This window comes from Lepisma saccharinum, chromosome 23 (genome assembly GCF_977018435.1).
Source record: "Lepisma saccharinum chromosome 23, izLepSacc3.1, whole genome shotgun sequence".
Lineage (NCBI taxonomy): Eukaryota > Metazoa > Arthropoda > Insecta > Zygentoma > Lepismatidae > Lepisma > Lepisma saccharinum.
Genome location: NC_139251.1, coordinates 12,936,527 through 13,080,705, shown reverse-complemented (window position 1 = coordinate 13,080,705; position 144,179 = coordinate 12,936,527). Strand labels below are relative to the sequence as shown.

Here is a 144,179-nt window from a genome sequence, read left to right as displayed (position 1 = left end):
GGTTACATAGCATACCTGGAAGCTAAAGGCCTAGGTTCCAAATCTGTGTAGGGTGTGGACATTTCCTTAAGTGATCCATCTATCCTTGTCGGTGCAATTAATCTAGAGATGTCTAAAAGCGCCGCAGAAGAAAATACAACCACGGTGGGTCGAAGGTTCGTGTACTGGACGTGAAGTTTTCGTTTCCCCCCCCCCTAAATTTGGATGTTTATTTTTACTGCAATTCGGTGTTATTTTCCGCGGTTTAGGGCAAAATTCGGTGTTATCAATTTAAAATCTGTGTTATTTTTACATGTATTTTTACTGTTCCTTTTATGCTTAAGGTTTTCACATTGTTTTAGTTCTGTAAAATTGAGAGAAATGTTAGTTCTGGTGACAAAAAATAATTAAGGCTTACCTTTGTGAGAAATGGCCAATTTCTTCCATTTGGAAAACTATTTCATCTCATCAGCCAATAAATATGAAATGTATTTGTTGATAACACCCAAATTTATTAACACAATCATGCGCATCATATTTCCCTAGCAATGCCAAAAATCCCTCTGCGATCTCAAAATACAGTTTTGTTGATTGATTTTCTTGTTTTAAGTCCACTTATGCACAGAAAGGCTAATCGGGACTGGATCTACATTCTAAAGTGGGAACCGAACCAGTGTGCCATGTGTCTCCACCGGGTATCGAACCCGGGACCCCTTGATTACAAGGCTATGACGGTACCACTACGCCATCGTGGAGGCACAAAATACAGTTTTGTGTACACACCCATACACGCCCCCCCCCCTCCCCTCCGAAACACAACAGGTGCTTCTCCCTGAAAATTTTCCCGTTCCTACGAAATCTCCTTTCTGGGAAAATCCCCCTTCTCCCTGAGTGAATTATATTTCGGAACGAGGTTAAACACTGTCAGTCGTGTCTGTCCCAAACTGCAATAAATGAAGCGTGACAATCTCTTTTGAGTTGAACAATCACCAGGTAGACTAGAAATGACAGCTCTAATAGCACTTTAGGTAGTTCTTTTTGAACAGAAGAAATGTTATCCCAGTTCATATTCCATATTTCGCGTTAAAGTGTAAAATTCAGGTTTATTCTGAAAAAAAATGGCATAATTTACGTTATTTCGCGATTCCGAAACAACGAAAACTTGCCTCCTTTACCTACCAAAATACATTTTAAACACTTTATTCTGCTTTCCTCAACTTTTCAGTGTTGTCGTTAAAACGAAAACTTCACGTCCCTAAGGACAACGGATGGAAGAAATGGCATAGGCCTAAAGGTGATTCTGGTGGACAAATTAACAAATAAAATAATTTTACTTACATTAAGGTGACATCGAGACACACACCAGGGAATCTTCGATCCCCAATAGGTCTGTGAAACGATACGGTCAGCATCTCAAGAAGCAAGGGGTTCTAGTTTCGAATCCTAGATAAGTCTAGATGTTTTGTATGCCCTATTAATACTGATTTCATCATTTCCTTTTATCGTTGCGGTTAGCATACAGAGGTACAACAGCAACGAAAAAGTTCAAAACAAGAAATGAGAGAATTAGAATGACAATATAGCGCCGCTTTAGACACACCATGACCAAAGAGAGAAACTCAATTAAATGAAATAGCTAAGCAAACTAAGAAGGTATGACAGAAAAGGGCCAAGAAAATGTGTGGTCCAGTGGCTCGTGGTGTGTCACATTCGGTAGCCAGCTGCTTTTGGATGTCTAAGTCCTAGGTTCGGATCCTGTGTAAGGCAAGAACGTTCAGTTTGTTGCCCGTCTATTTCATCAATTTTCCATTCATCCTCAACGTCGTGATTAATGTAGAGAGATTAAAAAACGTAAAATAACCAAAATACACAAACCCGGTAGCCAAGCGAGTTGAGTGAGGAACACAGAATCTTCCTACCAAACATCGATATAATCGTATAATATGTTCAGTATATATGGAGCATTACAAAGTGTTTATCCTTGAAATTGTTGAATGTATCTATCTTGTCAAGTTTATTATAATTATTATGAATGAGTGCAGTTCGAGATTTAATAAGAATATTTATGGAAGTGTAAACCAAGTTGTGATTAGATTACGGAAATCATTTTTAATTTCGTTCAGATCCCATGCGTGAGATTACAACTGTACTCAGCCTGTGTTAATTGCATTGCCACGCTTTCTCTACAGAACGCTGTAACTGGGAATTTTCTTGTTGTGTTCCTAAATATAGAATAAATAAATGTACCGTGTTCTAGTGCAGACACGGACATGGGTGTTACTTTATCCGTGTGTCTTCATTAGTTTCATATAAGCATCATTCATCTTCATCGTCGCAATTAACATAGAAAGGTGAAAAACTAAACAAATTCGCTCCTTGCCCTGTCAAAAGTATTCCTAGCATAGAATTCACAACTCTCTCTAGGTGGTTTTGTAAATAATAATATGCTCTTCCCCTATACCAGTGTAAACTGACCTTAAACATCTGTGTTATTCAAAAGGTTCTTGAGAAGAAACATCCAACACACTGAATGATATATTATGTACGTGGATGGAGATGAATAAAGCTTGAATTTTATGCAAAAGCATTGTAAAAACAGTGTTGTATGAGAAAGCCTTTAGAATGTTAACTGCGCCTTATTTGGAAAGTTACGACAATGAGTAATTTGAGATATAGTTCAGAAGTATTGTTACAACTTTCTGTTCTTAACATATACCTTCGCTATGTAAGATTAACGGTTGGGAATACAATGCCTATAACTAGAAGAGAAAATTGGATTGTCTGAAGAGTTTGAGGTCTAAGAGAGGAATATTGTTCATAGAAATAATATTAATAGACTTTGAGCCTGTTTGTAGTATGTAAAATACATTGATTACTGAACTGCGTTAAGAAGACTAGAAGCGTATGAATGGAGGTTTGTGCGTTCGTATTGTTCCGAAGTGTACACTGGCTTGTTGAAGCAATTACAACTAAACTCGGTGGCGCAACAGCCATTGAGAGCCAAGGCCTGTCCGGCGGGTTTTCATTGGGTGACAAGTGGTCAGCGCCTCGAGTTCCATCGCCGCTGTTTTCTGGCTTTCGAGATCTAAGCCCGCTACTTCTTCTTTTCAAGGAGTTCCCCAATTGTCCTCACGATGGGAGGCCAACGCCGAATTGTTTTGAGCTCCGACCGGAAATCGAGCAGGGACCGCTGGCACCTTCCCCATATCCCGTCCAAATAAATAAATAAAAATATTAACCTTGACCCGATAACCTTTTTCCAGCGTATGTTTTGAAAATGCTAAATGAATTAATTTATTGTATGCTCTGTGTGTGGACAAGAATAACGCGATGCGAAGCCAGGTATCTTAGGTTCGAGTCCTGGGTAAGAGCATGGACGTAGTAGCCCCATAGTTTGCTTATCATTCGTCCTTGTTGTTGCGATTAAACTAGACTAGTGTTTCTCAACCGCCGGACCGCGAGAGGTTCTCCTGAAATATAACATTTTGTTTGCGCAGAAATGTTTATATTCGTCAACTTGGGGTTCAACTTACAACAGCCCAAGGATAGTACAATTGAATAGCTATAATGTAATTGTTATTATTACATATTTCTAGTTATTAATAATCACTTTTAAATTACAAACAATTAACATTTTCTGTTAACATTTTGGATGTAAATATCGACTTGATGTAAGTTAATTACATTAACCTTAACAATATTAATTTTACTACATTTAAGTTAAGTTTTCATTTTTAGAACATCTTTTCAATCCATATAATGTATTGATTAATTTAGCAATGTTGTATATTTGACTGTACAATTACTGTAAAATGTTTACTGAACCAATGGGTTACGGTTTGCACTCGTTAAACTCTGCCCTTATATTCGGTCACGTCAACAAGCCTAGATGTAATCGAACTATTTCTCTTTATGATTATGCCACAATTTTTTATTAAAATTTATTTCAAGAGTACACATTAATTAATATATGTTGGTTTAAAAGAATAGAAAGTATTTACAAGTATTTTTTTTTTAATTGGGGCATAAAGTGTTTCCGACTCTCAACTGGCTCTTCTGACTGTGGCACCACGAGTCACTGGAGGAATCGCTGGAACTGCTGGAGAAATGGAAAGGAGATCGAACTGCTTCCAGACGACAGAGGACCGAGCAGTGTGAAGTGTAGACGAGAGAGTTGTGCGAGTTTCCATGCAACCACTACATCCCCTGCAACCCTTCCCCTAACGCAACTAACAGGGGCCAGGGGGCGGCCTTCCCCGCCTCTCACGAACGCCAACAGAGGAGAACCCGGATACCACCTGGATGGCGTGCAGGAACCCCAGAAGGTTCATGCAAACGGGGCTCGTGAAAGGGTGGAAGTATGGAGTTTTCACCAACGAGTGCTTTCTCAGCAGCCGCTGGTGCCTACGTCCCTCCCGGCTTGGTTACAACCCCCACTGACCATTCACCCCTCCGCAGCGCTAGTTCTCCCCCCTCTGTAACCCTCCCCTGCCCTTTCCTTTTCCCCTAAGGCTGAAGCGATCCTTAGATAATGGACTCCAGTTTTTTTCTGCCCCTAAATAGGCCCTTTTTCGATTTTTTTTTTTTTTTAAGTGCAGGGCAGTAATCTATGTATTGCCCTCTATATGCTGGTTTTCATGTCTTTTCTTTTACTGGAACCTGAAAGAGAGATGATTTAAAAATCAACGTAGACTTAACTTGAAGTTAAAAACCTTTAACTAATAGACAGCGGCGGCGTTTAGGGTGTGCGTGCGGGCAGTTCCCCCAATTTTTTACCCCCGCACTATGGCCTCTTAATGAAAACCTTGCTTACCAAGAGGAAGTAAACTATCCTTGTCCCCCAAACACCGTTTTGGCACCCAATCATCCCCAATCACCGCCACTGCCTGCAGAAGAACTCACAAAGATAAGGGAGTTCTCGATTTGCTTGGACGAGGAGAGATTTCCTGTCTGTAACCATTTTACTAAAGTCGTAGTCCAAGTCACCCATTAGGATGAAATGACTTTCTAAGCATCAACCATGCAGACATCGCACAATGACAAGGGTGACAGAACATTACTCCATCTCATTTAGCTGCAACGAAATGATTTATTGAAATTGTAATGGGACTTTATGTGCACCCTGTATTTTAGGTAAGGTTCGAAAGAATGTACTTCATAGGAGTCCCTCGCCTCTAGCTACGCGATTAAATGCATGATTGCTGCTTATACCACTTCTAGAAAAATCACTTTTCGGAACGTTACTTCAAGTAGCTGACTTACTGCTACAGTTACTTGGTTCAAAGAATAACGGAGTTATAGTTACTTATTTTGAAAAGCAATTCAGGGGTAGTTAAGCTACATTTACACTTACTTTCTGCTGAAAATGTTCTTCCTAACTATTACACACAATCAATGATAATTAATGAAATAAAATATCTATGTGAAGTCCTGCAAGTCTTTTATTTATGTCTTTGGTACATAATATACGTATGTCTTCCTATTAGGACTGAGCCGATACCGATGTATCGATATCAGCCGATACCAGAAGTATCGATATTATCAGGTTAGGTGGTAGATCAGCATTTGCCGAACCTTGTCCAAGAATAAAGACCATTGAATTGAATAGAATGGAATCAAGTAGGGCCATTCCAGCGTTCCGCGTGTGACATTTTATACACAAAATTTAAGGTTATAGAAAAGAGATTGGAATGAACGGGGTTTAATTGAATCATGACGTACTTTGTCGTGTCTGCTAACAAATTAAAAACCTTGAGTATGTTGGCATAGGTTGAATGCATGAAAAACATTAACAAAAGTGCATTACGTGTGTAACACTTAAAAATGTAGACATTTTTTACTTCAATGCTTGTAACATTTATTGGTAAAATGTACAAATTATATGCATTCACAAACATCTCAACCTTAATGCAATTAAAAACAATTTCCATATTTATTAATTTTGTTCACCAAGTCAAGTTACCACGAAAGTTGTGCTAAGTTTGACATTTCCATTGATTTTGTAGCAATATTAATGGAAAAGTGTACTTTGTGTTTACATAACAGGTTTCTTTTTAATATTCTGATGTAATTCTTAATGATTTTAAAGCAAAATGGGTGTGAAGTGTTACTTATAGTTGGAGTGAAATTTTCACCAACTAATATTAATCAATATTTTGAAGAGCTTTTAAATATTAGAATTTTTATGAATCGATATAGGTGTTGGTGGGTATCGGTAAAAGCATCGCTATCGGTTTGAGAATGGTATCGGCTCAGCCCTACGTCATATAGTAATATTATTACAACAAATAATAGAACAAAACAGTGAAGTCTTCATTGGATATGACGGATCTCCTTAAAGCGAGGATGTTCTAAATTTATCATTCAACAAAGCCTATTGTTAAGGGCCTTAAGCGGAACAATCCTAGTACTTACCCACTCCAGACATCACGTATGAAACGTGTAAACAACCTTTCTCGAGGAGACCGCACGAGATTACAAGTACAGTGTGATGCATAAGTATTACGAAGCAAATTGTCCACCATATTTATGCTTTTTGCTTTACACAAAGCCTCGAGAGAATTGAAACAAAACGCCAAAGAAACTGCTGAAAGTCCTGTATCAGCATACGTACAAATCCAGCTGCCCCCCGTGGTGGAGTGGTTAGCACGTCGCGCTACGACTGGTTCGAATCTTGGTCTGGGCATGGAGTGTCCATTCATCAATTTCATCATATCATCACTCATCCCCATCTTCGCAAATTAGCCAAAGGTGGCACAAAATACGAAATAAAATAAAGCAAATCAATCAATCAATCAATCCAGTCCCTGAAAAATAGTCATTGACAATTTGCTGAGTAATACTTTGGCATTCCACTGTACACACTGTGTCTCGGGAAACTGTAGAGCAAGGTAACACAATGGTAATTATGAATGGGAGAAGCAGAATAGTGAGTGACGCCGCAAGCGGTTGGTAGCTGCAGCTGCTTCTCTCCTCCCCCATGCATTCACTAACCCCACTGACACGCTAATTAGTCGAGACCTCACAAGTCCTGCAATGATATTGCTCTACGTGTTTTGTTTGCGTAGAGAACTTATTTTCGTTCGTATGCTCCATAGATTCCCGTGACAGAGTGCAGGTCACAGGAAGCCCACTTTGAGTTCTCCGGAGAGCAGTGTTGCCAGAAGCCGTGGGGCCCAAGCCAGGACCCGTTCAGGGCTCAAATCCCTGACTGGGCATGGCGCTCTTTGTGAGTGTTCCTTCATCAATTTTATCATATCACTATCTTCGCAATTAGCCAAAAGTAGCGAAAAAAGGAAGTGAAATAAACCAATCAAGCAGGACCCGTCCTCAGGCCAGCTAGCCGGACAGTCACCCAGCTCGACCCGGGTACGACAACAGCCCAGATTAGTGGCCTGCTCCTGTTGGTGTGCTCACCCACTCATCCTAACTCATCTCTCATAAGTTGCATCGTATGTGGAGTACTTATATATTATCAACTTGAAATTTGTTCTTGTCGCTCATTGGTCAACGGGACCAATCAGGACAGAGGGTGAAATCCTGTAAGACTACCGCTCCCCTTTAAGTTTTCCAGGGCACCGCTCTAGGACAAATATCCTTAGACCGTAACGCTAACTTCGCTGTCTTAAGCAATTCCATGAAAATCCTTTCACATTAGTATCCAGAGAAGACACACAGTTGCAAACAGAATTACCACATATAACTCCTTCCGCAAATTACAATCTTTGAAGTTGACAATTCAAGTGTTACAAATTTACTGTAAAAAGTAACCCTGTTACTAGCTTGTTTCATTTAGAATTCCTCAAAAAGTAACTATCAAACCCTGCATAAAATCATAAGTTGTTAACTCCATTATCAATTCATGTACTCACCAACCCTTGCTGGTGGATCCACTTGCGAAGCGCAGCCTTTCTACCTGTCCCTGCATCACCGTGTTGCCTCTGAAAGGTACAAGTAAGACACAAATAACCCATGCTCTAATGCTATTTATTAAAAACTAAAGGTAATACAACTGGAAGCATAGGTGTGCGCACTGCGGAGCAAGGGGGCAATTGTCTCCCCTCCCCCCATCATGGACGTAGGCAGATTTTTTCCACATTTTGACAAGTAATTTATTTTTCCATGGGGTATATTACGCCTATAATTGTATTGCCCTCTCAAAAAACACCACTTGAATTTGAAATTAACTCATTAATGTAAATGACTATGAAATCAAATTATACGTGTGAAATATATACTTTAGATTCATATTTGATTTCCACAGGTCAGTGTTCCTACATTATTATACTCTCACCTAGAAATTTAGTGAAGAGGAATCTTATCGCAGTTATTAAAATATATTATCTCTTAACAAAATCAAGTATTCCCAAGCTAATTAAAGTTCAAAGTACGAAACTTTCATAATTTGCAACACCGGAACATTGTTAATTTGTAACTTTCAAACGTTTTGAAGCTTCCTATACTACTGCGTTTGCTGCTGCTACTGCTACAAATGTTAGAAGTAACTATTATGTAATCTTGGTTATAACAAGTACTATATTATTCATATAAAACACTTATTGGATGCTAAAATAAACTATACTAAAACTGCTACTGCTACTACTGCTCCTACTATATAATAATAATAATAATAATAATAATAGAAATAACCTAATTTAAAATACCGATAATGCAATAGTTTTAAAGATGAACCCCTCTCCGCCAAACTTCTTCATATGCCACTGGTCTGTATCACAATATTTTTGAGCGGATGGGGTGTTCTCGACATCTTCGATTCGACCCCCCCCCCCATAGGAAAATTTCTGGCGACGCCCATGCCATTCAGAATAATGACTCAACAGCACAAAATAGTACCAGGAACTGTACTTTTCGCAAACTGAAACATACATTATTTTTTGATATTCAATAAATATTTAATTATTTATTTCTTATAATTATTTAATTTAAACATCATCATTATTATTATTATGGAACACTTAATTCTGACCCCCCCCGAAATATATTTCTAGATACGTTCCTGCCTAAAGTGAAAATTCCTAGGTGGGAGTATGCTTTCTCGAGTCTTTGGCTAACTGAGGGTGATGCTAATATGGCAATTTTATGGTTTGTATAAATTTTCATTGCTGGGGATGCCCTATACCCCCCTAACTGTAGGGTAAAGGTTGGTATTATCGTGATATAGGTAATGTCGTGATAGTTTTGTATTGACCGTCAACACGTGCGTTTCTGCCTGGCGCCTTTTTGCTCATTTACTGGCAGGACCTTTACGAAACACATACGAACGACAGGCAGTTTCTTGACTCGAGATTATTTTGTGATACGTCAATACAAAACTATCACGATATTACCCATATCACGATAATACCAACCTTTACCCTATATAAATAGAGAAAAAGGATTCTCACCTACTGCTTGCACAGTACTCCTCTTGCTAGGTGCCGATGCCTGGATTCTCTTCTCCAATTTCATTGGCTTAGGAGACGTGGTGAAGTCCAATCGAAGTCGAACTTTGCTCTTTCCTCAGGCTGTCTTGTCGAAGTCTTCAAAGCGTAGCGAGACCTTATCTGTGAAGCAACAATATATCGTTTTAGGACTCTTTACCACAAAGACATTGACAAATATTAATGAAATAACTATTTGTATTTGTGGCAATTCAAGACATACTAATTTTACCCCTTTTCCCACTCGAGTTCAATGCAAGGATACCTTTGCAAATATCGAATGAAAAGTTTTCATCACGTGCAATTCTCTATTAAATGTTTTCGCCGATTCGTACTACCTTCGTTTTCTTTGTTACAAACAAGTGTTCTTTGCACATTAGGAGGAGAGTTTGATCTACATTTCACTATGGTCAGCTGCTTCTAACTACTTTCAGGCGCGATAGCTTGTAGGGTAGTGGTTACCGTTAAAGATTGTTAACCTGATGGTCGTGGGTTCAAACCCCTCCGGTGGCAGAAATTTTCGTAAGTTTTAGACATACCCCATCGTGTTCATTGTCCACGCCGTGTGAAACGAAATGATTCAGTTTAGAATTAACGTTGGGGGGAAGGGGAAATAACAAAATCTCCATTTCAGCGAACCGAGAAGTGGAGAGAAATTGGATAATCCTTCTTAAAATTACATTCATGTTTTCAGTGGTATAATCGCAGGTAAAATCAAAGATCTTACGTGGAAGATTATCTTGCTCTGACTCAACCAAAAGTCATTTCGCACCCATCTAATACATTCTCCAATACATTTTAATATGTTATTGAATGTTTCATGTCAATAACTTGTACAATACGTATATTTGATGACAAAATGTGTGTGAACGAGCTTTTTATCATGTGAATCCTAACTTTCATAACAAACTTAGGTTTTAAAAATGAAATAGCAAAGTATACACACTAGTTTACATTAATGCATGATTTGTTCAAGAACACGCGCGCATAGTTCTGATAAGGTATTATGCGCAATTTTAAACCTTCGTCACTTCATTTATTAGTGTAGTAACTTATATATAAGTTTGTATTAATAATGAAGATATTTCGCTGATCACTAATAATCTGATACCAGTGCAATTGAGAATTGTTAAACTTTGGATAAGCTCACAGTATATATTTATAAATAATGTAAATATATATTGTACGCACCTTTCTTTTTTGTTGGTTGAATTCTGTCGAATTGGCTTTGTCGGTTAAAATATCTTCTAACCATTTGCAAAAGCCAGGCATTTGGAATCTCATTTTCAATAGTTCATTTGCACATGTGTTCTATAGAAACCGTTAACTCGGAAGCATTATTACAAGCCAACAATGCATTATTCCAAATTGTTTAAAATCATTTGTTATAAAATTCATGCTAGAATATTCTCTAGTCTGTGCACATGGATTGAATTCGTCATTGTCTAGACAGCGGCGCAAACTTATGGGCACGTGGAGCTCGAGCCTACTCAATAATTGATCTATTATTAGGGTTGACTGAAATATATAAATCACATGTTTCCTATTCAATTCCTGCCGTATTGTAGAAATCTTCCCCATTAGTCATATTTTCACGCTATGTAAGCTCAAGACAATTATTACTATTTTGGCTTTCAAGTAGTTCAATAATAACCAAAAAAATTATTGGTTTAATTATACATAATGATCGTAAGTAGAGCAGAAATCATAAGCCTTACTTATAAAATTTTCCACATTACCTGGGGTTATCTTGGGGGGACGCTTCTATGGTTTAACGTGGTGACAATAATACAACTGAGGAGACTTTGCCATCCCCCTGCATCTTCACTCAGTTTGAGTACTGGTTCTAACCATGGAGAGAATTTGCCACTAGGCTATCCTAGGTTATAGCATAAAGGCTGCACGAAAATGAGTAGAAGTGACTAAAGAAGACAATATTGTGATAATAGCAAAATAAAACAACATGAATTGACTTTGAATGCCTCATTTATCAGTCTTCTTCTCTGATCCTTATCGTTGATAGCAAACTGATTCCCTAGTACTGATCACATAAGCATCATTACGTAATGCATTGGAAGCCACAGTCTTACATTTCATTACTTTTGAATGTTTATTTACTTTTATATTTCCAGATGGAACCGGATTCTGCTGGTTATGAAGATAGAGCAACATTAAAAAATATAGCTTAATTTATTTCACTGTCAGATACAGATGATCTGCAAATCGAAATAACTTGTCGCTTTAAATTGGTACTGGCTATGCTTTCAATTGAGAAATGTTTTGCTATATAGTTTTCGAGAAATCGACGGGTGGGTTTAATCAACTGTTGTCTTTCGCGACCAGAGAGATTGAATTGGTTATTTTAACTTACTACAGTATATTCGATTTAATTCGAACTCCAAGGCGATACGAAAACAATTCGAACTATCCAAAATTCGAATTAACCAAAATATGCGTCACTGAAGATGGTTTCAATGAGAATAAACTTCTACTTCGAATTATCAAACTTCGAATTAAAAAGAGCTCAACGTATTTCGTAGATCTATAAATAAGAAAATTTGTCATTACAAGTACGGTACTAAAGTGCGTCCAGTTCCTTGCGAGGCCGAGAGATCGTGAGAAGTGTGGCGGGCGGCGCTAGCGGAGATGCCGACATTTTCGGCCAGTAACGTCCCGCTTATTTTTATGAATATATCTTTAGCATGCAGATATTAATATAAATATTGCAAAACGAGCACTAACCTGTGTTATACGAGTTCTTCAAAGTGATGTCCACCTACATTCACACATTCCTGGCATCGTTTGATCAAAATTTGATTCACACGCAAAAGTTCTTCTTCCGAAATTCTTCCAAGTTCTGCCCTTATATGTAGTATTGTCTTTTAGTTCCTCGATACTATGAGGTTTATTTCGGTAGACTCTATTTTTTAAGGTTCCCCACAAATAGTAATTTCGTCGATTTTTAATCAGTTACAATCCGTCGTTTTTGCTTAGGGGTTCTAAAATTTAACGATCCAGTTTCTCGTAATGTAAGGACAAAACGTCTAACCATCTCTCTACCTGGAGGTGAAACGCCAGGGAACTTCCTTGTAAATTGCCTACATACGTCTCGACACGAGTCTGTTTTCACGTAAGTGTCATACATAAAAATTCTTTGTTCTAACGTGAACTTTGCGGCTGCCATTTCAATCGCCTCACTTACACACAACATACACACACTGCAATTACACAAGTAAGTAGCACGGCAAGTAACCAAAAACACACTCTTTCACACAGTGCGAAATTAACACGCTCTTGGTTGAAGGTCTGTTCCTCACTCAATTCGCAGTTCTGTCCAGGGCATCTGTAGTCGCGAAGGAAAGAACAACTCAAGCTCGGAGAACTTTCAGATTGTAAACAATGCTCACGGAAACCATTGACTTTTAACGGTTTAGTCTGCAACATAATCTTCATAAAGTGTTGCACATTCTAAATCTCCAAACGATTAAGAGCGAGCAAAACGCTTTCGAGGGTAAACTTAAGCGGGACGTTACTGGTCGAAAATGTCAGCATCTCCGCTGACGCCGCCCGCTACACTTATCTCGATCTCTCGGCGTCGCAAGAAACTGGATGCACGGTACTATCGGATTAAAAATTACAGATACTCGAGTTCGGACCCCACCGCTGGAGCAGCCCGAATTTTCCGGGTCTTTCTTGTCGCACAACAGTTTTCCTAGCTTATGTTCTGACGTCAGACGAAAAATGCCTACGAAGTTAGGTTAGGTCTGTTAGGTTAGGTTCCAGTAGCATAAATAGAATGAAAAATTATTATTTAGGCTAAGATTACTACACGTAGCTAGCATAACCTAACAACGTAGGCATTTAGCCTGAAATTAAAAAGCTTTCTCCGGTGACTCCAGAACACAAGGTTGCTCAAGTGTTGGGCGATATGTGTGAGACCAGAATTGTCCGCGGTTCAAAGACATCGCTGTGTGCATTGTTGTTACGTTCTGCATACAGCTTTACTCCGCTGAATAAAACGTATCGTACCCAAGGTATTGGGTAAGAAGTTTAAAGTCTTAGCATAGCAGGTAGCAGAGATAGGAATGCTGAATAAGTAATCAGACAAAGGTCGGGTGATTGACTTGGAAGGCGTATGTGTCATGAGCAGTGGCGATTTCTCTGGGTGTGTAAGTCGTGTGTCAACGGCCAAAGGAAAATGAAATAAAGAAGAAAGTATCTGTACTTTTATAAATTACGATTTTGAGCGTTTTTCTTCAATTGTCAGTGTCGAGCGCCCGATAGTTTTCGAACGCGGCACACCGCGCATTTGTTGTCAGGCAGGCAGATCGGTCCCGGACTACAAGGACGTTGGAGAGGAAATACAACGTCTTACCACTGCCAAAACATAGGATGACCGCGCATGCGCACCCTGCCACCAATCACCATGGTTATCTTCTCAAGGGGTCAAGGCGTTGTATTTGTTTCCAACGCTTTGACTTTCATTCATCCCGCGTTCCGCGTTGTTTTGCTCGTAATTGTTGTGCATTATTTTTTAAACGTGTGGTGTGAAGTGATGTGATTATTTTAAGATGGAGAATAGTGAAAGTGATGTGCAAAAGTACTTAAATAATTAATTCTCTTCGCTTTCGTATTCAGAGAAGAAACAAGTGATTGACATTGGTCGCCCATGTCCGAATCACACGATGTCAACATGTGTTAAAGGAAAAAGTGGTGCTGGAAAAGGTTTTGAGAGACATTTTCGAAAATAACTCTATGAACTTTCAGACTGGCTTTGCGGGTGTGATGTGGTGAATAAATTTTACTGTTGGACATGTTTATTATTCTAGCCTAAAAAAGGTGTTGGGAATTATCAAGGGTATGCGGATTTGAATCATCTTAATACTACAGTGAGAAAACATAGCGAGTCTGAATTGCATCTTTATAGTTTCTTTAAATTTAGTAGTTTTTTGCCACCCCTACTAGAATTTACGTTCTTTTGGATACTCAACGAAAAGCTGAAATAGAGCTACACAATGAAAAGTAAAAGAGAACAGGGAAATATTAAAGAGGTTGATTAACGCCGTCTGCTATTTAGCAAAGCAAGAACTGCCATTCCGAGGCCATGAGGAAAATGCAGCATCTCTAAATAAGGGCAATTACATGGAATTCCTTATTGCAAGTGCCGAGGCATTCAAAATGATTTAATAAATTTAGTTTCGGATGTTCTGAGAGATGAAATCTACAATGAAATTCAAAACACAGACTCTGTGGTTATCATGGTCCATGAAACATCAGACATTACCAAAAAATCTCAGGTGTCAACAGTGTTACGTTTTTTTTCGGTCTCACAGAAAAAAGTCATTGAAAAATTTCTTGGATTTATGTAGGGAGCCTGGTCAGTAACTAAAACAACAACTTTTTCGAACTGAATTCCACCGGGCCACAGTTTTTGACAGAAATCCATAAATGACTGCATCACTGTACTGGCATTGGTTTTCTGCAACTCATACATGTTTAGTAACATGGGCTTAACTTCCTCACCTGTCAGAGGAAAAACCAAAATGTTCAAAACATATCGTTGCATTGAGTCTGTCATCTCATCCAGAATGACACCTACCTAGGTATATTGCCGTCTGCCACACTTATCTCGATCTCTCGGCCTCGCAATGAACTGGATGCACGGTACTCTCGGATTAAAAAATATAGATACTCGAGTTCGGACCCCACCGCACGCATTGTCTCGCTGGAGCAGCCCGAATTTTCTTTCTTGTCGCGCAACAGTTTTGCTAGCTTGCGTTCTGACGTCAGACGAGAAATGCCTACGAGGTTAGGTTAAGTTCCATTAGCATAAATACAATGAAAATTATTATTTAGGCTAAGAGAACTACACGTAGCTAGCCTAACGGTGACGCCAGAACACACGGTTGCTCAAGTGTTGTGCGATAAGTGAGACCAGAATTTTCCACGGTTCAACGGCATCGCTGTGTGCATTCTTGTCACTTTCTGCGTACAGCTTTACTCCGCTGAATAAAAATCAGTATAAAATCGGTTTCGAAATATGAATTGACAATGATAATTAATTTTAAAAACAGATGCAAAAAGCTTACAAACAAGACCAATATTGTATTTGTAGGGCTACCCAATAGTAAGAAAACGTTGTGTCGCAAAATTGCTAAAAACTGTTTTTTCACAAATTGTGAAAACCTGAAATGAAATAATTGTGTTTAAAACCTTTCTGCCTGTCCCCTTCTAAAATTTCATAACGATCGGACAATCCGTTGGTGATTTACACAATTTCAAAGAGAGCGATCGTTTGCAAAACCAAAAAAAGGTCCTTTTCTCGTTCTCACGGCCATAAAAAATACAAGGCATACTCGAAAAAAAATGTGGTTGTCGTAGATTAACGCAGAATTGAATAAGCTAAATATTCGTATAAATGTCTTTTATGTAGGTCTATTGTTAATTCTTAATTGGAGTCCAAACTGGAGTACCTTTCATTTTTAATCCGATAGTAGTCAAGGACAGACGGAGGGACGTAACCAGAGCATGAGACTACTTGTGCAGTAAGGGAAGTACTCCACAATGAATAACAAGGTGAACACTGAGTATGCATGTGGGTGTAGAGCTACTTCAGATGACTGGTCTGGTATTGCATTTCAGTAGTGAACCGAATCGTTTCAAGATGGCGGAAGAATAATCGAATTTTCCTATATTGTTGGCTTCAAATCACTGACTGGGCTTTATTTATGGGGTACAAACTGACAGTAATTTTAGAGCATAATTTGCGGTACAACGTTGTTAATGAACTTTCCAACTTTAATGCGTACTTGAGGAGGGATGTGGGGACTAAATATTACACATGTTAATTTCATTTTTGTTACTCACCGTCGCTTTCTTCTACTCTTGGCTAATGGCGAAGATGAGGATTCGTGATGATATGAAATTGATGAAGCGACTGTCGCAAAGGACCAGACCGGAACTATAGGGCTAGGGGTTTTACCTGGCACGGCTCCCGCCGAAACCTCCTCCGTCGTCTGCAGGACGTTGTTGCCACTGATTTCGGCGCAAGCGAGCAAACATGGCGACAGGCCGGACTGCGAGCGGTCATTTGCGGGTGCAAGCACAGATGTCTCCGCCACCAGAACATTCACGTCCTTGACAACGTGGCAACAAAGGACACGCGAAGGAAGCGGCGACCCCTGGTAGGCAGAAGACAAAGCAAGTGCTGTCTCCAAGGCTTATGCCAATGGTTGAAAACACTCACGTGACGCCCGGGAAAATCGGCTAGCAGAACAAAATCTACGGTCTGGCGCGAACTGTACCAGGATAAACCTTCTGCTCTAGAGTACCCTGAGCTTCCGGCGCTGTAGTGTAGTTTTACTCTGAAATTCAGGAGCGAAATATGGTGCTGTATTTGCCATAGTGTTTCAATACGGCTTACAAGAAACCGGTTTTCCCTATCCTAATACGACCGAAAGTTCTCTTTATATTTTAGACTAAATTTTCGTAGAATTTGTTTATTTTATTTATTTGTTACGTCTTCTTTATCATGGTGAAGTTAAGGCTTTGCAGCCATTTCTACCACTTAACAATGTTTACATAGAAATTTTAGTTTGTGGAAATTGGAAAACATCATTTAAACCATTACATAAAAAGGAAAATATTGAAAACAAAGAAAGAAAAATATAAAATTACAAAAGAAGGAAAAGTAAAACTACATACGAGAATGAAAGTCTAACCTATACTCACGGACATACAACAAACACACAGACACATACATACGCTTACATATTCATGGCAGTAATTAGGAATTTAAAATACTACGTTGAATAAGGGGTTTCTGTGTTTTTCTGCACTTGAATGTATTCATTTTGTCACTAACGTATAAGCTTGCACTAATGTGTTAATTATTTGTGCTAAATAACAAATGTTTTAATTGTGTCTTAAAGACGTATGCTGAACATGCGTTCCGAATTTCGAGGAGCAGTAAGTTCCAAAGACGAGAAGTGGAAAAGGTGAAGGATTTTGAATAAGAATTTGAGTAGTTGAGTTCTATCGCGCGATCTGTTGTCAAGGCTGTGTGATTCGGAAAGCCTTGAGAATCTGCTCGAGAGATAAGCCGGTTCTTTTGAACTGATTGCTCTATAGAAAAGGGTGAGATTGTGTACCTTTCGCCCATCAATTAATTTCAGCCAATATAGTTTTGTACAGAGAACGAATAATTGAATAGAATAAGCATATACAAATCCGAATTAAAATGAACCTAAATCTCGGATAATTTTATCTAGATTTTAAAGCTCCGAATTGAAACTTTTTTTTTAAATGAAAAATATCTGCCATCTGCATTTCCGTCTTCGGGTTATATTGATATGATACTTGAATTATCCATTGGTTTGAAAAAGGAATGTTGACAATTTGAAGTACAAATTTCCTTGCCATCTCGATTCAGGACTGCGCCAAAAACGACACGTTAGGGTGGAATTGTGTTTCCGGCTTCTACGTGCTCACTAACGACAAGAGCTTCACGTGGGAGTTGAAACCTGACGTGCCTGAGCAATGTCTGTCTGCAGCGAGTCCTTATGGACCGAAACCTCAGACTTCACGCTTTCTCATTTGCCATGCGCGAGATAGACACTGGCGCAGCCACAGGGGGCATCCCTTCTCCCCTCCCAAGCTTGGACGGAAGTCAAATCTACGTGGGTCAAGAGAAGCAAACATTGACGGCCAAGGGCACCTGTAGAGGGTACAGAGGCGCAATTGCCCCCCCCCCTCGATTTCAAATTTTATGTAAATAGAATCACATTTGTAAAATGTTCTTGCTCGCTTCGCTCGTAATGTCTCCTTTTCTTAGACTTATCATGTTCAGAGCCGTAGCTAGGGGGCGGCGGAGTCGAGCCTGGGTGCCGAACAATCCACATGAAAAAAACCTGTAAAAGAGAGAATGCCATGGCACCCCGTGAAATTAATTGCTGCCTATTAAATGACAGGGCCTCCCTGATGGCGCAGTGGTATCCTCGTCGCCTTGCAATTAAGGGGTCAGAGGTTAGATAACCACGTAGTGGTTCGGGTCCCACTTTAAACTGTAGGTCCAGTCTCAATTACCTTACTATGTATAAAGTGGACTTAAAACATCAAATCAATCAATCAATCAATCTTTCTTCTCTCTCGCATTTATCTACTTCTTTCCCTTTATGTATAGTACAGGAACCTTACTAACGAAATAGAGCAGTGGCTCCCAAACTTTTTCGTTTCACGGCTCCCAAGTCAGAATGCAGGCCTATCTAACACTTGCAACGCTTAATTATACTCTGTCCCCCCTATCTCTGGAGCATGGCCGCGCATAGCAGCAGAGAAGGGCAGAGCGAAGCAGTGCATGATGCTGCGAAGGCTGGTAGCTGCAGTCGCTTTCGCCCCCTCCACGTAATCCCGTTCTCTCTTATTTGTTCAATGGTGGAGCCTTCTCACGTCACTACTCGCGCAGAGACTAGTTTTCGTTCCCCTGCTCCGAGATGTCCGGGACAGTATAGTGTTGTTACGTTCTTGCCTTAAGTTAGAAAGTAAACATGTATTTCAAATTCGGAAACATTTATGTGTAAAAAATAGTAAAGCCATGCGTAGACCAACAAGTAAGTGTCATTTCAGTGAATATATTGGAACGTTTCTCGGCGCCCTTGTAAGACAGCGCCGCGGCGAACACTTTGGGAATCATTGTAACTGAGAACTTTGCAAGTGCCATGACTTAAAGGAAGCTGTTAGCCATTCCACACCCAAGGAAGCTATTTGCCCTCCCCGATGGCGCAGTGGTAGTGTAATCAAGGGGTCCCGGGTTCGATACTCTGTGGAGGCACATAGTGGTTAGGATACCACTTTAAACTGTAGCTCCAGTCCTGATTAGCCTCACTGTGCATAAAGTGGACTTAAAACACCAAATCAATCTATCAATCGCACCCAAGGAAGCTATTTGAAAAGAATGTAACGTCATTAGGATGTTGCACGACCTAGTGTGAACAATTAGCACAGGACGAAACGTATATATCTAGCTACATTGAGTTTGAATTATTTTTTTTGGGTGCGTTAGCACTTAGGCTATTTGCACCCGTCACTTGATACAGTGTCCAGTCCCTTACCAGAAATAAAATAATAACTGTAATGTTGTGTCGTAACTAAAATATTACAATTTTCTGACTTCGGTTAAAAGCTGAGGCTGTCAAGAGGCACTCAGCACACATAAAGACAAAAGACAGAACAACAAACAGAATTATACTGGCCATAGTGCCAGTCGCCAGAGCCTCGTTTGTCTCCCAAAATGCAGTCCAGGGTGTACTTTTGGGGGGCCTTAGCAGAAGGTTGTGACGGGAATCGTGAAGTATAAACTATTTTTTTTTATAAATAATACACGATTTCTCGTCACAACTCAGTTTCTACGCCACTGAATGCGTATATTGCCCTTTGACGTTCTTTTGTTTTACGTCAAACGATTTCTAAATCACGCTAGATGGCAGCACCATGCTTCGCTTTTTTTTCCCTTGTTCGCCGGTTAAGGCATGAAGAGGCACGGTAACAGTCGTCAACACATTTCAAGTTCGCACGAGCAACGCTCACACCCAGAACTTACAGGAGTCTGCATGTTACAGGAGTTCTCGTGTTACGCCCGAACAGAGAGACTGGCAGCAGACTCGGTATAGGAATGGACTCCACATAAGTTTGTTTTGACTGAAGTTTTTATTATACTAAACAGATTTAAAAGCCTGTACCAAATACCATAGATCTTTCCAGTTCTTACGGCAGGCGCTCTAGAAGCTGGCGAGGGAAGTGGGGAGCGGGGAATTCAACCAGACAACAGCAGTGGCGCCGAGAGATACGACGTGGCAGAAATATATACTACGTGAACCTCGTTCTACAGACTGCTGCGTTTCGTATCGCGCTGGATAGGTCGTTTCCCCGTTCCCCACTTCCCTTGCCAGCTTCTAGAGCGCCCGCCGTAAGAACTGAAAAGACCTATAGTGTGTTTAGGAACGATAATGACGTACGTGCTTCGTGGCCCAAGTAGCAACGGTCGTCAAATTGCACCGAGTTTTATATATTCAAATGTGTGAGTAAAAACGAATATTCATTGCATTTGCAAGTGAGTTCCTAAATATCGCTTGATTATGAAACTGCGCGTTTTGTCGAACTACGTGCGTGAAGAAATTTGTGTTTCAACGACGTAACAAATCACTTATGATTTTGACTGTGGGAAATTACGTCAAAGTTGGTAGTTGTGTGATGGGGTCACGTAGACAGTGCTAAATAGCGTACCTGCGAGAAGATTTTGTGAAACCATGAGATGCGCTGTTGCCATGTTTCGCCACTGAGAGATTGTCTAGGCTTGAAGGATGTCATTGGAAATTTGAGGGATTACTTCTGTATGCCATTGAACTACACCTAACAACCGATGCACAGTACTAGAGGGATGCTGTAGTTTCGAGAACCTTTTCTTCTACCAGAACACGCCTATGGAAGGTAGATGCGGCAACGTCCAATCTTCGTACGAACAAATAAGGTAGGTGACGAACCAAAACTTTTTGAGTGCCAAATCTTAAGTTACTGAAAGTGTCTATTTTGTGGTCCGAACTAATGTAATACTGCCTATGAATGAAAGCGTAGTGTTAACCAATGTGTAAAAAGGCGTGCTAAAACTAAAACGCGATAACATAACTAACAAGCATAAGTATGTTGAAATTGACGTGAACTAAAAGGCTAAAACATTTGTATTTGCGTGTGATTAATTCAAGGAAATGTCAGCGTCTTGATAAAGTAAAAGATTGAAACAATTCGTGATGTATGCAATCTCCCCCCCCTCCCACTTTATCTTACAATGATCAAGTTAATTTTGCGTTAAGTTAATGAGCATTTTAGAATCGTAAAACAGGCAAACATTTTATGAGAATGTTAATTTGCGTAATGAGCAATTTTATAATGAATTTATCTATGAGAAGACAACGTAAGAAATATTATTATTAATTGGTAGGGAGTCAAATTTATGGTAAATAAAATGTTAGATCAGCGATATATACCGGCGGTGGAAAAAAAATTGGCACACACTTTTTCATTATGAGAGAAAACAACATACAAAAGAGCTATAAATTGATAAACTACTTCATTTTTATATACTGTACACATACAGAAGTACTTAGCTGTCCAACCAAAAAGAAAACATCAACACAAAATCACATCATTTCTAAATTGCATATCTCAAGCGATTTATTCCTTGTATGTATTTAAAGGATATCCTTGCTGTCCAACAAATAAAATAATCACTACTGCACATACAAAAAACACATGTTGAAAATCACATGATGATAAACAAAATTCATTCATGACTGAACACAAATTACACCATTGTTTCCCTTGATGTGCAGGAACAGACCAATCTTATCGCTGCTACAGCTAGCAAGTTCAATGAAACTTAAAGTTGATTAGACATTCGGGGGAAGAAAGGAATGCAGCTTGACAGGGAGCGAAGTTTTCGAACTGATATTATGTGCATGGGAAATCCAAATTTGCAGCGTCTTCCAGATGTGATCGAAGATAAAACGTTCTTCAGCTGCAAGCGGTAGGAAACTTTAGGCAAACGTTTCGTTACAAATCGACAGTTTGCACGCACAACCTCGATTGCCGATTTTTGTGTGTTTTCTACTTAATTTGATGATATTCCACGGTTATTTCGCGAAAAAGCGTTAATTTCGTGGAAAGCACACATTTCGCATTACTTCGCGAATAAAACTCATGCATATTTCATCATTGTGGGTGTAGTTACGTGCAGAATGTTCAAAATTGCATCTTTTTTTTTCACATTTCGCGATTTCGCGCATCGCGAAAATTCAATGTCCCTATTAATTGGGTATGTTTTTCGCAGGTCGAAACAATAATTGTTCTTAAACAAAGATGGTGAATAGTATTGTAATTGGGTTTTGATCACATTTACTTTTACTAGTAAATTTGTGAAGTAAATGAAATATTTTTACGAACATTGCGTAATAAAATTGAGGTCTTGTGACCACATTACCTGTTAAATTAAAATGTTGACAATTTTACTTGAATGCAGTCACTTCCTTGCTGGAGCACGACAAAAATTGTACGAGGGCTTGTTGTGTTATACCAGCGCTTGTTTATTGGGAACAATAAAAGATTGTTGAATATTGCTAATATGCGTACGAGCCTTTTTCACGCTATTATCTTTCAGCGGTACAAAACTGACTAGTATATGCAACGTTTGGAGAATAAGGCCACCGTTTGGAGAAATTGTATCGTAAGATATGGTATTATATTTTTATAGTTTAAGCTATACTTGCTGAATGCTATGACTGTTGTTTATGAATGGTGAAACGTTCTTGTGTTTATTTGCAGCTTAATTACAGGTCTATGATAAATGTACGTAATTCCACCCCCCTTAGTTTATTACTACCTTGCATTTTAGTAAAGTCTACATTGCTTTACAAACGAGATTCTTTATGAATCATGAGGTTTACCACTACAGTGGTATAAATACCTCAACCCCCCAAAATTTTGTGTTTCGTTCTGCATTTTGTTCTTTTTTTTAAATATCCACGGAAATCTTTCGTTCCCATTTAGTCACGCTGTGCAGAAAGTTACAAAATTCATGCTAGCAGAGCAAGGTTTTCCTAACGGCAAGAAACAAATTTCATGTACTAGAACATTATTGTTTCTTTTGCTTGTTAAGCTTCTTTTTGAACAGATATATGTAATCAATTTTTTTTCGAACTCAGTTACAAAAGAAAAGGAAATTTTTGATTGGAAATTTTTCTCCCAACCTTCAGCCCCACCACCCCCCTTGTTATAAGATACGAGTTTGCTCTTGAATTTTCTTTTTTTGAAATTTACTTAAAAGATTAGATTGCCTGATTTCATTTTGACCCTTGCCTTAATTTTTTTTCAATTGAATACAGAAATTTTCTTTTCTTATTTTTACAATTGATTTGGATTCTGTCCTTTTCCTTATGATTCATAATAATTTTTTGTGTGCCTTTTGGAAATCTTTGCTGGTTTCTTTTGCCATTGGCCTGGTACCTTCACTTCCATTTATTACTACAGCATTTGTTTTTGGGAACATGTCTTTGCACAATCTTCCTCGAATTATCATATGCCATCCCTTCAACATATGTTGATTCCCCCACAACTTTTTTGGATTTGCCTCCCATTCGGAATCATAACCCCCGGATGAAAATACCATAACACAGCATATTCGTTATGTTCCTGCTATTAATATGTTGAACTCTTTACCTCTTGCTGATGGTTTAGATCCTCACACAAGAGAATACTCTCATAATTTGTTATGTATAGATGGATTATGTCTTATGATAAGTTTTTTCTTTATGGTCTTATGGTCTCAACAGCACGCTTGATCGTCCAAGTACACTACTGAAGTCTTGAATCGATGGTCAATCGACTGAGCTTCACTACGAGACAATGCAAAGAGCAGTTTTCGCATTATAAGCAGTTATTTTTGTAACCTCTAGCTCGGACACTCTGCATTACGACACACACACACAAGAAAATTTAAAGTTATCCCTTGCACATTGAACATACCGTAAAGGCATATGGGGGGATGCGAAGGTACGTTCCCTTACATTCACTTTCGTGGAGGTGATGTAGTCAGCACCACGCTTTGCAGGTGTTTACCACCCGGATATCCATTTTGTAGAGGCTGGGTCAACTCCAGAGCCGCTGCATGTAGGAACATAGTTGAAAAAATTTTCACCTGGGAATCGAACACAGGTCTCCCCTCCTTGCAGTCGCACCCCCTACCGGTTGGTTCACCGTCAACTAAACTGACTAAACCCAGCTCTGTCTATATTTAAGGCACGTTCATCACTTTACAACACTAATGTATTACAGGTATTTTGTATGCTACAATAACTGTAGTCCGTTGCAGCGATACCGGCTTTGAGTCTTCTGCAGAACTGAATACGTTCTATCTGAATCCATTCTCATAACTTTTACCCGCAGTTTCATTACACGTCATAAAGTCTACGAGAAGTCCACAATCAGATCAACATATTATAATGAATGAAATAATACTAACAGTCATAACAATCTATAGAAATAATAAATTGCTTGTATTTGTAGGATCGCCAAATTTGGCATGGAGTACATATTTAACGCATGTAGTGTAAGGGAGAAGTAAAATTATTGACTTATTTGTCACTTCAAAAACGTTTATGAATGGATAGAAGCCCCGATGACGAAATCTACTAAAAATATGTATAGGTACCTACCTACCTATACCTCTCTGTTGGTTACTTGCATTCAGGTGCAGACGGGAATCTCGTACTGCACGGTAGTGTTCGCTGGCTTTCACAAGTGCAAGCTATTTGCTCAAGCCTGGCGTAAATAGGTGACAGATTACCTGGCAACTGAACAATAAGTAAATCAACACTACCTTTCTAACAATACAATGCTGAAATCGAGAAGGCTTCGGTGGACAGAACATGATCAGGCCGACTTTCGTGGTTACGCACCGAGCTACGACGCCAGTGGTTCCGCGTTCGAATCCAGACCTGGTCATGGATATTCTTTGTGAGTGTCCCTTAATCAATTTCAATTCATATCACTCATCCTCAACTTTGCGATTAGCCAAAAGTAGAACAACAGTGAAGTAAAATAAACGAGACAAATCAATCCAGAACATCTTCAGGATGGTTTTGTGATATATATATATATATATATATATATATATATATATATATATATATATATACACACACACACACACACACACAAACACATACATACATACATGCAGACATATAAACAAGAAATGCTGGAAAACATGACAAGTTGAGTCCAAAAACAAGGTTTCGCCTCTGTTACATTCATATCCCTCTCCTTAGGAAAGTCTTGAGCACTCTATTATTTGCAGAACCTGGTAGAGACACCCAATGGTGAGGCATTTGTAGTAAATAACACCACCGTCACAAATGGCAAAAATGCCGATTGTGCAATAGCAAACGATCCAGATTTAGTTCGTGTCTTGAACGGTAACTGTTGCCTTTCAATGCGGGAGACTGGTATGAAATACCTTCATATATAACACTTTAATTTTACCTGCGACCTGTCGGCTCCAATAATAAAAACACAAATAGCATTCTACCTGATACACCTGGTACCTGTAAACATAAATGACAACTCGTACAAACAGTAAAAATATATGTATTGGAATCAAAACTTATTTACACAACGAACGTAATACAGGTTCCCCTGACTTATTCTTTCATTCACTCGCTCATTCATTCTCACGTATCGCGAGTAACTGATAGCCACACGCTGATGGTCCTCGAAAAAACACTAAGTCCACTGTAGACGGAGCTCCAGCACAGAGGTGCTCTCGCAACGAGATTCGCGACAAACTGTGTTGAAAATTCGGAGTCCCGCAGTTTTATACCAGATTCGAAAATTTTAGTTGGAAGGGCGTTAAGACGAGAGTCGGTTCTCTTCCAGGAGGGTACATTCACCTATTGTGTTTCAACGCGGTCAAGATGTGTCTTCAAGCAGGTGCAGGAGGATTAAATCCTCGCCTCTCTGGCGTCAGTCTTGGGGTTTCGTAGGTGGTCCATGAATCCTATTAAATACCAATTCGCCACTACGTCGTGGATACTCAATTGATCTCAATGAAATTAAATCCGGATATAATTTATATCGTGCCGCCTCGGTTGTCCAAATTTCCTGTAGATCCGCCAACGGGAAACAGAGATAATTCATATGGTCGATATTCGTACAGGTGCAACGTAAAGAATGAACCTTGTTGACGATCATTGCCGTGACCCAGAACCTGTACCCCAACTCTCGTTGTCTTGCTCGAATTTCATTTTCACAAGAGATACATATGAACCATTCAAATGACAAAACCAAATCCCACGCCTTACATAAGCAATATCAAGATTAATTATGCATAATGAAAAATATTGAACAGTGATTTACACGCCAGTGACAGTAAGGCCATGAAAAAATAGCAAAGACATTGTTGAGATGAATCTGAAGGAAATTGGTATAGACTGTGAAGAACAGATAGGATCGTGACAGATTGAAGACTTGTGTCGGTGGAGCAAAAACATTCTGGTTTAGAAATGACAGACATGTGGAATTGACATCATATCCACCCGTACTTTACGAGAGTACTATAAGATATTGACCATTATATGTCTCTATAGTTCTGTGTTCTACGTGTTTGTAAAGTATCGTGCAAAGCTTTACTCTCTCCATTTTCCAAACGATTCAAGATCACAGTAAGATAAAATTTACACCTAATGAAGTGTGTTCTCAACAACAATAAATAATACAGTGAATTTGGCATAATATGGCCCTTATAACTAGAGCCCGGATTTGTATGTAATTACATATTCTATTCCTTTCTAGTTACATACCTTGGATAGGAAAACATCAACGATGTATATAACTGACATGATTTTGATCAAGTTTTATCCTATATATTTTTACATATTTGCCAGGATATTACATATTTTACGTATTTGCTAATTACTTGACAAAATACAACACATTTCGGTATTTTGTTACTATTTTGATCCTTTTTCCTACATTTTCGATCTCTGAAACATGATGAAGAAAATTTGTAGCTCATGTGATGCCATATTTTCTAATCAATAAGATGCTTAGTGCTTACGGTCACCTAAAATATATTGTCAGAGCCTCCCCGATGGCGTAATGATAGCGTCGTCGCCTTGTAATCAAGGGGTCCCAGGTTCGATACCCGGTTGAAGCACATAGTGGTTCGGATCCTACTTTAAACGGTAGGTCCACTCCCGATTAGCCTTACTGTGTATAAAGTGAACTTAAAACACCAAATCAATCACCTAAATTTGACTGCCAAGTCGAAGAACAGGCTGAAGAAAAAAAAACAGGCACTGTTATTCATCGAAAGATGCTGGAGTTCCTCCTTTCTCGTTATATATTTTCGTTTCGATTTAGGTGTAGGGAAAGCACCTACAATCTTGGCATTAGTGGACAAGAAAACTACTTTCCTGTACGTAGCGAGTTACCCAAGATGCTTTCTTGCACAAAAAGTACCAAAGTAGCTATGTATTTTCATCCGATTGTTCTTTCTGTAGATGCTGTTTTTAAAAAAATATGTTTCCAAAGTTACGAAGTTTACATATTTACATAGTATTACAATAATTTGCAATGTGAAAAGTAATTAATAGTTGACAAAATTGGTTTCTTAAATATGTACAAGTTGCTGTGCTTCTTCAAGTTTATAGTTTATAAATTTGATACCGTTTTTAATTTGAACAACTTATGTCATTAAAATTATGTTGAATATGTTCAAATAAAATAAATATCTAGCAGAATTCTTGAAATTGCTTGGATACTCGATTATTATTAATGTTACGTATTCTTTGTTACAAAATCATATGTTACATATAAATTTGATGATACACATTTCGGTACGTAGTTTATCAATTATTGTTACATATGTACAGTATGTACATATTGTGTAGTTCGATATTACAAAAAAATCCGAGGTCTACTTAAAACATAAATCTCCATATCAGTTCCATTTTTTTTTTTTAAATTTGTCCATTTGGAAAACAATGACTTCGCAATGAAAGAAGAAATAAGTTGAGAGGCGGATGTGAAAAAATATTTTGTTGATGATAGTCACATATAAATACTGTAGAGAAATGCACATTTTAGCTAAAGACACACTTATTAACCTAGGTTTTCTAATTTTCTTGGGGAGCAGGGGATGGAGGTCCCCTGAGCCCTTACTGCTAGAACACCCATGCGAATGCTAAGTGTCCATTCACCCAGCACCTTTAGTTGAAACAATATAATGTGTCTTTGTCATGTGGTAGTGGTCACGCACCACATATCTCCCTTTGAGAGAAAAAAAGCCATTATTATGACATCTGTAACCCCTTTCCATTTGGCAGTGTAGATTTGAATCTTGATAGAGTATTGGCACTTATCTTAATGCATGTGTCTGTGCTTGAAGAGGGAATAATTAGTTGGCTGCTGTTTTGGCCTAGCACAATGGGGCTCTGATAAGGTGTCTGTTGGTAACCTTTCAATAAAACAACTAATAGTTGTACGCTGTAGAACCGTCGAAAACATTGCTTTCCTTCGACAACATTCAGCCGTATTATTTCCCCTGTTTCGACTTACACCATGAAATCAGGTAAGATTAAAATTGTGTTAATTATTCTTTCATAACTTTTGATGTTGATGCTGTATTGAGGCTGTATTGAGGCTCTAACATCCTCGACCTTGCTGCTTTGATTTTCTGATGGTGAAAGTGATTTCTGTAACTACATTCTAAGGCATCAGTTTTCCACTGTAGTATGTACCATTGTTCCAGTTCAAGCAGAAGCAACTCTTTCAATCTGATTTTGTAACTATTGTTACTTATTGTAAGTTTAATTCTTGCTGGTAATGCATTACATACTCTCCTCATTGGTATTGATAACAACGTGTAGTCGACGTTGGGGAATCTTATCCATTGTTTGTCACCGAGTTCCATCGCGAAAGTTTTATCTTATGAAATTGTTAAATATCCACAACCCTGATCAGTGGCGCAACCACAGGGGAGGGCAGGGGGGCACCATCGACGATAGTCAATTCCAGGGGGCAAACATTGATGGTCAAGGGCACCTGCAGGGGGGCACAGAGGAGCAATTACCCCCCCCCTCGATTTCTAATTTTATGCAAATAAAAATAAATTTCGTAAAATTTTCTTGCTCGCTTGGTTCGCAATACCTGCATCTCTCATGGCCGCGTGCACCAACGCCGATTATTTCGAAGTTCAGATGAACGAGATCAATAGTAATCCACTCTAAATGAACTTGGTTTAAAAATTTGCATTGCACCAACGAAAAACGACGTTCAGGAGATTCCGTTCAACTGATCCGAGATTAATTTGTAAGACTATACCTGATTGGTTGGCTAAAACAAATGACAATCAAGAACCCCATAGAGTAATGTGAAGTGTTAAAGTATCAACACGTAGGAGAAGAAAATAATTCTGGCTGCAAACTTCTATGAATTTGATAGATGTACTAATCAACCTTGTCAATATGCACAAGGATGTAGTGGAGTGTAAAAAAATAATAATATTAAAAAAGATCTGACGGCACAACACAAAAGGAGAAGGAGAAAGAATAGAACCTTCTTCTACGGGACTTTAATGCCTTACCAAATGCATTCGATTTTGAGAGAGCAGCGTATGCTGAACATCGTCAAAAGATATATTATTATTATTTCTATTATTACTGTACTGTGGTAAGTATTTGAATTTTTCATTTCTTAATTCTTATGTATTGTCGTGTCTTGTAAATAGCCAGTAACATGTATTTTCGTAAATTTATACAATCCAACACCATGTAGCAATATCGTAAACATTGCTGTGTTATAATTTACCTTGCACGTAATATATGACATTTATATATGTTTTGTGTTCTGGGATAGAAAGTACAGTATTTATAAACATTACGACTTTGCACCACAGAACCACAAATTATTATTATTATTTTGGCAGTTTTTAGTTTACATATTTATAGTTCTCGAATTATCAGCATTGTACAGTGGGATCCATGAGTATTACCCTGCAAATTGTCCATCACTATGTTCACGCAGTTTATTTGACCTAATAAGAGCTTCAAGAATTAAAAGAAAACTCAAAACAAGCTGTTGACAACTTCTGCAACATCATACATAAAAATCCATCGCTTAAAAACATACAGGATGTAAGAGAAATTTTAATGAAAATAGTCATGGACAATTTGCACGATAATACTCATGGATCCCACTGTACATCCAACATCTCTAACGTTTGCACGTCCTCGATATCACTTTCCGCTCTTTTTTATATTAAAAAACAACTGCCTGCAGTCGAAGCGTCAGTATCATGAACCAGGATCAGACACCAAAACGGTCGCGAATGGCCGATCAGAAGATAATCTCGTTTTGATGTTCCTAGATCGCGATCAAGTGTTGAACCGTCTTCGTGCAATGGAATTTTCCAGTGATCCTTTCCCGATCCGAGTTTAAAATTTGATCTTCGTTCGTGCACACGGCCATCAGTTTCGTCAAGTTCAGAGCCGTAGCTAGGGGGGCAGAGGGAGTCGGCCATGGATGCCGAGCAATCTAAGTGAAAAAAGTTGTAAATGAGAGGATGCCATAGCGTCCAATGAAATTATTTGCGCCCAATTAAATCAATATTGTTTTCAATTGCAAAAATTGGATCCAATAATTTTCTTGTTCGCTTCGCTCGCAATATGCTTGTTTTCTGTGATGTAATGGATTAAAAAAATATGTGTTGTATGTATTTATTCAAAAAATTTGAATACGTATACAATTCAGTGTTAGCATGTTGCATATGTATTTTCTTATTTTATGTCACTCTGTTGCATACGTGTGACACATGTCTTGTACACGAAAGTTATACAAGTTATATGTACAAAAAGGATTATCTTCGGAATGTATTTATTATTCAATTTGTGTCATTCAAAAATACAGTTTGTGTGCTTGTTTTCCAGTATTAGCTAATGTGCAATTGACGGTGTTAAAAAATATTTCAAATCGTTTGTTCCAAACAAATGCTTTAGCGCCGACTTCTACCCCCTTTTTGCGTAATTTATGAGGATAATAACGTCCTCGATACTACTACTAATTCAATCACTAAGCCCCGCGACAGGTTAAGTTTGCAGCAGGTTTTATGTATCAATCCACTCTAGAGCGGCACTCAGCATCCCCGTGCCAGTCTCGCCTTAACCGCTGAGCTGTTCATATCACAGACAGTGAGAAAATCCGCAGTATTGCAGCTGAACTATTTTCTGCGCGCACGTTTGGGTCTCTATATGCGAAAAGTTGCTGCAAGGTTAACCTGTCGCGGGGCTTAGTATATTATATTATTGATATTATTATTATTATTATTATTATTACTATTATTATTGTTGGTGCATTTATCCCCCAAGACAAAAATTCGTGGTTGCGCCTCTGATCCTGACGAGAGACAAACTTGATAATCGCATATTGCTACATATACATAGTAGCCATTCAGAAGCGAGCACTTACAGTACAGTGGGATCCACTAGTATTGCTCGGCAAATTGTCCATGACTATTTTCATTAATTTTTCTCTTACATGCTTGTGCAGAAGTTGTCAACAGCTTGTTTTATGTTTTCTTTTAATTCTTGAAGCTCTTATTGGATCAAATCAAGTGCACGAAGATTGTAATGGACAATTTGCACTCTAATGCTCATGGATCCCACTGTACTTCAGGATACTCGAGTACCTTCTCACACTACTCGAAGCCTATTCCAACATAAGATGGTTAATTGTGAATTTCGTCATTTTTGTTGAAAAGGTAAATAAATTCTTGGTGACAACCTGGGATACCAGTGATCCCGTGTTCGAATCCCAGCCTGGGCATGGGAGTTCTTGTGAGTGTCCCTTCATCAATTTCATCATATCACCACTCATCCTCATCTTCGTGATTAGATAAAATCAGCGTTGTTGAAGGTCCAGAAATTTTAAATAAATTCAATTCTGGTCCGAGAGAGAAAATCAGCAAGCGTAAATGGATTCTTGACCGTAAAGAACCTTTTTATCTGTAAAGTATTTATTTCAATTCGGTTCAAGAACCTTCTTTCCGGATGAATTTAAATACGTGCAGGAACCCTTGCTCCGGATCAATTTATATGCGGTTCAGGAAACTTTTTCCTGGTCAATTTAAATACGGTCCAGGGACCATTTTTCTTTTTCCAGATCAGTTTAAATAAGGTCCAAGTTCCGTATTGAAATGAAACAATACGCAACTTGAACCCAATTTAAATGGTGGGAGAAAAAATGTTCTGGTCCTGTTACGGAACCCAATAGAACCCATTAGAATGTATGGTTCCTAAATCTTTGACAATTCCAAGGCCGGCCTCCGTGGCGGAGTGGTTAGCACATCACACTACGACGCCAGGGTCCCTGGTTCGAATCCCGGCTTAGGCATTGATGTTTGTGAGTGTCCATTCATCAATTTCATCACTGATCCCCAACTTCCAAATTAGCCAAAAGTGGCACAAAAAACGAAGTAAAACAAATCAATCAATCTTAGTGACAAGGTAATTTTTCATAGGATTTAACATTCAGCGTGATCTTATGAACTTATGAACTTGTCTTGCCTTGCCTCTTCTTCATGGTGCATACAAATGCCAGTTAATGTAATGCTATTAGCACACAAAATTAATTTATTTCTCTTTTACAGATATAGTTATGATTTTTACCGCTAACATCTTGATTGTGAAGATTTTATTTGGCCTTGGGAGTTGCAGTCTCGTCCCATACATTTGTAAAGAGGAATCGTTTTGTGTGGAAAGTGCATCGTACATGATACTCAGTGTGGCGAATAAATATAGTAATTTCAGATGCATAACTGTAATAACAGGAGACTCACAGAGCAGGAGTGTGATCCATCCTGACTTTATGGCAAATGGAAAGCCACGTGTGCTAATTCATGCCAAGTCTTCAATGATTCACAGCTACGGGCACGAACTAGAAGGAAGTGTTTGTAAGGGTTACATAATAATAGGATCAAACCAAAGCTACATCGATTATGTGTTTACGAATGCTATTAGACACACAAGTTATAGGTTTGTATTAATCGTTTTCTGTGCACACCTAAATTCCAGTAACAGCTCAACACTTGCTTTACGGATGAACTTGTCTTTTCCTCATGTTGTGGTAGCTTTCCCGTATGATACAAACCAACACTTCAGGCTTTTCAGCACATGGATGAATTCAATTGTTGGTCGGTGGAGAAATGGCAAGTTGTACATGAAACATGATGCGTTTAACTTCAATAATCTGCACATGCACGGAAGAAATGTAACAGTCAGCGTGGCTCCATTTCTGCCTTTTACTTTCTTTGAACGTAACGATTTAGCAACAGAGATATCTTTGGAAGGAACGGAAGTACACTTGCTGAACGTAATGGCCGAATCGCATAAATTCGCATTGAAGCCAATTTTCCCGAAAGAGAAATGGGGCGATTCGTTTCCAAACGGTACAGGGACAGGGGTTATAGGTGACGTCATGCATGGCAGAGCTGAGATTGGATTCGGGGGGTACTTCATAGAGGAGGACGAACTTGAGTGTGTGGACCATACCACTCCTCACAGGAAAATGTGTTTGACTTTCCTCGCCCCTAGATTCAAAGTGAGCAGCGTTTGGTCTCCGCTGCTACCATTCCGCACCGATCTCTGGATTGGATTCTTTACCTTTTTCCCGATCGCTGCGTTCACTCTGTACGCATTTGCTCACATCGAAAGCTCAGTTCTTTCCCATAACTTCCGCGGAGGGTACAAAAGTCTCCAAACGTGTCTCTTGCATGTCATCAGCATGCAAGCACAGGTAGGGATTAAGATGCCTCTTCAAATCACTTTGAAACACATTGCTATTTCAATCTCCCTGATATACATGCTGCTGACTGTATGCTACACCAGCAAACTTGTGTCTTTCCTAACTTTTCCCTTCTACTCACACCCCATAGAAACCTTGGAGGACCTCGCTAACAGCCATTACTCATTGTGCTCCTTACAGAACTACATCTTCCTAATGCTATCATTAAATGAGGACAAAGTATCACGTACATTGGTTTCCAAGTATGTAAAAGCGGAGGAACATCAGCTGGATGGCATGGCTTCCTCGGGAAACTTTGCAGTTTTCACCTCCTACTTGGACGTTGGATATGCAGGTCTGGTGGAATATCTGGACGAAGACTCTCTGTCTCACTTTGATCTGATGAAGGAATGTGCTTTCAAGGTTGACGTAGTTTTCTTGCTCAGCAAAGGTTCGCCGTACAAACACTTCTATGACAGAATAATAAATCGTATCATTCAGTCTGGGATTTACACATTCTGGGAGGAAGCAGCTCTCAGGACTCACCTGATGAAACAGAGGAACTTGATGTCACGCAGGTTGAAGAAACTTGATGGAATTCCGAGGGTGATCCGTATTACTCACTTGCAAGGCGTCTTCGCCCTCTTGCTGCTTTGTTTGGTGACATCTTGCATGGTGTTTGTTTTCGAGATGGTTGTCTCTTGGTGCACCAGCAAGTGTAGAAAAAAATACAGAGAAGTGAAGCAAACACCTGTCCTTCCTTTTCACGACTAACCACATGTGTATATCACCATTTTCCGAAACCTTCTCAGAAGGTTACCTTTAGAAGATAACTTTATTTTCATCTGCCAGCAGTGATGTGCGTCTACACGTAAACAACGATTGTCTACATTCTACATGCAGACAATGTAGACTATGCAAACTATGTAATCTACGTTGATGACGTAATCGGCATAGACAAAATGGCGTTCTTCGTGCAGGGTACGGTGGATGCACAAGTGGTTCGGATCCCACCTTAAACTGTAGGTCCAGTCCCGATTAGGCTTACTGTGCATAAACTGGACTTAAAACAGTAACTCAAACCAACTCGTGCAAGACACGCGCATGGTGCTAGAAGCAGCTACCAGCATCAGCAGATGAAAATACAAAGAATGAAGAATGTCACGACAAAAGAAAAGATGCTTTGAGGAGTGTTAAGTATTTATTTTTACGTTCAAACACAATTTTATTGCACATAGTAATTATTCAAATACAAGTTTAATGCTCATGGTAATAATTTGATTCATTGATAAAAGTTTTGCATTCACCTGGTAAATTAACATCATCACTTACTTAACTTGTAATGTAATCAACAGCAAGAATACCGACCGTTACGAAAAGATATTAAATAAAGCTTTTAGGAAAGAAGTTAAATATAACATTATAAGATTATTGTGATGTGCAATATTAGTGTATTTTTATAAATCATACATTTTGCATACAATGAGACAATGTTATAAATAAGCAAATCGAAGTTCTTTAAAAATTGTACATACTTAATTGAGTTACCTATCTTAAACTCTTCAAAATAAAATACCGAGCTAAGCACAGATGAACTGCTAGTACGATTACAATGTAATAATTATAATATAGATTATGGTTTGAGCGCAGGTTAAGTTCTCGAAGTTTATCCGTATAAAAATCGACTGTGTTTACTTTATTACTGCTATGTGTGAATACTTTTAATCCTAATTTTAACAGAGTTTTAATAGGTACCATCAGTGTGCGAATTAAGCTTTCTTCTATGGGGGGGGGGGATACCTCCTCAGCGACGTATTTGTGATTTCATTTGGAGTGGTAATTTTTTGGCGTATGCAAATTTGTATATATTATCAGTTAGTAAAATAAATTATTGCTTTGCAGATCTAAGTACCTTAAAACAGTGGTTCTTTCCTATGACATTAAATATTATGATAATAGATACACGTAACTTAGAAACACTTGGTACATTTACATTCTAAGAAAATGCATACACAAAAAAGAGTCATTCAACAAGTAACACTGACAAAACTTGACCAAATTTCTATTGCCCGTTCAACTCAATGGACAATGACAGCTTTAGTCTGGGAGCTCCTTGTAAAATCTTTTCATCCGACATCAAACAATGTAGTATTTATGATACAATTGTATTAAATGTTAAGTTGTTCCTTCCACATGTTATGTGTTTTCAATTCCATTTTGGTGGGTGGATTAAAATATCCCTGGCAGAGATTTTTTTTCTTCTGGCGGGGGATAAAACTTCTTTTGTGGGGAAATTTCCGGTATCCCCTTCCCCGTTAATTCGCACACTGATTACCATCAAACACGAAACCAACCAAACCAGCAAACTTATACCTCAAGATGAACGTAAAGTTTGAATGGGCAATGTTGAGTTGAACGTAATTACTCCTTTCATCCATTGAACTTTGTTTTGTTTTGTTTACATAGGCAGTCGCTGAAGGTCAAAAAATTTTAAGTGTATTTCATTTTAGCATTAATTATTTCAACAAACAAAGTTATAAATGAAAATGAGAGTACCACCACAAAAGCAAAGAATGCTCCCTCCAAGTGCAGCAATGTGAGCACAATAGGAGAGCTGTCCTTGCTTCTTCCCGCACTGCCTATGTTCTGAATACCGAGGGAAGCCACCACCCGCTCCTCCCAAAGGGTCACGATGCCTGACTCTACCAGAATGTCGATGATCGAGTTGAACATAGTCTTGTACGGCGAATCCTTTCTCAGAACCATGACGATATTACCAACAAGAACACATCCTTTGACCTTCAGTAAGTTCTCAAGCACGGTGTTGTTCAGGTAGTCTGCGGCTGAGATGTAGCCAGTCATCATGGTCTCTGCAGAAACAACCATCTTCCCCTCCAGCGCTCCATCTGCTATCTGCCGGGTGGAGTCCACATACTGGAAAGTGCTCGCTAGTTCCCTGATGACGTTGTCGTCTGACTCTTTCATAATTTTGGGTACGTAGTCCACGGGAGCACTCCATGGCAGGTGGCTAGCCAGAAGCTTCTCCATCGTGTCGATGGGCGGGTACGTAGAAGGGATTGTCAAGAAGGAGATTAAACATCCTGTGTAGCTGGTGCTCAAGAGGAACATCAGCACGAAGGTCCATGTGGCGAGGCTTCTGATAGGTTCCTGCGTTGGCTCGCTGTTAGCCTGGAGCATGAACATCCCAGTGACCCTCATAAGACTGTTCTGAAACCTGCAGTAGCGACTGGGAGCAACCTCTGGAAAGAGCTTTCCGTAAAACCTTGCCAGAGCCACCAACATTGCTGAGCAGGCGACGAAAGACCCAATAGCAAACGCCCACATTGCCAACGTGAAGGGCAATATTATGGACATCCAGTGTGGAAGCGCTCGAGGTTTTGGCGTGAAGAAAGTCATGCAGGTTCTCCTGTACGGTCGACTGATGCTCAAGAGAAGCCATTTGCGGAGGTCCATGTAGAAGCCGCCCAATCCTACGTCGGCTTTCCCATCCACGAGATTTCCCAGCACGCCTGACCCTGAACCATTGGCGAACAGTTCTCCCCACATTGCTGCTGAAACCAGAGTCTCCCACGAAAAGTTATACTTCAGCGAAATTTCCTTCAGGATAAGGTACTCAACCCCTCCATACGGAGTTGTACCGTTAATGTGTATGAACGGCGGATAGTTGAATGAACTCAGCTTGAGCTGTTCGTTTATTGCCTTTTCCTTTCCACCCAAGCACCTAGTTCTGCTCTTCAGTCTTCCGCTAATTTGACTTCTTGTTAGATCCAATTTGTGTTTTTGAGGATACGGAGTGCATATTTCGTACTCAGCATAACTACAATTTGCATTAACAGCAATCAGGTAACCATAGTAAGACGTATCCAATAAATTAGCTCTTTCAAAAGACAACGTATCGACGACTGTTGAGTACGAGGTGAATATGACAATGTTCTTGTTGTTTACAAGTGGAGATCGCTCATGAACCATATTGAGAAGCTCCGCTACACGGGCCTTATCACTTGTCACCACAACTACACCTATATTCCCTGGAAGTTCTCTTAATTCATCGTTTATACGTGTCGATGCATTATAAGACTCTGGAATATGAACAATGACGTAGTCCTTGTATGAACTGTAAAGTAGTTCTGCTGTGATATTCCATTGTTCTGGGGATCTATCGTTGATTATCATTACATGTTCGGATTTCCTGAATACGTGTTGAACAAGATTTGTGACCAGGACATTTGGAGGCTGCTCATGGTGAAGGACGGACGTTTCTTCAAGGGCGTTACTTACGAGAGATACTATGAGTACAGAGATCAACGCAAGCACCAGCATTGCTCTCGCAAAAGTTGACCAAAACTGGAAAATATCTGGGACCAGTAAAGCTTCTTGTAAAGAAAAAGTACGTACCTAAAATTGTCAGATAAGAAATTAAAATGAATTAGTTAATCATGTTTGTAATTTTGAAATAATGCCAACTTCCGTGGCGTAGTGTTAACACACTACCCTACAACGCCAGGGGTCTCGGGTTCGAATCCAGACTCATTCTCATCGTCAAATGTGAATATAAAAACAATGCTAAATATAAAAATTAACATCAAATCTACATTTGAAAGAACATTATTACATTTATACTTGTAGAATTAGTTCTTTTTTTACATCCCTTTCTCGTGTAATCGCCTTGATATTATTAACCCTTTAGGTGCACGAGCTAATAAACAAATAATTATACATGACTGCCTTAGATGGAATCGAATTTAGGAACAAATTAGCTTTGTGTATCTATAATACATCGATAGAGTTCTTTAAAAAAAGGATTATATTATATTTTGAAAAGGAAACAGAAAATATTATTTCCCATTTTTGCACATAATCTATCTCTGAAGAAATAAATATCATCAATACTATGATTTGTTAATATTTTTATTTTCATTTCGTCACTTATGAAATGGTCTTTCTCATTAGTAACTCACTTGTAGTGTTGCCCACGAGACGAGACTTTGGCCTGTCTCGTCTCGTGGAAATGCTGTCTCGTCTCGAAAATATTCGTTTGTCTCATGACACATGGTCAATCTCGTCTCGTCTTGAATTTGTAAAAGCCTGTCCCGTCTCGTCCCGTGGGCAACACTACTCACTTGCAATTAATTATTTCCAAAAGAAGTCAAAAGTAATTTGGTTACTACTCTAGCTACGAGAATATGACAACTAACCTTATAAGTGATTATATTCATTAGAAACTTCGACATATTCTGTTCTTATCCACCTCGTTTTTGGAATATATTGGCTCATTGACTCACGTTCGGTCAACAATTTTTGGGGTTCTAGTCTCTTGATTATGAGAGTTCCTTTGTGGGTATCCATTCATTAATTTCACCTAACCATTATTTATTACAATTTGCTTAAAGAGGCAGAAATGCAACGTAACACATGAAGAACATTTCAAAGTAGAAAGAAGTTTTCTAAAGAGAATGTAAGGGTGATGAGATACTTCAGCATTTTTGAATGTAACTTACGAAATCGTACAAAGGTAACAATTGAAGACCACATTACCAGTAGAAATAGACAAGAACCGACTAGATATATCAAACGACTGAAAAGATGTAGCCAGAACAGGTCTTGTTTACATAGCTAAAAAAATAAACTTATTTGCAATTTTATTATACCTGTAACTGTAAGTATATATTTTTTAAATTGTAATTGCTGTTTTATTTGTGTACGTGATACGTGTCATACAGTATGCGGCAAAACAAACAGTACCGAAAGTCACGGACAGAGTGCGCGCAGGTGCAAAGTGGTTGCAGCCAGCAGCGGTGCCTGCGTGTCCAGTTGGGTGTGGACTAGCGTTGTGTGCAGTTCGCGCGAGGAGAATGGGACTCACAACAGAGGAGAAGGTGTTTATTGTCGACCACTACTTCCGCTCATACGGTGTTGGGCGTCAGAATGGACCGAGCGTGAAGGTTGTGAAAACTCGGTTCGTGGAACGATTCAACAAGGCGGCTCCATGCAACACAATAATATTGTCCGTCATCGAGAAGTTCCGTCGTACTGGATCAGTGTTGTGTGCACCTTGATGGGTACATCAACCGACAAACAACTCGTTTTCTCGGGTTTGAACGGCCAGATGTAATCATTGAGAAATCATTGCATAGTGCGCGGGTTACGATTTGGTGTGCAGTGTCGGGACATGGAATATTGGGCCCGTATTTCGTGGAGGATGAACACGTGAATCCACAAACTGTGAACCAGGGACGATACAGACACTTGATTATTGAGTCATTCTTGCGTGATTTGCGCGCTTTTTGCCGCGCAAGAAATCTGCCGCTACAACAACAATGAATGCAACAAGACGGAGCTAATGCGCACACTGGGGGACCTCAATTGCCCTTCTGCAACAAGAGTTTAGAAATCGCCTCATTTCCCATGGAACTGACTTCCCCTATCCTTCCCACTGCCCTGATCTCACGGCTCCTGATGCCTACATATGGGGTATGCTGAAAGAGGACGTTTTCCGATCACATGACCCCCCCGTCCACTATACCAGAGTTGCGAGAGAAGATTCGGTCATTGTTTGTGTCGTTGCAGCAACCCATGTTCAGTAACATGTTCCTCAATCTACAAGCACGCTATGAGGAATGTGTGCGCAGTGGCGGGGGACATTTCGAACACATTATGTACAGACGTAAATCTCTAACTCTCATTGCATTTCATTTCACATTTCACATCATTTTCTATGTCTCATTATGTTGTACAATAAACCATTGTCAATGATGTGATTTCAGTACTGTTTGTTTTGCCGCATACTGTATATTGGAGTGGAGATAAAACGTAACCGAAATAATAAAATTTCAGGTAGCCAAAGTGATTATTATTTAGTGAGACAAAAATATATTAACCAGATAATTATAACTGTTAGTACAATCAGTATAAGTGTAATTATTGGAAAAATACTTGTGAAATATGATATAAGATAAAACCGGGGATTGTTATATTGGTTCGGATCACGAATAAAATAAAGATCATAATTGATCAGCTTACAATTAATCTTTTGCAAGACTTGTGCGTATATTGTGGATGATGTTCTTAATGGACAATTACAATGTAATTGTGGGGTCTTCCCATCAGTATTCTTAATATAACTGACTGCAACTGCGGAGTTAGAATGTGATGTGGGGCATACGGAAGAACTTTCACAATGTACGTTAAAGTGAAGTAGTGTGGTTTTCTGTCACATACGTGATTGCATTATGCTATTTCTAGACATCCATGGATACTGTATAATAAGCATTTGAAGACGTGGAATAAGCTATACGAGTTGAGAATAAAAATATCTTCCGTTATTTTTTATTCCATGTGCGCGCGAATAATCTATACCACATGACCAGTATGTCTGCATTACTGACCATGGATCATATCATGATTACACACGATTAACGCAAATCCAAGCTGTTTATTCTTAGAAGTAATCAATTTTCCAAATAAAGTGCGCCCCACAATCAAGATCACCAACTCTTTCCTCCAAGGATTGTGGTGCATGTCAAATTCCTGATTTTCTGAATCGGACTGCACTCTAATGGAGTTTTGTCATTGACAAATCGCACAAGTAGGAGAGTAAAAGGAAATGTCTGTACTGAGGACAAATTATTTTCTCGCATCGTGCCATTAGCACAAACAATCGAAACAGTGTTACAATGAAAGAATCGCACGTCAAGAGATATAAAACGGACCCCGACACTTTGTTATTGAAATTCTCAAGTTGACGTTTATGTTGATGTAGCTCCCTTAAGTGTTCTTTATAATGCCCTTCTGTGCTTCCAGCAAACAAGAAATATTAGAACATTTTCGTTCATCGTACGAAGTGTTCAGCTTGTTGACTTTATACTTTTTGGTTGAACACCCTTTATAATGAAGGCCTTAATCATGTAGGTCATAATAATTTCTCTGAAAGTGTTATCAGTGGCGGCGATTATAGGGGGCGTGGGGGGCAATTACCCCCTCCCCCACATTTTGCCACTTTTGCCTCCGCACTGTATTAAACCTTATCTACCTAATCCCCCCTTCCAGTTTTGGAACCCAATCGCCGCCAATGAGTTCTATATTACACCATTAGTAAGACAACATTCCCATCCCGCGAATTTTGGTTATACATGATTATTATGTACACTATACAGCCAGTGCCGGATCTAAAAGCCGCAAAACCCTGCAGTGCGGGGGGGGGGGGGGGCGGAGACAAGTAAGCCTTTAGGGGACCCTCAGCCATTGACATAGTAGAGGGTTCATATGAGCGTATGTAAAAAATAAACGAGGTACTCAGGGGTACAGAAACGAATACAATATACGTGTACAGGTAAGGGTAAAGTTCCCTGTGCATATATCACAGTGCTATGAAGGCACATTTAGGGTATGTGGGCCCCACGTATTTTTGATGTCGGCCATCTTGAAGGTGATGTGGCACCATGCTGCGGCCGCCTTTACCCTCCAGGGTGGGCCCTAGAGCCGCTCTATGCGGGTACAATGGCCGGAAAAATTCCGACTTTAGATCACCTACTCCGAGTTTCCCGCGTGGCAGTTTGACTAAAATCAAATCAGGCTAGAATATCACGAGAAATGCAGTGGTGAAGGTTTCTTCAACTTATCTTTAATTAGGAGAAAGTTACGACTGCATGATTTTAACGGTGTGAGAAATCAGTGTCATATCACATCACCCCCTTTCCCATTCAAAATTTTTGAGTTAAATTTAATATAGCGGACGTCCGCTTGGAACACACCAATGTGGTTCCCCCTAAGCCTAACCTGTTTCTATCATGACCAATTTTACCCAGCCTAACTCCTTTACTTTTTAAAGGGGATGTTAAGGAACTTTTGAATCACCTTCTAGGCTCTCATATATAATACTTTTTCGATATGAGATCAAGAATTACACACACACACACACTCACACACACATTATGTATGTATGTGTGTGTGTGTGTGTGTGTGTGTAACGGTAGCTAGATAGAGCGGGCCTTTGGTAATATTTTGCCGGGGGTGGGGTCCAAGATTTGTAGATCTGGCACTGTATACAGCCATCAAAAATTTAGCAATGTATACAATTTCTTCTTGCATATAATTTGCTGAATACATCACTGGGGTGCGCAGGATTTTTTTCTGGGGGTGCCTGAACTTGTGAACTTGGATGGTGCATAGGTGTGTTCCGTGGCGCAGGAACATTTTTCATCTGGGAGGTACAAAAGTCGTCCTTCACACCCCCCACAAACACACCCACACACATATGTATGTATGTACTTATGTATATATATATATATATATATATATATATATATATATATATATATATATATATATATATACAGGGGTAGCAAAACAACTTCAACAACGCTTGGGTGCTGGGAGATAATTATTATAAAACAAGTAACCTTTCCTTATAAACTTTACCTCGAAAGAGCTTAGTTTCGGCGCTATAAGCCCTTAAAATCTATCCTGTATATATGCAACCCAACACAGCAAACGAGCGCTCTGACATAACTTCCAGGGGCGAGTGGCAGGGTTGCCACTAGCGTCACATTGCAGTCTTACCTGAACAAAATACAAAATAATAATGATACTTGCGATGTTGTAAGAAGCATTTGCAGTACTTACACACTTACCAAGGCAAAGGATTTTCAATAAACGAGGACTGAAATTCAAGAACGCTCATTATAAAAAGTCTCCTTCTTATTTAGACTACCATGCAATATGAATAATCCCAAGAGAGGCTTGCGACAGATGTTGATGAAATCGACGAACGAGGAAATATTAACATAATGTGTTCGCCGCCTCGTTTTGAAAACGCAGACTGTAACGATTTATTTGGAAATTATACCTTGGCATCTAGCGTAATTTCTAATCGAGTCCATCGCATAATACGGGAGCAAGTCCCGTAGTAAAAACAGATTAATGATGATGGCTCTCGCAATAAAATGAATAACGTCGGTTAAACATACATTCATTCAGAATAAAATTAATAAAGGGATCCACTCCTTATTGAGAGCCGGCCCCCGTGACGGAGTGGTCCCCAGAGCATGTTACGACGACAGGGTTGGTTTACCAATGGATGCTCTTTGTGAGTGTTCCTTCATCAATTTAATCATATCAGCATTCATCCTCATTTTCGCGATTAGCCAAAAGTAGCAGAAATGCGAAGGAAAATAAACCAAATCAATCGATCAATCAATCAATTCTTATTAGGAACTAAAGACAAATCCGAGCGGTATAGGAAGCTTGGAATGCACAATGAGAAAACAAAAGATAACATAAAACAACGCAAAGGAATATTCTCGAGCCGCCTCAGGGACAGATTATACGTTTAACCCCGCGACAGGTTAAGTTTGCAGCAGGTTTTATGTATCAATCCACGCGAGAACAGCGCTCAGCATCTCCCGTGCCAGTCTTGCCTCAACCGCCGAGCTGTTGATATCACAGACAGTGAGAAAATCGGCAGCACTGCAGCGGAACTATATTCTGCGCGGACGTTTGGGTCCATATATGCCAAAAGTTGCTGCAAACTTAACCTGTCGCGGGGCTTAGATATCGGAACACGTTCTCACTTTCAAAGGTTTCGGAATCTATAGCTCTCGCCACTAAAGCAGTCCAGTCAAGGTCGGAGCTTTTCCTTGTATCCCCCACACCCCTGGTTCCACACTTGTTCTAATTTGCTCAGTCGACACTTTGCGCATTGTACGAACTGCAATATTTCTTCGTGAAGATTGGGCCTCTTTCTACCAATTTTTGAAAAAAAAACTGAAATGGTACTTTTTCTAGACATGTTACGTGGAACAAATAAATGGAACGCATTAACAAGAAAACCACCCTTTACGTTACAACTTGCTTAAATAATTTCCCGAGCACGACTTGGTGGTGATACATTGAAAGCAGCTAAAATTTTTGCTCCAATGCGAGGAAGAAACAAGCAGACGGAAGTTTAGGTAAATAAATGTTTTTTTTTTTTCTGCGATAAGATAGAGACCCTCGTTTTTGCCAAAATTCTGATCATAGCCTTATATGTCAACACAGTAAATTTTATTTTACATAAAAAAAAACATATTTTCCAGTTTTCCGTATGTAAATACATATTTTGCGAATTTCCATTTTAAATACATAAAATCGCTCATTGACTTCTTCTACCTCGAAATCCTCGAATGAAAAATGTTTATTTTCCGCACCTCTTTCATATCGAGAGTGCTAGGTTTGTTTTGTCTTTGAACACGCTCGCTGGCAGGCTTCTGGCGCCTCGCCTACGATCCTATTGGGGGGAAATATTACCCCCACTGGATCTAACGCACAAGTGCTAATGTCAAAATGTACACAATTTTTTTGGGAAAAAACAAGGTTTTCAAACCTTGTACCAAATTGCACGTGTTTTGGAAGGTGAAGTAGAGGAAGAGGAAGCTTTGGAAAACTTCAGCGTCAGTGGCATTCGTGCTTCAAATATGCAAGAAATGTTTCTTGTGAAGTGGAGCGATCTTTCTCACAATATAAGATGCTTTTTTAGAGATAATCGTCACAGGTTTACAATGGAGAATTTGGAAGAAACTATGGTGACCCACTAACTTTTCTAAAAAATAGCTCACTAATAAGTAAGCATTTAGAAACTGATTTCATGTGTTTAAAATGCATGTAATATTTTGTTTTTGTTACCAATAGTTTTTATTTTTGTCACATATTTTCCTGTTTTTATCACATATTTTCAACATTTATGACACATAAAAAATAAATATTTCTGAGTTTTTTAGCACATAAAGTTCCGTTCCCTAATCATAACTCACTTTAAGCTATAGGCAATTATCGAAAACCACAAACAGACCACTTGAAGAAACACGAGAAGAAAAGAATGCATAACAACAATGCTGACGAAAAAAACGGCCGCTGATCTTTATAGAGGATAGAGGCTGCCGCCAGTGCAGAAAAGTTTGAATATCGGCATCTCTTTCAGTGCTTGCCTGTTGCACACAATAATAACGGTCTTACTTCAGTACCTAACATTCGGCGCTCAATATGACAACATGACATAATATGACATTGTAAGGGTTAGTGTTTTCAGTTGAACGTAGGGTGTGCGCAAACACCCCCTTACGCCCCCCTGGCGCCGCTCCTGCCTGGAAAGGCAGAAAGGTTAAGTAAAATGAGAAAAGTAGAAATACACGAGGATTACCCCAGGGGGTGCTCGTTCGGCGGCGCAGATCGTATGCGCAGTTGTCCGTGGATGCATGACGTCACCATCGAAACACTCGGCACGGAAAAGGCTGGTTCCTTATGCAAATATTGAGAAATTTGACAACGGATATCTTCTAAAATATAGTAGCAAGGGAAAAGTTACAACTTTTACTGTTAAGATTCATCCTTTCTAATCAATTTATCACAAAGTTGATTCAAATGTGTAAAATGGTTTTCAAGAAATTGTGTTACGAAGGAACCCTTGTTTTGTTCTCTCCAGGCTTCCAATGTAAGGGAGTTTTAACTTAAGCGCGTTGGATTTCTTTTTGTTCTATGTTTTGAAATAAGATTATTTTGTTCTTGTCAACTGAAATCATGCCTAAATGCCATGGAAAGCTGTGAAAACTATTATCAGAAAACTAACGGAAGAAAACTAAAATATCACAGCTTGATTGATATAAAAAAATGCGAGATTGCCCATTTTTGTGAAAAAGGCATTGTGCGAGATCTAAAAGCAGAACTTTATAATATTGTATGTAAATGTAAGGGTGTAATAAACGTGACTGCTTCCCAGGCACGTATCCAAGGGGGGCTTAGGGGGCTCAAGCCCCCCCGAAAGTTTTCGGTTTACACTAGATAAAATGAGATTTTTTGTTTCTTGTGGTGTCAAATAAAATAATGTGACGTTAATTTAAGGAGAGAAATAATTATCGAGGCAAGACGGAGAATATTCTATAACCCTGTTATTGGTAACAGCTCGTATCCAAGGTGGGAATCAGGGGGCTCAAGCCCCCCTTCAGAAAATTTTCAGTTTACGCTAGATAAAATTAGGTTTTTGGCTTCTTGAATAATATGGTGATAATTTGAGAGAGATAATTATCTAGGCAAGACGGATAATGTTCTATAAGCCTGTTATTGTTAATAGCGCGTATCCAAGGTAGGGATCAGGTGGTTCGAGGCCCCCCCCCCGCTCCCCAAGGAAATTTTTCAGTTTACACGAGATAAAATTAGGTTTTGTCTTCTTGAATAATGTGACGATAATTTTAGGAGAGAAATACTTATCAAGGCAAGACGGAGAATGTTCTATAACCCTGTTGTTGATAATATTGCACGTAAACTTTTCGTAGCGAACTTGAACACTATGTAGAAGAGACTTGTCAGCATTTGGAAGCTGCACAACAAAGGTAGCGCCGCAGGTATGGCGATTCGGATTCATTGCAATTTTTTAATCTCTGGAAAGCGCGAGAGGGAACGTTCTTGAAAAAGAAAAGGAGTCGAACTACTGGCAATATTTACGAATCGTGATATCTGCGAAACGTTCTAGAATATAATGAGGATATTAATAAGCGGCTTCAAGTTCCCGGTTGATCTGAACAACAGAATAGGTGGAGACTTCAGAGGTAAGTTTGACAATTCATACAGTCGATTAGTGATCAGTCAGTGTCCATTGGTTGCTTTATAAGTTCTAGTGATTCGAAAATGAAATGGACTAAATACCGTAAAGTAACGAAGTCTACTACTAGTTCCAGTTCGCTCCCAAAGCAAAAGACATTGACGACAGCGGAACGTCGAGTAGTGCTACGAGTAGTTCGGGTCGAAAGACGAAGAGATCGAAGGTCTCTCTCTCTAAAGTGAATATTTCGGCAGTATCGGGCTGGGCATTGGAGCGATTTATTAAAAAAGAAATAAGCTGCACAGATCAACTGAAAATCAAAGTTTTGAGTGATGATTTGGTTGTGCCAGGACCAAATTTTGTGTATGCAGTCCGAGAATTTCATGGCATAAAAAAATACTTTTGTTTAAGGCTACTGGGTTCGACACACACTCAACAGACAATTTTGGACACTTGCAAGTGCTTAGGCATGAATATGAACAATTTGGTGGGTTTCGGCTTTTATAAGAGCTGCAAACATGGGAGGACAAGACACATTAGTGGTGTTCAGGCTCGAATGAGAGAGAAATATTCGTGAACTGTCTGCGTCCAGTTCCCTGCACACAGTTTGAATCTCGCGTTGTCGAGTGGATTGTGCATTCCGTACATGTGTAACACCTTCGTTAAAATACTTCTGGTACATAGATGTTTTGATGCCTGATGAGAAGAAATGGACAAACATACATACTGAGATGGTTCCGGCACACAATATTAATGCATGGAAACAGAGGAGTTGAGTGGTAGAAAATGTCCCGATTTCACGTTCTGATTAAAATGACAGCCTTAAACAGTGGCGACGATTTAGGAGATAGTTGCTCCCCATTCTTTTGCCTCCACACTATCACACTATGGCCTCTTAATGCTTGTCTCCTTGTCCACCCCCACCCCCACATTTTGGAACCCAATTGCCACCACTGGTCTTAAACATACAATTGTGATACCCCTTTAAAAAATGGTGTTCAGCCGCCGCCCCGAAAGGAATTCCTGGATACGTGCCTGCTGCTTCCCGTAAAATATCACTGCACTCTCCACGTTTCTCTTCTGTCTTTTCTTTGGCGCCGTCAATAGCTTCAACACGTTGTTTTTTTATATATATATTTGTCACATATTTGTTTTAATTAGTATTCTGCTCGTTCCGCCACCTGAACGCAGCAGGTACGGCTCAAAGGGCAGTGTAGTTACACCGGAAGAAGGCTCGGAAATGGCAGGCTTCAGAATTTAACTCATCGAAATTAAATTAAACAGGTATGTGCTCTCTCTAAATGTAAATCATAAAAAAGGTAAAAGTGCTCCCCTGTGCTTAGCACCACGCCATGAAGGCGTATAGGGGGTGTGGGGGTAACGCCCCACACTTTCTTGATCCGGTCGTGAGTGGGGGTGATGTGATCAGCATCACGCCCCTGACCGCCTTTACCCCCCAGGGTTTCCCCCAGGTACCCATGTTATTCGACGCTGGGTGGGCGCCGGGGCCGCTTCCATCGTTAGAAAAGTTCCCGGATTTGAACCGGCCGGGGATCAAATTTAAATCATAGTTCACAAATAATTTGATTAAAAGTTTTAAAAGTATCTGTTTCATTTAATAGCGTAGTAATTGGTGCATTCTTCCCCATCATAGCTATAGGCAATGACCACACTACAGGGGGTGGGGGGCGGGGCAGGAACGCCCCCCTATTCTCGTTCGACAACTTCTCTCTCTCTCTCTCTCTCTCTCTCTCTCTCTCTCTCTCTCTCTCTCTCTCTCTCTCTCTCTCTCTCTTTCTTATCTGCCCCCAGTAAAACGACAAAATAAATAAATGAATGAATGCTCTTTTAGCCAAAATATGCATTTTTGTGTCGTATGTAACGGAATAATAAAAATGATTGCCCTGGGAAAATATGATTTACCCCTCCATCTTTACTATTGCGCTGTCACTAGCTACAACATATTTTGATTTCTATTGTTCCCACATATTTCAGTATTGTGAATCATATTCCACTGTGTTACCTCACGTAACCCCCCCCCCCCCCCACACGTACGACTTCAGTTGTAAGTTTTAGACTAAGCTTGTCAAATATCCACTTATATCTTTGTATTCTTGAGCCATTTAAAAAAAATCATTTCGCCCCCTCTTCTGGACTATTTCATAGGAATGTTTTCCCACTGGAAGTCCCTTTGCAGATCGAGATCCGGGGCTATAGCCTTCCCAAGCCACCGTCCCCTCCAAATACTCTCTTGGCCTCATGAAATACAAATATATGTATTTCTACGAAATATTAATTTGACTTGGCAGTTTCTCGTTTCGAACAGGAATAAGTTTTAAATTTTAATAGTTTATAAATTTACACTATCAATTTTGAGTAAAGGTTTTGCGTAACCCTAAAAGTACATTTAGAGACTGCAAGGTCAACTCTCGATATTTCAGATATATTAATAATTTTCATCACAACGTCTTGTAATAATTATTTGTTACTTCAATAGCCTCCTCGCAAATGTTTCTCGCATATTAAAACATAGATGCCATATGATTGTCATTTTCTGTTTATTTCCTTGTAATGCTGACCTCCGTGGGGAAGTGGTTAGCACAACGCTTTAAGATGCCAAGGGCCCCCAGGTTCGAATCCCCGCCCGGGCATGGGTCTACTTTCCTTTCTTCAATTTCATCATATCATCACGCATCCTCATCTTTGCGATTAGCCATATGTGACAGATAAGTCAAGTAAAATAAACTAAGTCTATTAATCAATTATTTTTTAAAACTCTTTAATTCTTCTTTAGCATGCCACGTTTTTGTTAAAATTATATTACGATTTGTAAAATGACGAAATTCTAAAGGAGAACACGCAACTTTCTTTGTAGCGCATCGGTCAGAAAGTTTCAGGAATATAGATTTTCAAAATACATTTTTTCACATGTACTTTGCCCCCTTTTAAAAGTAGCGCGTTTTCAATTATGTTACTAATCATTAAAAAGATGCCTCGATACCATCTTGGAGGATGACAATTATTATTTTCCCCCTCCTAAAAGTAATAATATACTTTCGCTCTCTGAATCTCCCATATAAATGCTAGGGGCCGTCTGCTTCAGCCGAGCTCACTGCTTCTCCGGTGACGTCACGCGTTCGTGCAAGATCGGCAATCTTCGGATGGCTTTACCTAATCTCTATATTCCTTGGATTACCCTAGAAACTGATCCCCGTCTCAGAAGCTCGTCTTCTGCAAAAGGCGACTTTAAAGGTTAACAATTGGAGGCCTTTGAAAATAGCCTTTCACTACAATGTATAAAGACATGTTCTCAGTTTTCGTTTGCTTAACAATCTTTCTCGTTCGATGAAAAAAGAATCAGCTACAAAAACAGCAAATAAGGAAACTAATTCCCCCATGTAAGTACAGTATGAATTACGAGAAGCTCTGTGTATGAACATAAGTCATTCGATATCGTGGAGTATTGAATAAACTTGCACAGACAGGCACCGAACTCGCTGTAATTCGTTTCGATAAATACGTATATAAATTCTTGATATAACCTCATTAATAGAGCATTTGAGATGACCCAGTTTGCCTAAAGAGAGAGAGAGAGAGAGAGAGAGAGAGAGAGAGAGAAAACTTGTAACAAAGTTTTTAATTCATATGTTCCTATGTAACAGTTGGGCTAACATAGTAAAAAATATTTTTTTGACAAAATTCGATTTTATTATTCAATATAGTTGCCTCCGAGGGCGATACAACGATTATAGCGGTCATACAATTTTTCGATGCCATTTTTATAGTACGATTTCTCTTTAGCCTCAAAATAGGCCTCAGTTTCGGCGATTACCTCTTCATCAGTGCTAAATTTCTTTCCAGCGAGCATTCTTTTAAGGTCTGCAAACAGGAAAAAGTCACTGGGGGCCAGATCTGGAGAATATGGTGGATGGGGAAGCAATTCGTAGTCTAATTCATATAATTTTGCCATCGTTTTCATTGATTTATGACACGGTGCATTGTCGATTGTGAGCACGCGCGGCACCCATTTTGCACACAGCTTTCGCATGTTCAAATATTCATGCACAATATGTCCAACACGTTCCTTTGATATTTTTAAAGTGTCAGCTATCTCGATCAACTTCACTTTACGATCATTTAAAATTATTTTGTGGACTTTTTTGATGTTTTCGTCGGTAACAGCATCTTTGGGGCGTCCACTGCGTGCATCGTCTTCGATGCTCATTTCGCCTCGTTTAAATTTAGCAAACCACTTCTCAACGGTTGATTTTCCTGGTGCAGAGTCCGAATAATGTTTATCAAGCCAAGCCTTGGCTTCAACAGTAATTTTTTTTCGCCAAAAAAGCAATGCTTTATTAACACACGAAATTCTTTTTTATCCATTTTTTCACAATAACAAAAGCTGCTTTACTCACAATGCTATATCTCACGAACTAATTATCCGGCAGCTGTGAAATTTATACACGTATCTTTTGAAGGTTAGTACTAAGTAAAAATCACATGGATTTAATTCTAGTAACGCCATCTATGAGTCAGCCTACGAACTTTTCAGCCCAACTGTTAATTGATACTACAGTATAAAAAAACAACTTGAAAACCTCTTCTGTAACATAAAATAATTTTCCTCAAATGCACATCAGTTGTCACTTAAGTTTGTAGGCAGTACGTGTTTAGTGAATCCTTCTTGCCACTCCTTTCCAGAATTCCTATTGTACGTTGGTTATCTTGTGACCTTGGCCTCAACGCTTTGCTCTGTGTTTCTTACGCGGGCGCTGAAGATACAAATCCCGAGGTTTCATAAGTAAGTTAAGTAAGAACTACTCCCGTTTCGCTAAAACCTGTTTATCTGAATGTACACAGAATACTTTACATACATGTGAATAAGATGTTTCGTTCCATTAAATACTATTATCATAATACAGCTCAGCGCTTCATATTAGTATGGATTTAGTTCTTCATAAGGAGCTGATCCCTTTGTTAGTTTTATGCTGAATTAATTTATGTTTAAATTTTATTGGAAAAGCCAGAATCATTAATTTGTTTTTACTACGGTGCTTGCTCCTGTATTATCTGAATGACTCCATTAGAAATTACGCTACATGCCAAGGTATAATTTCCAAATAAAATGTTAGTTTGCGTGTTCGAAACGAGGCAGCGAGCACATTATGTTAGTATTTGCTCGTTCGTTGATTTCATCAACATGTGTCGCAAGCCTCTGTAGGGATTATTTATATTGTATGGCAGTCGAAACACGATGGAGACTTTTATAATGGGCGTTCTTGAATTTCAGCAGTGGCGTAGCGTTATAGTACGCCCGTACGCCCGGCGTTCCTAGATTTAAAATTTCAAAAATGCTTAAATGCTGTGATTATAAAGTAAAACGTGACTAATTTCATATATGTTTGACCTTCATGGCATTATAATAGCTATTTTTCGCGATCCGCTTGCAACGCTCCACTCTCAACATTCGTTCTAGAATCTCTTTTCAATGCCTTTCCCGGCCGGACGCCGGGCAGGTTCGGCGTACAGGACTCTATATTCCTTGCTGCCTTTCTGGAGGGAAAGCTTCGATTTCTACAGCACGTGCGTAAATGGGCTCTCTTACGCCAGCGTACGAGAGGTCTACCGTGATTGGTTCATGTGACCCTTCCTGCCTTCTGAAGCAGACGACAGCGGCAGAATTCCTACCCGGTTCTTCGCTCTTCGCGCTCATGCAACTCGTGCTATGTCATGCTACAATACGCAATATTGACTGACGTAACTTTATCAATCTCAAATATACTGCTTCTTAATGGCCACTGCATTGTATAATTTATCGCACGAACAGCGATGTGTAGCTATTAGAAACTAAAAGATCAACACAGTTTTTGTCAAATAAGTTGGTGAAGTCCTCGTGGTAGAAATTCAGCCTGTGGCTGCTCTACCACTTAATCCGCAAAACTATTATTTTTTTTATTGTATTTTTTCGTTATTATCTAACTACTTAATATTGTGTGAATGGAAATGTTTAGCATTCATTTGAAAACTCTTAACATCGAATGGTCTCTGGAGAAAATTATTTTAAAATGTTTATCAGCATTCTCAAGATGTAATAAACAGTGGTCTGAATTACTAATCGGCACTGTTACGTCAGTAGAGTGTACGATATTTGGATCATCCACTCTGCTTTTCACAGTACGCCAAGACGACAGAGGTCCCTGCTTCGAATCCCGGTGTGAGCACGGGTGTTCTTTGTCAGTGTCCCTTCATCAATATCATCACTCATATTCATATTCGCAATTAACCAAAAGTGGTAGAAAAGCGAAATAAAATAAACCAAATCAATCAGTAGTTGGATCGCCCACAACAATGACGTCTATTGTTGTGCAGAGGCGCTTGTGATTCAGGTAGGTTTTTAATTACTTGCGTCATGCAGAAAGATATAAAAAAAGGTATAGAACACCAGAGTTCAAAACATCTGTGGCATAGTGAGGCATCTAATTTTCTAGCTAAAACATGCAATGATGATGTTCTATTGAAAACCCAGCTTACTTCAGGCAAATAATACCTGTGGCGACTAATACCATAAATAAATTATTAAGCAAGAGTAGTAGTAGGGATAATACTTTAGACCTAACAATAGACCCGTTAATTGACATTAATGGTTTTTTAATTCATTTTCGAGGGGTGACGCTATTGTTATTTAATCTAGCGCCACGTGTCGTGGGTGGAGGAGGAGATGAGTCATCGATGACTCATGCACACGTGTGAGTTTGAAATTAATGGTTTTCCATTAGTGCACAAAAGATACTATTATGTATTCCGTTTTTGACCTAAGCTAACACTATTGTTGTATTTTGTATATGCGTTTCTGCCGGATATGAGTCACAGATGATTTATACAGACGTTGGAGTTTGGAATTAATGGTTTCTCCATTAAGGTACAAAAGACACTATTGTGGAGTTCGTTTTCGGACTATTCTAACACTATTGTTGTATATTATATATGCGTTTCTGCCGGATATGAGTCATGGGTGCTTTATGCACACGTGGGAACTTGGAATTAATGGTTTTTCCATTAATGTACAAACGCCATTTTGGCGTCGGTGGTGAGTCATATTTGGTATAATTAAGGATCCGGATTTACCCGTATTCAACTGGGGCCGACGCGTTCGATCGGAGGTAGAAGGTATTATAACACATGTTCGCTTTAAAGGCGAAGAAATTGAACGATGTATCCTATATGAAAACGAAGTATGCGAGCAGAATCCATGTTATTAATATTAACCTGTTACGGAAGAACCTGTTATGTGGTTGCATTCATCGGCACCCCCAAACCGCGAGCGTTCATGGACACGTGAGGAGAAAAAAGGTTCTCTATTGTTACGGCCCCCATCGCTTGGTCTTCTTCCGAAGTTGAATGGAAGTCAAGTGTCGCCAAATTTTTACACACGAGTATTGATTTTCTTTTAGGTTCCAATTTTATTTGGTGGAAGTAATCTACGCGGTATTTCTGCCGTTTTTTGTAACATTGCAAAGACTATTTAACCTAAGGCGTAACGAATTTGGCTGAACTAGGAACATTCTGTTCCAGTATCTACAGGTTAAAGTGGATGCGATCCACTATTTGCTCTTATTTCTGGGTTGCGAACCACGGCCCATTTGATTATTGGGTTATAAACATCAGGATTCATGTAAAATTGACCAGATGTTTTTACTGTTAAGAGACAATATTTCGCATTTTTTGTGTATTTTTACTCAGAAAACGCTATTTGAACGATTCAAGCAAGAGTTCGCATGGGAATTTAGACACACAAACTGTGTTTCTTCAACTTTAGCTGAAATTTAGGTTTATTTTTTACTCTAATATCACAATTTCTTCTATTCAGGCAACATTTTTTATTAAATTTTGGACTCACAAAGACATTTTTCAACTTTTAACTTGTTATTTTAAAAGTTTATTTCCATTTTTTACTCTAATATCACAATTTCTTCTATTCAGGCAACATTTTTTATTAAATTTTGGACTCACAAAGACATTTTTCAACTTTTAACTTGCTATTTTAAAAGTTTATTTCCATTTTTTACTCTAATATCACAATTTGATCTATTCTTGCAGAAGTGTTTATTGCAATTTTGACTTGCAAAGATAATTTTTTCAACTTCTTTTATTATTTTTTCTATTTATTGCCTTTTGTATCTTATATTTTTAATTCTTAACTTTGAGTTTTGTTCTTTATTTAAAAAATGTCTCTAATCACTAAGGAAGAAGTACTTTTAAGTAAAACTGTACCCACAAAGTTTATTATTACTATTATTATTAGTATTATTATTATTATTGTTGTTGTTTTTGTTTTGATGTAGTTGTTGAATCTTGTTGTTGTTGTTAGGGTTTATTGACTTCCACTACGCTATTTTTGGTTTGCTTCGTAGGAAAGTTTGTTTATTTTAGAGTTTCCTCGGTATTTTCTTACTGTTAGGGTAGGTAAAGTTTCCTAAATATATGAGTAGGGTTCCATATATTCTTGTTCTTGCATGTTTTTCATATGATGTGATCACAACAACTCTCCAAGTGCTTTTACTGCATGTTTCCATTTTTATTGAGGCTTAGTGATTCCTAGAGCCACTTTATGCATGAGAGAAAGCTTGAAAATTTCGATCTCAGATAGCCGTCAACCTTATGTCAGAGTATTTTCGAGTATATTTTAGACTTATTATGGGGCAGTAGAATATCACGGCTTGCTTATTTTTTAAGTATGTTGCGCAGTTATTGTATTTTTGCTTTTGCTTTCTAGATAAACTGTATGAAATGTTTAATATTTGTACTTTTTTTGCACTTATAAGAGGCCAAACTTTTACTGTAACTAAAATTATTATCTCTCTAAGCACTGAAACCCCTTTACCAAGAGTACTATAACTGAATGTTTATTAATATTGTTTCTTTCATCCCTTAAATATAACTACTTAACAATATAATGACAAATCACAGGACAAGACGATGTTAGCAGATGACTACGTGGCTCTTAAGTCCACCTGCCAAACTTTTCTTACCATGCTATTTACCCTTATAGTCTTTTATTCGGGGTACGTGTCAAGTACTACTTGACTTTTTGAGTGTTTGATTAACACCAGGGGTTATTTGTATCTGTTATGCTGTATTATTTGAGGCTTCTTTTTTATTCTACATTCACTATATGTCCCTGAGAACTAAATTTCCACTGACTGAAGCTTAAAGCTTAGGCTCTACAGCATGTTGAATGGTTAAGCACTGGTCAATATGAATTTTACAGAGGCTAGTAGGAGGCATAGGAACACACGCCAGAGCCTTATTAGCGTGCAAGAAGCATTTTCAGGGAGTACTACGAGGAAACGAAGTTGATTTTTTTGAGGGCTTTACCAGTTACACAGCCAATATTTGCTATTTCAAGTAACTACATGTACCAAAACATTTTACAGCCCAACACTAACTAGACTTCAATTTATATTTTATTAGGTGCTAAATGTAGCAAGAACACTGATTGTACATACTTTTGAGAATCCAACTATTTCAGGATTTTTTCTATGTACGCATATTTTTATTGATTACTAACTTTAACAGACCAATCAGGAAGACGCCAAAATTCACTAAACTTAGTACTATAGTGTATGTGATTGCATGAAAAGTAGAAATTATAACAACCACAAGATTTCGCTTTTTTTGCTTTTGGGACTAATCGTGACGCTGAGGATGAATGGATGGCCAAAAATCTTAAGGACTGGATGTATTTTACCATTACAGACGCCTATGTAGAAACACTAGAGTACTGTTAGCTTTCAAAATTGAGGTTATACTGTACTGTTTTTTAAATATTTCGTATTTGGCACGCTTAACAAGTTACATTTATATCCATTTCAGGACAAATATTGCTAAAACTCTCAAATTAATGTGTACAACTTTATATTTCTGCTATCAAAGGAATTAACAATCCTATTTTACAAACAAAGGGTATTGTTTACACTTTATTTACTTCAATCTGAGACTAATATTTTACAGTAATTGAATCATTCAGCCCTAGTCAATATTTTACTGCATCAGAAAGTTTGTTATTAATCTAATAAGTATCCTATTTTGTGCTATTCTAACGCAAACGTTGTTTAATTCACTGGTTATAATGCAAACTTTTGCACAAATTCGATATATTCACTACCTTCAAACCAAACAATTGTACTTATTTAGCGCATTTCATTTATATTTCTTGTAATTAACTTATGTTTCTTATAATTAACAAACTAAACTAATTACTTTGGCATGTTAAAAACCTTATTTTTTACTATTTCCTATTCTATCAGGTTCTATATTGCTGTTTTTATCAATTATGTAAGACCACACTCTGGTAAATGCACATATATTCTCTTTTATACACACGCACGTCACACACACACACACACACACACACACATTTACACACTTATACGAACATACATCTGACGTTTTTCAATATTTTGCTATGAAGTTTGCATCCACGCTATTCAAACAAGGGCAGGCAATGTAGTATTTATGAGTATTAGTAATCCCAAAGTGGTGTTTTTGGTGTCCAAGTTCAGATGAGAGGCTGCTATGTGCCTTTTGCAGGGGATTGCATGTGAAGTGTATGCATATTGAGCATTATTGAGTGTGTAGGCTTCCAAGTTTTGCTGTTATTTTCCTATAATTCTGTGAGACTGTAGAGAGTTCTCCCTTTTCAACCAGTTTTCTTTCATTGATTGGATACTTTTTGGGAACTTAGCAGTTTTTTATGTTATGAAGCAGATTGTTGTAGAATATTTTGCATGGTCTTTTGGGATATTGAGTGCCTGCTGTAACGGAAGTAAGTATCTTTCCTTCTTGTGTTGATGTTCTCGTGTAGGTTTCCTATTTTCGGTCAAGTTGCAGTAGGGAACTTAGCAGTTTTTATGTTATGAAGCAGATTGTTGTAGAATATTTTGCATGGTCTTTTGTGATATTGAGTGGGTGCTGTAATGGTAGTAAGTATCTTTCCTTTTTGTGTTGATGTTCTTGTGTAGGTTTCCTATTTTCTGTCAAGTTGCAGTACTTAGAATAATCGCTACTGCCTTATTGATCTACGAAGCTCCTTTGAATAATCATTTGCATGTGACCCTATACTCCACGTTGTACTTTGTTCTGGGAGCTATCTTTTGAAGCCTTGGCATTCTGCTAGTACAGTATTATTATCGTAGAGGTAAATTAGTTCGTGAAAATATGTATTTTTCTGATTAACTATAGTCGCTTAGTTGTTCTAGCAGGTATAAGTAGTTACTGCTGATGTTGTTAATTTTCTATTCGCAGGGGCTATGTATGATGTAGCGTATTTGTGTTGGCTGTCCCTTTTATTCCTATGTTGTTGAGTTTCTCCATAAGCATGTCCTGTTTTACTCTATTCTATGCCTTGTTGCTGCTAGATATCTGAGGTATGTTGCTGGTTCATATCTGAGGTAGCTTGTTTGACTATCTATTATTTTTGCTATGGCTGTGGCTATTGATGTCCCTTTCTGAATTCCATGTTGGTTTCTGTTTATCCTTGTTGCTGCTTGTTATCTGAGTTAGGTTGTTTGACTTCAGGACTATCCTTTTTTAACTTTATTGTTGATTGCTGTTTTGTTTATTTCCTTATTTGTTTTTATTTGTTTACTGAATCTATTTGTTTTGTGTCTTGTAATATTATTTACTATAGTAACAAAATTATTTTCCTTCCATCCCACATTTATTATTCTGAGCAACAGAACTTCTCCTTCTTTCCTATATATTTGATTATTTCTGGTGTAAAGTACATTTTTTTCAAAGTGAATGTTTTAAAAGTACAATTTTTACAAAGTTAATATTTTAAAAGTACAATTTTTACAAAGTTAATGTTTTAAAAGTACAATTTTTACAAAGTTAATGTTTTAAAAGTACAATTTTTACAAAGTTAATGTTTTAAAAGTACAATTTTTACAAACTTAATGTTTTAAAAGTACAATTTTTACAAACTTAATGTTTTAAAAATACTATTCTTTCAAAGTTAATAATTTAAGAGTACAATTCTTCTGCTATTTGAACTTTTGTACAATTTTGTTATTTTTGTTAAAATAAATATGTTAGTTGATATAAAATTACAGTAAATTTTCAGGAATTTATATATTAAATTTCAAAATAGTGTTATTTGCTAAAGATAGCGGACAAAATAAATTAAACTTTGACAAATATTGAACAAGAAATATACAAGTATGGTGATAAATATCAATTTTTAAAAATAATTTTGTTACTATAGTAAATAATATTACAAGACACAAAACAAATAGATTCAGTAAACAAATAAAAACAAATAAGGAAATAAACAAAACAGCAATCAACAATAAAGTTAAAAAAGGATAGTCCTGAAGTCAAACAACCTAACTCAGATAACAAGCAGCAACAAGGATAAACAGAAACCAACATGGAATTCAGAAAGGGACATCAATAGCCACAGCCATAGCAAAAAAAATAGATAGTCAAACAAGCTACCTCAGATATGAACCAGCAACATACCTCAGATATCTAGCAGCAACAAGGCATAGAATAGAGTAAAACAGGACATGCTTATGGAGAAACTCAACAACATAGGAATAAAAGGGACAGCCAACACAAATACGCTACATCATACATAGCCCCTGCGAATAGAAAATTAACAACATCAGCAGTAACTACTTATACCTGCTAGAACAACTAAGCGACTATAGTTAATCAGAAAAATACATATTTTCACGAACTAATTTACCTCTACGATAATAATACTGTACTAGCAGAATGCCAAGGCTTCAAAAGATAGCTCCCAGAACAAAGTACAACGTGGAGTATAGGGTCACATGCAAATGATTATTCAAAGGAGCTTCGTAGATCAATAAGGCAGTAGCGATTATTCTAAGTACTGCAACTTGACAGAAAATAGGAAACCTACACAAGAACATCAACACAAAAAGGAAAGATACTTACTACCATTACAGCACCCACTCAATATCACAAAAGACCATGCAAAATATTCTACAACAATCTGCTTCATAACATAAAAACTGCTAAGTTCCCTACTGCAACTTGACCGAAAATAGGAAACCTACACGAGAACATCAACACAAGAAGGAAAGATACTTACTTCCGTTACAGCAGGCACTCAATATCCCAAAAGACCATGCAAAATATTCTACAACAATCTGCTTCATAACATAAAAAACTGCTAAGTTCCCAAAAAGTATCCAATCAATGAAAGAAAACTGGTTGAAAAGGGAGAACTCTCTACAGTCTCACAGAATTATAGGAAAATAACAGCAAAACTTGGAAGCCTACACACTCAATAATGCTCAATATGCATACACTTCACATGCAATCCCCTGCAAAAGGCACATAGCAGCCTCTCATCTGAACTTGGACACCAAAAACACCACTTTGGGATTACTAATACTCATAAATACTACATTGCCTGCCCTTGTTTGAATAGCGTGGATGCAAACTTCATAGCAAAATATTGAAAAACGTCAGATGTATGTTCGTATAAGTGTGTAAATGTGTGTGTGTGTGTGTGTGTGTGTGTGACGTGCGTGTGTATAAAAGAGAATATATGTGCATTTACCAGAGTGTGGTCTTACATAATTGATAAAAACAGCAATATAGAACCTGATAGAATAGGAAATAGTAAAAAATAAGGTTTTTAACATGCCAAAGTAATTAGTTTAGTTTGTTAATTATAAGAAACATAAGTTAATTACAAGAAATATAAATGAAATGCGCTAAATAAGTACAATTGTTTGGTTTGAAGGTAGTGAATATATCGAATTTGTGCAAAAGTTTGCATTATAACCAGTGAATTAAACAACGTTTGCGTTAGAATAGCACAAAATAGGATACTTATTAGATTAATAACAAACTTTCTGATGCAGTAAAATATTGACTAGGGCTGAATGATTCAATTACTGTAAAATATTAGTCTCAGATTGAAGTAAATAAAGTGTAAACAATACCCTTTGTTTGTAAAATAGGATTGTTAATTCCTTTGATAGCAGAAATATAAAGTTGTACACATTAATTTGAGAGTTTTAGCAATATTTGTCCTGAAATGGATATAAATGTAACTTGTTAAGCGTGCCAAATACGAAATATTTAAAAAACAGTACAGTATAACCTCAATTTTGAAAGCTAACAGTACTCTAGTGTTTCTACATAGGCGTCTGTAATGGTAAAATACATCCAGTCCTTAAGATTTTTGGCCATCCATTCATCCTCAGCGTCACGATTAGTCCCAAAAGCAAAAAAAGCGAAATCTTGTGGTTGTTATAATTTCTACTTTTCATGCAATCACATACACTATAGTACTAAGTTTAGTGAATTTTGGCGTCTTCCTGATTGGTCTGTTAAAGTTAGTAATCAATAAAAATATGCGTACATAGAAAAAATCCTGAAATAGTTGGATTCTCAAAAGTATGTACAATCAGTGTTCTTGCTACATTTAGCACCTAATAAAATATAAATTGAAGTCTAGTTAGTGTTGGGCTGTAAAATGTTTTGGTACATGTAGTTACTTGAAATAGCAAATATTGGCTGTGTAACTGGTAAAGCCCTCAAAAAAATCAACTTCGTTTCCTCGTAGTACTCCCTGAAAATGCTTCTTGCACGCTAATAAGGCTCTGGCGTGTGTTCCTATGCCTCCTACTAGCCTCTGTAAAATTCATATTGACCAGTGCTTAACCATTCAACATGCTGTAGAGCCTAAGCTTTAAGCTTCAGTCAGTGGAAATTTAGTTCTCAGGGACATATAGTGAATGTAGAATAAAAAAGAAGCCTCAAATAATACAGCATAACAGATACAAATAACCCCTGGTGTTAATCAAACACTCAAAAAGTCAAGTAGTACTTGACACGTACCCCGAATAAAAGACTATAAGGGTAAATAGCATGGTAAGAAAAGTTTGGCAGGTGGACTTAAGAGCCACGTAGTCATCTGCTAACATCGTCTTGTCCTGTGATTTGTCATTATATTGTTAAGTAGTTATATTTAAGGGATGAAAGAAACAATATTAATAAACATTCAGTTATAGTACTCTTGGTAAAGGGGTTTCAGTGCTTAGAGAGATAATAATTTTAGTTACAGTAAAAGTTTGGCCTCTTATAAGTGCAAAAAAAGTACAAATATTAAACATTTCATACAGTTTATCTAGAAAGCAAAAGCAAAAATACAATAACTGCGCAACATACTTAAAAAATAAGCAAGCCGTGATATTCTACTGCCCCATAATAAGTCTAAAATATACTCGAAAATACTCTGACATAAGGTTGACGGCTATCTGAGATCGAAATTTTCAAGCTTTCTCTCATGCATAAAGTGGCTCTAGGAATCACTAAGCCTCAATAAAAATGGAAACATGCAGTAAAAGCACTTGGAGAGTTGTTGTGATCACATCATATGAAAAACATGCAAGAACAAGAATATATGGAACCCTACTCATATATTTAGGAAACTTTACCTACCCTAACAGTAAGAAAATACCGAGGAAACTCTAAAATAAACAAACTTTCCTACGAAGCAAACCAAAAATAGCGTAGTGGAAGTCAATAAACCCTAACAACAACAACAAGATTCAACAACTACATCAAAACAAAAACAACAACAATAATAATAATAATACTAATAATAATAGTAATAATAAACTTTGTGGGTACAGTTTTACTTAAAAGTACTTCTTCCTTAGTGATTAGAGAAATTTTTTAAATAAAGAACAAAACTCAAAGTTAAGAATTAAAAATATAAGATACAAAAGGCAATAAATAGAAAAAATAATAAAAGAAGTTGAAAAAATTATCTTTGCAAGTCAAAATTGCAATAAACACTTCTGCAAGAATAGATCAAATTGTGATATTAGAGTAAAAAATGGAAATAAACTTTTAAAATAGCAAGTTAAAAGTTGAAAAATGTCTTTGTGAGTCCAAAATTTAATAAAAAATGTTGCCTGAATAGAAGAAATTGTGATATTAGAGTAAAAAATGGAAATAAACTTTTAAAATAACAAGTTAAAAGTTGAAAAATGTCTTTGTGAGTCCAAAATTTAATAAAAAATGTTGCCTGAATAGAAGAAATTGTGATATTAGAGTAAAAAATAAACCTAAATTTCAGCTAAAGTTGAAGAAACACAGTTTGTGTGTCTAAATTCCCATGCGAACTCTTGCTTGAATCGTTCAAATAGCGTTTTCTGAGTAAAAATACACAAAAAATGCGAAATATTGTCTCTTAACAGTAAAAACATCTGGTCAATTTTACATGAATCCTGATGTTTATAACCCAATAATCAAATGGGCCGTGGTTCGCAACCCAGAAATAAGAGCAAATAGTGGATCGCATCCACTTTAACCTGTAGATACTGGAACAGAATGTTCCTAGTTCAGCCAAATTCGTTACGCCTTAGGTTAAATAGTCTTTGCAATGTTACAAAAAACGGCAGAAATACCGCGTAGATTACTTCCACCAAATAAAATTGGAACCTAAAAGAAAATCAATACTCGTGTGTAAAAATTTGGCGACACTTGACTTCCATTCAACTTCGGAAGAAGACCAAGCGATGGGGGCCGTAACAATAGAGAACCTTTTTTCTCCTCACGTGTCCATGAACGCTCGCGGTTTGGGGGTGCCGATGAATGCAACCACATAACAGGTTCTTCCGTAACAGGTTAATATTAATAACATGGATTCTGCTCGCATACTTCGTTTTCATATAGGATACATCGTTCAATTTCTTCGCCTTTAAAGCGAACATGTGTTATAATACCTTCTACCTCCGATCGAACGCGTCGGCCCCAGTTGAATACGGGTAAATCCGGATCCTTAATTATACCAAATATGACTCACCACCGACGCCAAAATGGCGTTTGTACATTAATGGAAAAACCATTAATTCCAAGTTCCCACGTGTGCATAAAGCACCCATGACTCATATCCGGCAGAAACGCATATATAATATACAACAATAGTGTTAGAATAGTCCGAAAACGAACTCCACAATAGTGTCTTTTGTACCTTAATGGAGAAACCATTAATTCCAAACTCCAACGTCTGTATAAATCATCTGTGACTCATATCCGGCAGAAACGCATATACAAAATACAACAATAGTGTTAGCTTAGGTCAAAAACGGAATACATAATAGTATCTTTTGTGCACTAATGGAAAACCATTAATTTCAAACTCACACGTGTGCATGAGTCATCGATGACTCATCTCCTCCTCCACCCACGACACGTGGCGCTAGATTAAATAACAATAGCGTCACCCCTCGAAAATGAATTAAAAAACCATTAATGTCAATTAACGGGTCTATTGTTAGGTCTAAAGTATTATCCCTACTACTAGCAAGAAAGGGCCGACTCTTCCTTCGGACTTGGCGTTCCCACCCGAAATGTCCATGCTACGCCACTGAATTTCAGTCCTCGCTTATTGAAAATCCTTTGCCTTGGTAAGTGTTTAAGTACTGCAAATGCTTCTTACAACATCGCAAGTATCATAATTCTTTTGTATTTAGCTCAGGTAAGAAAGACTGCAATGTATTTTTCCCGTTTTATAAAAGTCTAGGAGTTATCTTGAAAAAACGAGTCTACATTTGAGACACATTTCATGCTAACAAAAATATGTTTTGTTCCGTTATTTGTAGAGAAGTGAACAAACATGCTGTTTCTTTACGGAATTGCAACAAGAATTTAAAGTTCCTACGTCTTGACACAAACTCAAAAGTAAAATCAAGAGTTGTGTCTCTGATTTTATGTGGGGTAAAGTTTTCGTGGATTTTTATAAACGGTTGATGAAGAATAAAGATGCTCTCAAGACGATTCGATCTTCTGCTAATTACTTCTAGCATTACTCAACTTCAGCGCAGGACTAACATCAAAGGTTGATCAGAATGCACGAGAAATGTTATAAAAATTATACCAATATTATAATAATTAACACTTTTGACAACGGGAGATCATATTTAATTTATTTTAATGATGTATAATTTATTTTATTTATTTATAAATAATAATAACTTAATAATTATTATAATTTTATAATTAGGTCTAATCGATTTTTCATGAAAGATAATCTCCTTGGGATGTCCCGTTTTTGTGTCCAAATATTATGGTCACCCTATTTTTGACTCTTATGTGAGAGTGAAAATTAATGCCAGTGGCAACCATGAAACTATCCATGGGATTGCATACATTCAGGGTAGAAAATGTCAATTTTGATGGACTCGACTTGAAAAATGTTACCAAGAAAAGTTGTCCGTGACTGTGAATGTATTCGGTTGTGTACGTACATGCACCTTGTGCGTTTATGTTCAAGAAAATTATAAGTAGTAGAAAGTTGCAGTAATGTATTTTCTGATATATATACAAGGAAAATATGAAGATCAGTAACAACTAGTGTTGCCCACGAGACGAGACTTTTTCCTGTCTCGTCTCGTGGAATAGCTGTCTCGTCTCGAAAATATTCGTTTGTCTTATGACACATGGTCAATCTCGTCTCGTCTCGAATTTTTATAAGCCTGTCCCGTCTCGTCCCGTGGGCAACACTAGTAACAACTCCTTCGCCGGCATTGTAATGTTCCATTACGTTCCACAGCATACAATTGTTTTTAGACTCTTCTGTGAGAGTGATTTCAAGGCAATAGCGTTACAACAACACCATTATGGAAGCCTGAAATGAGTAAAACGTCATCAAGAATAGTTATTCGTCTTCGTGTATGTATGCCCTGTGATTATTTATATCGATGTACAGTGACATCCTGTGAGCAGATAGGCAATTGAAACTTAAGGAACCACCAAATATATTAGCCTGTGCACACCTACGCGTGTTGCGCTTGTGTTAAACTTGTGTACTCTACGAAGTGTTTTATACGTAGATTTAAGCATCTACGTAGTTAACGACTTACCGATTCAGGAATAACCACAATGAGAAGTTGAATAGTTGGAGTTGTCTGATAGTCTAAAATCTCTTAGCTACACTGAGCAACATAATAAACGTTACTGAACACAAAGCATGTAACATTGTTATACATCCGCGTTCTTTCAAGTTCAAAGTTAAGGTAAAAGCTTGCATACGATAAACAGTTGTAACAAAGAACTATTATTTACAAAGACATTGACACAATATCAGGGAAAGAAACCGGATATTTTTCGAACACGGAAGATATTTGCTTGACATGCTGAAAGAAAGTTTCGGAAGCAGAGAGAGCATTTGGAAGTATTGTATTGCAATTCTTCAGTAAACAAATTTATTGTACGATTTCCAGTAGCTTCTGAACGTGGAAAGAAACCTTATTTGCTGCCCTTGACCGCGTCATACGCTGCAAAAGGATGATGAATGCAGCATAAAAGGAAGTAGCCTGTGCCTCATCGATGACCAATCGAACAGAAGAAACGTAACAATAGCATTCCTGTAATGTCGTGAAAGAAATAGCATGACATGAAGCAATCAATGCGGATGTTGACACTGCAGATGTCGTATGTAGGTCAAACGCTCTACGTGTTACTTGAGTATCAATATCAATATCAAGATCAAGACTATCATGGTTTTTTTGTAAAAAAATTGAAGTTTCAGCAACTTTTAACCCTGTCTTCGAGTTATAAGTGTTGACCTTTTTTCTTATGCTTGCTGCATAGAAATTCTTGATGAACAACTCTTTCACGCAACTGTTGTGTTACTAGAAAATTTTCCGCTACAATGCATGGACAAGTTTTTAAGCAGAGAATCTGTAATATACGCATTGCCTGCAGTGGCGGATTAAGCTTCCTCGCCGCCTCTAGGCACAAACTTATTGTGCGCCCTTCTGAAAAGAAAAGTAGTAACTTATTTGCAGTATTTTTACAGGCTAATATAAAAATTAGTGAAGACACTGAAATAAAAAACAAAGGATAAGAAGCAATAACAAACAACGTTTTCAGCATTCTGATTAATTCCACGTCTTAGAAGAATGTCAATTGTAGACTCATTCAGACACCACTCGGCAGGATCGTCACTGACGAAATTTGTGCTCTCACTGCCACAATCAGGAACTCCTACGAACTGAGGGGACACTACCTCAGGTGCACTTTCTTCCTCCACTAAACCCACAATATTTTCGACATTTTGCGTTTCACAGAGTTCACTCAATGTAGCCGCTTCCACTTCAATGTTTGAACATCTTTCGGAAATCACTTGTTCCTTTCGCCTAAAAAACGTGTCCACTGTACAAAGCTTTTTCTGTAAGGTTGCTTCTCTTTCACGCTTTTCGTTTGCAAGTTTACGATAAGCCGCCCCACTTAACTTTGTTCGCTTCATGCTGCCTGCTGCATAAAATAATAAAAAAAACACCAAATCGCAAACGCACTATAATAGCAACAAACTGAATGCACCAACCAGAGGATACAGTAAGACAAAAACTAGTTGCGGTCCACGCGAAACTGCACTCACTCGCACACTTATCAGCAGTGTTGACGTGTTTATTTTTTTTAAGACTGCATTACTGGCATTGTTACAGATGCGAGTTTCAAACAATCAGTCTTCTTTCCTGCCTGGCCATTAACAAAAGCTTAGTGGAAGATCGAGGGGTATGTATTTACAAAAACAAACCAACAAAGGCTGGGCGGCTTGCATTGTCATTGTAAGCGATAAAAGCCACAGCACGGGTTAAAAACAAATTGATTAACGCCTGAAGGAGGCAGAGCAGACGAAACATTTCTTGATAACACATAAATCCGATACATCAAGGTTTCTTTCGTATGAAGCGAAAGTGTTGCAAGCCGTTGATTTGAAACATTGGTTTCATAGGTCTAAATTGTCACTGTGTACGTAAGACACTTTTAATTATTCTTGATATTCTGGAAAAAAGATTTGCCGCCCCCAAGAGTTGCCGCCCCTAGGCACGTGCCTAGTGGGCCTATTTGGTAATCCGCCACTGATTGCCTGACAAAGTCGTACACAGGCGTAGACCTCTTATTCCACATTTATATGGAGTACTTAATTAATTGATAGTATGTGAAATCAGGGGTGCCCACAGGGGGGTTTCATAACGCGCTTGCTTCATGGGAAATTTTTTGGGGGGACAACATTTTATACCAATTCCATAAATCTTCACACAAAAATGGGGGAATCATTTCTTTGATTGACTTGTTATTGATCTTTAGTTATAGGTGTTATGTACAGTTTATCTACCTACCTGTGGGTGGTCACGGTGATGGGGTTCAAATGAAACATCACCTCTTGTACTTTTAAAATCGGTTTGGAAGGGGTGGAGGCGTTCTGTTCGCATTAATACAAGGTTAATCAAGCAGACGAACTGTTAAGAAAAACCAGAGATAAAATGGCAATCAGCCTGAGCAGTTTTGTACATTTTCATATTGCTTAAATATGTCTATTATATTGTTCCGCAAATTTTGTCTGACCAAAATAATTTGATTAAATAATTCGGCATGATGGGGGGTGGGGGGCTAGGAAAAAATCTATCTTTTGGGAGGAGTGCATCATAGGACCTGGGGTGGATGGGAACGTCTGTGTGAAGATACATGTAGTTGTGTTCGGCCCTCGTGGCGGAGTGGTTAGCACACCGTGCTACGACACTTCAGGTACCGGGTTCGAATTCCGGCCTGGGCACGGATGTTTGTGAGTGTCCATTCATCAATTGCATCATGTCATCACTCATCCCCATCTTCGCAAATTAGCCAAAAGTGGCACAAAAAGCGAAGTAAAATAAAGCAATTCAATCAAACAATTACATGTAGTTGTATGTTCTTATGGACCAAGACACTGCATTTTGAGAATATGTCAACTTGGCTTCCTCTGACCTATATTGTGGATTGTAGAGTTTGGATGGTGAGGCTGTTACGTCCAGAATTTTATTTTTCTCTCTACATAAAGTCGAATAGGGTCTCTTGGTCAAGCATGTCTCGTATATGTTGAAGATGTACTACGTAGAAATTTTCAGCGGAAAATGCAGGCTCGACCAGGACTCGTACCCGGGTCTCTGGCATACCGTGCCATTGCTCTAACCACTGAGCTACTGAGCTGGCTTGGACTCGCCTGATTTTTCGCTGTTGCTGTTGCACCTGCGTGTAATCGTCTGCATTTTTCGCTGAAAATTTCTACGTAGTACATCTCCTGCGTGTGCCTAATCTTCAATAATTATCATCTCTACGCTGGGAGAAACCAGGCAACGTAGAAGTTACTGTGTTTCAAAGGCAACAGATCCCGTTGCGGTAGCACTGGCAGAGACAATTCCACGCAGGTATGTACAAACTGTACTAAGAGGTGCTGAAAATTAAACTTTATATTAGACATACTTTGCAATAGAGTTTAATTAGTCGGAACATAGAATTAAAATACACGGATCTTTACATTAATTCTTGATACATATTTTTTAAGTTCAGTGCCTTTGCCGTTAGCTTGTCGTGTTCAGCTTTTGTTGTCTATCTGTTTGTTCCTTCTGTATATTTGTCATCTAGTGACTACTTGTTCCTTCATCTACCACCGGAAGTTGTCTATTTCCTCCGCCAGGGCTTGATACCGTTGCTTCATTGCACGGGCAGCAGCCTTCGGTTGACGCTCTCTGGTGAACAACCCCTTCTTGTTGCCAACGACACGGTGGATGGCTGCAACGAACAAAAGATTAATGAGGACCCAGAAAAGATCTGACCTTTCTCAGCATGTCCTAAATTGCATTAGTGTCTTATTTTGTACCTTGTATTCGAATCTTACCTTAATGTTTTGGCTCAAAAACGGGACGTCCCAAGTGTAAGCCTTGTTGTTTGTGTGTGATTTCTTATGTATACATGCACAAGACATACAAAATACGTAGGTTCAAATTAAACAATATAACTTTAATGCCTGGAAGCCATTCACGTACATCTTACACACTGTCACTATAACAACCAATCAATAACATGCTATAGAATACAAATTCTTCTTCTTCCTTTTATCATGCGTCTATCATCTCCTCCTGGAGTTTCTTTTTTTTTGTTTTAAGTGCTGGTCTCACCGTATCTATCAGGAGGTCTCTTAAGTCTATTCGATCTTCTGATTGGTGTGTGCCCAGCGTCTGTGTTTGGTTGATTTTGGTTATCTCTTCCCTCTGTATCCTCCGGCTGTCCTTCTGGTATCGATTCAAGGTTTGAATCAGGTAGATATGTTGATGAGGGGTTTGGTTCACACTCACGTTTTCGTAGCCACCTGACGTGTACCGTTCGTGTCAATCCGTCGAACAACTGCACTTTATATATTAGGCTGTTGCCAACTTTAGACAATAGCATTCCTGGTACATGCTTCGGAGAATTTACCTTAGGGTCTGCACCCAGACTGGATCATTCGGAAGATATGCAAGATAAGTTTTGTCAAGTCTCTTCCTCTCTACTCGGCCCCGCCGTGATCCAAGAAATGGTGGGCGATCCTCTCGCCTTTCCCGTTCAGTCATATATTTATGTCTCTTGTATCGCAGTTGGTCACTTTCCATTGATTCAACATCCTTATTTCTCATTGCCTGTGTTCGAATTCCAGCTCTCTCTTCTCTCGCCTTCTGAGCCAACTGCCTCACATGCTCTTCTTTCTTCTCCTTTTCTTGCTGGTCAAGTTTCTTCTTCAGCTGTGCTCTCAAACCTTCAATTTCCGGTATTTTAGTATTAATATCTGCGTTATCATTTCGTTCGGACCCCGTATTTGTGAACAATGTGTTACATTGTGCTAACAGTTTTCTCCAACCCGGATGAATAATGTCGAGCCATGAACGTCCAATCAACGGATAACGCAGTTCTTCTTCACACAATATAATCGGCAATTCATACAATACATCATTCAATGATAAATCCACTAAGGTTTGACCTTTCAACTTTAACGTATCATTATTCACGCCTCGTAACGTTAGTGAAGTAAATTGTGTTCGCCGATGTGGAAACAATTGTTTGAAAGACTTGTTATTAAACAGAGTAACCGTAGATCCAGTATCTAGTTCACATTGTACAATTCGCTTATCAATACACAAATCAACTACGCACGGTTCTGCTGACACCAGAACATTAGTGCCATCTATAGCTTGTGCTCTTGGCTTGAAACTAACACTCCTTGCTTTTGAACGAGTGAGTGTTGCATCTTCCACTTGTGTATTTTCTGTGTTCGATGAAATAGTGCAAGTATTATCTTCTGGCGGATGAGAATCACTAACCTCAACGTGCAATAAAGACAAACCATGAAATTCGTTATGTATGTTTTGTTCAACAATAGCGTCTAAAGGTTTAATATTAGACGTAGATATTTGATCACTTGTAATTGTCTTAGTCGCAACTCCACCATTATTTTTCCTAAACTTGCATTTTACATGCCAGTGACCTTTCTTTTTGCAAAATGAACATATCGAATATTTTGCTGGACAATGTCCAAGATCATGCCTTCTGGAGCATCTATCACATTCTTCAGTGCTTTTATTACTTTTATCCCGAGGAGTAACAAAGTTCTTTTTGCTTGCTTGCGATGACTGGAAACATGGTTTAAATTTCTGTGTCCCAGCAAATGCAACTATATTAGAACTACATTCCTTTTCACGATGTGCGAACATTTGTGTTTCCCGTTCAATTAATTCCATTTGAAGCACAATATCTTGACATTTTGCTGGAGTCAATGTAGGTTCAGATAGTAATTTCTTTCTAATGGCGTCAGACCGAACGCCTACAATTATTTCCTCTACAATGGCTTCCTGTAAGTACTGGCCAAAACTACATTTTAGTGCTTGTTCCTTAACACGTACCATAAATCGTGTTGCATCCTCGCCGCTTTCCTGCATGCATTGCCTGAACTTAAAACGTTCCACATATTTGTTTGTTCTCTGGCCATAATATTTAAGCAGATTGTCCCTGAGGATCGAATACGCTTGCCGTTCGATTGGTTCAGGTGATAGGATAATCTTCAGTACTTTGAATGTTTCAGGTCCTATAACTGCAATCAGTATGGGCACCTTCCTGGCTTCATTAACATCATGAGCCAAGCAAGACTGTTCAAACCTCGTTAAATAATCTTCTATTTCTTCCGAATCTGGCCGGAACTCAGAGAATAAATTCAAACCTAACATATTCATAATTGTGGTCAACTAAATATCACAATATCGTAAACACAATCCGTATCACACTGATTTAAACTTTGTTCTTGTACAATTATTGTAATCTACGCCGTAGACACAATTTGTATCGCATTGATTGAACCTTACCCTTGTGCAATTATTGTAAATAGTACACAAACCGTGTAATCTTGGTTCTTACCGTAGAAATTGATCAAGCCGACACAATTTCTGCTTGCATAAACCTATGCTGGAATGATGATCGTCGCGTACTCTTCGTGACGTCTTCATCCATACTTCTTCTTACGAAGAATCACCAAGAATATCCTGTACGACTGCGCCATAGATGTAAGCCTTGTTGTTTGTGTGTGATTTCTTATGTATACATGCACAAGACATACAAAATACGTAGGTTCAAATTAAACAATATAACTTTAATGCCTGGAAGCCATTCACGTACATCTTACACACTGTCACTATAACAACCAATCAATAACATGCTATAGAATACAAATTCTTCTTCTTCCTTTTATCATGCGTCTATCACCAAGGAGGTCAATTTACCCCCCCCCCCCCGTTTTTTTCCTGAAAAGTCTGTTAAGTCTAATTATAATACATTTACATAGTGTTTCTGCTGCCTCTTGTTAGCGTTTGATGTTAGTCCTACGTCGAAGTTGAGGAATGACAGAAGTATTTATCAGAACAACCGATCTTCTTGAGAACAACTTTATTCTTCAGAACCGTCTTCATATTATTATTTTATTCCAATTAATGATCATCAGTTATATATACAATGTAATTGTTTGCAAGAAAACTTTCAGTATGAAGTAACTGTAAAAGTAACTTACAGTTACTTTTCAAACACAAGTAACTGTAACTGAGTTACTTTTTAAATCGAGTAACTGTGACTGTAACTCTGTTACTTTTTTAGGCAAGTAACTGTAACTTTTAAAAAAGTAACTTTCCGAACACTGGAAACTACATACATGTACGCTTCTTGGTCATGCTTATTCGTTTCTCTACAAATAACGAAGCACACACAAAACAATACAACCTGCGAAGCGAGCTAACTTGAACAGTAAACTGTTATCTACTCGAACATTCTAGATAATGTCACGACCTTTATCTTTAAGACTTTAATTATAAAATCGTAATAGTCAGTGACGGCGATTAGGGGGGCGAGGGGGCATTTGTCCCCTACTTTTTGCCACTTTTGCCCCCGCACTATGCTAAACCTTATCTACGAGGGAAAGAAAACTGTCTTTGCCCCCCCCCCCAGTTTTGGCACCTTGCCCCCCTAGTTTTGGAACCCAATCGCCGCCACTGGTGCATAAATATTCTACACCTTTTCGTCAAATCACAAAAACATAATCTGGAACTGAAATTTCAACATTAGAGTTTTCTCAACAGCCCAATTTCCTATGGAAATTATACTCAAAAAGCAAACGTTGTGGTTTACCTAATATTTTCAAGACCCAAAAAGGCAATTTCAATTTTCAATTTCAATTTTCCTTTATTAAAGGGCGAGGTTCAGCCTGCGGCTGTTCTACCACCTAACCCCAATGAATATATACACATACTTAATATATTATACATACTAAATGTTTGTACAATAATAAACAAAAAAGGAAGAAAGAAACAAACACAGAAAACACATAAAGAACAAATACAAAATTGAGAACAAAGGGTAGTCTACACACTAAAAAAAAAGATTGAAAACAAATACACAAAGGATACAAAAATTAATTGAAATAATTGTGCTTGGTGTGATATAGTTAAGAATAATACAAATTAATATTATGTAAAAACATATAAATGTTCTTAATATACGAAAGAGGACAATATATCATCAAGAGTTGGCAACATGTAAGGGGGAAAGTAAACAAGCAAAATGAAAATGAAATATACCTGTGGTTCTCAGTGCTCCACATTATTTCTACAAATCTATATTGTGTAGATTTATAAAACCGCAACGAAAATATACATACAGATGTTTTGCTGAGGAACAGCCGAGTTTGTAATGAGTGCATAGAACATATGATATTGAGCCCGAACCAATCAAACATGCAACCACCAACAATCCATGGACCCGTCCTAGGCCTATACAATATCCTCGTATAATCTAAAGGTTTACTGGAAATTATACAAAATTTTTACCTTGTTGTGTTTGGAAGTCAGCAAAATTCCATATCATCTCCCCTATCAGAACACCTTCCTGTCGCAACGTATCGAATCCCTTGAAATACTCCTCCATCAGGGCTACTTCATAGTCTTCCGTCCACATGCTTGGAGGGTCCTGGAGAAATAGAATTATGAGGCAATCATTGCTTCCACTGAGGCAAAGTGTATACAAGCCAGCGTTTTTTCACGGTTGAGTGGATTTTCTGCTTGTTTAGGCCAATTGCGACAATGAAGATGAATGATGATGAGGCGGAATGATGAAAATAGATTCGTGCCTAAGCCGAGACTCGTTGGTAACATTCTGAGTAGATCACTCAACGCGGTCGGCCACAATGGCTACTCAGATGAACGCAAATATTTGGCAATATGCTTAGCTAAATTATTATAGAAATTACTTTTTTCTAGGGCTGAGTCGATACCACCTTCCACCGATAACGATACTTGAAAATTGCAATAATTGAAATTTGTTCAAAATATTGGTCAATATTGGTGAAAATACACACCAATTTTGTATTCTTCTGCAATCATATCCAGTGACGGCGATTAGTGGGAGAGGGCGAGGCCCCCGCTTTTTGCATCTTTTGCTCCTGCACTATGCTAAACCTTATCTACCAAGGGAAAGTAAACTGTCCTTGCCCCCCTAGTTTTGGCTCTTCGACACCAAGTTTTGGAACTCAATCGCCGCCACTGATCATATGCAACCCTTAACTTGTGAGGTGCTTATACTGGGAAATACTTTTTGAGGTACGTCTGTCAGACCGCTCTGAATTTTTTCACCCCTGCCTCAACATAAATTACCAATTTAACTTTCTGATATTGAAGAATAATACATTATGGGTATTAGTGACTGATTTGATAATTGGTGCCAGAACGTAAGTTATATAGCTACTATATTCATTAGTTTATTCATCTACAAAAAATATTATAAATGTGAACATATTCATTTGACTTGTCGTATTGTCAAAAATATACACAAAAAATAACATTTTATGATATATTTAGCAACTAGTAAGTGCAATTTAACTACAGAAAGCAAAAAGTGTTCAAAATAGAAGAATTCTAATAGAAGACTGCGTGTCACTCGCCATAACGCTCCTTGTGGGGTACGTCAGGCAAACCGCACTCCTTACACGCAATAAGCTGGCGAGAAACTTATGCTGTGAGGAGGGCCAAGGACACCATTGCGTAAGGTAGATGGAAGGTGGCGACACTAACTTGAACGAAAGGCGGTAATCTGAAACTTCCAAAACTTCAAGCGGTCTGTGAGACCGCACCTCACAAGTTAAGGGTACACCAGAATATTAAAATAGATGCTATGAAATCAGAAAATATGGTTTCTCGTGCAAAATTGGTGAAAAAAAAGTTACATTTTGCATAATTTTCAGGATAATTGAACTCCGCGAAAGTGTCGTGCGGCATTTTTGAGAACCCCGTGAAAGACCAAAACGCCGGAAAAGTATCGTCTGGTATCGGTAGATGAATTCCAATCGATACTTTCCGATACCGATACCACTGGTATAGGCCGATCGGCATCGGCTCAACCCTACTTTCTTTCTGAAAAAAAATTATAGATATATAATAATTATTCCATTTTTAGAGGGAGGGGAAGACGGATGGAGGTTCCATAGTTCTGAACTGCATAATTTATTTTCATCCCCTGATATTTTAAATCAAGGAGACGTCGAAAGCATGCTATGCAGCAGTAGCATGAATCCCACATAGCACAGTAAGCCCAGTGATGAATTCAGTGCATTCGGCAAGGGATCCCAGGTTCGATACCCGGTGGAGGCACAAGTGGTTCGAATTCCACTTTAAACTGTAGGCTCAGTCCAGATTAGCCTCACTGTGCATAAAGTGCACTTAAAACACCAAATCAACCAACCAACCAGCGCATTCGGACCATAGCTAAGATTTTGGCAAGCATGTTCCTTTTGGCTTTTTTCATTCACTTTAATTCAACAGAGAACGTACTTTTTATGGCTCTCTCGTAATAATGTGCACTGCTTCAGTCCTCTTTATAATTTAAAGTCAAAATAATGAACGAATTTAAATTATCGTCCGCTTTGGTAACTGCTAACTAGAAAAAAATCCATTTTATTGAAATCCAACAATGAACACATGTAGAGCATGTAAGCTTCTATTGCTGTAACAAATTTTCTTACCGCTATTTCAACGGTTAGTCAGTCAACAGTTTGCTGAGGAATGGTACATGTGCAATCTTATCGAAAGTTACACTTAATTTAACTGCGTATTAGAGGTAAGGCGCAATTTTAAAATATTAGTATTGTTTTTATCATTATTATAATTTGTTGCCTATGACATCCCCGGGAAAGTTTTATATCTCCAATCACCCTTCTTGGAGGAAAGTGACTGGAACCTGCTTCATGCTTCAAACAAGATATTCATGTATCTATAAGTGAATAAACTTGCTGCAAGCATATAATGAATGGCGAGCCATATGCTTGCATCAGGCTTGAATCAAGTCAGCTAGTTATCACGTGTCAAAATTACAGGAAGCTTGACATATGAAGCTTGCACCAAGCTCTGTCACAGAAAGTTGCTTCTGTCAGCTTGATTCAAGCTTGCCATATCCAACTACCTTCGACAAGTTACAAGCAAGCTACAGCAAGCTTGCCAGCTCTCGTGCTATCTAGGATGGAACAGAATAGAAAAAAGTGAAGGGTTATTGTTGGGAAACCTGGTGGAAAGAAACCTGTGTCAAGATCAAGACGAAAATGGAGCTGAAGAAACTTGACAAGGATGTTCGAGAGTGAAATCTTGTCCAGGAAAAAACCTATGTTGCCGCAGCAATAAACCTTAGGGTTTAGGATTGTCAGACAGTTAAAAGCAGTGTAACAATACACATAATTATCCACTAATTTTCTTCTAACGCCAATTTATTTTGTAAGAAAGTTAAACACTTCGAAACATTTTATTTTCGTCACTTATATTATTATCTTATAACTTAAATATTTATATCACTAGTTTCATCCCAAGAAAGATGATGAATTGTGAATTTATAAATTGGACAACTATTTTAGTCCGTTTTCTACCTGTTTCCCACTGTAATAGGCCACTAGAAACAAGACAACATAACTTACGGCAGTTCTCATGAAACAAATGCCTAACGAATCGTATAGAGATAAACTCACAATCAAGAATTATATTTAGCCAGTAAACACCCAACCAGCATAAAGGACAAGCACAAAACACATTAATCAGTAATAGGTGGGTGTGTGTTTATAGTGTTTTCAGGCGTTATAATGTAATTGCCCCTAATATTTTGTCCCCCCCCCCCTCATAATTACTATCCCAACATTTTCTTTAGCAAAGGTAAAGCATAACACGAATGGTATGATAGATCAATGAAGTACTTCTTACAGCTACGTACCATGTGGAGACCGGCCACAGCATCCGCTCCATACTCGGAGACTATCACTGGCTTCCCAAACTTATCGTGCCAAGCTCTGAGATCAGTTTCAATTTGTGACTGGATAACATCCAAAGCTCCTGCATCCGAATACCAGCCATAGTATCTGTTCAAGCAATTCACGTCCAGGTACTGCGCCTAAATGCAAACAATATATGGCGAGGTGCCAGAAATGTCGTATAAGCCATCTACAGTACTAGTAAATTGGTATCAAATTAAGAATTGGAATTAATAGTTTTCACAATATTGCCGAGTGTGCCATGGTGCTTTAACCACTTTAACACAATAAAGAAAGCAAGGCGCAAAACGATATAAAGGATGTCACAAAAGTAACGGATTTAAATTGTTCGCCATTTTTTCCCCGCAGGGTTGGCAGCGTCCTGTGAGGTCACATGCTGTAGTAAAAGCATTGCGGTTAGTCAATAATATGGAGCGCTACACAACGAAGGAGCGATGGAGATTGTGGGCAAATTACCTGACATTTTCGGTAGGAGAAGCGCCCCAAATGAATCAACTGTGCGACCCCAGGCCGTGCAATGCTGCGAAATTGAAAGCAGACGTTCAAAAAGCTATCGACGGCATTGAGAAGTTATGCGAAAAAGTGATTCAGAATTTTGTCAAGATAATTCGAGTGTATCAAATGCGTCGTCAAGAACGTATATCAGCCCGACCCTGTGGCCGAGTGGTTAGCACATCGCGCTGCGACGCCAAGGGTCCCGGGTTCGAATCCCGGTCGGGCTTGGTTGTTTGTGAATGTCCCATTCATCAATTTCATCATTTCATCACTCATCCCCATCTTTGCAAATTAGCCAAGAGGCACAAAACGCGAAGTAAAATAAACTAAATCAAATCAAAAAGAACGTATATCAGGCATCCTCTTCCACATTTGATGGCAATGTTTATATTTTCAAATAATGTAATAACTTTGCCAAGTAATAAATATATAAAATGTTTTTTCTTAAATTAAATCCTGCGTTTTCTTTGGGACACCCTTTATAATCACCGCCCAGGTTAAACCAATAAAGGTGTTGACTTAGGAATGAAGAGCAATGTTCCTTGCAATTGACAACCTAAGTTGTAAACTTGTATACCAGAAAGAAGAATATTCTTGCTGGGCCAATAAACTTATAAAGTAGTTCCTTACTGGTTCCTTACCGGTAGTATTTAACCAACATGATTCCAAATCACATCGCCAGGAAAGCTACAATCCCTATACTTCCTTTGTTATTTCAAATTAATAATGGTAATACGTCAATTTCTACATTGTCAGATATTATATCCTATGACTGTTACAATCCATTTTAAATCTTAGAAAATCAAATTTTGAATATATTTTTTCTGTCAAAATTTTAGTATCCAACTAAAACTATATTGCCATTTTATTTCGAAATTTGAGAAAATGATTACACTTGTAGAAAAAAGTAATGATAACATTTTATACACGAAATGTAAGAATCACTTTTAAGAAAATGTTCAATCCCACATCCCCATTTATTTTGACTTGCGAAAAATTAAATTAATTAATTAAACCTAACTGGACCTATTTTTTAAATTGGCAGACAAACATCTCGGTTTTGGAGGTGGGAAGGGGATTTTGATGTTTATGGGGACTGTGGGTTATTTGGGCAAAGCATTCGGCCTTGTTTTAGCTTCTTTTTCAAATGTTCAGCCCTTTCTGGGTTTAATTTGACTGTATTATTAATATAAAATTAAGATGAATAGTAAAACAGAAGAATTAACACAAAATGAAAAAAAACAAAGGACAGTACCGCTTTGTCAGTGTTGTAATCCTGATTGGATACAAGCGTGACGGGACGGGTGCTATCCAGCTCCCTCGTATGGTTGGCAACGGAGCTGAAAAAGATATTGGTTTAATAACATATATCTGGATATTTTAAAGAGATACTGCTATATTTTCATCATTGAATACGATGTGATTCTACTAAATCCAGTTTCTCTTAATACTTGTTTTAATATTTATTGTCATCATTTTAAATCAAGGACAGAATTTTACACATGTCTAAATAATTTCAACACGTCACAGAATGTAGGCATCATACTTACTTTACAGTGATTATTGCCTGTTAAAGTAGCCTTTGAAACAATAGCGAATTAATATTTGTATCGTATTACTATATTTTCCATAACCGACATAAAATCGTACAAACACATATATATCCGTAAGAAAATAATAGGAAATACTAATTGCATAATATACAATACTATAAATCTTAATATTTAACTTGTCAACTAAAACTAATTACCTTCACATGAAATATACACGAAAAACAATATTTTCCTTAAATGTAATCGAATTTAACTTTGATCTTGGATGCTGCAGTACACTTAATTCACTCCAGTTTTAGTTATCATAATTGTATTTATCATTATCAAATTCATGTATTTTCAGTTTGATGTTTCAGCAGTAGGTGCTACGGCACACATACGTGCCTTCCAAACCAGGAATAATTCTATGAATGTACATACCTGTGCTTGAATTACATAGTAAAATCTGTAGTTCGAATAGTTAACAAAACAACATTGTTTTCAAGCAGTATTTTCTAACTTGAATGTTTGATTTTTTAAGACGATATTTTAATTAGTAGCGTGTTTTAAGATTAATATCATACAAAAATTGCAAAATATCCGCGAGTAACTCGTATTCAGAAATATAGAATGACAGGCCTATAGATTCCAGATATTCAACTAGGATATAGGCCTAACTAGCCTATTTAAGAAAGGGTAAAATACTATTATAATACTATTAATACTATTATGAATATATATATTTTCCTAACTATTCTGCAGAAAACGAGATAATCACATATGCACGGATTCTGTATATAGAGCCTCTCCCCCTTCCCCCAAAAAATTCCGGAGAGGTTTTACCCCTCATATGGATTAGATGTTTTTAAAGCTATATCAGAAGACATAAGAGGGCGGAAATGTACAAAAAGTTTGGGCCTCTAGCGAGGGAATCACCCGATATAATTACGAAATAATGTAAATTTAAAGAAGAGAAAAAATCATGCTAAAGCAGCTAGAAAGCAGTTAGATCCAAAATAAATTCACAAATAGTATTTTCTTTCGACTTTCAGTACTGATTGTAGACAAATTGTTTAATCTTATATGTATGAGTATAAATGCAAGTAAGGGTTCTGAGTACCTGAAATATGGTGCAGAAGCTTCTTCATTCGATTTTGGTTCGTTACTGATGGACCACATGATGACGCTCGGCCTGTTCTTGTCCCTCCGGACGAGCTCCTCCATCACAACCAGATGGTGGTCGAGTAGGGCCTGGTGGAAGCCGCTGCAAACAATTTCATTTCACTTCTTTTTCTTTTATTTGATAAATACTGAATACAGAATAAATCCATTATATACCAGAATATCAAGTGAAAAATGAAAACAAAGGCAATAAGCACTATCAGCGATTGGGTGACAAAAATGTGGGGGCGGCAGGACTGTTTACTTTCTCTTGGTAGACAAGGCTTACATTAAGAGGCCATAGAACAGGGGCAAAAGTCGCATAAAGTAGGGGGCAATTGCCCCCTAATCGCCACCACTGGTAGGTAATAATCAGGGAACGGATTTAGGTAAATACATATTTATATATATAGCTGAAATCAGTTATATTCTGTATTATGTTTGCGCATCATGGCCTGTAGGCTCGAAAAATTCCGTTTTCATTTTCCATATTTGTACACATATTAGGTTTTGGCTCATATTTTACATATTTTAGTTATATTTACATATTATTTCCATATTTCGGAACATTTCTCAACATATACTCCATATTCGCGCAATAACTGCATGTCTCCGTGTGACCGAAAGTGTTGGGTGAATTTATTGCGAATAACTGACAAATTTGAAATACACCCCCATTATTTCTTGTGACATTGAACGCAGTTTTAGTCAAAATAAATCCATCTTAAGAGACAACAGAAGGAAATTCATGTTCGAACACTTGCAACAAAATTTTGTTATTCATTGTTTTGGAAACAGAAAATGAACACATTTTGTGTAGTTTTACAATTAATGTCAATGTAAGCGTATTGTATTTTATGTAGCTCGTGTATTGTCTTATATTATTAAAAAGGTATATTTATGGTCCTTATTTAACTCCATATTTTGGTGAAAATAATTAAATATATATTTCATACGTATTTAGCACATTTTTACTACATATAAATCCCACAAAACAAGAATAATAAATACTCCAACATTAAAAGCAATACTCTTTAGCTGGTTAATACACGCCGTTTCTGAGTTTGGAGAGATGGAAGACTTGAACATCACGCAATGAATTGTAGAGGGTTTAACAATATGCAGTAGCTTTATCATTGTTACGTTGGTTTGCCACTAGATGGCTTTGGTTATATAAGGGGCGTGTCTATAGTAAGAAAGGTCAGAGGAGAGCGAACCTCTATAAGAAAATCACTTCCTACTGATTAACCGAGGGTATCGCACTTTAAAGTCAGTTTCTCCTTCCCAAGTGTCAAAAAGGACGAGTTAAAATGGAACATAGACAGGGAGTAGTGGTGTTATTGTAGTGCTTTAGTATTTAAAGTATTGTTTGGTTGAGTAGTTAGTTGGCTAATTTTTGTTTAAGTCACAGCACTCCTTTTTTGTTTAAAGCTAGATCTATTAAGAAATGGGTCTTAAGTTGAAATAAATGGAAATACTTTAGATAAAATAAAGCCAAATTGGAAGTTGTTGGGATATTGAATTAACAGAACAGACGTTTCGTTCTGTAAAGGTTTAATTGTGTTTAAAAACAAAATATGGAATAAGTCAGTTACTGATTGTAATTCTGGGTTTATATTGTTTAATCAATACTGTCTATGATGTCTAAAGCTCGTCAGGCAAAATGTCAAATAAACCTCATATAAATATAGCTCTTATGTATTTTTTCATGCACATCGCGCTACGATGCTAGGGGTCCAGGGTTCGAATCCCAGCCTGGGCATGGCTGTTTGTGAGTATCCATTCATCAATTAGCCAAAAGTGAAAGAAAAGTGAAGTAAATTAAACCAAATCATTATTTTCTCGCAAAACCTACAATTTTACGGCATAAATGTTAAACCTTTTATTACTATTCTTTCACTGCCTTAATTGACTTGATTTCTCTGCTTAGTTATGGACTGACTTTAGTTGTATCCCTTGTGCTCTCCTTTAAAGAGTAATATTTATAATATTAAATAACACTAAAGCATTAACACTAAAGGTTATACAATAAGAAGTTGGTCATAAAGGTTTCCCCAGAAGTGCTCGAAGGATACCCTTGAAGTTTTGGTGTAAAACAAGTTGTTGCATTTACTATTGATATTGCTATAGAATGTGGACATTAAAAGTGGCAAGAGTTCACTAATGAGAAGTTGTCCGCTCATGAATCTGATAAGAAATCTAAAATCTGAAACTTGACGACGAAGAAAAAGATTGTAGATTTGAAGACTGGATGCATGTTGCAAAAGTTTGCAAGCGCAGGGTACATGTGTTTAACTATTCCGATAAAGAAATGTACTACTTTGTCTGCTCCATTATACTTCTTTCGTAAACCACGGACGAAACACAAGAACGATATAAGTACTCAATACTTTACCCATGTAAAACACGTTGTAAAGTAGGTTCTGAGGATAAAAACATGGGTGAATGTTTAAATCTGTAAATTAATTCAGAGTTTTCATGGCTTTAGAAGTAATGTGGCTCAAGGTGATTTTACTATCGAAAATTACTCCAAAATTTTGTGCTTCTGCTATAGCGTGTAGTGTAGCCTCCATATTTAAAATGACAAAAAGGTATTTTTAAGCTCACTCGATTAGTGGTACAGTCTTGAGGGCATTTTTACATAACAGTTTATACCTTACATAAACAGGGCTTTTAAAATTTTCACTTGACTCACCCCTCTAGCATTTTGCAAACATTTTCAATGTTACTGGTACAAAAATGCTTGAATAAGATATAAATATCCTTAATAAAGAGCTGATATCTCTGACGATATCCCTCGATTCACTACTTTATTAATGTTGCCACAATTTAGAAATCAATATCAACACACACACACACAGGCATATATTACTTTATATATATTTTTTGCGTAATTTCTTTGTCACATGTTTTAATTTGAGCTTACTTGATGGCAACGGCAGGGCATTCGTCAATGATGACAATGCCTTGTTCGTCGGCGAAGTCCATAATCTCCTCTGCATACGGGTAATGTGACGTGCGGTAGGAATTGGCCGCTATCCACTTGATTAGGTTGTAGTCTTTGGTTATCAGAGGGTAATCCAGACCTTTTCCTCGGATCTAAAAATATATTCAAAAGTTAGCTCTTTGATGCCATGACACCAGTAGTATTTCCTTTTCAAAGATGTTATTTGAATTCTACCCATCAAATATCTTACTATTACTATTATTATTATTATTATTATTACTATTATTATTATTATTATTATTATTATTGATGTGTTGACCAACTATATAAAATATTTACATAATTGATATCTTGATTGTAGTCACACAAATTAGATGGCACCACCAAATAACACCATATACGCTCGTATATGGGCAGTTGCTGGTGACAGCATGCTGATTGTCGCACATTGTTCAAAGGTATGCAAATGATTTTACATTGAACAGATTACCCTAAAATGTAATTTTCATTAAGTGGCATTGCTATATTTGGGATTTATCACTGATTTGTAAAAGTAGATTTGTGAACATACACATTTTGTGCTTCTAGAGATTGATCCTGATAAATTTTGTGCCTGCTATATTTTGGAAATATTTCGTTAGTTCGAGACAATGGTCACTGTGTGATTTCTTTCCGTTATTTTTTATTTTTTTTTTTTTTCTGTAATTTGTTTCGAGATTTGTATGAGAGAACACGCGTTTGCTTGTGTATTTAAAAATTTCACAAGCACTCTTGTGCCTCATACAATTTCGAAGTTGTCCAAATTATCCTCGAGAAAAATTGCTGATTTTTATGTTTCCATTCGTCAGAATATGCATGTGGAGTACAAATTGCGAAATAAATCCTGCAAGAAATCTTAAAATGCAAACTACCCGTTTTTATTAGAAATATTTACAAAAGGTAAAAAAAAAAAAAGGTAAAGTGTTCCCCTGTGCATAGCACCACGCCATGAAGGCGTATAGGGGGTGTGGGGGTAACGCCCCACACTTTCTTGATCCGGTCGTGAGTGGGGATGATGTGATCAGCATCACGCCCCTGACCGCCTTTACCCCCCAGGGTTTCCCCCAGGTACCCATGTTATTCGACGCTGGGTGGACGCCGGGGCCGCTTCCAACGTTAGAAAAGTTCCCGGATTTGAACCGGCCGGGGATCGAACCCGGGACCTTGAGCATGGTAGTCAGACGCGTTACCGACTGAGCCACCGCGGCCACACATTAGAAATATTTACAGTAACTTTATTAATGAAACTGAGAAGTTTTATTACACAACCAAGGCTTAGAGGAGCACACATTTATTATTCCTTCAAAGTACTATGTTATATTCCTGTAAGTATGAAGATTACAAAAAACAGTAATCGAGATGAAGAATAAAATTAATTAAAAAGTAATGACTTCGTAAGGAAATGAATTTTGCACTTCATATTAATATTGAAGTTCTCGTATTCACTAAGCCAATTCACTCTGTACGGAAATTATCTCAAAATACACTCTAACAATTAAAATTGAAAATTAGCATCTTACGTGAGAATCTTCATGTCTGCCAAAACCTCGAAAGTAAAATGATTTGCCATTAATGTAAAGTCCTTTCGTGTCCCAAGAAACGCTCCTAATTCCAACTCTTAAGCGATAGACGTCAGATGATGCCGGCTCAGTTGCTGTTAGAGTCACCTGTGGAAAGTTTGAAATTATGTGTGTATCTACATACGTATATACATACACATATATTAACAAGCACTTCGTGATCTGTAAATGCGTTTGCACACTCATACATATTATATTACCTTAATTTAGTTAGGACAGAGACTAATATAATAAAAACCCGTGGGCCTTGAAGGGCCTTGGCCTATTTCCCGACTGTCAGTCTCCCTCCTGCAATCCTACCAAAAGGTGTGGAGAACTTCAAGCGGTAAGCGGGTGACGTGGGCTCAGCACGTGGAACCCTTAGCCGTTGTAGGAGATATCCGTGACCGGGTTACGCTACTCACTCGTAGCTCCAGAATTTCCTCACGATGGTGGGTTACACAGGCCGAGAACCCAGAGATTGAACCCGGGCGAACTCGAACCCATGTCGTCCCGCGGTCGGAGCCAAAAGCACAGCGTAGAGACTGGTATATCCCGTTAATTTATCTATAATGAGTTCAGGAAATTACGGTTTCTATCTTACTTGAACAAGTTCTTATCCTGAAGGGCCAGCTTTGGAGTTCCTAACCAAAGAAAGTTTTTAGTACAGGGTGGCGCGTATTGAATCTACCAATATCAGTTGGCAACCCTGTCGGAACGCAGGTGCACCTGCTCAGAAGTCTCCCACGCTTATGCAGATACAAGTCTGGCAATCAGTCTGACTTGGAATGTTCACCTGTTCAGATAAGAATCGTGGTAGTGGACCCGTTCTTCTGAACGGGTTGCATTCAGGAGATGCAGCCGGCACTGCGACGACGGTCCAATGAGGGTCGGCATAAACCCCTACCAGAGCGTCACAACATGATACGATGAGTCAGACGATAGAAAGCCAATTGCAGCGTGCAGAAACAGAAGTCTCCACTTCGGAGAAGGCGTATTCTCTGGAGTCCTGGTGCTTCTCAGTGCGTCTCCTGAATGGAACCCGTTCGAATGAACGCCTTCACTGCTACGATTTGAACGGGTGAATATTCCATGGCCAACTGATTGTCAGACTTGTATCTGCATAAGCGTGGGAGACTTCTGGGCATGCGCATCTGCATTCCGACAGGGTTGCCAACTCAATTTGGTAGATACAATATGAGCCACCCTGTATAACCGTATAGGCCGGGGATTGAAAACGAAAGAATCACATTTGCCTTAGGTTCTTTGCTGTTTTTATAGCTTGCATAATTCTGGCTGTATTGCTTTTTAACAGTTAGTCATTTCTCATGTTATTATAATGGGTGTCACACGTGAAACGCGTGCGGGCCGGTTTTACGTGGAACACCCGATATAACATGCTATTATATAAAGCTGATGTGACTAAGATATCTGTTGTAAAACGTCATTCTACGTGGATTTGTAGGCAATATCCAGACAATAATACTAACCTCTAAAGTATACAGGTATCCTGGATTAGGATCCATAGTGTAAGGCCACCAGAACTTTGCGTCTGCAACTTCAACGTCACCCGTGAGTCCCTCGCCACTTCCAGCCACGTTTCCCTCGCTGTCAAGGACACGGACAGTGGCTGAAGCCTCTACTCCCTCAGCTCCTTGGTAACTTAAGGAGTAATGAATTACACCTGAGAGAAAATAAATGTTTATATTATTTATCTTGCAAATAATCTAATAGTACGTAAAATGGATGAACTATTTGATCATTTGTTATTTCAGAACATTTCCTCTTGAAATACGAGGCGTGTCAGAAAGTAAAGAAACGACTGATATATATATCTTAGGGAAAATATGTAAGCCTTACATTGTAAGGCATGAGTTGGCAACACTGACAGTGACCTTTTATCCCAGCGATGGCAACCCTAGCATACTGGTGCTAAACCTAGCATAATTTAACCGTCTTTGCCACCTAGCACCCTGTGTTTGGCATAACAGCCAAATCTAGCATAATCTGCAACCATCGGTAGATATTGAACTCAAAGGAAAGTGCTCTGAAGAAGTAAAAATGAAAGTAACTGCACATCTCTATTTCAGGAATGGACATGTTTCCAACAAAAGAGAGTAAACCGGCCCAGTGATCCCGTCCCCCACCAACGCCTTTCGTTTCATCTCTTCCGCATCTTCCTGCCATAAAATCGAAGAGGAGGGTTGGGGCGGTCCACCCTCAAAAGTTTGTCCTTTCCCAGCACCGACACAAGGGGTCAGCCATTTGCGGTGCCTGTATTTTCGCGAGGAATGTTTAGTAGAAAATTGGATTGACAAATAAAGCACATGTGGCGCCCTCCTTTGTCGGCAAATGTAGACCATCTTTGGGCCCGTTCCGAAAGTCGCACGAGTTTAACGCGTTAAACAAGTTATGGTAAGTGGCTGTCCCATAAGTGCTTCCGTGCGTTTCGTGAGTTTCATTATGCTGTCCCAAAAGTCGTATTCCGTGCGTTTCGTGCAAGAACGAGATTCACCAAACGCACGGACCAGGAGGCTGGTTTGTTCCGTGAGAATCGTCTGCTGCCTACAGACAACGCGCGTGCTGATGGATTCGAACTGCACTAGTTCGGAAAATGTATTATAATTTTAACAGAGACCGATATGAAGCAACGTGCACAAGATGAGTATGCCTTGACCGTTCTTCGAATGTGATTAAAATGAGTAACAGTGTCCACAGTAGAGTTTATTTTTGCCATAAAGACATTCCTTCCGCTGACACCATGCGGAAACTTTCTCTAAACAAAACGCTGCGCCTGCGCTTTCGCCTAGAGCGTCCCATAAGTCTGTAAAGTAACTGGTTTCACCAGATTCACGAGCCCAGTTATTTTCGTTCGATTCGTTCGATTCGTTCGTTTCGTTAAGACTTTCGGAACGCACCCAAAGTCTGCAGTTGTGTTCGGTTCGGTTCAATCGACTCGACACCGTTTCGGAAGCCGTCTCCCGCGGCGAAAAAAGCGTTGTTGCTGTGAACGATTTTAATTCTTCGTGCGTGCGTCTTTCAGTGTATTTTTGAACGTGTGTTTGAGTGTATCTGTGAGTGTTTTTTCCTGCTTTTTAATTTTTTTATATATATAAAATATATGTTTGGAACAATTTCGAAAAATGAGTATCTACTAGTAGCAAAAGAAGTAACTGTGAAACTCCCGGAAGGAAAAAAAGATCGTGGGGATTTAAACCAGAAATGGGAGTTTGCTCAGAAATATAGAAAGGAGTGGGAAAGAGGCAGTTTTTATTTTTTCGTTTGGCGAGTACCTTTTTTCCTTTCCTTTTCTTTTTTTTTATTTGGAAAAATTATTAGTTTACATATAAATACATTGTATGAGCATCTGAAAGTTGTAAAGAACTAGCACAAAAGTGTGCGTCTCTAGCAAGGTGTTCTTGGAGGTGGAAATGGGTTAATATGTCCTTCCATATAACTCAAAAAAATGCAGTAGTATAGGAAAGATATTTGTGAATTATACCATATGTGATTGATTATACACCGACCCCCCACCCCCACCACGGCATTAATTGAAAGGTAACGACGCTTAACTTTGTCATGTCATCTTCCCTCTCCCCATCTGCTAGAAAAAAGATGTGAAGTATTTTTACAAATTTACTGAGCCACATGCCCTAGTTCGACCCTTGGTAAGGTATGGACATGTAATTATGTTTTATCCATCCCATAGCCCATAGACTATTTCATCAGTTCTTCATTCACTCTCATTGTCGTACTTACTCCCAGAGACCCTAAGGCAAAAAAGCGATTTAAATAAATAGATCTTAGGGTGGGATAAAATATAACATCTGAAAATAGTAATAAAATATATTGTTAATAATAATAGTAATACTAATAATAATACTGCCTTAGCACAATTGGGTGGCATTCTAGCATAATTTTACAGCTCGAACAGCACTTTTCGTAGCTGACGGGTTTGCAACGCTGCTTGCTCCTCACTCTTTCCAGTAGCGTTCATCTCAGTGTAGTGATGGGTTCAAGCCGTTCATTTGTGCGAGTCGACTCATGAGCGCTCGCTCACTGAGAAGAGTAGTTCAAATGAGTCGTTCAAAAGAGTCGCCAAGCTTCTTTTTCTCGAAACACATGCCTGAAGAGGGGGAAGGGGGTAGGAGGTGTTGAAGCAGATGATTGTATTTAAGTAAACGAACACAACGTACGTCCTTCAAGATTAATAAATTGTATTGCATTTTTGTGTATATGTGTGTGCGTGTAGCCGACTAGATGGCCAAGATTCTGAAGTAATCGACATTTGATCTTGCCACAGAAGTTCCCGGGTTCTAGTCCCGGTCTGGTCAAGGATATTCTTTACGAGTGTCCCTTCATCTGTATCATCACGCATCATCCTCATCGTCGCGATTACTTAAAATTTGAAGAAAAGCGGCATAAAATAAGAAAAATACAAATACGATTCTGTATGTGTATGGATATACATATATGTGTAAACAGTAAACACACACACACACAAACAAAATTTATTGCACATACTTGTTTTCATTACTCTGCCTCATGAGTGAGATTTTCTATATTTGTATCTTGTTTCAGTTTACATTTCATGCTGCGGATAATGCAAATTATGCAGTACGATAGCATACACAGAAATGCTATATAATTATATCAACCTTTTATTAGTAATAACGTGCATTTACATATTCTTCCTTTTTTTCATTCGATCACTGGTTTTAATATCGCAACAAATGTGAGAAAGCGAGTCAACAAAATGCACTCCAGATCTGCGCTGCGACACATCATCGCTCGTTCACGACTCTTGAAACAGCACGAAGAGTCACAGCACAGTCCCACGACTCTTTCCCCATCATTCGTTCACGACTCTCAAGACGGCACGAAGAGTCATTAAGCACCTTAACGACTCGCTCGCGTTAGCGACTCTTCTGCTCACTCATCGTTCACGACTCTCGAGACGGCACGAAGAGTCGTGGAGCACCTTAACGACTCGCTCGCCTTAGCGACTCTTCTGCTCACTCATCGTTCGCTCGCGAGTCGCGAGCTCTCTTACACAAGGCGCAGCGGCGGCAGTCTCGCCAGCAGACTGGATCTACAGTTTAAAGTAGGATCCACCCGCTCGCTCTCCGCGGATGGCTAACAGCTGTGTTTAAGAAATATATATCGCTCTTGAACATTATCCATGTCCATCCCATATCCATAGCTTTTTGTTGTTCTACAGTCATTTAATATAAGTTTCTGCCAATATCATAATGTATGATCGAATTTCTATAAAGCGGGCCAAATTATACGTATGTATTTTTTTTTAATGTTGCTTTCTACTAGTAAAACACCTTAACACGTAGGCTCACCGCAGATGGCCAACAGCTGTTTATATCACTCGTGAACATGACCTATGTCCATCTTACGTAGTTGTTCCTAATTCTGCAGTCATTCAATAAAAGCTTTTTTGCAGTATCATGTACGATGAGATTTATGATTAAACTTCTATATTTATTCTTTAATGCTGTTTTCATTAGTAAAATATTTACACGTTAATGTTAATGAAATATTTCACGTCATATGAAAACGATTTTGTCAGACAATGTTTAAAGTCCACTTTTATGCTCCAATAGACAAATCGGGTCTCCCCGATGGCGTAGTGATAACGTCGCCGGTAATCAAGGGGTACCGTGTTCAATACAAAGTGGAGGTTCGGATCCTCCTTTAAACTGTAGGTCCAGTCCCGACTATCCTATCTGCACATAAAGGCTAATCGGAATATTGTAATCAAGAGGTCTGTGCCTAACACCTTCTCAAAATTTTTACAAGACTCCCCTAATATTTTTTACTAACATTTAATTTCTTGTAATTTTAGCGCTAATGGTTTGGCCGAACTTGAAACTACAGGACAAATTTGTTGGCTGTTCTTCGCTGCCCGTCATGGGCTGAGGTTGCGCGCTCTCTCTCTGCAAACAACACTCGCGAGTCGACTCTTTCCTTCGTTCAAAGAGTCGCTAAGGTGTGCCACGACTCTTTGAACGAAGGAAAGAGTCGACTCGCGAGCATGCTCCTTCCCATGATACTAAGAGACATGGTAGGCTCATGCGCATCGCCGGGGGCCACTGTGACGTCAACTGGTGAGCAACCCGAGATTTCGCCCGCTACATCTGGCAGCGAATCTTTGTTTTTCGCTAACAAATAGACGTTTCTTTCTTTACTGAGAGTTTTCTTCAAAATGGCTTGTTTTGTGTTCCGATGCAATAACTACAACCGTAAGACTAAAGGAGGTGCTGTTAGGTAATTTAGATTTCCGAGAGATGAGAATGTACGAAAACAGTGGATTTCGCTTTGCAGAAGCGTGTGTACTTCACACATACATGTATACATAGGTAAAATGTGGAGCATGGGGAATTCCATTTTAGACGCGAATATCGAGTCTCTAATGCAAAATTTGCCTAAATAATTTTTATTTATTTATTATTATTTACTTTTTACAATTTATGACTATTTAAAAACAGGTTTCAAGACCAGATAACAATTCCAAAACATATAAAGTTCTGGAGCTTATTCTGAGCTCATTTTGAATTTAATGGGATGGAAAATGATTAGTGTGTAATATGAAAATTGCGAGCAAAGCTACATGTATTCATTTTAATGCATTGCTATTAAAAGAAGGTTAGGAGCATTCCCCCTCCTCTAACTTGATTCATTCCAAATCAGGAATAATCATTTCCCACCCACTGAATATGAAAATCATATTTTAAAATATATCGTACTTACAGAATTCCTCTTCAGTTGAGTTCATTTTTGAGCCCCATAGCTATATATAAAATATCATTAAACAAATTTATGACGGGTATGTACCGTATGCAGTGCCCTTTAGTCAGACTTCTAGAAGGTGTTTTACAAGTATTTTTGTATCAAATACGAAAACTTTGACGTATGCTAACAGCACTTTTTGAACGCTTGTTGAAAGCTATAGCGTTGTGTTGCCTTTTTTTTAAAAAAAAAAGCTGAATCGAGATGATTCCCGATCAACTCGCAAGAGATCTAACTTTGAAGTATTTATAAAACATTTGACACAGTAATTATTTGCAATGTAATTAGCTGTAAATTATGATGCTCTTCAAATGCTGAAAGTACTATCATTGCATATGCTAAACCGAAATACTTCATAGGTTTCTTTTCGGATACATACAGATACATACGTGTGTTTTGTGGTGACATGTTAATTATATATAATTATATCAAAAAGTGAACTTTAATGTAAGCGAAAGCAGGATTTTTCGCATCTACAAAGAAAATTCAATACACATTCCCACCTCACTCGAAGACCTTGTGAATCAAATCCAAGTTGTACCAATATCTACAGCTGAGTGTGAAAGCGATGTCAGTGCCATGAACTTTACCTTAACTGATTAAATAAATCATTTTGAAATTTTAAGCCTGCCTTTTCTTTCAATACTTGTAGACTCGCAGTGCATTGTTGTAATGCAGAAAAATTTGCAACAAAATGAATCAAGTCATAAGCATTACAGTGTCCTTAACAAGCCAACTGGAAAATCATCGAACCTGCAGAGTTTCATTAATTTCATGCATTCAATTGAATAATGTAATTTTCTTACAGTTTGACTTTAGAATTTAACTTGAAATGGTGTTGTGTTTGTGTTGCATTCAATATCAAAACTGGATTTTAAGAAATTCATTACCAATTCTAAGCATATCTATTTCATAGTTAAATCCTCCCCTTCTGATAAAATCACACATCGCACCCTGTTTTAATGTCTAGGAAATATCGCTGATCCATTTCAACTAGGAATGGTATCGAGATGAGATAAATGTATCACCACTCAAACTTTCACAACGTATATATGTCATTAAAGCAAAAACTTTTCTTAATAACGTTTTTCTACTTTACATTTTGTTCGTCGCTGCGAACCATTTTATCCTGAATTGATGAAACCGGGCAGCACAGGTTCGCAATTGTCACTAATGGATTAACTTTTCAATTACAATAAACAAAATAAACGACTTATTTGATTGATATGTTGTTTTAAGTCCACTTTATGAACAGAAAGGCTAATAGGGACTGGACCTACAATTCAAAGTGGATCCGAACCAGTATGTGCATGCACCGGGTATCGAACCCGGGACCCCTTGATTACAAGGTGATGACGCTACCACTGCGCCATCGGGGAGGTCCGACTTATTTGGAATATGAACAAGATATACGCTTTGTATGTTTGTATAAGAGACACTAATTTAAATTTATTTTAAGTAAATTCTTCAAATGTGATACCAAAGTTTCGAACGAGATCGTCTCAGACAGCAAGTATCGTCTCGTTTTGCAGAGATTTATTTCAATCTCTCTTTAAATTTGATACTTTTCTTGTCTCAGTGCCATCTCTATTTTAAAAAAATTCTCTTTAATATATGTAGGTTTAAGTACAGTTTTCCGAACACCCTCTGACAAAGTTATAAAAATAATCGGTGAGATATATTGTATCCCCGAAATTTGTCTGTCGTGTCGCGTCTCGAAAACAAGACGAGGCAGGGATGAAGTATTTCGTTTCGGAAAATTCCATTTGAAAAATTCAAAATAAAATCTTCTGATGCAGATTATATATTCAAATGGACGCGATCCCTTGTTTACAAAACATGTACCCCCTTATACGAAGGGAATTCGTCTGCAGCGTGATTTTCTGAAAGTAAACTTTAGCTCATTCCATCGATCAACACACATTTTATATAATTTTCATCTCCTTAAAAAGATTTCCAAACATAGATCAATGAACTAACTAGTATCAAGCACAATGTAGTACATGTAGAATAAGTTTACAACGGTTTGAATTCCTGTGGTAGGCCAAGAAAAATAATGCTTACAATTTACACATTTTTGCATTAAGCAATTAGAAAATACTAGGTTCTTTTAACAGTAGCATATTGTATCTGAGGGGGGGGGGTACAAGTGGCACAACTAGAATCTTCGATTTAGAGGGATACAATGTACCCCCCCCCCCCCGTTTCTGCACCACTGTTCTTAAGGGTTTGATTCTATGTCAAGAAGGATTACGTCAGCTCTTGTGCTTGTACGTGTGGTACTGTAATGTTGTTTGTGTACTTTATAAAATTTGTGTTAAACTAAAAAAAAACTGCAGTACAAACTTACATTAGAAATAATGTAACTAAACATTTGGCGTTTTGGAAATATCATTTACAAAAAAGAAAAAAACTGCACTACATAAAATTTTATATTTATATTCTTCATCCTTCCATTAAAGAAAATATTCAATTTAGTTTTTTGTTGTTTCGTTGATACTTTTTCCACCCGAAAATGTATCTTGGGAGACTACCGTGACTGTCTCCCTATGTACTATATTTAACTCTTTTTAAACTACTTTTCACAAATACTGATATGGGTATATTAAACTAACTGAAATTAGTACAATGACACTGAAGGATCTTAGAATGTGTTTTAACACGTTACATTTTAGGAATTTAAATATGTAGGCTTCATTTTAAATTTACGTTCAACAGACAATATATCATTCAGTAAACGCAAGTAGTGTCTCGCAAGTTACGAAAGTTCGAATATCGGGTAAAGCATTTCTGTTACTTGCCTTTGCGAAATATAGAAGAAAAAAGCAACATCCATGGTGAAAATGCGAAAATATTAACACTTACAAAGATCAATGCAACATGTGTTAATTTGAGGTACAGAGGAAAAAGCGACTAAATTAGCTACAGGTTTTCGTCCGTATGCTCCTCCCCTACGCTCTATTCATTCCTACTTTTACTGATTTTGTGCACAAAGAAATAGCGGTCCTTTTAAGCAGTAAATAAGCTTTTTAACCTTCCCCGGAAGACTTCATTCAATGAAACTGAACCCCTGCTATGCGTTTTCTACCCGCTGGCTGCGACATTTGCTCACCAGATGACGTAATGCGCTGGAAGGGACGAAAGTCGTCCGCCGGATGAGCCAACCTACTACTCTTAGAACCATGCTCCTTCCCCTCTCATCGTACACGGCACGTTTCAGCCAGCTTTACGGGAAAAGGAACAGAGAGGACCCCCCCCTCCCTCTCCTCTCCAGTCCCCATTTGCTGCTCGCAGAATCGACTTGCTTTCTTTCAAAAATTCCGGCCGCCAGGCGAGTATACACTTGCGCATGCGCCTTCCTCGCAAAATTCGTGGAAAGGAGAGGGAATAATGGAATAATAGTTGCTTGGCGGGCGGAGGAGTCGTGGCACACATACGACTCTTTGAACGTGTCGTTCAATTCTGGTGAACGAGTCGTTCACCGCTCACAAGAGAGAGTCGTTACTTTTGAACGACTCGTTCACGAACGACCCATCACTATCTCAGTGCTGCGCCGAGTCTTGTGTGAGTCACACGTGCTGAAAATGGCTGTGGCGATAAAGAATCCCGCCAAATGCGAAGTGCGGGCTGTGATGTGGTTTCTCCAGGCGAATGTCCAGCAAATTGCATCAGTTTATGGGAACATTATTAATCGTCAAAATGTGACGAAGTGGTGTGGTGTCGTGCCTTCGCGGGAGGTAGGACAGATAACGTTTCCATGAACTGCGGCAATTTGCTGGAAATTCGCCTTTTGTGCCTGGAGAAACCGCATCACAACCAGCACTTTGCATTTGGCGGGATTCTTTATCGCCACCGCCATTTCCAGCACGTGTGACCCACACAAGACTCAGCGCAGCACTGGTAAGAGTAAGGATAAAGGTACTGTCAGTGTTGCCAACTCATGCCTTACATATTTTCCCTAAGATATATATCAGTTGTATCTTTACTTTCCTCACACGCCTTCTACTCTTATTTAGCAAACCAAATATAAAATATCTACAATCCCTCACCACGTAAACAGTTTGGCTGACGGACTGTTACATCTTCATTGTACGTGAATTCTTGGCCTTCAAAAATACTCGTTGGTCATTCCAGGTGACTTAGCAAGGCTAGATAGTGATAACAAACAATATTGTTTTTGTCAAAAGTTATAATAGTTATGGTACTACTTTCACAGCTCATTTTCTTCATCTACTCTTGTAATTTTAAGGGAGAAATGTTTGAAAGAAAAACATTTGTATTGTACGCCTCCTTACATAAAAAACTGTAGGCCTCCCCGATAGCGTAGTGGTAGCGTCGTCGCCTTGTAATCAAGGGGTCCCGGGTTCGATACCCGGTGGAGGCACATAGTGGTTCGGATCCCACTTTAAACTGTAGGTCCAGTCTCGATTAGCCTTACTGTGCATAAAGTGGACTTAAAACACCAAATCAACCAACCATAAAAACTGTAATTCCTTACGATCCGAGTGTTCATCGCAGTGGCGCCTTTACAGTTCTTTTCTGGGCGGAATTTTCGAAGTAACTTTTCTATAGCTATCTTAAACTATATTAATTCGTGTGTATTACTCTTTTTAGATGTTTTAGTGTGAGGTGATAGCTTAGTTTTTGATTGGTGATCATTATAACATAACTCGGTACTGAAATAAGATGAAAAACTTGTTAATACATTATCTTTACATTTCTATCTTGGTAATTTTTACTTCGCTTCTCTGCCACTTTGGGTAATCGAGGCAGTGGAGTTGATTGATGTTCGGATAAAGTTGATGAAAGGTTATTTACTAAGAAACACCTAAGCAAAAACAGTGATTCGATGCGTAAGGGCACTGATCCGGCTAATATGAAGCATGGTGTTTAGCATTTACAAGCAATTTAATTCACATCAATTAATTTCAGTAACCATTTAAGAAAATATTTATATTTTCACCACAAATTTTGTATTTAACCCAGTTGCATTTATGGCAAAATATCGAGTAATTTTCCCAGGAGGGGAAACACTTATTTCACTTCACAAAAATCACAATATAAAAATGCTGTGTTTACTGTCAAAAGTATAGAGATATGTTTATAATTGCGAACTTATAATCACGATTTTTTTCTAGTTTTGTGCATCGGCTTAAGAAATATGACACTACTAACCTGATGTCCCGGAAATGTCCGTGCTGACTGTAATATCATCAATGTGGGTTTCTGGTGTTGTGTACAGATACACTGATCGATGAATTCCAGCATAATTGAAGAAGTCGAAATCGTAGTTTAGGATGGTGTATCCATTCCTGTAAGAAATATATTATTTCCCATACAGCACACAAATGTCCAAAAGACATCCATTCGATATATCTTGGATATGCAGGTCGAGAGTTCTGGATATCCAATAGACATCCATGGGATATCCCATAAATATTCATTTGTCCGCATACGTGATATCCAGGGGATATCCAGAAATGGATATGTTTTGGACTTTTCCGGATCACTTTTGGACATGTTTTGGACATCAAGTGGTACGTTTTCTGGACATTACATGCTTTGATTTAAACATTTTTTGTACGTACTTTGGATATCGTATGGATACGAAAAGTACATTATTTAGACTACATTTGAAGATTATCTGGACAATATATGGATATAACAGGGAAGTTTATTATTATTTCACTTATTTTATAACTTTATTAGGGCACCATTTAGACATCAAATAGATGTATCCTTGATTGAATTATATACGTATAAATTCTTAAAAAATCGCATGTATACGAGAAAATAATCAGCATTAGTAAAAAAACTTTTGTGAAGCTAAGGGGATTTCATAGATTTGTACACATAAATATTATCTTCCCTCTCTCTCTCTCTCTCTCTCTCTCTGTCACACACACACACACACACGCGCGCGCACACACACACGCACACACACACACACACACACACACACACACACACACACACACACACACGGCCGCAAATCCACACACACCACGCACGGACGCACACACACTCACAAAAACACACTCGCACGTCTACACAACCGAAAAATATCTTATTCACACGCATTTCCATGATAAGCAGAGTATAGAGAGCTTGTTCTTCACTGCTACGTTTCGCAACTTCCTGAATTTAAACCAGCGAGACACAATGAACTTTCACCTGCACTTCCGCGCGCATGCGTGACTCGCTGTTTCACAGACAATGGCCACACGAGTTTCCCTCTGAATATCAAGGGCGGGAGTTGTTTTGGACGTAAAATGGACATCGCTAATATACATGGATCTCATATCCTATGAATATTCCTTGGAGATTTGTGATACTACAAGCGAGCATTGACCCTATTCTTGTTTGCATTGTATTGTAGCGTTTTTGATTCTAAGATTTGAAAAAGTTTCAATCGCTAATAATAGTAAATAACAAGACGCTTACCAACAAGGAAAACAGTCACAAGCTTCTGATTCACTCAGGCCTCAGGTGTAAAACACACGAACTGAAAATGATGTACATACCTACTGTCTATGCTAAACATAAGGAACGGGTTTTCCCACTTGAGCTAAGCAAGATTCACTCGCTTTTAGTTTCGATTGTATTGTAGCGTTGAGTAACACTAAATCGAAAGTTCCTGATTCTAAGAAAAAAAATCACTAAATGACAGGTGAATAAGTTTATAAACGCTAATGCTTCAATGCAATTATTGTTTCAATTCCACTATACAGTATGAAAAAGTATACATAACAGACATACTATGATCATTTTCTAATATCCGAAACAGATCCTATTTACGTTCATTGTTGGATATCCAGTTCTGTATCAGTTCTAGCTATGTATTGGTGTATGCTACGCCCTCCCTTGCCCGGGAAAACAAATGCTACCACTACCTAGATAGAGGCGGCATAATCTCCCTCGGACAAGCGAAATAGCGTTACGGTCCAGGTTAAGTTCGTGTGTAGGAACCGGTGACCAACAGTGCATAGTGATAAGCCATATCGAATAAAAACAAAGACATATGTACTTTCAAGTTACCACCTCTTTACCTGTAGCCGGGAAACGGCTAGCTGCATACCTGAAAATCACGGGTAGCGACATGCATACGAAAATGATATAGCCCAAAATTAACATGAAAATAAAAAGTATATTCTATTCATAACCAACAAAAATGGAATTATTACAGGTCCCCACACTTGCACTCTCACATTCTCTCTCAGATTCAATCCTCATGGGGTCATCGACACAAGAAATTATACATGACATGTACAGGTTTTATGACGACAAGCCCTAATTATTGCATTCTCAATTAATTTTATCTTACTTTTTGTCTAATCAGGTCATTTGTGATTTTGCTCCAGTGCTACTTAAATCCTAGCCAGCCCTTACTTAAGTTCACCTTTTGTTTTTAAAAAAGAAACTAGTCGGCGCGGTGACCATACATTACTTGACCAGTATAAACAAAGGCGTCTCAACGGCAATTACATTCACGTGGGCGGACGTTTTCCTTTTACAAGACCTCACGTGGTTCCAAACATAACAAATAACCTCCGTTGAGTGACGCAAACATATACTCTCTAGCAGGCGGGACTTAAACACTTCGCCGCGACGAGCAATTCACATTACCAGGCAAATACTTTAACAAATAATCACATATGCGACCGGACATAGCTAGCAGCGACACAGCGCTGACACATAAAAATGAACAAACCTCAAGTAGAATATGCAATTAAGCGGGCGGCGCTTTACTCTAATAGTACGCACTTTAAACAAATACAAAGGAGCACAAACAGCAATGAATTTAAGATCATAAAAAAATATCACAAGGAATAAGAAAAATTGACCTGAGACGAATAGATTACAAATGACAAGCGCGACGGGAGTTTGGTATGAAGTTCGAGTTGAGTGGGCGTTTTCAAAACGTCGACGAATTTCAAGGGCGTTCTCTAAATCAATCGGGCCGTCACGTGTTAAGGTTCACACAGATGAATACTTTACCATCTCTCAGCTTCCGGGGTGCATCCTGGCGTCTTTACGGGCGATTGAAAACACATAGTATCCACGCGAAAGGTTTCCTGGGTCGTGACGATGAAGATGCAAAAAGGGTTCAAACACCTAGTTCCCCGGCTCCTCTTCCTCTCGGGATCGGTGGATCTCCGTGGTATGGCGCGGTTCGGACGTCGCATCTGAGCGGGCGTCGTCGGCGTCGTCGGGGCGTCAACATCTCTCTCTACGTCTCTCTGTCGCGGTTGGTATGCGTCGTCGGGGCGTCAACGTGGCGGATGGTAGGCGTTGTCGGCGTCGTCGGGGCGTCAACATCTCTCTCTACGTCTCTCTGTCGCGGCTGGTAGGCGTCGTCGGGGCGTCAACGTGGCGGATGGTAGGCGTCGTCGGCGTCGTCGACGTGGCGGATGGTAGGCATCGTCGGCGTATCGATAGGGCGGCGTTCGACGTTCTCTCTCTCTCCATGGCGGCGGATAGGCATCATCGGCGTAGTTTCTTCTGACGTCGGGCGAATCGACGTAACGCCCTCATCTCCTTTCTTCCTCTAGCCCGCCATAGTTTCCGGTGTTCCTTGTTTCTCAAAAATTATAAATGGCGTAAGGTAATCACGGAAACACGGTTTCGCTTCAACTTCCCCCAGCGGTTGAGGTAGGCGCACTCGTGTAGACTTACTGCCTATCACACACACTGGTGTTCGCACAACAACACAAAGTCCACTGTACACGAAAGGTAGCACGAAAGTGCTCTCGTTCCAAGAATCGCGGCAAAACTGTATATGGAGAGGTAGCACGGAGCTTCTCTCGCTACAAGGATCGCGGTAAGACTGTGTAACGAAAAACCATGTCCTTCGTTTTATTTAGATTTTGAAAAACGACGCTAGGCGATCGTTGAAGCGACGCTTCCGAAGAGGTCAGTCCACTTTGCCCTATTGTCTCCAAACTAGGACGTACCGTGTCCGAAGTTGACTTGTGCGGATTAAGCTTCCGCCTGGCTGTCGCCCATAGCTCAATTGCAATCGCTGTCCACAAACTGATCAATTAGAACCGATTTGATCTGGCGTCCGTAATTGTCGCTTGATCGTGACGAAACTCCACACATCTGTCCTTGCACATATGCCGCTGCGCTGGTATAAGTTTCACATGAATCGGACCGTTGGAAACCGAGATATTTAAATGTTTGTCATTACGGTCGAATTTCCTAAGCTTTAGACGCATAGCGTGACCCTTCAGGTGCTCACCCTTAACACGAGCGAATGTCTCTTTCCTCCCGTCGGCTTGGCAAAAATCAAATATGTAATCTTACAAATTAAAACACTTAACACTTTGAATCAACACGTCTTTTTACCGCTACATACATGAATAATAATGATAATAATAATGACGGTAAATCTGACTGTCACATTGGATGTCCAGAAATGGATGTATTTTGGATATCCAGTTTTGGACAAGGTCTAGATATGTTTTGGATATCCCAAATTGGATGTGTTTTGGATATCCCGTTTTGGACAAGATCTAGATATGTTTTGGATATCCAGAATTGGATGTGTTTGGATATCCCGTTTTGGACTAGATCTAGATATGTTTTGGATATCCAGAACTGGATGTGTTTTGGATATTCCATTTTGGACAAGATACAGATATGTTTTGGATATCCAGAATTGGATATGTTTAGGATATCCCGTTTTGGACAAGATCTGGAGACGTATTTGATATTTGGAATTGGACAATGTTTCTGACAGCTTATACATGTTTGTGCTATGTATTAGATATCTATAATTGGTCGAGTTTCAGATATCCAGTTCTGGATATCCCACAGACGTTTAATGAATATCCATAATTGGATATCCAGAAATGGATATCTAATGGTTATTCAATGGGTATCCATAATATCCATGGATCTGATCTGGACATTGTGGATATGAAATGGATATCCCTTGGAGATTTGTGCTGTATGGGTTAAGATGCAGTGGCCAAGTTAAAAAAAATGTATTACGTTTGAAGCATTGAAAAGTATCAGAAGCTGGTACGCTCGATGCAGAGCTGACCAGTCTTGAAAAGTGAAGCCACTTTGGCAAATAATTCCTCCTAGGTGTAAGGGTTGACAACAGATTTTCTACAGCTTCCGTGTATTTTAATGCCTTTTTCAGTCGTATAAAACATATTACATATAATTTTGTCATTATTAAGCATTCATAGTTTGCAAATAAATATTTTCCTTACGTGTTTTACCGAATCAATAGTTGACTACACTATTTCAAATAATTTGTTCAGTCTTAACTATTAATCGCCGACGTGACATATATGCCACTTTCAGGTGAGGTCACTAATGCCGGCAGTGTTATACGTTTCATATAATGAATTTCTGTGACTCTTGGAATATTCTGTGGTGTTCAGAGATACATGTTTTGAATGCTACATGAACCGTGAGGTATCTCATTAGCACTGCGCGACAGTGGCGTCGATTTGGGGGCGAAGGAGCCAGTTGCCCCCCCTTTCTTTTTGTCGCTTTTGCTGTCGCACTATGTTAAATCTTATGTATCAAGGGAAAGTAACCTCTTCTTGCGCCCTCCCCAGTTTTGGCATCTTACCCCCCAATTTTGGAACCCAATCGCCGCCACTGCTGTGCGAATTAAGCTTTTTGCTTTGAGGGTGGGGGGCCATGGCCATTCAGTGGCATAATTATGATTTCATTTTGGGAGGTAGGTTTCTTGTATCCTAATTTGTGAGTCAGTAAACTAAACTACAGCTTGCGGTTGATTGTAAGTACCTTAATAGATCATTGTTTCTACCCTAGGTCTACGATAACATTTAAACTAATTGAAACCAGCACATATTTTTACATTTTTAGAAAACGCTAGTAACACCGGAAACTGACCAATTTTCTATTACCAAGTTCAAATATCAAGTGTATTTAACCTACTTAGAAGTTTATTGTTAAGACACTTTAACACATGTAGAAAACAGCATGCTGTTGTCTGGACTCGGTGAGGTTGATCAGTTGAAGAATTGTGTCCGTCTTTAATGCCATAAGGCTGCATCATTTTTGGCAGGGATATCTTGGTGACTGGACCATTACTGGACACGAATGAATTTTCAATTGTGTTTGTTAGAGGGAGATTACTTTCGTAACATCTCTGGCTGTCTTGCATTGGCAGCTTTGGAGCGAGTCATAAGTCCCGGAGCAGCCAATCAACAAACGAGCCGCTGGCGTCATATCTACCCAGCACCTATCGTTATCCCTGTTGCTCGCGCTCTGGACTCTTGGTAGGCTCACTAACTGGACTCGCGCGGTCAGCTGGAGTTGTTATGAAAATAATATGACTCTACATAATTAAGAAATGATATATTATATGCTTTCAATTAAATTTTCTTTGAGGGGGGGGGGGTAAAAACATCCCTGGCTTGGATAAAAGTACATTTGTTTTGGCGAGGATAAATTTATTTGTGGGAGAGATCCCCCCCACGTTAATTCGCACACTGCTCATTAGTAATTAATACTCGTGGCACAACAGCCCGTGAGGGCCAGAACCTACCTTCTAACTGCCTCAATAGAGGTGGACGATTATCCAACCAGTTACGAAGTGACGTGTGGTCAGCACGACGAACCGCCAGTCGTTGATGTAGGTTTTTCACGACCAAGTTACGCTACTCATCCGTAGAACGCCAAATTCCTCACGATGGTGGGTTGCCACCGGTCCCATACACTGGACGAAAGCTCAGGAGAAAAGTTGTTACGCTTCTCTCCAACGCGTGTCCCGTAGTCCCAGCCCAAAGAATTTAATTTTACTAATAATAAATTTTAATTAATTTAATTAAATTAGCAAAGTTTAATTTGATTCTAGCTATATTCGAGGAGGAAGTAATTCACAGCAATCTAGGATCAAAAATGGATGAAAAACCTTTTTTTTTCATTCCGAAATAACGGATCTTCATTAAATCACAATTTAAAGCACATAACAATACGTACTGGTGTTTGAAACTAGAGGTACCACATGGTTACAGGTACCTCGAGTACGCACAAGGAGGGGGGAGGGGCTGATGGGGCTACAGCGCCCCCTCTAATTTTTTAGAACATCAAGATTTTTCAAATAAAATCAGTGAAGAACTCGGAGAAAATTACAGTAGTATTAATTGTAATGGTTGCAAACCCCCGTTAAAATACCTCCCGATTACCATTTTTAAGAGTGGAAAGTTCTAAATATAGAAAATACCATATTGTGTACATCACCTCCTACAAAGCAGCTATGCATTACTATTTACCCTTACAATTCCAGCCCCTCCCGAAAAAATATCCTGCGTACACCAGTTATTGTGTTTCTTTTCTTCTGAAAATAGTAGCCGGCCCCCGTGGCGTAGTGATTTTCACATCGCGCTACGACGCCAGGAGTCCCTGGTTCAAATCCCAACCTGGTCATGGATGTTTGTGAGTGTCCATTCATCAATTTCATATCATCATTCATCCCCATCTTTGCAATTAGATATAAGTGACACAAAAGTCGAAGTAAAATAAACCAAATCAATCATTCTAAAAATAGTTAATTAATACTATTTTTAAACTTATTAAAATAAAGTGCATGAAACGTGCACAAAAACGTGGAAGGCGGTCAGAAGAAAGATTTTGTTTAAAACGTTCCAAAGTGGAAGTTGTGGTTGCCTTCAGACATTTCTGTCGTCATGGTCGTTTATGTGAAGTAAATCAGAATAAACTCCGTACCAGCTAACTGTAGACCAGGTGAACGAGAACAAGTCTCTGCGCAAGTAGTGACGCGAGACGGCTCCACCAATGAACAGTGAGAGAAACGGGATTGTGTAATGGGCGACGGGAGTTACCCGATTTCATCCTTCGCTATGCAGCGTTGCAAACTTTTGAGAAGGATAATACCGAACGCACATGGCAAACGGACCGTATTCTAGTCTCCAGGTCCGTAAGATTGGTTTAAGAATTTCTTAGGGAAATATTAGGGATAAAACTGCAAGAGCAAATTTTGACAAACCGTGCATTTAGCGTACGGACTAAGGTCTGGACGGTACGGTTGGCAACGCTGCGCTTGCACCACTCGATTTTCTTCCTCCTCCTCCTCCGATATGCGCGGCTCTGCTCTACAGTTAGATGGGACAGGGTATAGAATAACAGAGAAAAATCTGATATACATGTGTCATACCTTGTACTTGTGCTGCCTTGCGGTAGTGTATCTTGAGTTAATGTGTTGTTCACAGCCACCGTAACACGGTTTTTGTCGCCGAGAATCACATTGTCTGTCACTTCCGCTTGGAAAGGCAAGTGTCCTCCGTTGTGGGTAACCACCGGAACACCGTTGAGCCACTGAAATGAAAACAAATCGTCATACAATAGAAGATATAAAAGGACAGTTAAAGCATAAAAAACTCGCACTCGGTGATATCAGTGATCGGTATTATATGGCTTAATTGGGTTACTTGTTAAAGAGCCCAGATCTGGCTGGAAGGTATTTCATATCAAGTTCTACTGCAAGTAAATGTCATTGAAAAAATATGCTCAGAGGGCGTTACAAGAAATGCAATGATAGGGAAGACTCTTCTATTGTTCAGTTCTTGTCCTACGAGTATCAGAAATGATTGAAGAGAGTGCCCCTATAACGTGATGGTCGTCATTATTTGTGTGTATACCTCTCTATCTGTCAGTATCAACCAGGGTTGTTAAAGGTCGAGGAATTTTAAATAAATTCAATTCCGGTCCAGGAGAGAAAATCAGCAAGGGTAAATGGATTCTGGACCGTAAAGAACCTTTCTATCTGTAAATTATTTCAATTCGGTCCAGGAATCTTTATCCGGCTAAATTTAAATACGGTCCAATAACCTTTTTTGAATTAAACAATCGAATTTAAATTGTTCGAGAAAAATGTTTCCCGTCCTGTTACAGAACCAAATAGAACCCATTAGAGTGTATGGATTTCTGGATCCTTTATAATCCCAGGGTTGTTAATTTCCAGGAATTGTAAATAAATAATTCCCGTCCGGAAGAGAAAAACAGCAAGTGTAAATGGGTTCTAGGCCGTAAAGAACCTTTTTATGTATAGAGTATTTCAATTCGATCCAGGAACCTTTTTTCAAGATGAATTTAAATAGAGTCCAAAAACCTTTTTCCTGGATCAATTTCAATTCGGTCCAGGATCCTCTTTTCAACGAAACAATAAGCAACTTGGACCGAATTTAAATTGTGTGAGAACAAAGGTTCCGGTCCTCCACCAGAACCCAATAGAACCAATTAGAATGTATGGCTTCCTGGACCTTCAACAACCATCGATATTCCAGAAAAGTGAAAGATGGCCCTTTGAAATAACAAATGTATCCCAATATGTCTGATCTGCATATACTTGTTGACATCTCGGAAACCAAGAAATGTTAATATGTATAACATTTTAACATTTCCCTTGAATTGCAATATAAACTAACGTGTTTGGTCAGTTGGTCCAATAATTTATAGCAATGCCACACCAGTTTCCAGGGGGGTGTATACCATATACTTTCGTTTTGTTTATATTTATGTAATTTGGACATTACTCCAATTCTTATCACGGTCAAATACTTCTGGATTTACGTGATCAGCAACATAATGTTGAGAAAGGGAGAGGGTGTGAATACGTGACGCGCATCAGCATTTTATCGCCATTTGCATGCTATAATAATTTCGCACAATGTGTATAAATAATTTTAGCGGATCTTTTTTTTAAAGTTGGTTGATCTCTTTGTGCAGGTCTCGAGTAATAAGAGATATCTAATTTTTGTTATCAGAACCAATGCAGAAGTTGAACTTAACATACCTTGAGAGTTTATTTATTATTATTTATCTTGTAGTCTACGGTTATTGCAAGCATAAAAACAGTTTTTCGTTGTGATGTTTCAGAACACACGCTCCCTTCACAGACATTTTTTTCAGATTGATCAAAGATACAGTTGTAACAATGGTTAAGAATTTTCAATAAAAAGGTATCAATTATACAATGGATGTTATCAATATTACATTGTTGTAATATAGCAACTTAACTGTGAAACAAGCAATCTGTTTTATTTTTATTTCAGATAAAAAAAATGATCACATTTTTTTATTATTATTTTATTTATTAATTATATATTTTTATTTTCTATATATATTTTTTAATTATGAATCCCAAATATAATAAGGCAATTCAAATTCATCATTGCTTTCACAGAGTTTTTGATGTTTCCCGTCACATTAAATTTTAAAGATGGTGGCTTACTCCACTTGTGCCTTGTAATCAAGGGGTCCCGGGTTCGATACCCGGTGGAGGCACAAGTGGATCCCACTTTAAATTGTAGGTCTAGTCCCGATTAGCCTTTCTGTGCATAAAGTGGACTTAAAACAACAAATCAATCAATCAATCAATTACTCCACTTGTGAAAATGAAAACTCCAGTGGGTGTATGTTACCATTTTCATTATTTAATTTATTCCAGTGTTCTTCTGCAATGAACGAAGCTTCCCAGACATTCAAATCTATGTTTCCCGTCACACGTCAATTTTATCGAGAAAACCCCAAGTGAATGTCTCAACAATGTTCTTGTTGCTCTTTATCGCAACAATTGGCAGTGGACTATTAACCTCTTTTGTGCCTTCATTATCAGTATTCTCCCATCAATGACTTTTTTGTAGAAGTTAAAAAATTTCATTCATATTTAATGGATACATAATCTAAAGTTAACCTCTTCCCTGTGGCAACGTTCAAGAGAAGTGCAACCAAAAAAAAAACCTTATATATAAAGTTGCAACCGAAAATTCGTGTCATCTTAAATAATGCAAGAAATAACTATAAAAAGACTTGCCGCAAAATTAAGCTAAGGAAAACAATCTATATATAGACTCTGCCGCACATAAACATTCCATATTAGGTAAGGTCAAAAGTAAGGTTCCCCCTGCATGCAGCACCATGCCTTGAAAACACATTTAGGGTATTGGGGATAGGGCCCCACACCCCCACTACATATTCTCAATCTAGGTCATTTTGGAGGTGACGTGATCAGCACCACGCTCCGGTCGCCTTTGCCCTCCAGGGTTGCCCTAGGTACACATTGATCTGAGGCTGGGTGAGACCCAGAGCCGTTTTATGCAGGGACTAGGCCGGTAAAATTCCGACCTCAGAACACCCACACCAGGAATCGAACCCGGGTCTCCCGCATTGCAGTCAGACACCCTACCAACCACACCACCGTGACTCTAATTTCATATTGCAAAAAAATATTTTTCAGGAACTGACAATGGATTTTCTTTAACTGTATTGCCAATAGCCCACATAGAGTAATTAATAATTGCACGAAAAAGTGGTGTCCATAAAAGTGACTTACCGCAATACAAGAACAGTTGATTTTGAAATACCGTCTATGTATAGACGCTCCGCAAAAAAGGCCCAATTTTAGAGAGTATAGCTCCGCCATAGTTAAAGGGTTTTAATGAAAACATGGTCTCTATTTAACTAAACCCAAAGTACGCCCTGTTAAAATTTTGGTGCTGCAGCACTGTCAATTTTCCTATTTGGAATAGATTGCCTTTGAAGCCATGGGCGGCTGGAGGGGCCACGTGCCCTCCTGAGATTTCTCAAAAGAGTTAATGTAATTCGAATGGTGAAATTGTAGAGATATTGTATAACAAAAATATTGTTTTCTGTGTCTTACAGGCCGTAAGTTGCAGCAACTAAAGGGTGTCCCAAACGAAATGCAGTATTTAATTTAAGAAAGAAACATTTTATGTATTTATTAGTTAGCAAAGTTATTACATTGTTTGAAAGGGTAAACATTGCCATTAAATGTGGAAGAGGATACCTGAGAAATGTCCTTCACGACGCATTTGACACATTCCAATTCTTTTCACAAAATTCTGAATCACTTTTTCACCTAACTTCGGCTCAATTCCGTTCATAACTCTTGGAATTTCTGCTTTCAATTCTGGATTCGTTCATATTTTTGCAGCATAAACTTTGGACTTAATGAATCATCAGAGGAAAAATATCGTGTGAAGCACAGTTGTTTCATTTGTGGGGCTTCTCCTACCGGAAATGTCAGGTACCATAATTTGCCCACAGTCTCCGTACTTGTAATGGATTTTAACGATCGCTCCTCCGTGGCGTAGCACTCGATATTCACTAACCGCAATGTTTTTACTAACCGTGTCCCGCTTATACGTATAATAAAAGAAAAATTCTTAACTTCCAAACAAACTGTCAGAATGATGTGATTGTTGTTTTATTTTAAAGAATGGCTAAGAAATGTTTTTAGCAACACATTCAGTGGCAGTTACGCATGCGCAGTAGCCAGAATGTCTTGAAAACTGATTTTATCAGTTCCTCAGTAGCCATTCGTCATGTGGTTGCCACAAGAAGAGGTGTTTTGTGTTTTAACGTTGTCTGAAGTGAAGTCTGTGACACTTGTGCAGAGACGATTTTGTGCATGTTATGGTTTGGGTGCTAAAGAAGAAGTTCCATCGTACATTTCAATAAAGAAATGGGAAAAACAGTTACGCGAAACCGGTTGCTTGTTGCCGATAAGAGGTAAGCATTCAAAAAGGAAAGTGTCTGATGAGAATGTGGAGCGTGTTCATGCCTCATTTAGCCAGAGTCCGAGGAAATCCATACGCCAAGCTAGCAGGCCACTACGTGTCACAGACTTCACTTCATACAACGTTAAAACACAAAACACCTTTTCTTGTGGCGACCACATGACGAATGGCTACTGAGAAACTGATAATATCAGTTTTCAAGACATTCTGGCTACTGCGCATGCGCAACTACCACTGAATGTGTTGCTAAAAAAAAATTCTGAGTCATTCTTTAAAATGAAACAACAATCACGTCATTCTGACAGTTTGTTTGGAAGTTATGAATTTTTCTTTTAAGCGGGACACGCTGTACATGTGACCTCGCAGAACGCTGCCACCCTCCGGGGGAAAAATTGCGCACAATTTAAATCCTACGTTACTTTTCGGACACCCTATATTAGTATTATTATTATTATTATATTACCTATTATTATTATTTATTTATTATTTGAAATAGGGTTACATTTAAGCTTACAGTCAACTATAAAAAGAGCTTTTTGTTCTACATGAATTAATGTTAAGTATACAGTTATGCAAATTGTGATAGAATATGGAAATTACAAATATATGTAACTTTAAAAAACACATGTAGTAGTAGTAATAATAGTAATGTAATAATAATAATAACAACAAGAAATAAAAACATTGATAGCATTAATAATAGCAATAACAATAATATTATTATTATTATTAATAATAATAATAATGTTTCTGTGACAGCCCCACTTGAGAAAAATTACTGCGGGTACCCTTGTTTGTAGCACTGACGACGAAGTAAGTCCCACCGTGGAGGTGTACTATGTACAAATTTAAGAGATAGAGGTCGCTCATATTTTTACATTAATAAACAGTTTTAATATACAATAAATAAAGTTATCTTACCACTTGAGCATCATAGTGGACGCTTCCAAAACGCAGAAACACTCGTTGTCCGCTCCACTGAGCAGGGGCGTAGAACTCCTTGTCGTACCACACCCAGCCCACATAGTCCCGGATGGTGGCGTTCTGGGTTATGTCGTTGTAGCTGGAGGGGACTGGCATAGGAATGACTTCACCCGTCTGGTACGAATAAAAATATATTGAAAATTTCGAACTATCTAGCGGAATACCGCAGCACACATTTTCAACTGTTTTGAACTTTCCTTTCACCTATGCTAATTGGATTTAATTATATTAAGAAGCTTTTGTAGTTGGACAAACTTGCATTCATACAATGCTAATTCGAGTAGAGGGCAAATTAAAAAATAATGTCATGGTGCTTCCAGCACATTAAAATTGACCTAATGTAGTAGATAATAACCCATAGCTCTACAGCCCGTGAGGGCCTTGGCTTACCTACCGACTGCTGGTCTCCCTCCCACACTGTTCCTCCGTCACCTGTTGTAGCGTGAAGATCTTAGACCAGTATTGGGGTGACGGGTGGTCAGCCCGTCGAACCCCCAGCCGTTGTAGGTCTTCTCGACCGGGTTACCGCTCACTCATTCGGAGCTTCCCAATTTCCTCACGATGCACAGTGTGGTATTTTCGTAATCTAGCTGGACAAAAGTCAATTTTCGCATATGGCTACATGGGTTAAATACTTGTTAATTTGCAAAGGAGTTGAACCATATTACATGAAACTAGGCTCTGTATTCCAAGAAATCACACTGAACAATAGCAAAAAGGGTCTCACTAGCCGAACACCTGAGTTCCGCCTGCCAAGTGCTGCAAGCGATCGCGTCATTCGTCTGAGTTTGCTCGATGAATACGGTCTGTTTCTATGTGCTAGTGGTGATTGTGTGGTGTTCTTATTTTGTTTTGTCTTTCAACGTAAGGTTACATTTGTTGGTGTATTATTATATGTTTGAGTTTAAGCATGAGCACCATCAGAAAAAGTCACGTTTATTTCTGTATGAGAAAACGTATAAGTCAGTTTGGACTAGAGTTTTAGTACATTATATCGCATTATACAGATCTGTTATCCTAGTTTTCTGAAAGAGTTTCTTGTTACCTACACAAATTATGTTAATTTGTTTGCGAATGTTTGCGACACTCATACACTTTTTTTAAAATTACAGAATGACTACGCAAATTTCACGGCGGAATGTTTTCGACGTGTGGTATACCAACTCCAAAGAATCAAGAACGGATGCTTTGTTAGATTATATAATGGAAGAATGTGGTGCCTCGTCCTTTTCGGAAGACATTATAAAACGTTTAAAAGTAACAATCAGAAGTATTAGCCAAAAAATAGAACAAAAGTGGTTGAAGTCCGGAAGACATGGAGAACGCTTTTTAAAAACGAATTATTTGTGGTTAGAACAACATATATCACTTCCTGATATTATTACTGAAAGTTTCGAAAGTGTTTCACTACCTGGACCAAGTAGAAAGGTCGGAAGACCGCAAAAAGACTTTGAGAGTGCTAGTGATAAAACAGAAGAAAGGCGAATTCAACACATCTTCGAAACATCGAATCAGGAAGAGATATATATATATATATACCATTAGCAGCCGAATTACAGCTTCGGAAGGAAAGCAAAAGAAATTCAGCAGCAATTGTAAAAGAGCTTTGTCAATTTTCGCCTAGAAGAGGGACAAAGATAAAAATAGCGCGGAAGTGTTTGGTAAGCCCAAAACGAAGTGGACTGTCGGAAGACCAAGCCCTGGCATTAATGGTCGATGCGAATCTCTCGACACATCAATATAACGCAATACGCCATACAACTAACCAATTAAAGAAAAATATTTATCCTAGTTATAAGAAAGTCCAAGCGGCAAAACAGTTGTGCTATCCTAGTGACATTACTGTAACAGAAACGTTCGCAGAAATAAAACTGCAATCTCTTCTGGATTACACTATTACGCGATGGTGCAAAGTACAAGAAGATGTCTTGAATTGTATTACAGACTTTAGAACTAATTGTGAAGTGGGGTTGCAATGGGGCCGTTCAAAATAGATATAAGCAAAAATTTTCTGATAAAAATTCCACTGACGAAAGTTTTTTAGCCTATCAATGGTGACTATTCAATTGTATTCAGTAAATAGCCAAAACCTCAAATACATCATATGGCAAAACCCTTCCCCATTTTCTACTAGATATTGTCGTCCCATCAAGTTTGTGTTTGCCAAGGAAACAGTGGATGTAATTAACACCAATCATTGTCATATATTTTATTATTAGTATGAGGTATTTTCTTGAAATATATGTCTCAACCCTTGGCAGTGCTTTTGTATTTCATCTACAACACTTTACAGCATATATAACTTACATATTGAAGGCTAAATAATTTTGTCCAGCTAGATTACGAAAATACCACACTGTGCGATGGTGGGTTGCCACCGACCCTATACGTAGGCCGAATAAATTCCGACCAGAGCCGGATTCGAACCTACGCCGTCCCGCAGCGAACGATCTCAAGACGAGTGAACGCCTTAACCCGCTCGGCTACGGAGGAGGACAATGTAGTAGATACACCACCATTATATTAACGCGTACCTTCATAAACAGTGCGTTGAAGGAAATTATATCATAAGCACTTGTGATGCAAATAATCATTAACTTATTGTGAATTATCTATATACAGGGTGGGCACAAAGTTGCTTTCCCCAATAAATGAAGAAATCAAATATTTTGGGAAGCGACTTTGTGCCCACCCTGTATATCTACATAGAATTTTACGTAAATATATAAATATAGGCTATCAAATTACAATGCTTACATAGCTTTACAGTGATTTGTATAACCTACATTTGCTTAGTTCATTTATTAAATGTAAATAATTATATGTTGTAAAATCAAATCAAATTTATTTTTGATCTAGTAATAGGAAAAAACATGTAGAAACATCAGGTATAAAATATCTTTGTGACCTTTTCCAGCATTTTCAACAGTTATTGAAACATGAACAAAATATATAAACCTGGCCTTTATTTTCAAATATGGTTGACTATGTTATAAAACGTTTAATCTTGAACAACACATACAATATTTATGGCAAATCGATTACTTCTCAATTATTTTTACTTTTGTTAAAATTCGACTTAACTTTACTGTAGTAACCTTACTTGATGTTTATATAAAGATAGAAACTACTTTCACATGAATATTATACTTTAAGCTATGATTATGAGCAACATGTTTGTAGGAGACAGGTATTAACATTTCCCTTAGAATGAAGAGCAGACCATAATTCTTGTTTCTTGTGTATATGGAAAAATATGCATGGGTGAAATAGATCAAAGAACAAATGAAATGCAATGCCTATGTTTTAGCAAGGACTCCAAGTAAACCTGAATAAGTATATGTCTTTCGAGAAGTTTCCTGGAATGTTATTGTTATAGTTTTAAAAGACTTTTGTAGCAATTTTCATGTATTGTGTGTTATTCGATAGCTGTCAGAGAAATTTTGGTTATAGTCTAATCAATTTATTTGATGTAGAAAAGAATTTCTCTTTAAAATGATGCTCAGTTAAATATTGATGGATTATGATTACTACTATGAAGTAGTTAATTGCATAATATTTATAAAACTCTTACTATGTGTGAAATGAATCCGCGATCTTAGGAAGAAACGCGAATAACTGGTAAAGTGTTTATAGCAGTTATTGTGTGGGGCTAATGAAATTTCAAAACTAACGCACCAATATATAAATACTTGAATTACAATTATCTCAGGTATTCTTCATTTGTAGATGTTGGCTATATCTCCACTAGGTCTCGGTCATGGTCTGTGTCATTTCATGCCAGTGTTGCCAACTCATCCAGTGAGGGAGTCTTAATTTTGTAGCTAAGAAGGTATCCACAGAATATCGCACCCATGGTAAAATTATTAAAGCGCCTTAAGAGTATTAAAGCTATCCTAATTTTTAAGTTGTTTAGTAAGTGCAGTTAACAATTTTCAGCTTTTCTTTAGTTTCAATTTTACTTCTCAATCATATACTGCCCTTATGGCCCCGTAGTTTCTTTTGTTTATTGCTAGAATCGACACACAAATTCCATGTTTACGGTACAGTTCTACAAACTTTATGTTGTCGGACTTGGACTACCTCCTATTCATGGTTGATTTAAAAAGAAAATACAAGCAAACTCACAACACTCGACTACAACACAGACTCTAAACTTTCCTCAGAAAGCGTTTACATTGATTGAGTGATCTGTCGAGTTTACACGCGAGTGAAAAAATCAATGGGGGAGGAAGCAACTGAGTCGAGTCGCTGTCTTCCTTAGAAAGCAACTCGACTGTCCTCAATACTGGAGCGAGTACTGGCTTCAGTTCTCTTCCCAGTTGTTTATACGAGGGGAGTAGCTCGCTTTACCCCATTCGCTTCAGCTACTCTCCCGTCTACTGGCTGCAGCAATCTCCCCAGTTGCTTACACGGGAAGAGTAGCTCGCTTTACCCTACTCGCACCAACTACTCTCACGTCTACTCGGCCAATGTAAACCAGATTGATGGTTAGGTAGATTAGGTTGATGGTCAGTACTCACAGAAGCTTGCCAAATACGAGTGGTAAACATTCCAAATTGAAATAGAACCTTCTTGAGAAATAGTGTAAACACTTTACTTAATGTTTAGAATTGTATTTTAAAAACAAATCCATATCAATTTTGTAGCGATGACTCTTTAGTGGATATAATGATCTTACCTGGGCGAGAGCCTTACTGTACCACTCGTCACGAAACCCAGCCTCCTGATCTCCCGCCAGGGAAGTCCTGAAGTTCCAAATTCCATCCAGGATTTTGGTTTCCCGTGTTTCGGAGTCCTGGGGGAAGAGGATTCCTCCCTCAAGCGCTCCACGAGCGACGTGGAACACGAACAAGAAACAAATACTCGTCGGTAGTATCATATCTACAAATATATTCAATCAGTCACATATTCTTTATAACAAAATATATGAAAATTGTGTGTGTGCTGTGCACTGTAGCCTAAGTCTCCTAAGGCAAGAATTTGATGTCAAAACAAATACGAGTGCTCAAAAATTAATAATAATAATCAGGGTTCACTGATCTCAAATTAAGACAATATGAACTTTATACTATCGATTTCAGTATATTGAAAATGTATCAAGACATATTGTATCGATTTTGCAGCATTGCGTTTTAGCATTATTTATTTATTTATCGAACTCAACAGGTACATACCTAATTACAGAGCCCATATGAAGGATACATAGTGAATACAATTACATATATTTCTGTAATATATATATATATATTATATACACACACACCTACATAAAAATACATTTAAAATTATTTCCTATATATATACACACAAAACTTGATCACATATCATTTCATTAGGAAATTATGTGTTTAAGCTTAGGTCATTGTGTTAATAGTGACTTTACTGAGGTCCCTTAGGTTCATAGAAAAGATGTCAATGGTGTTATTTTTTATTAACAATTTATTGCAACTATTAAGCAATATTACGAGTGTGCATGATTATAGCGTAACAACCTATAAACTCATTGAAAATATTAAGTACAAAGAACTCCAAATCCCAGACATTTATTCCAATCGAATTTACTAAACAATGCCGAATCAGCTACCTGTAGTCTCTTCCTTGATTGCAATCGTCTACACCTGTTTACAACGATGGCGATCAAGGAAGCTCGGCAATGTCTGACAAGGCATTCCTTAGATGTTTCTAGATATTTCCTGTCTGGAAAAGCGATGGCTAAAGTCTGAGGTTTGGAGTTTTTTGTAGTTAATATTTCCAATGATTTTATAGATTGTTACGATAGTATGGATCATAATGCATTTTTATTCATATCGTTCCAAGATTCTGATAGTCCACATGGAAGAATGTGACCAACATCAAGTTGGAACTGCGTTATATATAAGTTTGCCATATTTTGTTAAGTGAAAACAAGGATATCTAACTTTTTCCTCTGATAATTTTGCAAAATAAATGTACTTCTTTTTAAGTTTAACTGTACCTTACATTTTCGTTTAGGTATCTCAATTTTTTAATGCAACTAAAATACACAACGAACATGTTAAATCAACTGCACGTTACACGATACCATGTTAAAAGGAATGTACAGTACAGTGGGATCCATGAGTATTATCGTGCAAATTGTCCATCACCATGTTCGTACATCTTACTTGATCCAATAACAGCTTCAAGAATTAAAAGAAAACTCAAAACAAGCTGTTGATAACTTCTGAACCAGCATACATAAAAATCCATCGCTTAAAAACACATAGGATGTAAGAGAAAAATTAATGAAAATAGTCATGGACAATTTGCAGGGTAATACTCATGGATCCCACTGTACATACGAGTTCGAATCCCATGTGAAGCAATGCGCGAGATGGTTTGCCTCGATTTCTCATATCGAACCATCGGTCGCTTTCGGCGGAGTTTGAGAATCAATTTTAGAGATTGTTGATTTCGCTTTCCAACTAGCCTGAAGTTATTATGGACCGTAGTGCGGACGAAGTCCTCATTTTGTTTATCTCGCTTTCGTTTGTGGCAGTTTGACGGAATCATGTATATTATTGCCACCAGAGGTCGATAAAATCGGTTACGCAATGACGTAAGAACGAAGCCTCGGTGCGATCTCGCAGCTCTTCAGGCAGCACATTTTGGATTCTGAACAGGGAGAGGAAGTGGTATTAATTTCCTCCAGGTAGACAGTTTGTTAAGGTGTCCGAGCAACCACGATATGGAGGAGAAGGATAAGTACTTTCCGTAATGTTTTAAGTTCCGATCTTGCACTCATTCACATACTACGTGGAGAAGTGATTTAACAGCGAATCATTGTTATTTTGATTATTTTTAAAAAGACAAGAGACCAAGTTAGTTCATTATTAGTTCGGTTGAATGAATATCCATCAAACTGGCCAAAGTGATAAGAGACAATAATTTATTTCAGCGAGTTTATTTAAGAAACTATATTTATGTAGTATTATGGTGCATGCACATTATGTAAATAAACTCGCATCAACTGGAACGGTGTTATATCTGTACATTCGTATAGCATAGCTTCCTCATAGCAAATAAGTACTGTACATCTTTAAGGCGTGAATCTTCCACTGAGCTCGAAATTCAAGGTTCGTATGCATTAAACAAGCCAGTTTAACGTGCATAAAGTGACTTGCTGTAGTTAGGCTGCTTGAGTCGACACCACCGACGCAAGCGTGTATGTAGAAAATTGACAGTTCTTTCAAAACACCAAAATTTTATGTTTATAGATAGAACAATTTCGGATACACCGTAGCATTAAAAATATGTGGATTGTTGACTTGCAATTATTTGATTGACGCATATCGACAGGTAGTATACTCAGGATTATCTACGTTACCTTAAACTAGCATGTACCGTACAATGATTTACTTTCTAGAAAAAATATACCTTCCCAATTTGTATTTTCCCAGATATCGAGAGGTCAGTTGGCGATGATTTAACAAGTTAGTTTATATCATGTGGATACCAGTGGCGCAATCACAGGGGTGCATTGCCCCCAACCTTCAACGGAAGTCAATTCTAGTGGGGTGCAAGGGGGGAACAAACGTTGACGGCCAAGGGCACCTGCAGGGGGACACAGAGGAGCAATTCCCCCCTTGATATCAAATTTTATGCAAATAAAATAAATTTCGTAAAATTCTCTTGCTAGCTTCGCTCGCATTACCTTATTTTCTCAGTCTCAAGTTCAGAGCCGTAGCTAGGGTTCGGCGGGAGTCCGCCATGCGAGCCGAATGATCTAAATTAAAAAAGTTGTGAAAGAGAGAATGCCTTGGCGCCCCGTGATATCATTTGCGCCCTATTAGGACAAATAGCGGGGAGCAAGGGGAGCAAATATTGGCGGCCAAGGGCACCTGCACGGAGGCCACAGAGGAGCAATTGCCCTCTTCGATTTCAAATTTTATGCACATAAAAACACATTTCGTAAAATGTTATTGCTCGCTTCGCTCACAAGGCTTGCTTTTCTGAGTCTCGTCAAGTTCAGAGCCATAGCTATGGGTCGCTGGAGTCGGCCATGCATGCCGAACGATCAAAATGAAAAAAAAACGTTGTAAAAGAGAGAATGCAATGGCATCCAGTGAAATTAAATTTATTTGCGCCCTATTAAATCAATATTCTTTTCAATTGCAAAAATGGGATCTAAAAATTGTCTTACTCGTTTCGCTCGCAATTTGGTTCTTTTCTGTAATGTAATGTATTTAATTAATATGTGTTGTATATATGTATTGAATACACTTTGAATATGTACGCAACTTAGTGTTACCATGTTGCATATGTAGTTTTTTACTTTGTGTCGCTCCATATTGCATATGTGTAAAACATATGTTGTCCTTGAAAGTTATACTACATGCTATATGTACAAAAATAATTATCATCGGAATGCATTTATCATTTATTTTCTGCCATTCAAAGATAGAGTTTGTTTGCCTGTTTTTCATTATTAGCTAATTCGAAATTAACAGTGTTGAAAAAATATTTCAAATCTTTAATACTACCATTGGTAGTAGTTGATATCCTTAATTTTCCGAAGAATAATGAGTCAATTGTGGGAAAAGAATTATTACTTTCTTTCATTTCAGGTCCAAGAAATGTAATATAAGCTTAGTTGAGCGCTCTCGTGTAAAATAAATACTTCTCCTTTATCAAGAAATTAGAATGTAGAAATGCTCATTAATGTCGTCGCAGAGCAAGCTGTCCTTTTTCCCATAATTGACGCATGCGCAGTATACACCGCATGCTTTCAGGAGGCGCCTCTGAATAAAGGTATTTTAAACTTAACCTGCTATTAGAAAGCCTTAAATTGTAAAATATTTTTTTAAAAAAAGACTCAACAACATTACTTTTAGGACATTTTAGCCAGGGCATCAAAACTATGCCACACAATAATTATTGAACAGAAAAAGTTTGAGACCTGCGTTTCACCTACCTCAGTTCGAGCGATCAACATTTACACAGAAAACCCTAGAAATCAAATCTTATATATCGACTTCTGGTATCTTCAGGGGCCATCATGGGATCATTTTGTCAAGAGACTAAAGTGTGAGTAATCGTGATTTATCAGTTTACTGATTCAACTAATCCAAGTAAATCTCCTGAGAAGTTAAGAGATAAAGAGAGAGTTATATTTATTTCAGATGTTATCACTTTTGACAAAGAATAATTCCAAGTGTTGTGTTTCTGTTATCTATCATGTGAAGATGAATTCATGTTAATGACGAATCATTTTTAGTCCTCGTTACTGAAAGCAGATACTTCACAATGTACATGAATCTGATTCAGATCCTTGTGTAAATAAGAACCCTTACAAATTAAGATAAATAATAGACAACTGACTGTGTTTGCACTGTATCTACAGTGGCGGCGATTGGGTTCCAAAACCGGGGTAGCAAGGTGCCAAAACTGCGAGGAGGGGATGCAAAGACAGTTTATTTCCCTTTTTACTGACTTTTGCTCTTTTTTTTACTTCGCTTTTTGTGCCACTTTTGGCTAATTTGCAAAAATATGGATGAGTGATGAATGGACACTCACAAACATGCATGCCCGGGCCGGGAATCGAACCCGGGACCCCTGGCGTAGTAGCGCGATGTGATAACCACTCCGCCACGGGGAGCTGCTTTATTTCCTTTTGTAGATCAGATTTAGCATAGTACGGGGGCAAAAGTGGCGAAAAGGCCCCCCCCCACACACACACACACACCAATCGCCGCCACTGCATATCTAAATGATAAATGAATCGCCAAGTTAGTCTTTCGAAAACAACCAACTTTTTAACATGCTTATGACTTATGAGTTGAACAGATTGACGTATCGTGATGACATTTAACTATGCCCAAAAAATAAACTACTTATCTTATTTTCTTTTCCAAATCGCCGAGCTTATTGTATTTTCTCTTTAGTGATTGATTATTGATTGTGGTTACATTCCCATGCTGCAAGCGTGGATCAACTTTTGCACTCCCTTTTTGAAAATATCATTCACGTGTTCCAGTGCAGAGTTGAGTAACAATCAACACACTAATTGACACTACACCTCATATCATCTTTAAAATGTCCGAGATCGAGAATGTATGGGGTCCTACCCCACATCCCCTAAATGTGCCTTCATGGCAAGGTGCTATATGCACGGGGAACATTACCTTTAGCCTAACATTAACTCATGCATACTCATCTAGATCAGTACTAATTAAGTATCGAAAGGATATATTAATCTAATTTCATATTTTCTTAGCATGTATGCTTACATATAGAGTGGTTTGCGGTAATCCCGCTATGCTATGCATATAACCATGGGCGTATTTAAGGGGTGTTCAACGGAATCCCGGAATGGTATAATTTGTTCTGGTGTCCAAAATAGTTTCTTCGGGATGCATGAATGTCCTGGAATCTTGTGGGAAAGAAGAAGTGATGAAGACTATACTTTCCTCAACTTTATTTATATTTAAATACATAATATTAAAATGCTAATTTTACTAAACAATCTAACTGTACATTGAACAGCTTCCTCTCGATAATACAAGAGTTATCGAGTTACAAGATGCTGCAAAGATATTTGAGTTCACGATAGCGCCGCTGTCTGCTAGCAGCACTGAATATCAGTTGCAAATCTCTTCCATTACATAGTAAGCTGTTTACTGTAAAGAGTCAGTGCTTGGGTGCCCGCACTGCTCAGTCCGCAATTCTCAAATAAAGTTTCGACATTGTGAGAGAGTTCATTATGGCACCGAAAATAAATTGCAAGATTAAAGATAGCCTATACTTCGAAGTGGATTTCTGTTCTTATTTTTTTAGAAGTGTAAAGAATATGATAATGGATATGTACATACACACAACACTGTCGAAGACAGTTTCAAACATCGTACCAAAAGATGCCGCCCGATGGTAGGAGCATCAAGTCGTGGTATGACAAGTTCAAGACCACAGGAACTGTTGCTGACGCACCGAGAAGTGGCCGACCATCAGCCTCAGACGAAAGGGTGGAAGATGTCAGAGTGGCTTTTGTGCGCAGTCCGAAGAAATCCGTGCGTATGGCCTCACGTGAATTACAGATCCAAAGAAGTTTTGTTCATGATTTGTTACACAAACGTTTACTGTTTCGTGCATACAAAGTACAAATCCTGCAGGCTTTGTTGCCCAATGACGGCAAACGTCAGTATAACTTTGCGGTGAAACGTGTTGCTTTTTCAGACGAGGCGGTCTTTCATGTCAGTGGTTTAGTGAATAGACACAACGTGCGTATCTGGGGTAAAGAACCCCCTCATGAGGTTAGGGAGTCGACCATGGGCAGCCAGAAGGTGAATGTTTGGCGCGCGCTGCTGCATGACAGAATAATCGGACCATTCTTTTTCTGTGAGGACACCATAACATCTGGAGTGTATCTCGACGTGTTGCAATTGTTTGCTGTTCCTCAATTGCTAGAATACCACCCACATGTTATCTTTCAACAAGATGGTGCACCGCCACTTTGTAGTCTGGAGGTTCGTTTCTATCTTGATCAGACATTTCCTGGAAAATGGATTGGTCGAGATGGACCAACAGCGTGGCCTGCACGATCTCCAGACATAACCCCTTTAGATTTTTCTATGGGGTTATGTGAAAGACAATGTCTACAGAACTCCTGTATTCGATCTTGCAACTCTGCAACAACGGATAACCCAAGTCATCACATCAATCCCTCCTGTGATGTTGGCTAATGCATGGCGAGAAGTTGAATTTAGACTAGATGTACTCCGTTCTACCAAGGGTGCTCACGTGGAGATTTATTGATTTCTATCCTATTGCCAATAAAACTTGAATAGTTTCCGAACATTTTGGTACCATTTTTTCATGTCTATGTTGCATATGGCGGATACAGTTAATTTTTGTTTTCATACAAAGACTTCTCGGACACCCGGTATGTAAAGCTAATGAAATGAATGTAAGTTTTATGAAACACTGGACATATCTCGTTAGCGCAAGACAATTGTCATATCTCTAAGCTAATTTGAGAGAAGAGAGGAGGTTCGAAACTAAAGTCTACGTGTTGTTGACATTGTTCCAACTTATTGGAGAATCCCGACACTTTGCATGGGGGATTTCAACACCATTTAACAATTAAAAGTAAATACATATATTCTATAACACTGAATGTAAGTACCACAAGTAATAAATTCAATTGCATGAGGTGTCCCTTCACCAGCTTCATCATATCATCACTCATCCTCATCTTCGCAATTAGCCAAAAGTGGGAGAAAAGGGAAGAAAAATTAACGAAATAAATCAATCAATATCCTGGATGCAAGAGTAAATCACGGTGGCTTTATACACATATAATGTAACTTTTTGCATGAAGAAAGATCAAAATTGCTTCATGCGTTTTCACAGAAGTTTGTAATTGTAGATTTCAAAAGCTAATTGGGAAAAATAGTAATGTAGCCCATACAGATTACTTTTGGGAAAATGGCAATACAACACAGTATGTAATTACATACTTTTTATGATTTATTATGAAATTTGTAGCCCACATTTAATATTAATATTAAAAGCAGACTTGTTAAATATATAGTCTTTAAAAAACACTATAGATTACATGTAATACACCATGGATAATAACAATTGCATGAAACATTGAAGTCCGTATTATCTTTACCCTCTGGTCATTTTGTGTACAATCGTGCACATCATCCCGTTGGCATGGCAACAAGGAACATTTTCAAGTAACATGAAATTTTAGATTCATGTGTTGCATATACACCATTTGTGCATAAAAATATTATTTTTAAATGGTAAACCTTAATTCGGAACCGAAAGCGATAAATGAAGGGTCATCATGAGGCCTGATATTATGCAACTTTATTTAAGATAGTAAAATGCATTATGATGCATTGGCAACAGTCAGAGGGGCAACCACGAATTTTTGTCTGGAAGGCAAGTACCAGGATAAACGTACCAATAATATTAATAATAATAATAATAACAACAATAGCAATATTAACGGTATTATTAGTATTATTAGTATTATTATTATTACTAGTGGTAGTATCAAAGACGTTATTATCCTCATAAATTACGCAGACGTCGGTGCTAAAGCATTTGTTTGGAACAAACGATTTGAAATATCTTTTCAACACCGTCACATTATTCTCATTAGCTAATAATAGAAAACAAGCAAATAAACTCTATCTTTGAATGGCAGATAATGAATGATAAATGCATTCCGATGATAATTATTTTTGTACATATAACATGAAGCTATAACTTTCATTTACAACATATGTTTTACACATATGCAACATGGAGCGAAACAAAATAAGAACATACATACATATGCGACATACTAACACTAAATTGTGTACGCATTCAAAGTTTCGTATATACAACACATATTATTGAAATACATTACATTACAGAAAATAATGATATTGCAAGCGAAGCGAGCAAGAAAATTTCTAGCGAATAATTTCACTGGACGCCATGGCATTCATTTTACAACTTTTTCCATTTAGATCGTTCGGAGTAGGGCCGACTCCCACCGCCGCCCCCTAGCTATGGCTATGAACTTGACGAGACTGAGAAAAGAGGTATTGCGAGCGAAACGAGCAAGAAAATTGTACGAAATATATTTTAATTTGCATAACATTTGAAATCGAAGGGGGCAATTGATCCTCTGTGCCCCCGTGCAGGTGCTCTTGGCCGTCGGAGTTCCGACATTTCCGACACCGTCATTTGCGACACTAAGGCAAACACTGGTTTCTTCCCGTCATAAGCGACACTGCTTGGATTTTCCCCTACGATTTCTAATTTGTTTACCAGAATTAGCGACATTTGCGTACGTGCAGCAGCAATAGCGTCTCTGAAGAAAGTATTTTCCGAGGCTCAGTTCAATGGTTGTAATTATCACTTTAACCAATGATAATGTGTGATGGAAGATGCGCCAAACCACGACATATTGAGCAAATTTTTGGATTATTTCGTTGAACAGTGGATGAACAACTCTGTTTTCGACATTTCCATGTGGAACTGCTCCCAACAGCGCCACAGGACTAACAATGCAGTCGAGGGATAGGAACCATACAGTTAATGTATTGACGGAAAAGTCAAGTCCTAACGTATACCAATTAGTGAAGACTTTAAGATTAGGAGTTGTGTACAACGACTACTTATGTGAGAGAAAGGCCTTGAATCTTAAAGGGAAACGTAGACGACGTCAGTACATTATATTAGATGAGAGAATACAAAGAGCGTTTACCGACTATGAAATGCATAGAGATCTTAAGTGCTTTTTGAGGAGAATGGCATACGTTCAGAAATTAGAATGAAAATAGTAAGATGTTGGTTCAACTTCAAGAGAAACGACGCATTATACATTTCTACATTGACAAGGGATTGCAGTCTGCTCCTATACTGACAAGGGATCTAAAAAATCAGTCATTGACAAAGGATAAATACATCCAGCTTTTAAACACCCAGCTTCCATGATGCCAGTGTGAAGGAAAACTAATAAAGGTTTTCAAAAACACACCAGCTTTCATGATGCTGCCAAGTGTGAAGCGAAGCTATTTACACTTTGTGTCGCAGATGACGGTGTCGCAACTGTCATGGAATATATTTTTTATACAGTGTCGCATATGACGGCAGAAATGCTAGTGTCGCAAACGACGGTGTCGCAAAAGTCGTGGATTCTTGGCCGTCAATGTTTGCCCCCTAGAATTGACTTCCGTTGATGGTTGGGGAGGGGCAATGCCCCCCGCCCTGTGGTTGCGCCACTAGCAACAGTAGTAGCTCTGTCATGTTAATGAAAGTGAAACGTTCCGTTTGGTAAAAAATTCTATATCGAGCTCTGTTCAACATTAATGTGTAGCTAGTTCACGTTGACAGCTACAGTAGCTGTCAACGTGAACTAAAAGAGGCGTCCTTATTTTGCAGTCGGGTTGCAGTAACAATTACTACATCACGTTTGGCATCCCCGATGGCGCAGTGGTAGCGTCGTCAAGAGGTCCCGGGTGGAGGCACATAGTGGTTCGGATCCCACTTTCAACTGTATGTCCAGTCCCGATTAGCCTTACTGTGCATAAACTCAATCAATCAATCAAAACTACATAATATTTCGGTTAACTTGCCAGAAACCCTTGGGGGGGGGGGAGCGGTCCCACTGATGGGGAGCGTAGAAGAGTCTATGAATCTCTTGGGTGTCCGACTTGTCTGGGACATCCTGTATGCAAAGAAAGCGGAAACAGAGCAGTAGTCAGGGTTGTGCAATTAAGCGTAAGAAAAAGTTTTCTACATGACACGTACATTACGTGTAAAAACGTAATGTACGTAAAAACTAGAATGAAACATAGAAATTAAAAGAAAAACATTTTTTTTGCGATGGTTTTTGTTTTAGTTGGCAGTGGTATAAAAAAAGAAGCTTTAAAAACTTTCCTTCCGAATTTGTATGTGCTCCTATATTGGAGTTTTACGAACTGCCATATTCACATTCACAGCCTATGCAAGTGTATAATACGCATGAGGAAGGAATTTGAAGGTTACTAAATCTTTGAAATCCAATTCAAATAAATTGTCCTTAATCTTTATGTTGATATACATCAACAGGTTTAACAATGTTCAAAAATATGTAAAAGAAAAGTTCAATTTTTAAAAATCTGTTAGTGTGGGTCAGGGGGCTGTGTAAACAATCTTCAGAAAATAACGATATTATGCTGAAATATGAAAGAAAATTAAAATTTAAAATGTAATATAATTAAAGTATTTTTATATTACTAATTTACAAAAGAGAATTAGTTCTTTACATTTGCGTAAAAAAATAGTCTTCTAAGCAAAGTAAATTACTAGTAAATTACGGGTAATTTACGTAAACCTTGGCAATAATGAAATAAAACAACATACTTACGTTGAAACGTAGGCCTGTGAGGATCAAACTGAGCAACTCGCAAATACAAGCAAATGTAGATGGTTTTTAAATAACAAAATGTTAGACAAGTACCACACACACATAGATACACACACAGGAACACGGAAATTCGACTATTGAGGCATGTTTATGCTTTAAGATGAACTAAAAGAAAACAAAATACTTTAACGCAAACACACCATTAGATCACTCCTGTCCTGAATCACGCTCCCATCACTACAACCAATAGTAGAGAGCTTTTACGGCCCGTTCAGTTTCCATAAACTGTTCTTGTGTCACCGTCACATTCTTCATGCCGACTGCATTGCAGTTATTGCTTGCTTTGTCGTCCCCCTTTCAAAACTCTTGTTACAGACTCCCCAAGCAAATATTAGCGTCTCTTCTTCGATAGTCATACAACATCGCTGTGTTTATGTAACCTATGAACTTCATTATCAGTGGTCGATGGCTTGCTTGAATACATCTACAGCAGAACTTTCCTTTCTTGTGCTCCAAGTTGATAACGTCTGCTCATTAATTCGAAGAGAATGTAAACTGTAAGTTGTGTGGAGATTATTGGAGCTGCATTTATTACGTACCCATGATATGATTCGTGGGTACCAATGTGTATTGGCATATACCCTGGTATATTAGGGATGGACGATATCGGAATTTGATATCACGATATATCGTCAAGAAAATATCGTCACAGACCATACGATACGATATTATTTCAGTATCGTGATACACGATATATATCGCCAAATATCGTGACGATATATCGCCGACACGGTATATATCGCCAAAATATCGTGACTATATATCGCCAAAATATCGTGACTATATATCGCCAAAGTATCGTGACGATACATCGCACACACAATATACGTATATCGCCAAAATATCGAATTTAAGAGTAGATGGACAAAAAGACACTCAATATGGTATTACTTTTCACGTCTTTCTTTCATTATTTCTTCCAAACGGCCAAAAGTACCTGTAGGGGGTACAGAGGGGCAATTGGCCCCTCCATTCCAATTTTTATCGGGAGTTGGCCCTGGGAGTTGAACGATCAAAATGAAAAAAAAAAAGTTGTAAAAGAGAATGCCATGGCCCTCAATAAATCAATATTATTTTCAGTTTGCAAAAATTTGAATCTAAAAATTTTCTTGCTCACTTCGCTCGCAATTTCATAGTTTTCTGTAATGCATTGTAAATTACCAGGGAGAGAAGTAAGAACAACTAAGTACTTCAGATTGTTGCTGCTAAACAGTTTCGACCTAATTCCATGGACAATTGTTTGGAGGAAAAGGAGTGCGCTCTTGTGAGAGACCATTTATGCTCTTGGTTTATTATGGGGCTGATGAATTCACTTTATAGTGTATTTAAATAGTATGTTTATATATTGTGTATATATATACATATACACGCGCGCGCGCATCGATGCAATAAAACTAAAAGAATTAAATGAAATTAGTTTTTCTTTTCCGACTGAACATTCATCAAGGCTTTTTCTCCCCCTAATCAGAGGGTCTGCGTATGTTTAGAATTTATGTGGCACTTTATATATCCCTGAGTATACAAAATGATATGTTTGTCGCATTGTTAACTTCTGAGGTATCTAAGGTAAAACACATTGTTTCACTGCCAAAGACAGACAATCATAATCAGGCAGCCGAGAAGGTTTTGACTCAGAATAGAGTATGTATGACTATGAGTAGTAGAATTGCTAGACCATTGGTAATGTCCAACTAACATTGCATGCTAAAAGAAGGCAAAAGATCTCGTTGCGGTAGCACTGACGGACATTCTAAAACAGCGGAAGCAAAACGTCAAGCGAAACCAGGGCTGGCTAGGTAGTTCAGTTGATTAGCACAGAGGGCTACGACGTCAGGGATTCCGTGTTCGAATCCCGGGTAAGACATTGATGTTTGTGTTTGTCTATATTGAACCCCTAAATGAAAAAGAAGTAAGAAATGATATTGAGGGGGGGGGGAATACAGCTTAGGCGTTTTTCTTTCGCTGAAATTTATACCAATTATTATCAGAGTGAAAATAAAATGTGCCATTTCTGAATAACTCTAATGCATTCTTTCACTGGCAAATGTATGTTTCTATAATATATATTATGGATAATATTGTACACGTGAAAATCGACTTCCCTGGTTAGAAGGAATTTTTCAGTTTCAAGTGTGTGTGAGTGGTGGTGGTTGTGAACACCCACGACTTCTTTATATATATTCCGTAAGAGTGGTATCAAATCTAATAGAACAGCCCGATTTACATTTCCTTCACACTAGTTTTTATTGCTTATTTTATGGGTTGTTTGATCAGGTAAACGCTGAAAGTTAGTGCTTCTCTTCCATGTGTAGATGAGGAAACATTTGAATCGGTATAGTTTCCTTAATTATAATTGTCAAACCAATTTTTTTTTTTAGCAAACAAAGAATAAATTATGCAAATAGAAGGTAGTTAAAATGAAGATTTCAAACTTGTAGTTTAGTGCATAAATTACAGTTCAATAATATAGCCTATTCATTATTTTGAACACAAATAATCAAAAACTAGAAAGATACATTTTAGGAAGAATTAGAGATCCACGGTAAGAAGCAAACCTACATGTCAAGATCTTCAAAGGCGGAAGAGGAGGAGTCGGAAGAAACTATACCTCTTGTCTACTCTTACGGCGGCCGGTCCTCATGCTGGCAAGGGATACGACCAATCCAGCACGATGGGAACGTAGCAGCCTGTACAACTTTTTCCCGCCGCGTCGTGTCTCTCGGCGCCACTGCTGTTGTCCGATTGGTCTTCGGCGTAATTACCGCTCCCCACTTCCCTTGCCAGCACGAGGACCAGCCGCCATAAAAGTAGAAAAGACCTGTAGAAGAGTAATACAGTAAAACTTCTCCAAACGGACACCTCTAAATTACGGACATTTTTAAATTTCCCGGCAGAAATACATGGGGTTCAATGGCAATATTACTTCTCAATAACGGACATTCTTAATAACGGACATTCTTAATAACGGACGCGGACACTGAAAACTACCTCCACAACGCAAATAAAACTTCTTAATAACGGACAGCCTGAAAAAAAAAACGGTCGGAATTCCTGAAATTCGACACGACAATGGCCAATATTTCGAACTAGCGCGCATTGTTTCATGTTGCACCGAACGTATTTCTTTTTATAAAGGTGCAGACAGTAGACAGCATTCTTTGTGGTTATCTTGAGAAGTGTGTGTCACTTCTGCTACGATTTAGCAGAAAAGCAAACGACTGACTTTAAAAGAAAAAGTTGAAGTCAATTTGTAATGTATGTAGGGATACTTTAGTAAATTTAAATTCACCGTATTTAGTACAGTATTTTGTTCCTTGAATGTAAGAAAAAAACATTAGCCTATATTCGTAAAGTACGTATAATATGCTTATCCTGTTGTGCAACAACCTACACTTTTTTCTGAATAGCGAACACTTCTTAATAACGGACATTTATTTCCCCCAGGCTTGTCCGTTATTGAAAAGTTTTACTGTACCACTTAAAAAAATGTTCCATCTCTCTCCGGATTGTAGTACCTTGTAAGTGCCCCTTGCCAGAATTACGGTGAAGTCCTGAAAGCAGATGTGGCGGAGATGGAGTCCTTCAGTACGGCACAAATAGCAAAGAGGGGACTCGATCTCACTACGGTTAAATAGTGAGAATCTCCTGCCTTGCAGATGGAAGAGAGGTCTTCAAAGGGAAAGAAATCCAGAATGAAAATCTGGCAAGCCTAGAGACCAAGAGGAGGCAGCTCCTCCATTATTCAGCCTGCTCTAGGGTTAATATCTCACCCAACGTGAGATTATGATATTCAGAGAACTCAAAGAATGCAATGTGGACATATTTACAGGAGAAAACAAGACAAATGGAACATTACATTATTGACAAAGAAATTGAAAGAGTCGAAGGCATGGAAAAATGCAAATTAAGGTACATGGAATGGGAAATGGAGAGAAGACTTTGAATAAGAACTATTCACTTTTTTATCTAGAAGAGATGAGAAGACTAGAGCTAAGGAAAGAGTAGGAGTTATCTTAGAAGAAAACTGCAGAGGAAAAGTAAGGATTGGGAACAAGTGAAATCCAGAATTATCGGAGTAAATGTAGATCTCGAAGAAAAAGTAACGTTGATGCAAATTTATGTCCCAACCCAAGATGCAAAAGAATTTGAAAATGAAAAGTTTTATACTAACATTAATGAGACAGTGGTTAGCTGAAATAACACAAGCCATGTAGTAATAATGGAAGATTGGAATAGCAGGAAATGAGCAAGAAAGGGATATGGAAGTATAGGAAGGTGTGGAGTAGAAAGTAGTGTAAACACAAATGGAGAGAGAATGATAAACTTTTGTACAGATAATGATTTCTTCATAGAGAACATATTTTCTCCCACAAGCATATTCATCAAATAACTTTTGAAAGCAATATGTATTTAGAAGTACAATAGTTTTCTCCACATATACCATTACTATGAGATGTAAAGGATATTAGAATCTACAGATACTCAGAGCTTAGCGTTGAACATCAGAATCACGAACGCAGAACACAGAGAAGTACACAGGAATAAAAATAGTGCACTTCTAATCCAAGTATAAATATTAGAATTTGAAGAAAGAGTGATAGAAGAATTGAGTAGAAGAAAGTAAAAAATAAATTGAGAAATTACACTTGAAAGGAGATGGAAATTGTAAAGATCGATTTTACTTGAGAAAGTTGAAGAGATGTGTTGAGTTGGGATGACATAAGAAACGAAATTAGAAACAATTATGTTAAAGACAAGGGAAGCTTGGAAAACTTATATTAGGAACAAGTCAAAAGATAATTGGGATGAATATATGGAAAAAAGAGAAGCAGTGCAGATAAAGCAGTAAAGAAAGCGAAGATTCTCGCAAACATTTAAAAACATTAAAGAAAATTATGGTAAAAAGAACATGGGAAGTAAAAAATAGAGAAGGGAATATCAAAAGAGAATTAGTTCGAGTCAGCAGAGAAAGCTATTCCCGAACACTGCCGTTGTAGCAGCATGGTATGGATTGTGATTTGTGATTTGGTGTTTTAAGTCCACTTTATGCACAGTAAGGCTAATCGGGACTGGACCTGCAGTTTAAAGTGGGATCCGAACCACTTGTGCCTCCACCGGGTATCGAACCCGGGACCCCTCGATTACAAGGCAATGACGCAACCACTGCGCCATGTGGGAGGCCCCAGCACGGTATGGAGTTTAAAGGCTGGTTTACATTGGTCGAGTGAGCGTTAGAGTTACTGGGACGAGTTACTGGAAAAACGGAATATTGTGACCACGCAGGGTCTAATAATATATTAGTGATGACCACGCAGGGTCTATTAGTAAAAGGGTGAAGACGCAGGGTCCATTAGTAAATGGCGACCATGCAGGGTCGTTACATTTATCCCTTCCTCGGGATAAAATTTTGAAGAAATTTTAAATCTTACAATTTTTATGAAAAATTTTCATTAAATATTAATTAAAAATTCAGAAAGAAAATATCACACTTATAAGAGTCTCTGTCTCTTCTACACTTTAGTCACTAGGTCATCTTCTTCCCCTACCACTTCTCTTCTTCGCTCCGATGAACAGCTGTAGAGGCGAAGGTTGTCGAAGTTGACTCGGTCGACGGGTTGCCTGGTCCTGGGGTGAACTAACATTGCTGTGTTGTTCCGAAGATCAGTGGCTAAATAAGGTCCAATATGCACTTCGAAGAGTTTAGCTATTGTTTTATTCTTCCTGGAACTAAGCTTATGATTACGAACATGAATCAAGTCGTGCTCGTGCAACCAGAGCGCATTAGCTTTAGTCTTAAATTTTTGTTTCATATTTCTAGTGCGCTCCTTTGTCTTGGCCAGGAACAACTTTTGGTTCCCGTTGGAGATTTGCGGGTCTGCTTGGTTGATAGGCCAGTTGAAATGAACAAGGACTTCGTTAGGAACGGGTTTGTTGAAGAATAATTCTGAAGGAGCATACCCTGTTGCTTCAGATACCGAATTATTGAGTAGCCAAGAGATTTCAGTTAAAAATTTAGACCAACTTTGATGTTCACGACGGCAGAACAATCTGAGTAACCTTACAATTTCTTAATCGTCCTTTCTACTATAACTGCTTGGGTGGTAGGCTGTCGTGAAGATATATCTTATGTCTTTCTTGTCACGGTAGTTTTTCCATAGTCCTGAGGTAAACTGGGTACCCCTATCTGACAAGATAGCCTTAACTTTGGGAAAGTGGGAAAAGTATTCTCTCTCCATTATATTTATTATCTCTGTTGCAGTCCCTCGCCGTAAGGGATAAACTGAGACGAACTTTGTACCAACGTCTACCAGGGACAAGATGTATTGATTGGTATCCCTGAGATGAAGGCAACCTTCCAATTAAATCTATGGACAGCAGCTGGTGAGGATACTTTTGATTAATGTGCAGCTTGTCCTTAAGAATTCCTACTTTATCCATCTTAGTCTTAGCACACGTGAGGCAATCTCTGACATGCTTAACTTCATTCGCCATCACTTTTGGCCAAAAATATCGGGTCTTATTCGACTTAAGGTTTTGGCTAGGCCGAAATGTCCCTGTTCGTCCTGATTTTCTCTCATAACTTTCTCTGTGAACTTTGAACTAAACAAAAGATTACCATACCTTTGGTACAACTTCTTAAGTTTTGTTTCTGCAGGCGAATCTTCTTCCTTTTGTTCTAGGATTTTCATGACGGGCCGGCAATAGTCATCAGCTTCTTGAGCTTCTATCCAACTTTCCACCTCCTCTATTTCATCTCGCTCCTGCCAGATGTAGTTCACATGGAAGTTTCTGGTCTCTGGTTCCACATCTTCATTTTTCGCTGGATATCTGCTAATCACGTCAGGTACTAAGTTTCCTTTTCCTTGGAGGTAAATAATTTCGAAAGAGTAGGACGTCAATCTGAGGGACCATCTAGTAAGACGGCAATTCCAGTTCTTAGAGTTTTTAAGCCATAGTAATCCACGGTGGTCAGTATAAATCTTGAAATGTCTACCCTTCAAATAAATTTCAAACTTATTTACTCTAAATAAAATGGCCAAACATTCAAGCTCATGAATGGAATAATGCTTTTCATTGTTCTTTAATTTACGACTAGAAAACTGAACAACAGCTTTATCTTTTCTTTGCTCTTGAAACCGTTAGTTGGGACATCGCTCTGAACACAGAACTCTTTATCTAGATCCGGATGCACTAATGCTGGAGTACTGACCAATTCTTCTCTTAATTGAGAAAAAGCTTCTTCTTGAGCTTGACTCCAATTCAATTTGGAAGCTTTGGAAAGCAGCTGCACCAGAGGTTCTGTCTTCACAGAGAAGTTCTTTATGAATTTTCTTCTCCAGTTGGCTAATCCTAAAAAACTTTCTAACGTGCTTTTTACTGGTAGGGCGTGGCAACTTTAGAATGGCTTCATTCTTCTTTGGATCTATCTTGATCAGATCGCCAGAGATTAAATGTCAGAGATACACTAGTTCTCTTTTGACAAATTACATTTTCTTAATTTCACCTTGAGACCGACTTCTTCCAGTCTGCGAAGAACTTCTTCTATGTGTGTTAAATGAGTTGGAAAATGCGAATCACAAATAAGGAGATCATCAATATACACAGTTAAATAACTTCGAGGTCCAAACACACGGCGCATAACAGATACAAAAGTAGAAACTGCTTTCGACAAGACATAGGGCATCTTTAGGAATTCATATTGACGTCCTTTGTAGGAAAAGGCTGTATATTTTCTACACTCTGCTCTTAAGGGAATCTGCAAGTAACCTGATCCAAGATCCAAACTAGTGCAGTATCGTGATCCTTGGAATCGTTGTAAAGATTCGTCAATGGGTGGAACGGAGCTCTTAGGGACCACCATGATTGCATTGAGTTGACGAAAATCTAGACAAGGCCGCACACTTCCGCAGGCTTGTCGACCAATAATGGGTTCAGATACGGAGACACAAATGGTTGAATGATATTCCATGCTTTCCAGAGATCTAATTCCTTTTCCAATGCTTTTCTTTTGGAAAGTGGTACAGGATATGTGTGGCGGTAAACTGGTTCAGAACCTTTCAGTACGATCTCGCATTCAGCACTTTCCATGGGTCCTGGTTTCTCTGAGAATACCTCTAGGTACTGCAGCAGCACACTGAATAACTTCTGCTTCTGGGAATCAAGCAAAATATTTATCGTATCGAACTTCTCTTTGAGGTCAGTGGGTTAATATTCCAATCCACTTCTTCATCTTGGATTCTTTGGATATATCGCACTATATCAATATTTAAAGAATTCCCCTCTCTTTGCTCAGAAGTCTATCGGAACAACAACGTTACCATATCTTCCTGAAGTTGATTTCAGCATCGTGCTGTTCCAAGAAAGGCATACCTAACAGAAGATCAGTTTTAAATCCTTTTAAGATGAAAACTTCAGTACTGAAATGCAAAGCACCAATTTCTAACTCCACACACCGACTTCCACATACACGCTTCTTATGACTTCCGGAGAAATCTACCAATCGTACCTCTGGAACTTTCTGGATCTGTATGCCAGGTATCTTGTCTACTAACTTAGTCCAGATATAATAATTAAGAATCGAGCATTCACTTCCAGTATCAATCACACAGGTAACTGTAAGGTCCATTAATTTAGCTTGCACCACAGATCTGTATCTAATTTTGGATTCCCTTGCAAATTTCAATTCCTTCTGCAAAATAGTCTCTTCGGTTGCTGTTAGCTGGAAATTTACTAGTAACTCTTGGACATCTTTTTCTATTACTTTGGGTAGCTCCTTCGAAGTCCCGTGCCTAAACAGGAACGAAGCATTTACATAGGTCCTAGTTTGTCTGGCTAGAATGGGACCTTTGATTTTGATGAAACTCCCGCGCTGTTTCTAAGGCCTCCTCCTGCTCCGATGTAATGTTTTGTCTAGTAGAGGGAGATCCGCGAATCTCATTCTGCTCACCCACAAATCGTCGTCTCTGAGGACTAGGGCTACTTCTACCCTCACGAATCCTTCTTGGGTCAGGAGATCTACGTCTTGGGTTTTGGTAAGGTTGGAAAGACTTTCTTCTAAAATCACGCCTGCCTCCTCTCTCGTTAGTGAAGCATTGAGGGCGCTGATAATTACCTCCTGGCCTCGTTTCTATGTTTCGAACTTTAAAGTTCCTTGAGGGGTTTTGTTCTTTTCCCTTAGGTTCATCTTTGTTCCTCCATGCATCTGGCTCATCATAGATTTCGAAATCCTTCAGGAAATGAGTCAGGTCATCTACCGTTCTAGGCGCATGTGCTAGACAAAGGTTTCGCATTCTACAAGGAAGTTGTCCGATGATCAAATTAAGTACTTCGCCCTCATTAAAGTTATCACTCAGGTTTCTATAGGCAGCATAAACGCTCCAGGCAAAGCTCTCCATACTTTCGTGGACAAGTCTGGAATACCTCCTGTTTCTCACAGCTGTTAGCTGCCGCTGTTTAGCCTTCTCAGAAGCGAATTCTTCTTTGAACCTTGCGCAAAAGTCAGCATAATTCACTAATATTTCGTGCAAGCCAGTGTTCAGCTTTACAGTGAAGACTCTAGGAAGTAACTCTAGCCTATAATGTTCGGGTACCTGCATAAGTTCAAAGCTGACGTTGAGCTCCCGAAGATATTTTTCAGCTGACTGATCTTCAATGTCGCCTTTAAATTTAGGAATGTGGACGATATCCGCTATTCTAGGCATCTTAAAATCTGGCCTTCTTCTAGGTGACGATCCATCTGAAGTATCATCGTATCTAGGCCTTTTTCTTCCATCAGCCTTCATTCTGTTGGCAGTGAATAGGGGTTTCTCAACTAACCTAGGCGGCTCATAAGGAGTGGCATCCGGATTCAAATCTCTATCCAGAGTAAAAGGACTGGAATGAACATCTGGAGTTGGTTCTGGCTGAACATTCAATCTTTGGAACTGAACCTGAAGTTCGCTTACCCTCTGGACAAATGCACATGTCTGAACTTGCATTTCTCTTCGCAGAGATACTTCAAGTTTCCTTGTCTCTACCCTAAGAGAATTCACCTTCTCTTCAGCTGCCTGCTCAACATCCTTCCACAGAGTTGAGGTCATTGACTTCGTCACCTCCTTCAGTTCCTGCACGACTTTCTCGATGGATCCGGTCTTCTCTCCCAAGTTTAGGACGGTTTTCTCAATGGACTCCACTGTAATCTCCACTTGTCCGCGCCACTGAGATAATTGTTTCAGTCTTTCCTGCAGTACCTCTTTTACTCTTTCCTCAACCTTTGCTAACTCTTGCTGTGAAGTAACTTGGATACTTTCTACTCTGGCCTTAAGACCTTCTATATCAGTCCTCTGCTGGGCAAAGAGGGCTTGCAGCTCATTCCTACGCTTCTCTTCTTCTTCCTCTTTCTCCTTTCCTCTTGGCTCTCAATTACAGCTCGAAGAGTTTCTAATTCATAAGCCATTTTCTCTTCAGTTTCTCGTCTCTCTTTATCTCTTTTCTCTTCTGCTTCCTTTCTTTCCTTGCTTTGAGACTCAATTAATCATCTGTCTCCCTTTTTCTTTTGGCTTCTTCTTCCACTTCCTCTCTCTTTCTTATATCCTCTTGGCTCTCAATTAAAGCTCGGAGAGTTTCAAAGTCTTTTTCTCTTTTTTCTAGTTCTCTTTTCTCTTCAATATCTCATTTCTCTAGCTCCCTTTTCTCTTCATTCTCTCGTTTCTCTAGCTCCCTTTTTTAAAAAAAGGTAAAGTGCTCCCCTGTGCTTAGCACCACGCCATGAAGGCGTATAGGGGGTGTGGGTTAAATTATTTTTCCATAATCGATACAGTCCTTACACTTTCACTGGACAGTGCTTCGATTTTAACTTTCACTGGTCAGTCCTCAGGTTTTAACTCTTACACACACCTTCGTGTATTCTATGGACGAATAACGCTCCCTTTTCTCTTCCTGAAATTCTATCAAGCATCTAAGTTCTAATAGTTCCTTCATTCTCAATTTTTCCGCTTGAACTGCTTCTCTTTTGCGCCCTTTCTCATCTTCCTGCTTCTCTTTCTTTCTGCGCTCTTCACCTTCAATTCTCTCTTTCTCCCATCGCTTATCTTCAAGTTTCTCTTTCTCTCGTCGCCCTTCTTCCTCAAGTTTGTCTTTCTTTCTGTCTTCCCTATCTTTCATCAGCCATTCCAATAACCAATGGCCTAATAGAGGGTGAGTCAGCAGACTTGGTTCTTGTATGACGGTCTCCGCTACTTGAGTCTGTAGAGCAAATTCGCACATCTGGCATTTAACTTCCACAGCAGGGAAGGTAGCTACATCTTTTCCATCACAGCTCCAGTGAACTTGGCGCTGGCATTGGCAACACTGGAAATATGCTGTCTCTTCTCCCAGGTCTTCACAGCAACTAAATCCAGACTCCGAATCCCTGGCATTCCTCCCTCTACTTCTTAAGTTCATACCAGTAAATTATTTTTCCATAATCGATACAGTCCTTACACTTTCACTGGACAGTGCTTCGATTTTAACTTTCACTGGTCAGTCCTCAGGTTTTAACTCTTACACACACCTTCGTGTATTCTATGAACGAATAAATGGTTTTTATGTGCTTCACTTAGTTTCACAATGGCACAGTTCTGTCGGACCCCACGTTATGGACACCAAAAACGTTTTCAACGTGCACCCATGGACACAACAACACAGTGCAGGAGTATAGGTACTGGCTGCGTTCAACACACTAAACCCTGCAATTAGGAGGGTGGCAAAAGTCTACCCATAGGTGCTAACTTTTTAAATATAGTCGGTGAAGACAGACTCCAAAATATTATCAGGGCTTGCTGGGTTAAGGAAAGGTTTCACCAGTTTAATTTGTTTTTATTATAAACACAATATATTAATGTCTGTTAGCATACTTACACACACATGTCTTTTACCTGTGACTCTTATGTCCATTTACCTGTACCACATACATGCTTTTACCTGCACCACACACACGTGCATTTACCTGCACTACTTTTGTTCTCGTAGAGAAAGGGGGGACAGGGAATATCCAATTTATTCCTTGCAGTGAGGCACCAGGGGGAGTATAGGGACCTAATTTCATTTATTGCTTTGGTCTCTGATGATGTCACGGGCTCCCCTGTAAAAGAAAGTAGGAAGCACGTGGTACCCCCAACCTCAGCTGGGAACTGGGCATAGCCAATCGGCACCCCTGACGAGCGGGATGTAGGAGAAGCGGGCCCCCCTCTGGTCACTAACCGGTTTGATGCTTCCGACAAGTGGGCACTAGGTCAGGGATCAAAGGATGCCGCGACACCCCCGGCGTTAGCTGGGAATTGGCAAGCCAACCGGTGTCTCCTATACAGGGATGGCAGGTTAGGAAGGAAGGTCCTGGTACTCCCAGTCAAGCTGGGCAGGTAGAACCTGGGTACCTATCAGACGAAGCGATTGGACCAGGTAGGTAGGTTGCTGCTAGGCTCCTCTTCTTCTTTCTTCTCCTTCTTTCCTTCTGGGATGGCTGCTAGGCTTCTGGCTGGGAGGCCGGTTTACCCTGGATGTTCGCCAGTTGACATCAGGGAGACAACTGAGCTCCAGGTCTCGCTGCTCTGGATTTCTACTCGTGGTGGTGCATGGGTGGCGAAAATTCTATCTAAGAGAATGCGTTGCCAACTCACTTTTTGTTTACATGTTGCAAACTCCGTACTGAGAATTATCATGGTTTGATACTTTGAAATCACTAGTGGAAAAATCACTAGATGCACGTGTTACCATAACATAAACTGTGTGCTTTAAGACAATACAATTAATAATGAGTCGTGCAAGACTCTACAATACTAAACAATGGATTTAACAGAGTAAATGGCAATAATTAATATCGTTTACGGAAGAAGTTAAATTAAAAACTAAAGCCGTATGCCTCGCAGGGATATCCCGCTCAACTCTTTCAACTGACATGTTAATTTAAACGGAATATTGTGACCACGCAGGGCCTAATACTATGTTAGTGATGACCACGCAGGGTTTATTAGTAAACGAGTGACCACGCAGGGTTCATTAGTAAATGGCGACCACGCAGGGTCGTAATACCATGCAATGTTGGTGAAGCGCCTGAAGTAGCGTGCAGTGATCGAGTTTCTACCTGCAGAAAATGTTATACAAATTGAAATTCATCTGAGACTGAAGGCATTTTATGGGGATGAATGCGTAGACATCAGTACTGTGCGATATTGCACTGTTCATGCTCATAAAGAAAACCCCAGCTGAACACGATTCCGACGACCTCCATCAGTTGCAGTACGAGGCCTTCCACTCCATTCTCTCACATACGCTGAGAGTTCTTCAGCTGGGGTTTTCTTTACGAGCATGAAAAGCCCAAGATCGCAAAGAAGCTTTACTTTTCAGCACAGCCTCGTATATATACTTTATTGCAGATCCATTTCAGGATTGTAATGTTGTTGATTGACATTCCAAATTATGGCTTGCAGAATTTTAACACAAAATGTTAATAAGGAATGAAATTAGGCATATTATATTTAATGCAAAATATTGAATTTTTCAAAAGTTTTATCTCTTAAATCAATTGAATCTCAAACTCAAAATTTTTACTGAAGTTACTTATCATGGAGTAGTGTATTGTGTACAAATTTCAGATTTTTAAACAACTGCCCACCAGAGATATTTAACCCTGAACTTGGAATTTTTTAACAAAAAGTACATGTTTATGACCCTGTAGAAAAAAAAGGATTAAAGTCTCAAGCTTCAAATAATTTTGACACACACTATTGGTACACAGGTACTTGCACAAAAAAATTGAAGTGTTAAACAAACTGCCTTCCCCCTAAAAAAAAGGTCGAAAAATGACATTTTGAGAGATTAGGATACAAAATTTTGACCTTAAATTGTATTATGAAGGAATAATATTGAGGATATTATACGCAAATATAATTGTAGCCTATAATGTGCTTAACATCACAGATTTTGTCTCATTGTCATAGGGCTTACCAGAGCTGAGATAAAAAAGTTGCCGCTGACGCTTACCAATTCTCCATGATAAAAAATGCCCGCCACCTTCAAATCAGTGATAGTAAAAATAAAATAACAGTGGTTCTGAACTGTCAATATATGAGGCTCACACCACACAAAAAATATACTTTTTAAAAACTTGTAAAGCAACCATGTTGTACCACTTCATATGGATTGACCCAATTTTATCAGTCAAACACAGATTCTAGATATCTCAGGGCATGCTGGATGTATAGAGAGCAAACTTGAGACCCAAACTGCAAAAGCATGCAACCCTTTTTAAGAGATTATCTGAAATCTCTTTTTTGTTTATTTCCAAAACAGTGAATACGGTCTATAGAATTTATTCGATTCACTCAACATATTCAATATGGACTTTTAATATAAATTAAATGGTACAATTGTTCATGTAGTGGGTGTGATCAAGCACAGCTGGGTCCAGAATTTTATTCTGGGCAAATGTAAAGTCATTAAGGAGCATTTGTTCCATAACATGAAGAGCATACAAAATGAACTATTACAGCATGTCCTGTATTATTGTGTGTGTGAAGGGAAAATTTGTACCGCCAAATAAAAACCATTCCTGCTCACTGCTTGTAAGCATGTTGTGAATAAAAGGTGATTAGTTGAAAAATGTTCTGCACTTTACACACAACCATATCATGCCTTGTAAAACATAGCAAGGAATGAGCCTTGCAACCCTACGGAAAATAAAGCAATAATATGAAGGGGCACAAAATGTGGTGTAGTCATGTAAGATGTAAACACTGGAATATGTATCTTCTCTACATTTTTAATGGAGCTTCATGTATCAAGAGTTTGTTTTTATGCACAGTTTGTGGTCAGCTAATCAAATTGGGATTGAACTTTCAAAGTGGTATCTGAATAACTGCACAAAGAAGTGAACGTAGTCCTCCTCCTGTAGAGAAAATTGCCAGTGACTGTCTACAGAAATAAATATAAAAACTTTCTATAAGACACTAAAATATTCAAAATGAAGTGTTATCCTATCTAGAGCACTGTTTTGAATAAGACAGCTTTTTACATTGCTTACAAACTTCAGAACATCAAGTGAGATTTAGGAGATAAACAATTGACATATTTCATTTTTAATTGCCACCTCAGTTTATAGTGACTTACAACTGGCACTGTTGCATTGTGGGAAAGATGAAGAAAACATCTAAACCAGTATCAAGCTATGACTTGCGGACCACATCCATTTTGCCACATGCTTTTGAATGACCCATCATAATACTGAAGGTACATTTTATTTTATTTTGAAGCATTATCTTCAATGCAAGTAGAATATTAAATGGTCAGCAAGCAATCACTCAAGAATGGACTGGCTCTACATGCAAAAAAGTTCTGATGCCCCTGGCTTCAACAAAACAAAAAAGAAGTATGCATTTCTTTTAACACGCAAGAAAGGGAATTGCCGTATTTGTTGCTTATTCTTTTTGACAACTTGTTTGGCTCTATTATTTTCCTTGCTTCACTTGCAACATAATATAGATATAAAAGAATGAGGTTTAACTTTTACTTTACATAGCTGATGTATTTCATATTTTCAAATAAAATGAATCTAGAGTATTGTTTCTCAACCTATGGGGCACGACCCACTGCTGGGTCCTGAGGGAGCATTTGGTGGGTCGCAAAGTCGGGCTTGAAAATTTATTTACGGTCTTAAAAACGTATTACATTTAAACTATTAAGATACTATATTGTTTTAACAATTTTAATTCAACCTGTGTTTTACATAGTCTAAACTCTACATTTCTGTTATTCACCCTCTACCATTGTACATTAGTTCGGTGAGTAAAAAAAAAAAGAAATCAATTTCAGCATGTGCGTTTAGTTATATGTTAGACTAGAGTAAATTAGTATTTTAAACTACACATTATTTACTTTTCTAAAATGAAGTATGTATAATTTGTTTAAGCAAACATAAAAGAGGGCTTCTTAAAGTACTCAATGTTAGCAAAAATATGATTATAAACTGGGTGCACATCCGTTCAAGTAATTCTGCCGACACCCATGCTTTTGGGTCCCATGAAGTGTAATATCCTTCAATGTGGGTCCCGTACTGAGAAAGGTTGAGAACCACTGATCTAGAGTGACTGATGAAAAAAATAAAGAGGAAAGTAGAGATTTCTATCACCCAAAACAAAAATCCCTTACTTTTTACTGGACCTCACATTCGCTGACTTTTTCTGGTTTATCCAGTTTGTCATCGCACTGATTTTACTTTGACACTTTCTAGATACAGTATTGGCAAAAAATTGAATCAGTCCATTCCTATTCAGGGTGGCCACTCTAGGACCAGGACAAAATTCAAGTGTAATTCCCGGTTTTCAAGGTGAACTTTCCATAAATTCAAGGATACAAGAAGATGCTTTCTCTATTTCAACCATATGTACCAGGTGTGCCGGTTAATAATTCTTAATTGATCCAAAAGAAAACAAGTGTATCTGGGGAGAAAGGTAACAAATGCTTTATTCAAAGTATGTGCCATAGCTAGCTATACATTGTGCCCATCTGTCCGTCAAATTGTGGATGCCCTTCCAGAAAAATCTTTCAAATTTTGAGAGGATCCAGTCAGCAAGCCATTGTTCGACATCTTCGTAATTGTTAAAGTGTTGCTGGGAAAGTGAGTGAGACATCGATGAAAACAAGTGGTAGTCCAAAGGGGATAAGTCGGGTGAGTATGGTGGGTGGGGCAAGAAATCCCAGCCAAGTGCAGAAATAGTGTCTCTGACGCCTTTCACTGTGTGTGATGAGGCATTGTCCTGCTGCAAAATCACTTTTCCGTGTCTTGTCGCCCAATCTGGGCACTTTTTGATCAATGCATGGTTCAAATTGATGAGTTGTTGATGGTAGCAAAGGGCATTCACTGTTTCACCTGGTTTCAGAAGCTCATGGTACACCACACCCTTCTGATCCCACCAAATGCACAGCATTGTCTTCCTTCCGAAGCAATTCAGTTTTGCGGTCGATGTTGAAGGTTGTCCTGGGTCAACCCATGACTTCTTGCATTTTGGGTTCTCGAAGTAGATCCATTTTTCGTCACCAGTCACTATCCGATGCAAGAAAGACTTTCTTTCATGCCGAAA

The 144,179-nt window shown here is 38.4% G+C and overlaps 3 protein-coding genes across 5 annotated transcripts; 1 reads left to right on the top strand and 2 right to left on the bottom strand.

Moving 5' to 3' along the window:
- Positions 1-33,395: 33,395 nt before the first annotated feature.
- LOC146005427 (ionotropic receptor 21a-like) lies at positions 33,396-34,577 on the top strand. The gene has a single exon (XM_083144669.1). The coding sequence runs from the start codon at positions 33,396-33,398 to the stop codon at positions 34,575-34,577; it is 1,182 nt and encodes a 393-aa protein (XP_083000795.1).
- A 1,716-nt stretch (positions 34,578-36,293) lies between these two features.
- On the bottom strand, positions 36,294-37,370 carry LOC146005426 (uncharacterized). Its single transcript, XM_083144668.1, has one exon. It carries the CDS (start codon positions 37,368-37,370, stop codon positions 36,294-36,296), a length of 1,077 nt encoding a protein of 358 aa, XP_083000794.1.
- Positions 37,371-69,722: 32,352 nt separating this feature from the next.
- On the bottom strand, positions 69,723-127,398 carry LOC146005279 (beta-glucuronidase-like). 3 transcript variants are annotated; one of them, XM_083144397.1, is made up of 13 exons: positions 127,227-127,398; positions 115,831-116,033; positions 111,087-111,263; positions 105,782-105,942; positions 97,792-97,928; positions 87,306-87,499; positions 85,777-85,923; positions 84,197-84,369; positions 81,230-81,373; positions 79,833-79,917; positions 78,025-78,201; positions 74,610-74,748; positions 69,723-70,005 (listed from the first exon to the last, which is right to left on the bottom strand). In XM_083144397.1, the coding sequence occupies exons 2-13, from the start codon at positions 116,029-116,031 to the stop codon at positions 69,878-69,880; spliced, it is 1,863 nt and encodes a 620-aa protein (XP_083000523.1). In that variant the 5' UTR covers positions 116,032-116,033; positions 127,227-127,398; the 3' UTR covers positions 69,723-69,877. The 3 variants fall into 3 exon arrangements, with proteins under 3 accessions (XP_083000523.1, XP_083000525.1, XP_083000526.1); XM_083144399.1 differs by lacking the exon at positions 127,227-127,398 and adding an exon at positions 127,027-127,208; XM_083144400.1 differs by lacking the exon at positions 127,227-127,398 and adding an exon at positions 120,085-120,136.
- Positions 127,399-144,179: the final 16,781 nt, after the last annotated feature.

What these genes read in the sequence shown, in the direction of transcription:
- LOC146005279 (XM_083144397.1), bottom strand. Translation starts at nt 116,031, where the DNA reads ATGATACTACCGACGAGTATTTGTTTCTTGTTCGTGTTCCACGTCGCT. An exon ending in GATACCTGTATACTTTAGAG is followed by an intron (nt 85,924 to 87,305) that starts GTTAGTATTATT and finishes AACTTTCCACAG; the next exon opens with GTGACTCTAACAGCAACTGA. An exon ending in TGCCCTGCCGTTGCCATCAA is followed by an intron (nt 81,374 to 84,196) that starts GTAAGCTCAAAT and finishes AATTGTTTGCAG; the next exon opens with CGGCTTCCACCAGGCCCTAC.
- LOC146005427 (XM_083144669.1), top strand. Translation starts at nt 33,396, where the DNA reads ATGGCCGAATCGCATAAATTCGCATTGAAGCCAATTTTCCCGAAAGAG.
- LOC146005426 (XM_083144668.1), bottom strand. Translation starts at nt 37,370, where the DNA reads ATGTGGGGAGAACTGTTCGCCAATGGTTCAGGGTCAGGCGTGCTGGGA.